This window comes from Macrosteles quadrilineatus, unplaced genomic scaffold, assembly GCF_028750875.1.
Source record: "Macrosteles quadrilineatus isolate MER2022 unplaced genomic scaffold, UCM_ALF_1.0 Scaffold_4__1_contigs__length_99947679, whole genome shotgun sequence".
Classification (NCBI taxonomy): Eukaryota; Metazoa; Arthropoda; class Insecta; order Hemiptera; family Cicadellidae; genus Macrosteles; species Macrosteles quadrilineatus.
In genome coordinates this window covers 79,258,283-79,398,657 of record NW_026542597.1, presented here as the reverse complement: position 1 = coordinate 79,398,657, position 140,375 = coordinate 79,258,283, and the positions used below count along the sequence as shown (strand labels likewise).

The 140,375-nt window shown below is 34.8% G+C and overlaps 3 protein-coding genes across 5 annotated transcripts; 2 read left to right on the top strand and 1 right to left on the bottom strand.

Moving 5' to 3' along the window:
- Positions 1-36,859: 36,859 nt before the first annotated feature.
- LOC128992653 (regucalcin-like) lies at positions 36,860-56,172 on the top strand. 2 transcript variants are annotated; one of them, XM_054416341.1, is made up of 6 exons: positions 36,860-36,966; positions 38,515-38,671; positions 48,326-48,538; positions 51,050-51,259; positions 52,187-52,299; positions 52,981-56,172. In XM_054416341.1, the coding sequence occupies exons 2-6, from the start codon at positions 38,515-38,517 to the stop codon at positions 53,209-53,211; spliced, it is 924 nt and encodes a 307-aa protein (XP_054272316.1). In that variant the 5' UTR covers positions 36,860-36,966; the 3' UTR covers positions 53,212-56,172. The 2 variants fall into 2 exon arrangements, with proteins under 2 accessions (XP_054272316.1, XP_054272317.1); XM_054416342.1 differs by lacking the exon at positions 36,860-36,966 and adding an exon at positions 37,791-37,882.
- Positions 56,173-57,687: 1,515 nt separating this feature from the next.
- On the bottom strand, positions 57,688-82,463 carry LOC128993473 (protein ovarian tumor locus-like). The gene is made up of 17 exons (XM_054417385.1): positions 82,134-82,463; positions 80,600-80,752; positions 79,100-79,183; positions 77,957-78,054; positions 76,395-76,549; positions 75,314-75,440; positions 72,603-72,757; positions 71,284-71,443; positions 70,324-70,457; positions 68,702-68,839; positions 68,162-68,273; positions 66,526-66,619; positions 64,117-64,315; positions 63,774-63,814; positions 62,791-62,917; positions 62,274-62,444; positions 57,688-60,606 (listed from the first exon to the last, which is right to left on the bottom strand). Exons 1-17 carry the CDS (start codon positions 82,134-82,136, stop codon positions 60,335-60,337), a joined length of 2,223 nt encoding a protein of 740 aa, XP_054273360.1. The 5' UTR covers positions 82,137-82,463; the 3' UTR covers positions 57,688-60,334.
- Positions 82,464-83,919: 1,456 nt separating this feature from the next.
- LOC128992587 (uncharacterized) lies at positions 83,920-139,954 on the top strand. Of its 2 annotated transcripts, none has more exons than XM_054416235.1 (29): positions 83,920-84,106; positions 97,338-97,426; positions 99,519-100,672; positions 101,024-101,199; positions 102,873-102,987; positions 103,805-104,011; positions 105,103-105,227; positions 106,322-106,562; positions 106,968-107,190; positions 120,742-120,924; positions 121,312-121,507; positions 122,456-122,715; positions 123,865-124,050; positions 124,403-124,606; positions 125,438-125,604; positions 126,315-126,489; positions 127,089-127,194; positions 127,715-127,887; positions 128,289-128,661; positions 129,398-129,497; positions 130,145-130,242; positions 131,114-131,196; positions 131,880-131,964; positions 132,522-132,924; positions 133,428-133,558; positions 134,078-134,191; positions 135,697-135,887; positions 137,693-137,840; positions 139,139-139,954. In XM_054416235.1, the coding sequence occupies exons 3-29, from the start codon at positions 99,768-99,770 to the stop codon at positions 139,186-139,188; spliced, it is 5,418 nt and encodes a 1,805-aa protein (XP_054272210.1). In that variant the 5' UTR covers positions 83,920-84,106; positions 97,338-97,426; positions 99,519-99,767; the 3' UTR covers positions 139,189-139,954. The 2 variants fall into 2 exon arrangements, with proteins under 2 accessions (XP_054272210.1, XP_054272209.1); XM_054416234.1 differs by having other exon boundaries at positions 132,519-132,924.
- Positions 139,955-140,375: the final 421 nt, after the last annotated feature.

Genomic DNA, 140,375 nt, shown 5'->3' with positions numbered 1-140,375 from the left:
ATATTAGATTTACTCCTCATTTAATCACCATCAGTTTTAACTAGTTGTTCTGCCCCTGCCTTGTCTATGCAAACTGCTGGCAGGGCCGATTTACCGAATAGGCACGGTAGACACGTGCCTAGGGCGCGAGACAATTGGCTTTTTTTGGGGGCGCCAAAAATTTGGAAATTGAAAAAAAATCGTGGTAGTATTTGCATTCTATCGTGGTAAAATTCTGATAACCCCTCGCGGCCGTGTAGGCATCGTAATCGTCTCCCACGTTTGTGGCAAGATTCTTACTATTTTCTGCAGTCAGGTCGTTTGGACATAAAATTATCGTCTTCCATGATCGGGGCAATATATGAACATATCCCGCGGTCGTGAGGAGATTATCATCGTCTAACGCAAATGAGGCAAAATTCTGATATTTTCCCCCGGTTGTGGGGACATTATCCTCGTCTTGCGCGATCGCAGTCAAATTCTGACCACTCCTCGCGGTCGTGAAGACATCATATCGTCCCCCACGGTCGTGTGGACATAGTAATCACCTCCCGTGATTGTGGAAAAACGGTAATCATCTCCCTCAGTCTTGTGGATCTCATCATCCTCTTACGCAAATTAGGCAACATTTTGACCTTTTCCCGCGATCGTGTGGCCATAATCATCGTCTTGCGCGATTGTCACCCCTCGCGGCCTCGGAGACATCATTATAAATTGTCCCGTTGGTCGTTTGGACATGTAGTGATCGCCTCCCGCGATTGCGGCAAAATGGTAATCATCTCCCGCGGACATATGGAGATAATCGTCTTTGGCGAATGAGGCAAAATTCTGATCTTTTCCCGCGGTCATGTGGACATTATCATCGTCTTGAGCGATTATTGTGATCATCCCTCGTGGCCGTGTAGAAATAATTGTTGTATTCCGCGGTTCTGTAGACATCGTAATCGTTTCCCGCAGTTGTGAAGACATCGTAATCGTCTCCCGCGATTGAGGTAAAATGTTAATAATGTCCTCCAGTTGTGTGGAGATCATCGTTCTACGATCTCGGCAGAATTCATGCTGTTTCCCGCGGTCGTGTGGACATTAACATCGTCTTCCGTGATCGCGGCAATACTCTGATTATCCGTTGCGGCTCCGTTGCATCATCGTCTTCTGCGATCGCGGAAAATTCTGATCATCCCTCGCGGCCGTGTGTAGACATGTTGTCGTCTCCCGCGATCACGGAAACGTCACTTTTGTCATGCGTGATCACGGTAAATTGAAAATTCCAGGTAGAAATACAAAATTCACGGTTCAAAAATCTCCCGCACGATCCCCGGATTTCCCGGTCGGTGGACACCCTGTTATATATATATTGCAAAGGGGCGCTACTATTAGATGTGCCTAGGGCGCTGACAGGGTCAAAAACGGGCCTGACTGCTGGTTGATAAAGCACTTATTCTTTATGAAAATAAATTTTATCATTGTCCAAGTCACTAGAAATTATAATCTACTCTTGATGCAATATAGAAATCTATGGTACCTAAAAGCCTAAAATCAAAAGGTTAACTCAAGGAAAATTAACAAACAAATCGACAGCTGGTGTATATTCAACGTTTTACATCTAATTATATACAGTCCTTTAATTGATGGTCCTGCCCTTAGGAAAGGGCTTATTGAAAACCTGATATTTTTCAGGGAAGTTTCACAGCAAGACTTTTCATTTTAGTATGCGATTGATAGGTGTGCGTCTTATGGTTTTCTCAAAAGTTCAAATCCATCCTAGCTTTATATATGGATGAGCACTTGGTTATTACTGCTACTGCGAATATAAAAAAGAATACTTGTAGCAATACAAATATTAGACAACATTGAATAAAAAAATTGTGATGAACAAGCAAACAGAAAATTTCCCACAGAAAATTTCAAAGGTCATTCGTGGATAATTAACTGTAATATTTTAATATTGTTTCAAACCTTTCTGATAACCTACAGTTTTCAGTTTGTTGTATCGAACTTAAATTCACAGTTAATGTGTTTCAACTTTTGTGTTAAACAATATCAGAAAATTGTCAGCTGTAACTGAACACACAAGGGCTGCCTTAAGACTTGGAATAGCACTGTATTTATAATAGTTTTATGGCATATTTAATAGGGGTTAAAACACAGTCCATTTTTATTGTCCCAATATTTCTTATTCAAAAATGATAATGCAAAACAAAAATTGGGGTTCTCTCATTGCCTCACCCTGTAGTATTCTATGTTCATCCTTTGTAATTATAATTTTCCTGACGGAAAACATGTTAAAACTAAATATTAACTAAAATTGTACAAAGGATACTCTGAACTCTTAGGTTATCAGTCTGAAGGTCAGTTTTGTATGTTTCAGATTCAAATTAAAGAAGGAAAGTGCACAGCTCAGTTGAATGGTGTTCTTTGTGAGTGTGTTCAGTGTAAAAGTGACTTTGGAACGTTTGTCATGCCAAATACTGTAAAAGATAATGGAGGTTCCCTAAAAGAATATTTTAAATGTGCTCTCTGTGACCGCAGATACATAGACAAAAGGCATTTGAGAAAACATCATCGAACTACACATGCTAATACCAATAAGTACCAGTGTACAACTTGTGCCAAATCATTTTGCAATTACACTGCATTGAAGTCTCATATTTCACACATACATTTGGGATGTTCAAAAAAAGAGATTTGTAAGATATGTAACAAAGGTTTGGTTTCAAAAGGTTCGCTCAAGAACCATATTCGTAATGTGCATTATCAATTGAACAAAAATCTCTCTTTTACATGTAAACTTTGTAATAAGTCATTTGCTGAGAAAAAAAATCTTACACGACATACTTATCAGGTACATGTGGATACAAAGGAATACCAATGTGCAGAATGTAACAGTGATTTTGTGTGTAAAGAGAGTTTAGTGCGGCACATAAAAAAAACACCATTTGCCTCAGGAGAAATATAAATGTGCAAATTGTGGTAGAATCTTTACTGTTAAAGATACTTTGTTGGAACATCTTAGAAACGATCACTTAGGTACGGTTCACAGCTGTGAAATATGTGGGAAAATGTTCAAAACAAAAAAAACATTAATATTACATTTCTTGACACATTCTGATGATAAACCGTACATTTGTCACACCTGTGGCAAAGCATTTAAAAGGGAAAATAATTTACAGCAGCATGAGCATACTCATGCAGATAACAGACCTCATGAGTGCAGCATTTGTGGAAAGACGTTCAAACTAAGAACCCATGTCAAACAACACATGGCTGTCCATGGAATCACCAGGAATCACAAGTGTGTTGTCTGTGAGAAGACTTTTGCTAGAAAAACCCAACTGAACACTCATATTTCAACTCATTGATTATAATGTAACATCCCCGACTGAAGCTGTTCTCTTAAATAATCTTAATTTTACTAGTGTTTATGAATAAAGCTATTTTTGATTTAAAACAATACTTTTTTTCTTAATAATGAGTGACATAATTTTTTGAATTCTCGCGTAATTCCAAGGTATAATAATAATTTAAGGGTGTAAAAATGAGTAATCAAAATAAAGATTCATCCTAAAACTAACAAGGTGTGAGTTATCACATATTTATTAAATACTTGCAGTGTACCCGTCCTTCGTATGGGGTTGGCATATAAGTATAAAATGCTTATTAGAGTTATGGAAAAGGACACGGTTTAGGAAAATTTGTTGTCTTTTAATTTATAGGGTATCCTATAGTCTAGCACACATCTACCATAGGCATACACTGTGGATGCGATACTCCCTGGTGTGGATTAACATCCGCACGAGTGAGTAATACGACTATCCGCTGTACTATCCTGAAAACTATACCAATTTGTATATACCAAGGCTAAAATGTGGTTCGGATTCCACTATAAGCTGTAGGTCTCTTAGTTACCATTAGCTGTATGGGCTATTAGTTAACAGCTGTGTCTAAGTAATAAGTCGGCCTTAGTCACTAACAAGACTACAAGATCGCGCCACTCATCCTACACTCATCCCCATTCATACTTGGCTTAAAATACCTACTTTGTATGGTCGCCATTTCATTAAAAAGTATAAAAAAGTACCATATCCCTAATGTTTTACCACTGCAACTAAACCATAGAAAAAAGTAAAGTTCTCATTGTGTACCACAATTTTGTTGTTGTTAGTTGGTTCAGATTAGCTGTTGTCATAAATGAAAAAAAAATAGTAGTGCTGCACCCTGTTGGTAAGTCTAACCTTTTAATGCTATTTAATATCGTCAAGCCAACTTGTGCAGTTGAAACAGCTGACAAAATTCTTGAATTCCTTTAAATATGAATACTCATAAGAATACTCTCACTGTGTTAATAATAACTAGTGTACATGTTGCTCGAATTCGAGCAATTGCAAAGTATTACAGGAGTTATTTCAAAACGAATAACGGTCATATTTACAATGAGTTTAAAAGAGCCAACTCAAAGATTACCGGTGTGTAACTCAGACTATGTTTATCTTCGTTATTGATAAACCTAAAGAATTCCAGCCGGTTTTCTCCTTCTGTAAATGCCTCGCTATACATGCAACACAGGTCATTGATAGAGGGCCAATTGAGAACAAAAAGTCGTTTTGGGGTAGTGTTAGGGCGCATTTATAACCTAATAGTTGAGATTGTCCAGGGTCAGGTGCTGACTGTGGATGAGTTAAACCTATTACGCGCCACTGTTCTGTAGCTGAGGTCGTTATTACGATTACGCCTCCTGTCTATGTTTCGTTGTCGTCGCATCGGAGGCATTTAAAAGAATAAACAACAAATAAACAAATTATAGCTACACAAAACAATGATAAACGCACAATTTTAAGTTACAATCATGCTAACACGATCCGTCATAGCGACACAAAACATCGATAAATACACAAATTTAAGATACAACCATACTACACGATCCGTCTTGGGGTTATGTTTACACAAACTCAAATAGTAAATAAATGTACTCAATGCGTTTCATTGAATTGAAAAAATAAATAACAGCAATTAAATTATACAGCTGATCAAAATGTAAACAATTATGTTCTCCATAAGGATAACATGGGACATTTCAAAGCCACTGTGGCAGAGCCCAAGGGACGCTTTCAAAAATGTAAGGTCAGTTTGCAAATCTACGCGACACGCTCTTTCCAATGAGACATCAACGGTTAAAATCGGTTAAGAAATGGCGTAGGAGTTCAACCGACAAAGTTTCATGTAGCGTATTAATTATATAGATTTTATGGTATTTTAATCGGGGTTAAAACACAGCTGTCAAATAATTGTTGCAATATTTCTCATCTACTTTATATAATTCAGTTTTTAAAAATCTTTGTACAACTAAATCTAGAGTTTTACTTGACCGATTTTATTTATTAATGGGTTGTTGGATAGCTCAATTCGTGTAGATTTGCAAATAATTATGAAAGTTTGTTTTTGTTATGATTTATGGTGTAAAATAAAAAAAAACATTTTTTCCATGAGAAATGCATTGAAAACGGTGTTTTTCACACTTTTTATTTGGGTGCGACTTTTGGCTGCATTTTTTGAGTATTTACCAAGAAGTGCATAGTATCAATTTGCAGGAATTTATTCACTATCAGAATATCATCCTCCACTTTGGTTGATTATCTCACCATTTAAAAGTTACTAGTGTCCCTGTTGCTCGAATTCGAGCAATTTCTAAGTATTAGAGGCGTTATTTTAAAAGGATAAAAGGAATAACGTTCATAATTTCTGATGACTTTATAAAGATTCGACCCAAAGATTATGGAAATATTCAAGATGTACATAACAGAATATATCAATTTATCCAGACTCTCTCGCTTTTTTCCATTGTAATACTATGTAATAGTATTTACGCCAACCCGAATTCAAATAGTAAATATTTCATTGTTTGTAGCAAACTGTAAAATTAGCAAACTTATTGACTGTTTAAAATTAACATATGTTCTTCTTCTCACTTTTAATTTCTGACAACAGCTGGAGTTGCATAACAATATTTGTTCCCCATGTTAATCTTATGGAGAAATACGAAACTTTAAAGGGCTCCAGGGCCTTACCCTTTAATTATTTCTCTAAAAAGAAAGTTTCCTGCACAACTTCACGTTACGCTCTTTCCAATGACACCAAAAACATGTCAATCGGTTCAGCAGTTTAGGAGGAGTAATTGTCACAAAAAACATGCTTGCGTATTAAATAAGTATAGATTTGCAAAAAAGCTAAGCAACCTCTGAATTTGTAGTAATGAGAAAATACTGAGTTCGGGATATTTTGGTTATACTTTGAACAACTAAATCTAGACTTCTACCGGACCGATTTTGTTAATTAATGGGCCATTGGAAAGCCTTATTTATGTAGATTTTCAAATAATTATGAAAGTGTGATTTTATTAAATATTTGTGGCAAAAAGTAAAAATAACAATAATACGTTAAAAACTGCTTTTTTTAAGTTTCTGTTTTCAGGTTTCTATTTGTAGCCAGCTTTTGGCTGCCTTTATTAAGTATTTTCAAGAAATGCATAGTAGTTATTTGCAGTATATTTTATTCTCTTTCAGAATATCACATCCACTTTGGTCGATTTCCCCTCCATTTAAAAGTTATTCGCAATAAGCTAAGTGATCTCCAAATTTATAATAGTGAGAAAATACTAAATTAGATACCTATATTTTTGTTAAACTTTGTACAACTAAATTTAGACTTCTATCAGACTGATTTTGTTACTTAATGGGTCGTTAGAAAGCTTAATTCGTATAGATTTGCAAATAATTATGAAAGTTTGATTTTATTACATATTTGAGGTGAACAAAATTAAAATAATCAATAATTCATTTAAAACGCTTTTTACCAAGTATATATTTCCAAGCTTGTATTTGTAGGCAACTTTGGGCTGCCTTTATTGAGTACATGATCATTTCAAGGAATACATAATACAGTGGAACCTCGATAAGAAGACCCTCGATAACAAGTCACCCTTGATAACAAGTGTCATTTTTTTAAATCCCCTTGAATTTATTTTACCCCAAATCACATGTTATTGCAAACCTCAATAAGGAGTCAACCTTGATAACAAGTCTCATTTAATAATCTCCTTGAAAGTCTTCTTATCAAGGTTCTACTGTAGTAATTTGTAGGAAATTTTACTCTCTATCAGAATATCACCTTCCACATTGGTTGATTTCCTCACCATTTCAAAGTTATTTTCAAAAACGTTAAGCAACCTCCCAATTTATAGTGGTGAGTAAATACTGAATTAAAGATGTTGTTGTTAAAATTTGTAAAATTAAATCTACAGTTCTATTGAACTTTCTTTATTAATTAATAGGTCATTGGAAAGCCTATTTCGTGTAGATTTTCAAATAATTATGAAAGTTTGATTTTTTTAAAGATTAACTAGGTGAAACCCGTGAAAGTCGACAGTTTCTTTTGTGGTTGCAAGCAAGATCGTTTGACTATAAATCGATGATAAATAACTCCATTTTTTGAACAATTTGGGTTGTTCGTGATTTAGCAGTGTGCTTTAGGTACGTCCGATCTTAATAATCAATCATTCAAATGGAAGCTGGTATTTCACTGAAGGTTCTTAGGTCAAAACAAATAGATCAATGTAATAATAATTGAGTAAGTATATCTAAAACTAAATTCTATATCCAAGATATAATCAAATTTATATATTCTGGATGAGCGATACAATATCTTTAACATAACTGATTACAACTATCAATATCTCAAGTGAAAGCCTTTGAAGTATTTTAAGACTAAGGTATACAAAATAACTTAAATAAAAATAGAGTTTTGTATCATTGGTTGCAGATAAGTACTAAAACGATTATAATTATTGTTGATTTTGTGATTCAGCACTCAGCAGAGTGCTTTGGGTAGGATTATTAAAATCAGAATATTAGACCAAAGATTTTTAGACCAAAACATATAGGGTAATGTAATTAGAACAAACTGCTGTAATACATCTTTAATTAAAGTAAAAAATAAAAAAAAAAATTTATATTTTTTTGTCACGTAATACATGAGATAAATTAATGACGATGCTTGATGACAAATATATGTTTGCATAGCTTTATTTTAAGACCAAAATTATGAAAATATGGTGGGTAGAAGAGCCAAACAAACTCGAAAAAACCAAATTTAACTCCCATAAGAAATGCACTGGGACGCGTTTTGTGCATAACTTGAAAACTACGTCAAAATGAATGCTGATGCTTGATGGCAAATCTGTGGTACGTCCATACCTTTAGTTTAAGGCCAAAATTATGGAAATCGGTCGGGTAGGAGAGATTACCCGACTCAAAAAGAAAAACCAATAATTTTTGTAGACGGCAAATTACTGCATGCAATACCAGATTATGCAATACCAGCATGCATAATCTAACCATACGAAACATGTGTAAATAATTTAACAGCTTATTGTTATATTGTTATTTAATTGATTTTTCTTTAATGTTATTGTTAACAATTTGCATTTGTGTTTAAAGTGTGTTCCTTATGTTAAGTGTGTGATTCTAATGTTATGTGCTTAATCTGTACCATTAATATTAGTGAGTAGAGTGGTGAATGGATTTCATAACCATTATTTTTATTAGAGACCGTTGTATTTAACCACAACAGTACTTATATAAAGCCCAAAGTACCCATAAACTTTTGAGAAAACTACAAGTCATAAACCATAAACCTATAAAACCATAAGCCTATAAACCATATACTTAAATCGTTTGTCACGATGAGAAACCTTGCGCAAAACTATCCATTATTTCATTAATTGCCCTATAAGGTCGTTATTGCTTTCCAAAAAGGGAACTTTCCATACACCTCATGTTAAAAATAAATCAGCTGTACTTATTTTTATGTTATTCTTTCAATTTATTACCTTCTTAAAATCAGGTGTGATTATTAAACACCTGACCCGGCACATCCACTAAACATTTCTCTCGTGACTCTCTAGTAAAATGCCACTGGCATTGAAAAAAATAAAAACCAATCAAAAGTTTAATTAATACTTATGAAGTCAAACGGGGTGAAGCCCGTTGGTAACAGCTAGTTTAACAGTAAAAGAAAATTCATTCTCTCATCGCCTCACACTGTAGTATTCTACAACCTTCATAATTAAATAATTATCTTGACTGAAAAGAAAACAAATTAACACAAAATATTTACTAAAATTGTACAAAGGAAGGTAAAAACGGTAAGATTATCAGTCTGAAGATCAGTTTTGTGTGTTTCAGATACAAATTAAAGAAGGAAAGTGCACAGCTCAGTTGAATGGTGTTCTGTGTGAGTGTATTCAGTGTAAAAGTGACTTTAGAACTTATGTCATGCCAAATAGTGTAAAAGATAAAAGAGGTTCCCTACGATATTTTAAATGTGCACTCTGTGACTGCAGATACAAAAACAAAAAGGATTTAAAGAGACATTCAAATACACATGTCAATAATAAGTACCAGTGTATTACTTGTGCCAAATCATTATGCAGTAACTATGAATTGAAGATTCATATATCAAACATTCATTTGGGATGTTTAAAAAAGGAGATTTGTAAAATATGTAACAAAGGTTTTACTCGGACATCGTTGCTTAACCAACACATTCGTCATGTGCATTATCAATTTAATAAAAATAACTGTGTTACATGTAAACTTTGTAATAAATCATTTGCAGATAAAAAACGTCTGAAACAACATTCTTCTCGAATGCATGTTGATACAAAAGAATACCAATGTGCCGAATGCAACAAATATTTTGTTTCTAAAGTCTATTTAAAGAAGCACGTCATAAGCCATCATTTGCCCCAAGAACAATATAAATGTGCAAATTGTGGTAGAATGTTTGCCATTAAAGAGAATTTGTCGGAACATCTGAAAAAACATCTCTTAGGTACAACCTGTACAACTAAATGTTTTGGTTGTGAAATATGTGGGAAAATGTTCAAAAGTAAAGATAAATTAAAAAGACATTTCTTGACACATTCTGATGATAAACCGTACGTCTGTCACACTTGTGGCAAAGCTTTTAAAAGAGATTGTAATTTACTGCAGCATGAGTATACACACAGAGATAACAGACCTCATGAGTGTAACATTTGTGGAAAGACATTCAAACTAAGAACCCATGTCAAACAACACATGGCTGTCCATGGAATCATCAGGAATCACAAGTGTGTTGTCTGTGAGAAGACTTTTGCTAGGAAAACCCAACCGAACACTCATCTGTCAACTCATGGATTATAATGTAACATTCCCTACATCAGCTGTTTTCTTAAATAATCTTAATTTTACTAGTGTTTATGAATAAAGTCATTATTTGATTTAAAACAATATTTTATCTTAATATTAAGAAATTTTGTTCTTCTCTTGGGTATTTTGGGTTCTCTTGTTGGTTTTGTGTATATTTCTTCACAAGTTATAAAAGCAAATTATTTTCGTTAACTAACAATAAATTATATATAAAAGATTTGAAATACATTGTTTGTTTAAAAATAATGACCAGGGAACTGAGCCGTAGCTGGATATGTTTATTTCAATTGTAAAAGCAGTAAAGGAAAATCACATCTTTATAGATAATTTCAGCTTTTATTATTTAAGTTTTAGTGGAATTTCAATTTATTATGATGGTCATTTTAACGTGGCAAACCAACAGATTAATTTATTTTAATCTTACACATTTCTTACACTGTAAATAAATTAAACAAATGTTATAAAAGTAAAAGAAGTATTATTTATATTAGTTCCTATAACTTAGTAGGAATGAATACAATCATAGGTTATCAATACACTAGCAATCATCAGCTACAATAGCTTTAATACAGCTTAGTATAGTGTATGTAAGAGGTGTGATGTATTTCTTGGTACTAAATTAAATCTTTCTTTAAGTATAAATAAAACTTCAGCATGAGCATACTCTCTAAAACACTATTATGTGATGAATTAGCAGAAGACAGATAAGTCCGATTCAAGCGTATATCTATATAAATAAAATTAGAGTTTTGTCTGTACATTGCTCAGAATCTTACATTTTTAGTTAATTTTCACGTTTTATACATTAAAGAAGCCGAAACAAGTCTCATCTAAATTTCTGTCTGTCTGTCTGTAACACTCAAGATGGCATTTTACGCAATCTTCTCCAGGAAAACGAGAGTATATATTAAGATCCAAGTCATTTTAATGTATTGACTGGATTGGCAAGAGTGTTTTTAGCTATTAAAATATGGCCTCACTACTTTGTAAATAAAATTACGAGCGTTCAAAAATGCAGCTTTCATCCAATTTTTATCACATAAGAAATAACAAACAGCTGTTCGGATCAAGATTATTTTTTCTAGCTGTCACTGATATGTTTACAAAGGTTGTTTACAAATACCGCAACCATTTCCGATCACGTTTTGAAGACAAATCCCATCCAAGTGAGATTAAAAACGTTTTTCTTACAAAACGGATTTAATTAATCGCAAGTGGAATAATATAGTGTAACCGTAAATGAAATTAAATAACTAGGCATCATCCAGGACAGGAACCAGAGATTCTTTGAGTATAAAATTGTTCTTGAGTTTTGATAACCAGAAAGAAGACCTTGAATCAGTGTTGTATAGGGCTGGGAAACTTAAATTTAATAATGATCGTCGCCAATAGCTTACAAACAAGGTTTCCACTCATTGACGGCGCTTCAATGGCGGTTATGTAAAGTGTAAAGTAAAAAACCACAACTGCAGTGTGGGTGATTGTAACAGAGGTTTACGGTTTATGGGCTAAACTCACTTTCCAATGTGTCACTTTTCTGTTCCTACTCACCGTGTGATGCAATGGTTGGACCGTACAGCCAATAGGCCCATAGCCCATCTCTTGGGTACTTACTCCTACCCAATCATTCATAACAACCTTTTCGACGACGATCCTTGATACCGGTACTTTTCCCTAGAATACACGGCCTCCCTACTTAAGAAATAAAATTACAAGCGTCCAAAAACTCAGCATTGTGTGATTTTTGTCACATTTCCTTCTAATATTAAAAGATATACCAATCATTGTTTAGAGAATAGGTAATCTATTAATCAACAAAAAGTTGTTTGCATAAGGTTTTTTTTTTTTTAACTGACACCAATAAGTTTACATTAAAAGTTGTTTACGAATAAAGCAATTAATGGGAAATAACTTTGATTACCGATAACTTTTTACGAGAAAATCCAAAACCAAGAAATCAATAACCTTGGGACTTGATTATCACATTTAATTGGTCAGACGTAATTATTAACTGTAAACGTTGGTTTTTAATGCTGGTTCTTTTCCTTAGAACCGTTGGTAGCAGCAAGAATCATTTTTACGTACCAACACATCACTGTAATTTACAAATTAGTTATCGTTGGTGTGGCACCTTATTTATACAGTCGTATTACAGCCATATTCAATTTAATTGATGTCCTAATTGTATAAGTTTTGCTTTTTCTGTCTGGATTCAAAAATGTTAGCTTATGCTAAGAAAATGATAACTCATTTAAGTAAAACATTTGTTCAACAAACCATCATAAATTGTTTACAATTTTCGTTGTTTATGTATCAATAGTTCGTGGCCTATTTTTGTAATTTTTTTATATAAATTAGCAATCTAAATCGTATATAGTACTTCATTTTATATAGTAAGCCGTCATTTCGACAGCATTTTGGGTCATCTTCGGTCCAAGCAAATATAAATTGTTATGATATAATTTGATGACATTGACAAAGATTTCAAATACTAATTTTATATGTACTTTGTTATGTTTAAAACGTAGCAAATTCCCTAATTAAGTTCTGCATTTTTGTTTCTGGCTGAAACAGCACCATGCCAATTGTGTCAAACAGCAATGTCAAAATATGTTTTTAATAATCTCTGAGTTTTAGCAAATAAATCAACATTCTTAGAAAGGTTTCCACAAGAAGAGCACAGTTTTCATGACTCTATTGCGCCATGTTTTGTTTAAGTATAGTAATGTATGCATAGTTTGACTAAGGTTAAAACATCTGTCCATTCATTGCTGCAATATTTATCAAGTGACAGCGAAAACATAATATTGTGTAAATGATCAATCATTATATAGTAATGACTAAGTAAATCCTGATTAGAAACAAATCAACACAGTATCTCAAAATGTTTACCGTCATGATACGATGGATACTCTTAACACTTAGTCTGACGATGAGTTTTGATGTGTTGCAGGTTCAAACTGAAGGAGGAAAGTGCACAGCTCAGCTAAATGGTGTTCTTTGTGAATGTGTCCTATGTAAAAGGGTCTTTGAAACGAATTTTTTGCCAAATAGTATAAGAAGAAATACAGATTCCCTGCAAGAATATTTTAAATGTGCACTCTGTGACCGCAGATACAAAAACAAAGAGCATTTAAGAAGACATAGTCTTAATATACATACCAATATCAATAAGTACCAGTGTACGACTTGTGCCAAATCGTTTTGCAATTACGATGTGTTGAAGTCTCATATTTCACACATACATTTAGGAAGTTTTAAAAAGGTTTTTTGTACAATTTGTGAAAAAGGTTTTGCACATAATAAATACCTAAAGAAACACACTCGTGATGTGCATTATCCAGTATACAAAATTCACCGTTTTCAATGTAAAATTTGTAATAAGTCATATACAGATAAAAAATATCTTACCCAACATATGTCTCGAATGCATGTGGATACAAAAGAATTCCAATGTGCCGAATGCAACAGTGATTTTGTTTCTAAAGTCAATTTAGCAAATCACATCAAAAGACACCATTTGCCCCAAGAACAATATAAATGTGCAAATTGTGGTAGAATGTTTGCCATTAAAGAGAATTTGTCGGAACATCTGAAAAAACATCTCTTAGGTACAACCTGTACAACTAAATGTTTTGGATGTGAAATATGTGGGAAAATGTTCAAAAGTAAAGATAAATTAAATAGACATTTCTTGACACATTCTGATGATAAACCGTACGTCTGTCACACTTGTGGCAAAGCATTTAAAAGAGAGTGTAATTTACAGCAGCATGAGTATACACACAGAGATAACAGACCTCATGAGTGCAACATTTGTGGAAAGACATTCAAACTAAGAACCCATGTCAAACAACACATGGCTGTCCATGGAATCATCAAGAATCACAAGTGTGTTGTCTGTGAGAAGACTTTTGCTAGCAAAACCCAACTGAACACACATCTGTCAACTCATTGATTATAATGTAACATTCCCTACATCAGCTGTTCACTTGAATCATTCTAATTTTAATTTACATAAATAAAATCATACCTTTTTCAAAACAGTGTTTTTTTTACTTTCTCCCCCTATACCATAGTATATGGAGAAAGTATTGTTTTCGTCAAAATTTTCGAGTTTGAGTTTTGAGTGGATATATTCGTTTTGGGTCCCCCTGGACCCAAAAAAGTGGTTTTCAAAGTGATGTCTGTGTGTGTGTGTGTGTGTGTGTGTGTCTGTGTGTCTGGATGTGTACAGAGCTAGGGACTACACCTGTGGTCCGATTTCAATGAAATTTGGTATGTAGGTTCTAAACCGTGGTATCTCCAGGCGTTTTTTTCATTTTTTTGAAATTTGGATTTTTTATGGGGATTTTCCCATAAAAACCCATAAAAAACTGGAAAAATCGGATTTTCTCAAAAATGGCCCGAACGATTTCGATAAAAATTTAGTATGTTGTAGCCCTTTAAAGTCTGAACAAAATGGTACAAATCCCATTTCTGTAAAAAGTATGGTTTAAAAGTTATGGTAAATTATGTTATTTTCCCATAAAAACCCCATAAAATAACAAAAAATTGGATTTTAGACAAAAATCCGGTTTTGATTTAACAGAGTATGTTATGATCCTTTCAATTTTGATAGTTTTCGTAATTTTTTAGAAAATGTTATTTTTAATGGGGATTTTCCCATAAAACCCCATAAAAAACTGGAAAAATAGGATTTTCTCAAAAATGGCCCGAACGATTTTGATAAAAATTTAGTATGTTATAGTCCTTTATATTCTGAACAAAATGGTACAAATCCCATTTCTGTAAAAATTACGGATCAAAAGTTATGGTGGATTATGTTATTTTCCCATAAAAATCCCCATAAAATAACGGAAAATCGGATTTTCCCAAAATTGGCTAGAACAATTTTGATAAAAATTTAGTATGTTATAGTCCTTTAAATTCTGAAGAAAATTTTACAAATCTCATTTCCGTATATTTACACTTACCGCTTACACATGAGAAAGGTTGTTGACAATCTTATGGGAGAAAGTATGTGTCAGAATGCTGATACCGTTTATTTATGTGTGATATTCTACTTTCACATCTAATAAATCCAAAGTCAAATTCAGTAATCAATCAATTTTGGTTGTCTGCTTCTTCAATTTTCTAGGGATGTTTGAGTGAATTCTCGACACCACCGATACTTTGACACTGGTATCGGTATCGAGAACCGATGGGCAAAAGTTGATTCCAAAGTTTTTCCGTGCGATCAGAAAATTATCGTTATTGCCACGATCGCTCAAGACGATGACGTTTCCAAGACTGCGGGAGATGGTAATGTCGTATACCTCGACGGCCGCGGGAGATGTTAATGATTTTGTCACCTAAGTGATCGCCGAAGACGATTACGATGTCTACAAAGCCGTTGAGGATGTTCATCAATTTACCGCAATCACGGCCGATGACGATGACGTTTCCGTGACCGCGCAAGACGATGATGTCGTTTCCGTGACGTGACCGCGTAAGACGATATGACGTTTCCGTGAACGTGGAAGATGATGATGACGTTACACGGTCAAAGAAGATGTTTAAGATTTTGACGCGTTTGCAGACGATGACAATTCCGTGACCTCGGGATTCAATTCTGATGTCTACACGGTTGCGTATATGTGTTCGTGATTTTGCCACGATCACAGATAGGCGACGATGACGTTTCTGTGACCGCGGAAGACGATGATGATTTCCACACGGTCGCGGGAGATGCTCATGATTTGGTCCCGATCGCGGGAGACAATGATTGCGTTTGCGTTTCCGGAGTCAATGATGATGTCTACATTGCCGAGGAAGATGTTCATAACTTTGTCACGACCGCAAAAGATGGTGATGACGTTTAAGTATTTTTTTATGAAAATATTTAGGATTTTTCAGTAATCCCAGAAGACAGCGATAATATCTCCACGGCCGCTGGAGATAATGACGAAATTCTCTCAAATTAGGCTTGACTGAAAATATTTGGATTGCACTTCCACCACTATAATATCATTTCCTTTTTCATTTTGGCGAATTTCCCATATAGGGAAGAAGCTATTACCTTAGGTATCATGGTAGGACCTGGACCCGGGGCCGATTTACTTTTCCGTTTTGAGGTCCCAAGATGCCAAAAACACCCTTAGTTCAAATTCAGATTTTGTATATACCGTGTGTCTGAAAAATCCCAACCTCCACTGTTATCCTTTTTTTTATTAATAGAAATAACAATATAATATTCAGGGAATGTTTATATGATCAAAACAGGAAGTTTTTGGTACATGTAAATTTTCACCCCTCCACCTCAAAAGGAGTAGTTTTGGGGAAAGTCAAAATTTTCAAATGTAAACCCCGGGTAAAGGTTTAAGGAATTGTGTGCTTTTGCGGTTAATAGGACCAATAGATCGGTGTCATCTCCAATTTTATGAATTTTGCAAAGTACTCTCTGCCATTTGAATGGCAGTGTAGACAATGAAGGTATCATCCAGTATCCTCAAGAGCTTGTTCGATTCATCGATCTCTATCGATTGTCTGACTTCAAACGCCTGTGCACTAAGTGCAGACTAAGCGAATTTCCATTTTAACGTTAATTTTAATGAGGTGTGTTTTTTTAAAATGTTGATAGCTTAATATGAAATTTAAAAAAAATATTGCCAAATTGGGTTAAAATAGATCCATAAAAAGCAAACGACACTAGTTAATTTATTCTCCATAAGAATATCATGGGAATATTAAATTTACAATTTTGTTGATAATCTTCGCTACCTTTATGCATACTAAAACGCTTCATCATACAAAATTATTTCTTTTTTTACTAGTTTATTTATTCTCCATAAGAATATCATGGGAATATTAAATTTACAATTTTGTTGATAATCTTCGCTACCTTTATGCATACTAAAACGCTTCATCATACAAAATTATTTCTTTTTTTAAGCTCTACAAAATAATTTGAAAGAAATTATGAAATTTTATGTTTTCAGTGTCAAAAATGGGAAACCTCGATTAATTGTTTTCCCATAACCCCCTACCCCTCCTTAATCACCGTTTCCATTGATCCGGATCATTTTTGCTTGAGTTATCGCACTAACGGGTCACACATATACATACATGGGGTCCCGGAACTCTCTGGAACCCTTTTGTATATTTGTTCCTTAGGTAAAAAAAAAATGCAAAAACGCCACAATAAACATCGGTCTAGGATGCCTGGTTTTCTGTATGTGCGTCTGTATGTGATTTTCACAAATGAATCCATCAATCTTAGACCTATATTTTTATGATGTTTTTGCATTGTTTTGACCTAAAGGAACAAATATATAAACGGGTTCCAGAGAGTTCCGGGACTGTATTTATAAATATGAATGTGAATGGTTGGTGTTTTTTATGCTTCTAGGTACCGCAAAACGAAAAAGTTAATTCATGGCACTTTTTTGTAGCTAGGCACGTTCCTGGAATTGTTTTTCACGTTACTTCAGACTAGACCTACTATAGGGGTTGCGGCATTATCACTTAGATAAAATCCATTGGTGACTTGGCGGGGATCGAACGCTGGACCTCAGGGACTGAAGTCCCGCGCTCTAACCACTATGCCAGCTCGCTCCCCCTCATTATGGTACTGGAGTGTTGACAAATCTACTCCTTCCTAGATTTTTGAAACCCTAACTTACATCATCTATATAAAGCTAAGTAGGATCAGGAACTTTTGGGAAAACCATGAGCCGCATACAAACCGCATACTTGAATTAAATGTTTGAAATGTTCCAATTTTATAAACTACATGGAGATGGGGAAAAATTATGCCCAACATAATATTAAATAGTTAGTAGAATTTTTTATATTGTCTGTTGTCCAAGAGATCTGTCACCATATCGGCTAAAAGATCTGCTAAAAACCAAAGTAAATTTAAATCCATTAGGTACAGAATGTGCTGTGATTGTACATTCTAGAACTTAATAATTGGTAATTTTACCTTAAGCTATGTCAATAATAAAGCTCAAGGTCAGTTGATAGCAAGGGTTGAATATTACCGGAGGGATATAATCTAACCTGCCACCAATATTCACATGAACATGTGAATTATGTGGTTTCAAGTAAGAAATAAATCCTTTGGTGAGCTCAAACTGAAATGAATTGCTCAAAAATGGAATTTCAAAAAGGTAAATGTTTCATCTGACACAAAATAGTTATAAAAAATATTACGGATGTATTTAGCTAAAAAATTAAATGTATTTTTATTAAATCTATTCATTTTGAATCAACTAAGTGAGTTAAACATTATGTGAATACTGAAGTTAAGTTTAGGAAGGGCTTCTACATTTATACTATTAACGCCCTTCCACCAGGAGCTTGGGACTACTCACTCTGAATGCATTGCATACATTTCTTTACAAGAAACATACATAAAATAAATTTGATTTTATTTGGATTGTATAAGTGAATCACCATCTTTGGTCATAAAAATGCAGTGTTTTATCAGCGGGAGGATTACTAAATATGTTTTCTTTTTGTATTCGATAAAAATATCTGATTCTCCAGAAAGCAGTAACATTCTTACTTCGATACTTAAATTTAATACTTTTCAATGAAATGGCGACCATACAAAGTAGATGGAGGTCTGACCAATTTTGATTCCTTCTCTTGCCACATCGACCAATTTAATCATCCTGTACTTATTTGCTAATTGATTAGATCAACTTTCTGTTGTAGTTTAGTGAAATCGTGCCATGAGGTTGCCGTCTAACTTCAACTTTCTGGTGTAGTTTAGTGAAATCGTGTTATGAGGTTGCTGTCTAACTTCAACTTTCTGGTGTAGTTTAGTGAAATCGTGCCATGAGGTTGCTGTCTAACTTCAACTTTCTGGTGTAGTTTAGTGAAATCGTGCCATGAGGTTGCTGTCTAACTTCAACTTTCTGGTGTAGTTTAGTGAAATCGTGCCATGAGGTTGCTGTCTAACTTCAACTTTCTGGTGTAGTTTAGTGAAATCGTGCCATGAGGTTGCCGTCTAACTTCAACTTTCTGGTGTAGTTTAGTGAAATCGTGCCATGAGGTTGCCGTCTAACTTCAACTTTCTGGTGTAGTTTAGTGAAATCGTGCCATGAGGTTGCCGTCTAACTTCATCTTTCTGGTGTAGTTTAGTGAAATTGTGCCATGAGGTTGCCGTCTAACTTCAACTTTCTGGTGTAGTTTAGTGAAATCGTGCCATGAGGTTGCCGTCTAACTTCAACTTTCTGGTGTAGTTTAGTGAAATCGTGCCATGAGGTTGCCGTCTAACTTCAACTTTCTGGTGTAGTTTAGTGAAATCGTGCCATGAGGTTGCTGTCTAACTTCTACTTTCTGGTGTAGTTTAGTGAAATCGTGCCATGAGGTTGCTGTCTAACTTCAACTTTCTGGTGTAGTTTAGTGAAATCGTGCCATGAGGTTGCTGTCTAACTTCAACTTTATTGAACCTTATTGATCACATAAAGTTGTACATGTAGTTTTTGGGTGGGATGAACAACAATTGTAGTGAGTTTGGCCACAAATCTTGAACATTTGAGAACCACATCCATAACCTAGTCCGACTTTGTTGGCAACAAATTATGCAAATGAGATTATATGTCTGTTGTATTTCCGAATGTTTTGTGTGTAGTGAGGTTTAGAAGCGTTGTTCAACCTAGCTAGATATATTTACATTCTTCCAAAATGTAAACATGGAAAATTTGGAAGCCCATATAGGGCTTGTGACTTAGCCCAAAAAAAGAAAATAAAATGATATAGTACTGCATTGTCATCCATTTGTTAGCTATATATGTTTCAAGTGTCTAGCTCAACAGGACGTTATTTTAAAATAGATATTGATATCAAAATTTGTACCGGACAAGAAAGCGAGCTAATTAGTAACTAAACAAGCCCATGGGGCATAGCCACGGCCACCTTTAACTCCAGGCCGTGTCCTTAGAAGTGGCAACATCGCAAGTAGGGTTGTAACAGCTGTGTTTTGTTTGGAAGCGGCTAATGGTAATTTGTGTATTTTAATTTGATTTTAATACAAAAGCTTGTTTGGGCTGTGAAAATATTGACTCCAATTTAATGTACAAAAATAGATTTTCAATTTAAACATTGTTTTGGTTTCCAATTCTATATATTTTATTTTCATTTTTTTAATAAATTTATGTTCATAAATTTAAATTAAAAATATTATACGCAAATTAATGAGTTGGTGTCATCTGCTTCCATGTTATCTCATGGGACGTCTAGCCATAAAATAAATAAACACCATAATACTTCATCTATGGTCTAGCCATAGATAAAACATACTCCCTTAGTAGATTTCTCATACTTATGGAACAGCTGAAGACAATTTTATTGTTAGTTCTGTACGGTTTATGTAGAGGTCGTGTTTTGTTTACAATTTGTTTCCCGTTATTACAGCCATTTAAAACCTATTAAATCATACCTAACTGACAGATATTTCAGAGTTAAATTTGGAGATAGCATTACAAAATTGTACCCAATTCAAGCTGACGTTCCCCAAGGAAGTGTTCTCGGACCTGTACTATATACGCTGTTTACAGCCGATCTACCTGAAAATGTGAATACTTCTGTGGCCACTTTTGCTGACAATACAGCTATTTTAGCGTCCCATCCTGATCCAGTGGTAGCTTCACTTGATCTTCAAAATTCCCTAGATGACTTAGAAGAATGGTTGCAAACATGGAAAATAAAAGTGAATGAGAGCAAATCTACTCATGTGACCTTCACTACCAGATTAGGTACTTGTCCTCCTGTAACCTTAAATAATGTCCGAATTCCGCAATCCCACGAAGTGAAATATCTCGGCATGACGATTGACAAAAGATTAACATGGAAAAACCATACCTAGAATAAAATAATGTACCTAAATTTAAAATTTAAAAATCTTTCCTGGCTCCTAAATAGTAAATCAAAATTGACCATTGCAAATAAATTATTTCTATACAAAGTAATCCTGAAGCCAATTTGGACTTATGGAATCCAACTGTGGGGAACGTCCAGTATGTCGAACATAAACATCATCCAACGATTTCAGTCAAAAGTTTTAAAGTTCATCCTGCAAGCCCCGTGGTATGTTAATAACGATATCCTTCACAAGGACAGTAGAATTCCGACGGTTGAAGAGGAAATAACCAAATTTAGTACAAAATATCTAAAGAAGCTTGAAAATCACCCCAATCACCTGGCTCTAAACCTTTTGGACAACAGTACCAGTATATACAGGCTGAAAAGGAATTCATGTCTTGGACCTAAGCTCACGTTTTGTTTGAACAATTTAATTTTCCCCTGTTTATTTACTTATTTATTTTTTCATTGAAATATTTTTAAGTTAGATCTGCCAATGGACAGAGACTAACTAACGTTGTATAAATAATTGTTATTGTATTTGCTGAATGTTCAAAAAATGAACAGATTGTAAATAAAATTGTGATAAAAAAAATTAAAACCTCATTTAACCAAATAATACGATCTAATCATAAACAATAACTTGTCCCCTAGTTACATAACCAAACAGTAAAGCACAAATCAAGAAATTATAACCCTAAAATAATAGAAACAAAGTTTCGTTGACACTAGCACCTTTGTGTCACATACATGAACTAGACACGAAAAACGTCCTTCAAAATTTACAATGGGATGAGAAGTCTATTTGTGTTGGTTAGTCTATGGTCTAGCGCTAGGGCGCTAGACAACACCACTTGCAACGTTGCCAATTCTACCAGGCCGCGGCCTGAAGTTAAACGCGAACGTGGCATAGCCCAAGGGAAATATGAATTATGAAAATTAAATTGAAATATGAAAATTAAAAGATATATTATTGTCATCCATTTGTGAGCTATGTTTCAAGTCTCTAGCTTATCGGGAAGTTAGTTTAAAATTGATTACAAAGTGTGTACCGGATAAGAAAGCGAGCTAATAAAAATGGATCATTTCACCCTCTTTAAAAGTTTTGTTTGGATAAGAAAATGCAAAAGTTAAGATTGTGACGCAAAATTCTAGGGGGGGAATAAACTAGTATTCACCAAGTCAGGCTAGGCCTACCCCTAGAACCGGCCACACTAAAATTTCTTCCCCGGAGTGCTCAGAAGGAGCCGAGAAAAATCCAGGGGTCGATACGAAGTTGTCACGGCTTTGACTGATCAATTTATTAAAATTCTATCGAAGGCTCAGAGTTCTAGAAGCGCTCAGGAAATCCTGCAGACGCTCAGTTGGAGCTATAAATCATCCTTACCTTCGTTAAAGTGTTTTGTTAAATTTTGCCTAAGCTTTGGAATGACTCTGTAGGGCCGACGAGTATTCAATCTTAGCCAATGTGATGTAAATACTCGTATTAAACTGCAACTAATTAGATAAAGACGTTGATAATAGATATAAAATCGAATATAAGGTAAAAACAATTCCTACAGAGTCGTCGGGCCTAATTAATATAATCGAATGGAGAATTTATCGTGATACGTTTAAAATAGATTTAATACTAATATTCGTGCTGTTTGATTGTTCAAATCAGCTGCCCCCAAGACTTGATTCTTTCACCCGCCAAAGACGGGGTTTAGAACTAAGACGACAAGTCTCGGGGTATTAAACGACGAATTAACTAAAATAAACGTACGTAATAATTCTTTAAGCGAACGGAAAAAATGTAATTTCGTAGCCAATTGATTTAAACGAGCCGAAAGGTATCCACCGCTAGTCACTGGCGGGTTGTATGCAAGTCGGCGAAAACTAATAGATGAGTGAACGAAGTGAACGAATCTATGTATCGTGTATAGCGGAGTCGGAGAAAAGTTGTCCGTGAGTCCGTGAGTGTGTTCGCACCTAAAACTCAAGAACCGTTGCACTTATAGCGTTCAAATTTTGCACAAATAGTTATGACACCAGTGTAAAGACACCATTAAAATTCTAGACGATTCCGCTCAGTAGTAATTATAATATACTTAAAAAACATTTTTAAATTTGTCCCATAAGAATAACATTAGGAGCCACCTTCTTCTTCTTTTTATTTGTTTACGTTTTGCGACCAACAATTTTGTTGTCTACTTAAGGCAGAGAGAACGACTTTTATTGAATTGGCATTGAATATTAAATATTCAAAGATGTTGGTATATTTTTATACTAAAATGCTATGCGAAGGGGGGGGAGGGGGAACAGGTCCCCAACGTCGAGAGTGGTAAAGGAAGCGAAAAGGTGAGCAGTGAAAAGAAAGGAGTACGGAAACCCTTTATGACTGTTAAATTAACGTATCTGTAATACTTGAATGCTATGGAAAGATAGGGAAACAGGTCTACGATGTAGGAAGTAGTGAAGGAAATAGTGAAGGAAGTAGTCAAGGCGAGCGCTGCGGAGTGTGGGGGGCCTTTATGACAGTTAGAATAATGTATCTGCAATTCTAAAAATGCTATAGGAAGGGAAGGAAACAGGTCCACGACGTAGGAACCGGTGATGGAAGAAGTCAAGGCGAGCAGTCCGGAGTGTAGAAACTCTTTGCGACAGTTAGATTAATATACCTGCAATATTAAAATGCTATAGGAAGGGAGGGAAACAGGTGTACGACGTAGGAAGTAGTAATGGAAGTAGTCGAGGCAAGAATTCTGGAGTGTAGAAACCCTTTGTGACAGTTAGATTAGTGTAACTGCAATTCTAAAATGCTATGGGGAGGGAGGGAAACAGGTCCACGACGTAGGAAGTTGTACCTAATGGAAGTAGTCGAGGCAAGAATTCTGGAGTGTAGAAACCCTTTGTGACGGTTAGATTAATGTAACTGCAATATTAAAATGCTATAGGAAGGGAGGGAAACAGGTCCACGACGTAGGAAGTGGTAATGGAAGTAGTCGAGGCGAGCATTCTGGAGTGTGGAAACCCTTTGTGACAGTTAGATTAATGTAACTACAATTCTAAAATCCTATGGGAAGGGAGGGATACAGGTCTACGACGTAGGAAGTGGTAATAGGAGTACTCGAGGCGAGCAGTCCGGAGTGTAGAAACCCTTTGTGACAGTGAGATTAGTGTAACTGCAATTCTAAAATGATATGGGAAGGGAGGGAAACAGGTCCACGACGTAGGAAGCGGTAAAGTAAGTAGTCAAGGCGAGCAGTCCGAAATGTAGAAACCCTTTGTGGCAGTTAGATTAATAAACCTGCAATACTAAAATGCTATAGGAAGGGAAGGAAACAGGTCCACGACGTAGGAACCGGTGATGGAAGTTGTCAAGGCGAGCAGTCCGGAGTGTAGAAACTCTTTGCGACAGTTAGATTAACATACCTGCAATATTAAAATGCTATAGGAAGGGAGGGAAACAGGTGTACGACGAAGGAAGTAGTAATGGAAGTAGTCTAGGCAAGAATTCTGGAGTGTAGAAACCCTTTGTGACAGTTAGATTAGTGTAACTGCAATTCTAAAATGCTATGGGGGGGGAGGGAAACATGTCCACGACGTAGGAAGTTGTAATGGAAGTAGTCGAGGCAAGCATTCTGGAGAGTAGAAACCCTTTGTGACAGTAAGATTAATGTAACTGCGATATTAAAATGCTATAGGAAGGGAGGGTAACAGGTCCTTGACGTAGGAAGTGGTAATGGAAGTAATCAATGCGAGCATTCTGGTGTGTAGAAACAGTTAGAATAATTTATCTGCAATCCTAAAAATTCTATGGGAAGGGAGGGAAACAGGTCCACGACGTAGGAAGTGGTGAAAGAAGTAGTCAATGTGAGCAGTCCGGAGTGTGGGAAGCCTTTGTGACAATTAGAATAATGTATCTGCAATTCTAAAAATGCTATGGGAAGGGAGGGAAACAGGTCCACGACACTTAGGAAGTGGTGAAGGAAGTAGTCAAGGCGAGCAGTCCGGAGTTTGGGAACCCTTTGTGGCAGTTAGATTAATGTATCTGCCATAATAAAATGCTATAGGAAGGGAGGGAAACAGGTCCACGACGTAGGAAGCGGTAAAGGAAGTAGTCAAGGCGAGCAGTCCGGAGTATAGAAACCCTTTGTGGTAGTTAGATTAATATACCTACAATACTAAAATGCTATAGGAAGGGAAGGAATCAAGTCCACAACGTAGGAAGCGGTGATGGAAGTAGTCAAGACGAGCAGTCCGGAGTGTAGAAACTCTTTGTGACAGTTAGATTAATATACCTGCAATACCAAAATGCTATAGGAAGGGAGAGAAACAGGTCCACGACGTAGGAAGTGGTAATGGAAGTAGTCGAGGCAAGCATTCTGGAGAGTAGAAACCCTTTGTGACAGTAAGATTAATGTAACTGCGATATTAAAATGCTATAGGAAGGGAGGGTAACAGGTCCTTGACGTAGGAAGTGGTAATGGAAGTAATCAATGCGAGCATTCTGGTGTGTAGAAACAGTTAGAATAATTTATCTGCAATCCTAAAAATTCTATGGGAAGGGAGGGAAACAGGTCCACGACGTAGGAAGTGGTGAAAGAAGTAGTCAATGTGAGCAGTCCGGAGTGTGGGAAGCCTTTGTGACAATTAGAATAATGTATCTGCAATTCTAAAAATGCTATGGGAAGGGAGGGAAACAGGTCCACGACACTTAGGAAGTGGTGAAGGAAGTAGTCAAGGCGAGCAGTCCGGAGTTTGGGAACCCTTTGTGGCAGTTAGATTAATGTATCTGCCATAATAAAATGCTATAGGAAGGGAGGGAAACAGGTCCACGACGTAGGAAGCGGTAAAGGAAGTAGTCAAGGCGAGCAGTCCGGAGTATAGAAACCCTTTGTGGTAGTTAGATTAATATACCTACAATACTAAAATGCTATAGGAAGGGAAGGAATCAAGTCCACAACGTAGGAAGCGGTGATGGAAGTAGTCAAGACGAGCAGTCCGGAGTGTAGAAACTCTTTGTGACAGTTAGATTAATATACCTGCAATACCAAAATGCTATAGGAAGGGAGAGAAACAGGTCCACGACGTAGGAAGTGGTAATGGAAGTAGTCGAGGCAAGCATTCTGGAGTGTACAAACCCTTTGTGACGGTTAGATTAATGTAACTGCAATATTAAAATGCTATAGGAAGGGAGGGAAACAGGTCCAGGACGTAGGAAGTGGTAATGGAAGTAGTCGAGGCGAGCATTCTGGAGTGTAGAAACCCTTTGTGACAGTAAGATTAGTGTAATTGCAATTCTAAAATGCTATGGGAAGGGAGGGAAACAGGTCCACGACGTAGGAAGCGGTGAAGGATGTAGTCAAGGTGAACAGTCTGGAGTGTGGGAACCCTTTGTGAAAGTTAAATTTATCTATTTGAAATTCTAAAATGCTATAGGAAGGGGGGGGGAACAGTTCTACGACGTAGGAAGTGGTGAAGGAAGTAGTCGAGGCGAGCAAACCGGAGTGTAGAAACCCTTTGTGATAATTAAAATAGTGTACAGTATCTGCAATTCTAAGAATGCTATGGGAAGGGAGGGAAACAGGTCCACGACGTAGGAAGTGGTGAAGGGAGTAGTCGAGGCGAGGAGTCTGGAGTGTGGGAACCCTTTTGACAGTTAGATCAATGTATCTGCAATAATAAAATGCTATGAGAAGAGAGGGAAACAGGTCCACGACGTAGGAAGTGGTGAAGGAAGTAGTCAAGGTGAACAGTCCAGAGTGTGGGAACACTTTGTGATTTACTCTTTGTGATGGGAACTCTTTGACAGTTAGATTAATGTATCTGCAATAATAAAATGCTATGAGAAGAGAGGGAAACAGGAAATACATTACGTATATTACCAATGATTTTGGTTAATTAATGGACGAGAAGTTAGGATTGTTGTTGACTGAGATTTGGTTTTTTTAAGAGGTTGGCAGTCTCTTTTAACCTTGCATTAGCCCGTCCACATAGACTAAGCGCCCGTGCGTGGATCGTTTACAGCAAAGCAAGGGGTGAGCCGGTACAGGACAAAGGTGAACTGTACTGATAAAATTTAGTGGCAGTGACCAGGATCCGAACCCACGACATTGCTGCCTTGGGCCCGAAGTCCGCGTGACGCTACCGACTGAGTCACTGACTCACCATTATTTGCCCCGACTCATGGGTCGATTTGCCCATACAAATAACATTGTTGTGTTCACCAGTGACACCGGTAAGTGTGCTAGGTGTGGGTGGACTCTTTGATTATTGCCCTCATGTTCACTCATCCCGTTACGCGCAGAATAAGCGTACTACTAGTTTAGATAAGTCGAATCGGGAATTTAAGAAAACGAAAAGGATAATAAGTTAAGTATGCGTAAGATAAAACAGAAAGAACGTAAAAATGGGCCTAACTAATATGGTAGCTAACCTTCGTAATAATATCGTAGTGTCGTTTCGTTGTATTCGTAACCCGTGCGAGCTAGTCGGTGGTCAAACAGCGAATGCGTAGTCTTTAACGACGATGTTACTTCGTAGACGGCGTGTGAACGAATCATCCTGTCTTGGAGTAAAATCCTTCGTTCCTGCCCGCTCGAGGCTTACGCGCTCAAGCGGCGAACTTTAGTACTACTAGACAACAGCTGGGGCCCTATTTTTGAAATGGTTGACTGTTGAGTTGAGTGTCGAGTCATTCTATTTCCAATCGTTTCGTATTTTTGAAACGGTTGACGGTGGACTTATACAACCAAAACTACTCAACACCTATCGAGCTGTTGAGTGGAGGTTGACTGCACTTTCTTCTTCCTCTCTTTCGGCAAAAAATTACTCTTTTTGAGACGACGCCATATTGTTTTGTTATTGCTTTAATTTACTAATTGCGATTTAGAGGTTATGTATTTGTTGTCAATGTATTAGCACCCAATTATGCGATTGTTTTCTGTAGAATAATCGCATTTTAATTTTATTTACTGTGTCAATACTAGACTATTTAATCAAGGGTTTTATTCTTGTTGGAATGTTTGAAATAGACTAGGCATACTAATTAAACTTATTAAAAGATAATTATTGTTATTAGACCTATGATTTAAGGTATTAAAGATTGTGGTAGAGAGAAACAATATCATAGGTTGTTTCAATACCATTCACCTAATAAAGGGATCGAATTAATTTAAGTTACGATATGCTTCCAGTGCAATGGCAAATAGCCGCTTTAACCTAAATAAAAAACAATTAAAAATAACATAAAACAAACCGACGAAGGAAACTAAAATAAGGTGATGTGTTCCGAAATAGAGACGAAGAAAGCAAATAATAATGTATTTAGGATGAGTGTAGGACCTAAAGTAAAGTGCAGCCTATGCCTAAACTTATAATTAGCTACAATCTAAAACAAACATCCATAGTAAATTTTATTTTTTATACTTAAGTTTATTAGGCTACTTTATTTAGTTTACTTTAGTTTATTACTTAAGTTAAGGTACTTTGCAATCACTAAGATTAAGCAAGACATAACCTCAATCTCAATTCAATCTCTCAAGAACGGAGTTGACAGTTTACCTCAGTGTCTCGAATTCGAAATATGGCAGATTGAGATTTAGCTGCCAGATTTTAGAGAGTAAGAAGAGGTTAAATCGAAGTCCGCAAGAACTCTGCATTGTGATTGGTTCAAAATGACGTCATCTGAATTTTTGACGGTCGTATGCTCTACATTTCCACCACGAGTCTCTCAACTAGTGATTCCCAACTCGCTTCCCAACTGTTGGGTTTCAAAAATACCAAATCATGTTGTTGGTTGAGTTGAGTGCTGACGATTGACTCAACTGTCAACCATTTCAAAAATAGGGCCCCTGATCGCAAATTCACTTGTTGAGCTGGTCTAGTTTCGTCTGTCGTCTGTCAACAAATATAAACACCAGGGGCCCTATTTTTGAAATGGTTGACTGTTGAGTTGAGTGTCGAGTCATTCTATTTCCAATCGTTTCGTATTTTTGAAACGGTTGACGGTGGACTTATACAACCAAAACTACTCAACACCTATCGAGCTGTTGAGTGGAGGTTGACTGCACTTTCTTCTTCCTCTCTTTCGGCAAAAAATTACTCTTTTTGAGACGACGCCATATTGTTTTGTTATTGCTTTAATTTACTAATTGCGATTTAGAGGTTATGTATTTGTTGTCAATGTATTAGACCCAATTATGCGATTGTTTTCTGTAGAATAATCACATTTTAATTTTATTTACTGTGTCAATACTAGACTATTTAATCAAGGGTTTTATTCTTGTTGGAATGTTTGAAATAGACTAGGCATACTAATAGAACTTATTATAAGATATTGTTATTAGACCTATGATTTAAGGTAGGTATTAAAGATTGTGGTAGAGAGAAACAATATCATAGTTTCTTTCAATTTCAATACCATTCACCTAATAAAGGGATCAAATTAATTTAAGTTACGATATGCTTTCAGTGCAATGGCAAATAGCCGCTTTAACCTAAATAAAAAACAATTAAAAATAACATAAAACAAACCGATGAAGGAAACTAAAATAAGGTGATGTGTTCCGAAATAGAGACGAAGAAAGCAAATAATAATGTATTTAGGATGAGTGTAGGACCTAAAGTAAAGTGCAGCCTATGCCTAAACTTATAATTAGCTAGGCCTACACCCTAAAACAAACATCCATAGTAAATTTTATTTTTTATACTTAAGTTTATTACTTTATTTAGTTTACTTTAGTTTATTACTTAAGTTAAGGTACTTTGCAATCACTAAGATTAAGCAAGACATAACCTCAATCTCAATCTCTCAAGAACGGAGTTGACAGTTTACCTCAGTGTCTCGAAATATGGCAGATTGAGATTAGCTGCCAGATTTTAGAGTAAGAAGAGGTTAAATCGAAGTCCGCAAGAACTCTGCATTGTGATTGGTTCAAAATGACGTCATCTGAATTTTTGACGGTCGTATGCTCTACATTTCCACCACGAGTCTCTCAACTAGTGATTCCCAACTCGCTTCCAAACTGTTGGATTTCAAAAATAAAAATACCAAATCCTGTTGTTGGTTGAGTTGAGTGTTGACTGTAGAGTCAACTGTCAACCATTTCAAAAATAGGGCCCCAGTTTGGGGTTATGTCGTCGGCGGCGTTAAATATCTGTAAAATCGGCCGGTTTAACTCTATTATGTGAAACGAAGTGCTATTATGAATAAATATGTAGTTGTGGATGTGTTTGTGTACTTCACTGTGAATAAAAATAGGCCTACGTTCTTTGGCCCATAGCCCAAGCTATGGCCAACACATAGGCCTAGGAGTAGGCTATTGTGGTTAAAAATCGGGTAAGTTCTGGCGTTCATTTATTCGTAGTACGTTTTTACCCCCCTTAAAATTTGGTACCTTACAAGATTCTTCAGGAAAATTAATTATGATTGATTAACAAACAACTCCTATACTCACAATGTGCTATATATTATCCCTGAGAAAAGCAATTAGCATACAGTCTCACCACTTGCTAATATATTAATATAGTGAAATATAAAATTAAGAATCTGTTTAATAAACTACTCTGTATGCTAAGCTACACGATACTTAGTCAAGCCTGCAAAAAAAAATGGAAAAAGGAAAATAATGGAAAATGAGAATGAATACGGACCCGCCCATTTGTTTTTCAGGATTAATTTTGCCAACAGTGTCATTTAGAGGCTTCTGATTGACTAACGAAGGTTTAGTAATTGATGAAATTATTTTTGTTCATAAAATAAAATTATAAATGCCTCAAATTCAATTATATATTTTTTTTATTATGAAATTAAACCGTCATAACCTAACCAAACTAACCAAACGTGCTGACAATGAAAAAATCTAATGAAGGTTTATTAATCGAAAAAATAGTTCTGTTCATAAAATAAAATTATAAATGCCTTAAATCCTATTTTACAATTTTTTTATTATAAAACTTAACTATCATAACCTAACCAAACTAACCAGACTTGCTAACAATGAAAAGTCAAATGAAGGTTTAACCGAAAAAAATATTTCTGTTCATCAAATAAAACTATCCATGGGTCAAATTCAATTTCATAATGTTTTAATCTATTATACTTATTTAATACGCAAGCAGGATTTTTGTGACAATTACTCCTCCGAAACTACTGGACCGATTGACATGTTTTTGGTGTCATTGGAAAGAGCGTAACGTGAAGTTTTGCAGGAAACTTTCTTTTTAGGTAAATAATTAGAGAGTGAGGCCCTGAGTTTTGTATTTCTCCATAAGATTAACATGGGAAACAAACATTGTTTTGAAACTCCAGCTGTTGTCAGAAATTAAATATTAAATAATTGGTCTCCATGGAAGCATGAGAAAATTCACAATGTTTACATTTGCTTTGACATTTTATTGTAAACAACCAGAACTGTCAAATGTCTATTTCACAAATTCCGACAGCTGATCCAAAAAAAATGTATTTACGCCACACTACATTATTTTGACGAACTTCCCACGCAAGGATTTAGTCCAGAAAACAGCTGTTTGCCGCCAGCTTATTCAAATGGGGTTTCATTGCGTACTACTGTGCTGCAATGAGTTTTGCCGGACACCAATCAGCTGATTATACTATATTTAGGTGACAATGAATGGTTATAAACAAAAACATAACCTCTCTTAGAGGTTATGACTAGTGATTTTTAGTCCTTTAGTTGGTGGAAATATATAAGGATTTGTACAGATTTAGTAGTATGGCGTAAACTATCGTACGTAACTCGTCCAAAATGTGTGTACCGGACTCGTATGGTAATCCCGTACTCGACTTCGTCTCGCACGGGAACGACCACACTCGTCCGGTAAACACTTATTTTCAGGACTAGTAACGTAATATACTATTTCCTTCCACCATGTAAAACAACTATGTGGTAGGTTTATTTAATCTTAAACTTTATTATAGATTATTTATTATAAATCTATTTCAATGATTATGAAACATATTTTTCCCGTTGCGAAGCAAAAATTAATAATGAGAAGAAGAACATATGTAAAACAGTCAATGTGTAAATTATCTATGTTGTATTAAAAAAAATGTGTTTAGTTTTGGATGTTGGTTTGTGTTAAATGATATCGGTTATTAGTTATTGCATTTTTATTCTAAGGATTTGGCATATGAGTAAGCCTATGATAAATAACACCATTTCAGAGTTCTGCCAGTTTTTGCCTAACTCTATCCTGTAGAGTTTAAAGTAGCCTACACCTTATTGTCTACATATTGGCTAAACAACTTAGGTACGGTACTTTATAAAAGCTGACAGCCTTTTTACGTTGACTTAAATTGTAAGCTTACCTTTTCCCGTATATGGGCAGATTGATTGTTAAAAATTAACCCTTTAAACTGGAATAGGACTGTCATGTAAATTGTGAATATTTCCTTTAGTTAATAATCTTTTAGTTCACTCTTTTATAGTCAACAGAAATTATGACTGTTATTAGTTTTTAAACAAGTTATTTGTTTATAAAAAGCTCCTGTACTTCTTTATAATTGCTCGAATTCGAGCAACATGTGCACTTGTCTATTTTACTTATTTAATACGCAAGCAGGTTTTTTGTGACAATTACTCCTCCGAAACTACTGAACCGATTGACATGTTTTTGGTGTCATTGGAAAGAGCCATAGATAAAACATACTCCCTTAGTAGATTTCTCATCCTTATGGAACAGCTGAAGACAATTTTATTGTTAGTTCATGTACGGTTTATGTAGAGGTCGTGTTTTGTTTACAATTTGTTTCCCGTTATTACAGCCATTTAAAACCTCGTTTAACCAAATAATACGATCTAATCATAAACAATAACTTGTCCCCTAGTTATATAACCAAACAGTAAAGCACAAATCAAGAAATTAACCCTAAAATAATAGAAACAAAGTTTCATCGACACTAGCGCCTTTGTGTCACGTACATGAACTAGACACGAAAAACGTGCTTCAAAATTTACAATGGGATGAGAAGTCTACTTGTGTTGGTAAGTCTATGAAAGAGCGTAACGTGAAGTTGTGCAGGAAATTTTCTTTTTAGGGAAATAATTAGAGAGTGAGGCCCTGGGGCCCTTTTAGGTTTCGTATTTCTCCATAAGATTAACATGGGAAACAAACATTGTTTTGAAACTCCAGCTGTTGTTAGAAATTAAAAGTGAGAAGAAGAACATATGTTAATTGTAAAATTGTGACAGCGACGTTATGCAGAAAATCAGGTAGTTAATGGTTATTTGGTGCTATTAAAATAAAGACTGAAATTTTTAAACGTTGGCGAAAATGGGTGATACCATGCAGACTATATTATCATTGACAAAGACCAACAAGAACAACCTATTGCGGCTATAAGTGGGAAACATTTGTTCAATACACTAAAAGCCAGATCAGCTTTTGAAAAGGATAAAATATTTACAAGAAATGTTGATTATATTGAACTGTGAAGTACATTGTGAGTATTATCATTAGTTACTCGTAATCTTTGAGTTGACTCTTTTATTTAAACTCATAAGAATTTATGACTTATATTTGTTCTTAAATAAGTTATTTGTTTTTAAATAACTCCTTTACTTCTTTGCGATTGCTCGATTTCGAGCAACATGTACACTAGTTATAAAATTAAACCGTCATAACCTAACCAAACCAACCAAACTTGTAGTTAATGAAAAAAATCCAATAAAAAAATAGTGCACGGGTGGGATTCGAATCCGGGACTTTCGGATCATCACCCCAACCCCAACACTCTATCCACTACACCGCCGAGGCCGTTGACATCAACCGTATCGTTGCGGTAAAGATGTTCCCTCAGCCCATCAGAAGCCTCAAAATAATACTGTAGGCAACACTAATCCTGAAATAAAAATTCAGCGACCCGCCCCGTAACCCAAGACCCCACTACACTACACTTTACTTGTTTTTATAGTGTAGTGGGGTCTTGCGCAAGCGCAAAGTCATTGTCTTTGTCACTGTCAGTGTAGACCATGAGCCACCAATATGAAACCCTCCCCCCCCGTGGGAATTTATGACTTATACTTTTTTTTGTTGGTATTACCTACCAGATTAAGAATTCAGTTGTTTGCTTCTTTTAAATTACAGCGTATTCCGAAAAATAAAGAAAAACCATTAAATAAAAAAATTGTTTTAGTTTAAATTACAAAAGGGTAGCCTGCGTTAATTACTGGTGCAATATTCTTTATGGACTTCTTCAGTATGTATTCAAAGGCTTCAAATGAAAAAAAAAGTAAAAAAAAAATACCCCCGCTGCAGCAAACCTGCAGGCAATGCGGATTTCAAATTGGCCTGAATTGATTTTTAATTAAATCTATTTAAATAACATTAGATTTAAAGAGTACCTCTAGGAAAGCGATTTTAAGAGATTCTAATTAAATTAAATAAATTTTATTGAAACATTTTAGACGTAAATTTTACTGGAATGTAAGGTTCCAGTAAAATTAACGTCTAAAACTTCGTTTTCCTCGTATCAAAATTGGATTTGCGGCAATAATTTTATTTTTTTAAATCTCTTTAAAATACTGTGCCGATTGATATGGGTTGCCATTTAAAAAATAAATTCAACCCTGTTTGTGGGTGGGGGGTGAATTTCAAAATATCACCAACAACAACCTTACATTGCCCTAGAAACGTGTATTGAAGCTTGTTTGAATTTATGAATATTTGTGCTGAGACCATTCATTATTTATCAGTTTAACCCGTTGTTCTTATTTTTACTATTAGCTAGGATTTTTTTCCAATCCCGTGGATCTTGATTTTGGACATCTCATTAAGAATGTTTCTCCGAATCCTCTTCTCTCTTTCAATGTTTTTAATAGTTACATCTAAATAGGTATCCGCAATAAAGTAAATCCTGCTGAGTTTCGGAAAACGGCTGAAGGCAATCTGTGCTAGTTCACCAGAGGTTTCTGGAATATTAGTAAGAACCTAAAAGTAAGCCATACCGTCAATTACATACATACATTCTTCAATCTTGGGAGGTTCGTCTACTATATACCCTTGTTCTCCAATGCATGGAGCAGTTTGGCCTTTTCTGTTTTTGTTGGGCATCCATCGAAAGTGGCTGATGTCCATGGTACTGGATCTAATGGCTATGTCATCAGCTTCTCAAGGTTAATATCACGTTCCTGGGACAGCAGTAAAACTCCAGAAAAATATTTCTTATTGCTCTTACCTCAACTAATCTGCATGCAGCTTTCCCTAGATTATCTACATTGAGTAAATTGTCTTCCACCGATTCGGGTACAGGTGTTCCAGCTGATAAACAGACCATCTAGGAATTCTTATCACGGTTTTCAACTTCAAGCAGAATAATGCATTATTCAAAAGCATCAAGTACAGTACTTGCAAAATACTTTGCTCACTTCGTTTCATTTCATTTGCTTGCATGTCACTGAGAACAATCTGATGTTTACACCATACTTGCATTTTAAAATTCTAACTTGCTGTGGGCGCGTCCTACGCACAGGAATCAACTAATCAAATCAAATCAAACTAAAAAATCTATACTAAAGGACCTATGCTGCACTTCGGCGTTAAAATAAATATCATATCCAAGAAATAATAAAATTTATTATTTTTGATTGTAATACAGTATCTTAAACGACTGATTCAAACAATCAATAGCTCAAATTAAAGCCTATAACTGACTGATTTTTTTGAGTCTAAAACATATAAAAAACGTAAACAATACTGGAGCTATTGATATTCAATCATCGAAAAACCTTACAAATTTTTTTATGTTGGATGTTCACCTTGCGTTTGCTTGAAAACCGTCCGATTTGAATAACTAATATCTTAAATGCAAGCCGGTATTTCACTGAAGATTCTTAGACCAAAATATATAGGGTTATATAATTATAAATGGTAAAATACTGTACAATTTAAATTGAAATACGAATGAAAAAATATATATCAAACCTATGTTTTTTGGTCGAGTAATAAAGTAGATAAATATACAATGATGCTTGATGTGAAATATATGTGTGCATACTACCAATTTAAGACCTCAATCATGAAGATCGGACGTGTAGAAGAGCCAAAGAAACTCGGAAATAATTAACTCCCTTTAGAAATACATGAGGGGTAAATTTAATTTACGTATAAGCCGAGTGGGACTGTCGATAAATATATACTGATGCTTGATGTGAAATCTGTGCGTGCATACCTTCAATTTGAGACCTCAATAATGAAAATCGGGTGGGTAGAAGCGCCAAACGAACTCGGAAAAGAAAAACCAAATTTAACTCCCATAAGAAATACATGGGAAAAAATTTTGTTTACGTATAAGCCGAGTGGGACTGTAGGCAACTATATGCCGATGCTTGATGTGAAATCTGTGCGTTAATACCTTCAATTTGAGACCTCAGTCATGAAAATCGGTCGGGTTGAAGAGCCAAACGAACTCGCTAAAGAAAAGCCATTAAACAAATATATATATATTCATGATATTTCTGTGTTTTCCGGAACATGCTGTAATTCACAAGTGGCAAACACCTAAATCCTTAAAGTACATGTCAATACGAACACAAAAATAAAAATGTATATTTCAAAAATTCCCACGGGGGGGGGGGGGAGGGGGGGTACAGACCAGCCTCCGCTCTAGTGGTGTCAATATCTCCTCTGCTCTCTCGTCTCTCTACTCTACTCTAGTCTAGTCGTCTGTGCCCTGCGGCATTGTCTGCTGTCGCTGTCACGATCGTTCGCTGTCAGCTGTCAGTGCTGTCTGTTCTCTGTTGTCTGCTAGTGCTAGTACTGATCGCTGACTGATAGTGAGACTGATTCTCTCTTCTCTCTTACTCACTCACTAGAAATTAAGAAAATAAGTGATTCGTTATCAAAAGCATTAGGTCCTATTAATAATTTTAATTTAACGTAGGTAAGTAGTTTCTAGTTTTTATTCATAGGTGTGGCTATTTCCCTCCTCCGTAGTTGTTTATTATGGCAGCCAGAACATTTTTACTGTCTGTCTAAAATAGTTGAAGCCTGAACCTTTCTATTGGTACACCTACCTAATTCTAATTTGTTTGGCCTTGTTTATGTTGTCTTGTTCACCAATTAACCTGAGTTCTTGTTTAATGGGCTACACTACCATAGTAATTTGTATATCATTAGAAACTAGATTTTTACCGCGGGTGGATTTGCACTTCAGTGCTAAAGTTACACTGTAAAATCAAAGTTGATAGCCCAAGTCACGTTTATTGATTGATTATATGCCATTTTAAAGCAAATAACTTATTACCCTCAAAACCCGCACTTAGACAAGTAAGCACTTAGATAAGTTAATTCAAGTAGGCTAGTCCTAGGGTGAGGTGGGGTAAGAGCATAAGTTAAATGGGGCAAGAGCATACGAGGTATCTCAATCGCGAGGTATGAATCAAGTTGTTGATTTATGTTTTCTCCAGATTATGGGACTGTTTTACACTTTTTATACAGTGCAAAAACAGTCTGGAGATGACATAAATCAACAACTGGATTTATTATAGGCCTAACCTAAACTTAAACTTCCCTAATCTAACCTACCTTCAAAGGACTTAATACAGTCACGAATCCGCATAACTAACCAACCTACCTACCTTTGCATAAACTTAATGTTTGTCATCTTTAGGTTTCTTCTTCTTCCCTAGACAATCCTTTCAATCGTTCTTGTTTGTATTTAGTCAATTCATAGTAATGGCGACAGAAACCAGCAAACAAGAGGCATTACCAGTAAAAAAAAAAACAAAAAAATTAAAACGATCGTATTTTATTCAGTTTTTGTGACAGCAGAAAAATCTTTGCATCATTGTTTTCAGGTAAAAATCTAGTTTCTAATGATAGCCTATATAAATTACTATGGTACTCTTTTTTTTGGTCATCCTAGTCGCAATAATTTCCAAAAAGATTTTGCGACAGCTGGTCTACATAACATTTAATTCAATGTTATTTAATGGGTCGCAACCAGTGTTTCCATACACTGGATTATTATCCAGAAAACAAGATTTTTAGAGCATGAGCTATTCCCGGAAAACGAGATGCTGGCTAAAACGGGATTTTTGGCTAAGACGTTTTTATTTTTAATGCTTTATTTTAGCGATTAACTACCTAAAATTATTAAAATTACTGTAGCAAAATATGATAGCAATGTTTAAACTACTATATTTAAACACGATATAACACTCATAATTGAACGAAAATCTTGCGGGATAAAACGGGATTTCTGGACCCAGTGAGCGGGTATATCTTTTTGGTTGTGTGGAAAAACTGATGTCAACTTCAGTATTCAATTGTCAACGGTATTGATAGATAAATGTTAACTTAACTTATTAAGCCTACTTGTTCATTTTGAAAAGCAGGTTTTAGTTTTACATCAATATCAGCCTGTAGTTACACTCTTACAATATATTAAGTTTTGAATTCCTTTTAATATATAAATAACTTGTATTAGATGGCTCCTACTGTCACTCCAATCGGCCCAGCTCTTGACCTTGGAGAAGGACCTTATTGGGATGAAGAGAATCAGACTCTTTTCTACGTTGACATTTTTAAACATTCCATCCATAGCTATAGGCCCCAGACCGACGAGCACCATGTTGTTGAAGTTGGTAAGAATATATTTTATTGCTAACATATTACCATATTTTGCTATTTGAGCTACAAAGGCTGTAATTTAGACAAGGGAGTAACATAACCAATCTTACACTTACAACTACTGTACTGTATCTTTTTGAGTATAACCATTGTTAAGCCTACAATGGTTATACTCAATACAGTTGAGTTATACAGTATAACTCAACGATATTAGTTTACAGCTATTTACTTGAAATGAGCTGCAATTTAGGAGTCCAGTATAGGACTATCGTAAAGTATTACAAAGGTATTACGCTTTGGATAAATCTTGTCAAACCAAAGTGATTTTTTGTTAAGACTGTTTAAAGGTAATGATCACTAATCGAGCAGTCTGAGGGGTTTTTCCCAGATCCAATCAGGAGACAGCCCCAGGGCCCCAGAGAATGAGGGTTCAAATTCCGTCAAATGGTCAGGTCTCGTCTGCAACTCATGGGAGTTTGGTGTGAGAGGTCCAGCTAAAATGATTATTGAAGTTGACAGGATGCATAGATCCTTTGTGTGTCACATTCCAAAATCATAAATTTTGTGATTCTTACCTTTTCTAATTTTAGGTGTTTGTCCACCATAAACTTGTATTAAAATAATTCAGAATTTTGTGTCTAGAACACAACTTGAATACCGGCAGGGCCGGATTTCCCAATAGGCCCGGTAGGCCCGGGCCTATGGGCGCAAGGTCCCAGAGGGCGCACGACCGAGAGGATTTTTTTAATATCTAAAAATGAAAATAAATAGTCTTAGTTGATAAAAAAAACTGCCTGTTTAAGCGTTGTGATTCTGAGGTTCATAAGAAGAAATAATTGTTAGGAAACTTAAACTATTTTCCAGAACTACGCATCAATTTCGTTACAAAATTGTGAGCGAACACCGGTTATACGGGAGTAGGCTGTAGGGATGTTGACGTTGACGAGCGCCCTAGCGGTACGCATCGTATTGCCACTGCATTGCCACTATGCAGTATGCTGGCTCGGGCTCGGTACTATCTGATCAGAGTGATTAGGGGCGCATGCGTGGTAGACATTGTTACCACCCTCACTTCACAAAACAAAATCTATTAAGTAATAAAAATATATAATAGGTTGTGTTGAATATCAAAACAACGATGAATTTACCTTTAAAATTTACGAAAAAATATTAATTTCAGTTTGCATTAGATTTTAGAAAAATGCAATACCCTTCAAAGCACCATTAATGCTGTAATTTTCTCCTCAGACCTAAGGTTCGGTATTGTTGGCCGGAATATTGCTCTGTTTTGCTTTGGAAATATAACCTAGATCATTGAATAGTCAAAGCCTAGATGCAGTACAACCATAGGTTAAATGTAACTCACTCAAGTCGACTTCTCATGACATTGTTAATTCAAAATTTGTCAATGTCTAGTTTATGTTGGTGACACTTGATGTTAGTTATCACGTAATTTTGTTTCTATTATTTTAGGGTTAGTTCTATGATGTGGGTTTTAATTTCTTTTAATATAAACAGGAGACGACCTATTTTTAATGATTAGATTGTTTTATTTTGGATAAACTAGGTTTAAATATAGATAAAACATACTCCTTAAATAAAAAGAATTGTTTTCAGCTAGGCTAATCCAAAACGATGACAAATCTACTAAAGGAGTATGTATAATCTATATCTATGGTATCACGTACTGTATGGAGTTAATGTTTTTGACCCTGAATTGGAATCAATGGCCATGTTTTTTTTTTGCATGAATGCTCAGTGAGTTGAGTTGTTTTGTTTCAGTTGAGTCCCACGGCGGCCATACGGCCACAAATGTGAGCATTTAGTAAAGGCATAAATTTGCTAAAAGTGTTTAAGACGACATTTTGTTAATGCTAAACAAGTCAATTCTAAAAAAAAAACTTGCAATGCAACGATTCCGACGAAGAGTGATATTCAAGCAATTAACTTAAGTGATATAGTTTTTAATAAAGGTTTGAAAGAAAGTAACTGTGACCAGACTAGGGGGCGGAAAATTGTTTTGGGCCTAGGGGCGCAAAAATGCTAAATCCGGCCCTGAATACCGGATGTCCTACAAAAAGTTTGTTGCTATTATCGTATTTGATTATCTTCCCAAACACATTCAAAAGTACTACCTATATACTAGAATCTCCAGAGCTATAAAGTGATTAGGATTATAGTACCTAAACAGTTTTGGCATTATTCTAGAGGAAAATATACCTTATTGTTGCCACTGTAATCCTCTGTCGTTTGGATGGCGACCGGTTTCGACACTCATGGTGTCATTGTCAAGCCTTAAAGACGTGTTGTTGCTGCTAGGAGGTCGTCATAAAGTCTTTAAAAAATACACGATACAAGCACAAACATATTTACGAATGAATAACACAGTATGGCCATACAAGACACTAATTTTCATGGCGTGGTTGCGAGTTTCACATTTCATCAAATCAGATAATTTTTGCTCGAGTTATAGTGCTAAGGGACACATATAAAAATATATTAATTTGAACGGATGGTGTTTTTTGCCTCTGGGGACCTCAAAAGGAAACAGTAAATCGATCCCGGGTCATATTTAATGACCCGGGTCACCGTAAACATATTTACTGTCTGGATTTTAAGAATGCGTTGATGTTGACTAAAAGTTTTATGAACATAATAAATAATATTGATCCATGCAAATAGAAATTAAAACTAACAATTTTAATCAGGTTTTTTAACTAGCGAAATCAGAATAGTAACTTAACTTAATTTGATAAAACGGGCATGAAAATTAAACAAGTGATACAAATAATGTACTACAAGTCTTTATCAGCTGACGTACCCCCTCCCCCAAGGTCAATGTCACCAACTGGACAATGGATAGTTCTGTCGTGTCCGCTGTGTAACCTGCGTTGGTTTGTCCCGTATTCAATGTGGCCGGCCTATCATAAATGTATTTGTAACTTTTGTTTTTAAATGTGTTAACTTTATGTGTCGTCGACCTGCATGTATACATTGATGAAGACTTATGTCGGATATTTGACCATATGATGTTTTAAATAAGGATTTGATAAAAGGTCTTTGTACCCCAAACTAGTCATCCATAGACAAGTTAAGACTAAAAAAGAACAAGGTACGTAACCTATTATGTGTTCAAATAATGTTGTCGCCAATCTTTGGTTTGTCCTAGAAGCTATGCAAGAATGATGTACGCCTCGTAATTGGCAGAAATTAGACGTTATAAATTTACTCTGTATTTTGACAGCCTTACAATTGAGATCAAATTTTGAAAATTGGTAGAGATTATGGTTAGTTATGTTTATTAATATTTGTTAAAGTTAATACATTTTGGATGAAAACTGGAAACAAAACATGAATAAGTTAGTCAATTGAGATGGTCAGATGAGGTGAGTCGGTGGCTCAGTCGGTAGCGTCGCGGACTTCGGGCCCAAGGCAGTAGTGTCCGTGGGTTCGGATCCTGGTCACTGCCACTAACTTTTATCAGTACAGTTCACCTTTGTACTGTACCGGCTCACGCCTTGCTTTGCTGGATACGTTCCACGCACAAATCTGTAGTCTATGTGGACGGGCAAATGCAAGGTTAAAAGAGGCCGCCAACCTCTTTTAAAATAAAAAAAAAAATTACTACTAAGATTGTGTGTTGTTGGTCAGAGAAGTTTTGTCTTTGGTAAAGAGGTAGATAAATATGTTTTTCTTAAATGTATGTTTTCTTTCTATTAGTTTTCTAGCAAATATTGGTTTATTTACAGTAAAAGAAAGTCTGTAAATAGAGCATTTCTGAAGCAGGAATTATGTAATTTAAATTTCAAATGTTAAAAACAGTAGCATATCTTATATATAAATACAGTGATTTCCTAGGCCTGTACAGGGCAGTTTTCAATAAATCTTGCCTTTGCGATTTAGGTATATCACAGTCAAGAGTGTACTTTACTTCAGGCTGTGGTGGACCTAGGAAAGACAGATTTTTTTACTCATGTAGGATTGTCAAGAGATAGAACCATCGATAGCTTGCTGATTGAGCCATTTTCTATACACAGAGTCAAACTTATACATAAGACCAGTAAATGGCAAGGAAATAAAAAAGAGATGGAAAGACTCAAGAAAATGGCTTATAAAGACAGGTTAAAACAATAGGGTTTTGTATTGATCAATAAAATTTAGTTTTGTTTTTATGATGTAATCTCCCTATTTTTAATAACATTTTTATTTTTAAAGAAGGTTATTTGTTTACATCGTTGCTTCCGCTCAATTGGCAGACATGAGGCCGCATCCTGGTAATTCATGTAATGAATGTGTTACATTTTTAAGAAAGATAATTGTAGTTTTATACTAAATAATTGCTCTGCCTATGTTTTGCAATGGATTGATAATACAGGAGAGAATAATTTGGTTCTTCAAATGTACTGTACAAGACAGTTATACTCCCACCTATTGTTCATTTCAATAAAGATATTTTAGGTGTAGGCCTATATGTATTTTTAATTAGTTGTTTGGCAGAATCAAAATTAAAAACACTTTAAGGTAATGTAAACAAAGAAAATCTTACCGGTCAAAAGTAAACAGACAGTTAATATAAACAGTGGCGGTTCTAGGTCCTTGTCAAAGGGGGGGGGGGGGGTAATGGGCCTGGGAGCCCAGGAGTTTAGAAAGAAGGAGGGTCTGGGAGTATAAAAAAATGTCTACCTATTTTTAAAGCCGTTGAAAGACTTTCTGCAGCAATTTTAAACATATAGAAATGTTTCCAAAATCCTTCCTTAAGTTTGTAGGACAAAATGTGAGTTGAATTTTTTCCAGGTTTCAATGGGGGGTTTAGCCACTATAGCCGCCCACCCATCCCCTAGAACCCCCACTGGTTATAGTCAAAACAATTGTTACAGCTGACGTATCTTACTAATATTACTAGGGTTGCTTTCAGAGAGGTGAAAGCCAGTTGAGCGGAACAAACGTGATTTGATATTTGTATAAGTAACTAAATGTAAAAAAGTCAATAGATGTACAAATGCTTGTTTTATTGATTAAAATTATAATAATTCAAATTTGTTTTTACTCCATCTTGTTATTCAGATACCTCTTCCAGAAGTGCATTATGGTAGTTTTGACCAGGGAAATGTTACAGTAGTTGGAATCTGATATTAACACCCAAAAAGGGCATTAAAGTATAAAAAAGAGAAATGAAATTTGACATTCAAATTCAACTGTAGCCTACAACAAAAACATTGGACTTCATTTTTCACCCTTACAATCGGTTAAAGTATTTAAGCATATAAAAAAACAGTAACTATTTAAAAATTGAGGTTAAAGGTATAACTTCAGGAGGGGAAATTTGACATTTAAATTCAACTGTGCAACATTGGTCTTCATTTCAACCCTTGCAATCGGTTAAACTCAGTTTTCTTTGCTGGAAATAATTTATGATTGTTAATACAGTAAAAAGTATTCTTGATGGAGGATATGATTGTAATGTAACTGGAATGTAGGTCTTCTACCATTATTGGGACGATTTAGAGACAACATTTTAATACTGGCCTTAATAAAACTATTGACCATTGGATACAGAAGATTTTGATGAAAAAGCTAGCTACAAATTATAACATGGGGATGGAATGTCTAGTTGTATTGATAGTCAAAGATAAAACATAGGCCTACGAAAAATGTATGGTTATTTTAATGCTAGGCTCAATAATGTAAAACACCTTTAAAAGACTAAAATGAACTGAATTATTAATCATGTATTTCAATGTGTAAAAACATAAAAACTACAAAAAGACTCTTAGTGAACAATAAAATAAGATGGCTAAAATGTAGGCTTCTCGAATACTCATTTACCCCGACCTACCTTCCCCACGTGCCTAAATTATATCAGTATTCAATCTGTGTTTTATTAATAAGTGTGATAATTTACTGTACCGTCGATGTAATTCAACATAATATAACCTGTGAGGTATTATCGGATTAAATATCGATTTCGATGCGGTTCAATATATCGCTTATTAAATCCTGATTTCTAACATTGGCCGTTTCTAATTAGCTGGCAACACAAATAGGTGCCCAGGAGTAAGTTGTCACTGCGATATGCTCCGCGTATTGAGAAAGTAATTATGTATATTTTCGCAATTTGCAGTGGATTCCGCGCCTTAAAAAATGTTTTAACGGTATTGTTTATTAAGATCATAGGAATGGTTTAAAGACGTATAAAAGAAAAGTCTAGAAAGTTCAGAAATACCTTATGATTCTCTTATTTACATTTTTCTTGTAAACAAAAAAACTATCATGGGTACTTTAGTCCCATAAGCCTAATGTTAAAAATTGGAAATTTTAAGTTCGTTTTAAATTGTATTAGTATTATCTAATTGAAATTTGTTTGTTTAAAAACCATCTTACTATTAGTCTAAGTAATTTTGTTAAGTTTGTCTGAAATGCGTTCAGCCGTTATTGAGTGATGTTTCTTTATTTGTTGCATTGAAGTTAATCCCAAAGAGCTCCGCTCGCTCCGCTCAATAAGTGTGAAAGTTTGTGTGTTTGTTTGAAGATTCCGATACGAACCCGGGACCTACAGTATATCAGCCCGGCACGCTAACCACTAGACCACCGAGGCCGACGGCTAGCGAACGTTTTGTTACGGTAATGGCGATTCCTCAGCTAATAAGAAGCCCTCAGCTGTCATCGTAGCCTCTTCTATACCTCCCCTGAGTAAATACCCTCTGCAGTTCCCCATGTTAACCTTATGCGTATTCATATTTAAAGGGAATTAATGAATTTAGTCAGCTGTTTCAACAAAAAAAGTTGGTTCTATGATATGCAAAAGAATGAAAAAGTTACAAGATTTACCAACAGGGTGCAGCACTATATTTTTTTTGTATTTATGAAAACAACTAATTTGAACTAAGCAGCAACAAAAAACTGTGATACACAATGAGAACTGTCAAATCAGGATTGTTTACAGTTATGTTTATGTTATTAATTTCATGAAAATTTGTGATATTTATTCGCATTTTTAAAGATTTATATTTCTTTATTGTTTAGGTGAAGTGGTAGAACATTATAGCTATGGTAAATGTGTAATACTATTGTATACCATAAATATAAAGAAGCAAATTTTATCAAACTGTGTCCTCCCCCATTAGAAATGCAAAGCTCGAGTATAACTGCAATAAGCATTTTATAATTACTAGGGGAAACCCGTCGAAATCGACGGTTACTTTCAAGGCTTACGTTAATTCATCTAACTGCGATGAATTGGGTGAAATATACATATTTTGAGCATTTAACATTGTTCAAAGAGTAATAAGTGTAAAAACAATTTAACAATATTGCGTTAGTTGCCAAATTTGGTTGTTCATTCAATGATTAAAATATTTCCTATCCTGTACGTCATCGGAGTTATTATTAGTATGTTATATGGTATCTCTTCCTTTGGTAGAACCTTTAAATAGTATTTAAATCGTATTGGTGGATCTTGTAGTTAAACACTTCCGCGACTTCATCAGTGTTTGAGAAAAAATATATGTTTGTTGAGAAGACACGTTCTAACTTCAAAGGGAGGTATATCCGTTACAGTGTTGTTTACAGTGTAAGTTTGATTTTCCTTCGTCACGTCGCGTCAGTTCATATCGTACTTCTGTGCCAACGAATGAACCCTCTAGCATAGTTTTGAGAAATTGACTATGGGGTTACTGATAAAGCTGGAATTCCTTGACATGGGGGATGTCAGTTAGTTGTCTCGGCCTTATCAATAACATAAAGTTGTCAATATAATCTCTCTATGGAATGTTAGGTGTAGTGGAATACATGAAGTAAAGTTGGCTTTTATTCTTGAACTGTTAGGGGCCCCTTAGTTCATATGATCTTGGCGGCTTCATTGGCAATAAATAATGCAAATGACATAGCAATGGAACATTTCCAAAAAGCAAAAATACTGTAAAATGGCTGTTACGTATATATTGACGTTAACATATTGTTAATCAACGTATATGATAAATACTTTAATCCTTTAATACGTTTTTTTATGGCGACCATTCATAGTAGGTAAGCCAAGTATGAATGGAGATGAGTGTAGGATGAGTGGCGCGATCTTGAAGTCTTGTTAGTGACTAAGGCTGACATTCCTTAGATACAGCTGTTAATTAATAGCCCATACGGCGAATGGCAACCAAGGGACCTACAGTTTGTAGTTGAATTGGAACCAAATTTTTTTTGCATTGGTATTTATGAATTGGTATAATTATCAGGATAGCACTGCGGGTAGTCGTAGTACTAACTCGTGCGGACGTTAATCCACACCAGGGAGTATCGCATCCACAGTGCATTCCTATAAATATCCACAATTTGTGACCTCCTAGTAGCTGGATTACAGGACGACGCCACCCGTCCCAGTCAAAGGATTATGTGATCTAGTTTAAAAGGAATATGACCTTTCTGTCATGACGGTAGCTGCTTAAATAGTATTTTCTCTTTGTACCATATTTTACAGCCAAAATGTTGTGTTATTTTCAATAATGTTACTAATTCAGTGCGCCAAAGTCCGTAATATAGGCAGGTGCAAATAATTTGTCAAGATAGGTACCATTTTAGGCAATGTTTCTAAGTTTGGATTTTATTAGACACAATAAGAGCAGATATTTCTACATAAATATTTGATATTTTGTAGAATAATATGATAAAATATAGGCAAAAGTGGCGAAAAGGCACACACCAACCCGTACAACAGATATAAGACAATTCAACAAGAAATCATTTAAGAATTGCTGTGATAAAAGGATTTTCTACTGATTTCGTAATGGAACGTTATATTGCAAAAAATGGCATGATAAAGAAGAAAATCAATTTTAAAATCAGAAAATAACATTGCAAATACTTATTTGGTAGAATTAAACTCCCAATAAATATGTGTTGTTTGAAATACAATTTAAAAATGAACAGCTGTTTCATTGAAAAGTATTATTCTCATGGCCAAAATGTAAACAACTCTGTGGAGGGATCTTTAAAGACTTCTGGGGCAGAGTCCTAAGGGATTTTGCTTGGTTTTTCTTTTGATAACTCATCTACAGACCAAGACCTTTCTTTGGACATCTTTACCAAGTTTCTACGCCCAACCGTTCTCTCAAATTAGTGGGGACAAAGTTTCCAATCAAATATTTAGATTCCCCCATGTTAATCTTATGGGAGAAACTCCAACTTTGATGGCCTGTGGGGCAAAGCCCGAGGATTTTTACTACATGAATTGGTGAAAGGGGGCGTCTACACAAAAAATACTTTATTTTGACACGTTGTTTGTAAAAATCCGCCCATTATTAACGGAGGAGTAGTGTTTTGTAGAAATCGCCTTCACGTATTATATATAAGGATATGCCAACCCCGTACGAAGGACGGGTACTCTGCAATACTGATTCAATATTTTAAACGTGATTAAATATAATCTCTTCAATTAAGTTTTGTAACCTTAGGAAAGAGCTTATCCAAAAACTAACATTTAATGGGAATTTGTTATCAAGACCTTTCATTCAAATATACTATGTGTGGCTTATGGTTTTCTGAAAAGTTTGTTTTGTGTTAAAACAAATAGATGTTAAGTAAATATTTTAACAATGTCTCCTGTTTTCTCAGTTGTGCTGGTTTCTTGCAGGTGGAAATAAAGAATGTAAGGTTCATGGTTCTTGTCCAATTTTCAGATTCGGAGGGCCAACCTGTTTCTCTGATAGTAAAAGTCAAAGGTGAACAAACTAAGTTTGTTATTTCTGTGAAGAACTCTTTGGCCACTGTCCATTGGGATGGTTTGTCCACAAAGTCTTTGAAACCTGAAGTGATTGTGAATTTGGAAGGCAGTGACAATCCAACGAGAATAAATGATGGAAAGTGTGATCCTTCCAATCGCCTATGGGCAGGTAGGCTGCTAATTGGTGTTTTCTTACTCATTAAAATTAATATGGAACGTAGTTGTTTGTGAAGTCTTTAAGTCCCTTTATGTTATTTATTAATCCTTTTGAGCCCCATGGAGTATTTATTGATTTAATTATGTATATTTTTCTATTTATGAGCCCAAAATAATTCTTGTGAACTAAGATTGTAGTAGACAAACACACGCTAAGTAAACACTTAGCACATTAAGCCTAAAGCCTATTTTTGTATTTCTTTGTTTTTATTATTTTTTAGGTCCTTTTCTGTATTTTATAATACATTTATTTCAACACAGAATGCCCATTGTCTAACTACTAGTAACACTACAATGCTGGTAACCCAAAGCCTAACCACTTAAGCGTAATTAAGTATATAATACAGCTTTCAGCCATGTTTGTTGTGTTTTCATAACTGGAATTATTATCCCGAAAACGGGATTTTTAAACCATGAGCGGGATTAAAATGGGATGCGGAGGGTTTTTGGCTCTGATGATATCTGTTTTTAATTTAACCCTCCGAGTGTCCCTTGTTTTGGCCTTAATGTCTGCCTATTTTTAGCTCATTTGCAAGGTTTTATTAAAACGGATATGAGAAGCTTAAAAACAATGTTAATTATACTGTTCTATATAACATTTTGTTTGGAAAATCACGGGCTTCAATATTATATATAAAACATAAGGAACATTTGTTCAAAAAAAAATTTTTAGGTAAAAAAAAATTTTTGGAAAATTTTCAAAAAAAAAATAAGTTTGCGCTCAATGAAATTGTATAAATTATAGGCCTATAAATATTTGAAAATAGCCACTTTGTTCTTAATTTTATGAGGATTACAAATATATAATAATATAAGGAAGTAGATTTACAAATAAATAAGTTATGGGCAAAAAACAGATTTCAGTACATAGCGTTTAGCTAAAGAATGCATAGCCTAACCATAGCTAGGAATCTGGCTGATAATTTACATCAATATCACTACCTACTTCTTCAGGATCATCAACCAGCCCTTCAAAATCACTTAAATCTTCTTATAATGCACCACGTATATCACTACTTTTGATTTTTAACACTAAAACAATGATAAACGTAATAAAACACATCAGTCATCGGTGCGAGGTTAACCAAGCTGTTTACAAATACGCACGTCAGCTGTCTGCTACAATATTTTCGGAACTGAAATGAAAAGCGCTTAGAGACAGACCTCCGGAGAAAGCTCTGAATCTGTCAAAGAAAACGATACCTAACTCGATCCAGTTCAATCCGATTTTGTCAGTCATAGAGCCTTCGCCGTAAACAGTGTTTGTGAGTCGATGCATCGACACAAAACACTACACAAAGTGTGTTATGTGTCGATGCATCGACAAATAACACTCGGAGGGTTAAAGTACTAAAAAACAAATAATTTAGGCCCTAGTATACCAAAATGTTTTTGTACGGTTATTGTTCATTACAAAAATTTAAAAAAATAGCAAATTTAAAATTCCCATGCTATTCTTATGGAGAATATTGTAAAATGTTGTAGTTTGCTTGTTTATGGAAATATTTTAATCAAACATGGCACGTTTATTTATTTTATTTAAGGCTGACCTTCTTCCGCATCGCAGTCATGACCTTCCATTTTAATCTTTTGGAGGAATATGAAACTTTAAAGGGCCCCAGGGCCTCACTTTCTAATTATTTCCCTAAAAAAAGTTTCCTGCACAACTTCACGTTACGCTCTTTTCAATGACACCAAAAACATAACATAACAGAGCTTAAATTGGAGGAAGACAAATTAATTTTTAACGATTATTTAAAAGTTAAAATCGCATATTTAAAAGACAAATTTTGAAATTTACGGATATTTCAAGATTATTTTGTAAATACATAAATAGAAAATGTGTAAGTTTGAGTTCATCCAAAACATAGTTTGAATCTTGGTGAATATTTACAGTTCATTTCAACTCAATAAACACTTTAATAATGCCACGAGGGTCTAATTTGTAGGACGATGTTTTCCCGGTAACCAGCCGGTGGGTGGAACCCTCTTAAGGGACTGTTTACTGTGTCTGGCATGGTTACGTTTTCCCTTTAAAAATAAGAAATTTCACTGGTGCTAATACAGTTTTCTGCCCCTTTATAACCTTATTTTCATAACCACAACTTTTATGTTGGTCTCTAACCGTCTTACTGTATATTTTTATTGCTATTTTAATTGATTCAATTTAATGTTAGAAAAAAATTGTAGAACTGTGTCAACTGTGATGAAAACATTTGTTATTTATAGCCTCTATGAGCTCTAAGATGAGTACATGAAGTCTGCATGGTCACTGTCCAGTTTCCTATTTTTACACTACATAAACTGTATTGATAATTAATGAAACCCTTTTCTTACAACCACATATTTAGTAAATTATTTACCGAGTTTATGATAGCTTTGTATGAAATTGAATCTGGCAGAATTTCTATAAGTTCTTTGTTATGGTTACTTAACTTATCTAAACATTAATTTTCTATCACAGGAACAATGAGCAGTAAGAAAGAAGACCACACAAAGGAAGTAGGATCATTCTACTTGCTACAACACGACAAGAAGGTAGTCAAACACTTGTCAAATGTGTCAATATCTAACGGACTAGCCTGGAGTCTGGATAAGAAGAAGATGTACTACATAGACTCATTAAAGTATGGAATCGACAGTTATGATTACGATGAAACCAGTGGGACCATTTGTAAGTTGATGTCCAACTGCAAATCATATCAATACAGAATCACACATTTTCTAAATTACATTATCTTAAATAGAAGTCGCGTATAATCTACAATACCAAAGCTGTATATGATCTAAAATACACAAAGTTGCTCCGTGTCCTAAAATATGTGAATGAATCAATCTAAAAAATATTACTTTTAATATAAATTCTGAATCACAGAATTTAGATAATCTTCTTCCCGAATCTAATTCCTGAATTCATTTTGCCCTTAACTTTGTTAATATGTTTATTCCAATTAAAATTGCAATTTAGTACCGGTACCCGTTACTTTTGAAATAATTAACGTTATAGGTTCATTATTTTATGTTATAAGTTTAACCCAAACTGTTATTTTTTATTTATTTTTGTTATTATGTATTATTTTTGTTGCTGCTGATTATGGTCTGACAGAGAATGTAACAACTGTTTTGGATCAGTTATTGTATTCTAAATTAATATTGAAATGTTCATCAATTTTTTTTGGTTAACCAAGGCCCCACTAGAAAAACAGGGCATGTTGCAGCGCGGGCAGCGCAACATTACGTCACAGTGGTATATAGTTGTACTAAAATCTTTTCGTTAAAATCTGACTAACAAAACAACCAGCTTATTTACCTAAAACATATGGGATATTGCAGTGAATCTATCAACAAATCTATCCACATCCACTAGTGTGACGTCATGGATCCTGCAGCATGGCCTGTTTTTCTAGCACGGGGCCTTGGGTTAACACAGTAGTTCAGTTTTATATAGTTTTTTCCTTGATTTAGTTCAAAACTGGACCCAGCATCTTTCAACTTTGGGTTTTTAACAAATAGTCCTGGCTAAGAAGCAGCTGTTCTCTGTCAGTGACAAAACTACCCACAGATAATCTCACTCCTATCTACACTCACCTGTTTGTTGCAGCAAATGGAAAACAAGTTTTTTGCTTCAAGAAAAATAACATCGATGGTTTCCCTGATGGAATGACCATAGACAGTGAAGGAATGTTATGGGTGGCTTGCTTTATGGGAGCTCGGGTCAGTAGTATTTTGTGTTTAGTAATCTAATTGTCATTATCAGCCCAATCCATGGGGTAGAGGGATATGCAGCTAAAAGGACCTCACACCTAGTTTAGCAGTACAAGTTTGAAACCATCCTCAGTAGTTAGAGCTCATAACGTTAACCAATTGAATTTAAAAACACTCATCCTCAAAACTAGTGACTGTGTCCAGAAGGCAATTCTTTGTACCTTAGATCTTGGGGCCTATAGGTTTTTAGTTTTGGTAGGATCCCACTCTCGCACAAAAACAAAATAATGTATACTCCATTCATAAATAATAAATACTTTATACCCACACATTTTAATAGTGTAAAATATTTTTAGATTCTTTTGCTGGAATGGAGTCTTTCCCATTCAGTTAAGCCTGTATTCTAAAAAAAATATCTGTAAAAGATATTCTCATACAATCAATCTACTTGCCTAACCAGTCTGCGAAGATTTATGTGTTGAGTTCTTTAACCACTTACCCACTTACATACCAACTTCTGTTTTTCATTTTGCTCACATACCAGGATCACCTCCCTGCAAATTTAAGGCTCAATAAAATGTCAATAAGATGAACTGTCCAAGAGTCTTTGGATGTCCTAAGTGACAATAATAAAAATAAACTAAACACCAACAGCAATCAAAACCAGAATAACTAATGTCTTCTTTCCAGGTTTTGAGAATCGACCCAACCACAGGAGAACTGAAATTCACCCTTCAGATTCCTTCGTACCAAGTGACTTCAGTGTGTTTCGGAGGCCCAAATCTTGAAGATCTGTATGTAACATCAGCCAAACAGGGTTTTACAGAGGAGTTGGAGGAAAAATATCCTCTTGCAGGGTATTCTTTCAAGGTCACAGGTCTTGGTGTCAAAGGAACTCCTAGTGTGCCTATCAAGCTATGATCGTCCAATGAATACCTCTTTTGCATCGTCTTGTCTGTCCACATTAATCTAATTTCAACTTTCAATTCCGTTCCCCGTAGCATTAAGTATTTATCCTCTAAGTGCTCTTTACCCTAAAAAATGACTCTTTGTCCAGCCTTCCTGAAAAGTCCAAGGCGATTTGAACCAATGTGTCTGGGTAAAATTCATTCCATTACATTTAAATCTATTTCAGTGCAAGAAACCTTGAATATTGTGTTTGTGTGTATTGTGAATATTGTTAACCTTGTTAACAATATTTATACCCTCACACACTAAATAATTCAAATGTAACAATTTACATTTGACAATTTACATTTGACAATTTACAACTATAATAAGTACAGTATGATAAAATAAAATTGCATCTAATCTGTATTCAAGATAATAGGCAAATTGCAAATCCAGCCATTTCTTTCAATCTTTGTGTAGATCTAAATTGAAATAAAAAATAAATCGTAAAACAGGTGAATGCTAGTGATAGTGAAAGAGCAAAATGTACCGGTGATTGATAATTTGAAGCTTTCGGGCTGAACTGACGTTTTAACCAGCCAATAAATTATTATCCATGCCATTGTTGTAAGTTTACTATATGGTAATAAAGAGTTGCTTGCACTGAAGTCAATAACAACTTTGTCGCTGTAGCGACGCCGTAGCACTGAGGGGGTTAATAATACATTTTGAAAGGTTCCTTCGAATCCTTAGAATATTGTAAAATCACTCTAAAACATCTCATGTTCACCAAAGATGATTTTACTATTTGGAAACAAAGACAGGGTTTTGGTTTGTACTTTTTTTTGTAATAGACACGTTTTAGGAAACAGCACTGGTATATACTGTTTTTCTCTTCACTCACTGGCTTGCAAATACCGTTGTTTTAGAAAAACAGGCTTACCTATTCCTGGTAGTGTACATTTGTTAAAAGTTTTTACTTATAGGCCTAGTAACTATATTGTTTTGATTTTTTCAAACATTTGATATTTTTACTGTCCTATTTTATATTGACGGACTAACAATTTAACTTGGGGAGCGAGCTGGTCTAGTGGTTAGAGCGCGGGACTCCGGTTCCTGGTTTCCCAGGTGCAGATACCACCAAATCACCAATGGATTTGATCTAAGTAATAATGAGATAATAACCCCTAGATCTAGCCTGAAGTAATGTGAAAAACAAAAAAAAATAAACTTGAGAAAAGGAAAATGAAAAGTGGTTAAGAGATAGCAATATAACAGCCGACTTCACCTTATTCATGTGGTCGTCTGCATCGTTCTTTTCCGGCCTCATCATCTATAGTGGTGGGGTTATATTTTCTTTAAATCACCTTTGGATCGTTGGTTGCTTGTTTATTTCATATACAGGATGTCTCGCCAAAAGCTTAACTAATTATTATGAGAAGGACAGTTAACTATGGGGCATACCCCTTTTTAAGATGTTTTTGGAATGGTTTCAAATTTAGACAATATGAAAACCATTTTCCAATGTGGCTGACAACTTCAATTTTTCTTACACAGAACACCTTGTATTTTATGATTTTTTTAAACGTTTGGATTCTTTATATGTTTCTTTTATTTTTTCTCCAATGCCACTCAGGAACAAGACTAGAAGATCGCGCCACTCATTCTACACTCATCTCCATTCAAACTTGGCTTAAAATACCTACCTTCGTATGGTCGCCATTTCAATTAACAGTATTAAAGTATTAAGTGTAGGAGTTGCAGCAGGTTATACTTAAAAAGGTTATATAGAAAAAATGGATTGCCGTGTACACTCTGCATCCTGTAGGGTAGCTCCCAAACAAGTTTAGAGAGAATATGCAAAGAATAAATTAGTCTTAAAATTGTATTTACATTGTTATCATACAAATGTTGATTCCTTTTCCAACTTTAAAATTGAAACACTGTGTTTTTAGAATGTAGATATAATTTAACAATTAATTAAAAACTGTGGCATTTATTGGTACATAGTTCTTGCACTCATGCAGAGGAAGTGTTCACAAGTTTCCCTGCTTTCCCTGGTTAAATCAGTGCATGTTCTCAAATTATGTGTTTAATGTTTGAGTGAATTATTGTTCGTTGTTATTTTAATGATTTGGTGATGGCTATATTTTATCTTAGATATACAAGTTTCTTGCCTAGCAATATTTTTAGTTTCTCACTGCCATGATTCAATAGTAATTTTTAAACTGTTTAATTTGATCCAAATATTGTGATTAAAGAAATAATCCTATGAGTGTTAGTATGAACAAAAAACAAGAGAAATTTACAAGCTAAATTGCTCTTTTATAATTAATTTACACTATTACACACCCTACATATGGTTTTAAATTTGTAGATGATGTGTATGCAGCACCAACGCTGTGATAACTATAGCATGTGCCTTTTAACTAAAAAAAACTTAAGAACCAAAATATATTAAAAACATTTCCTAGTATTTTACTCAACCCAAGAATACCAATAGGTGCTTAAACATATTAAATTTGAAATATCAATGGGTTGTATTACTACTAAATGACTAATTTGCAAAAAGTAGGTACTGTGTAGTTAGTAATTGTCATTGTTAGATCCTACATACTTGTTTAATAACCGGTAAATACTCAAATGCAATACTGGATTAATACGTTTAGTCTAAATGATGGTTTTTTTAGTCATAATAAGTGCAGTTAATGAAATATGCCAAACATAGTCAAATAAATTAGCTTTAATAGGATTATTTTTGTCAAAGGAAACTGGTATCTTAAATATAATGTCCTTAAATCAAAAATTTTATAGATGTATTTTATATTATTATTGCTTTACTACTTCAAAATGTTACTACTATTTTATAAAAAATACTGTGATATGACAGGGCCTTTAATTATAAAATCTATTGTAGATATAAAATATCTATACGATGTTATTATTTTGTTTATGTTATGAACCTACACAGTTATTGATCAATAAACATAATAAAACCATACTAATCTTGGTTTTAAAAACCTGCATTGCTCATTGTTGTTTGAAATTATTACAGTAAGATAAACTAGCAGCCAGCTTCACTTTGTGACTTCAAATCCGTGATTTTGAATTAATTTACAATTTTTTATTGCTCTGAGTTAAGTTAAAAGTTACAGGTTAAGTCTTCTAAGCTGTCCTAAACAGATTACAAACAGCTTGACATACAGAGATGAAACAAAACTATTCCCTACTAATTTATACCCAAGGAACAACATACAAATATTTTTACCATACTTAAAATACAGGGTGTTTGAGAAATTGGGGGTCATGGGTTTGAATCTCAGAGTTTTCAAATGTAAACATATGTCATGTTATGCATCAGTAGCTCTAGACTAGGCAAACAATTTAGTGAAATCAGAACTCCTTTATCTTTATCCGTTTCAAAATAACGGCCGTTTGTATGGAAAATATTGATATTTACAGAATACCCTGTATCTTCGAAACCATTAAACTTATTTTTATTCTGTTTGAAAATTCTTAACCCCCGTGAGTTTAGCTTTGAGTTTAAATGCGACATGTCAACATTTTAAAAACTGAATATTTGTTCAATGATTTTATTTTTTTATGTTGGTAGCCTTGTAAATAAAAAAAATTAAATGGCAACATATGTCAAATGGGTCATACACATACATGAACATATGTTCATTTGAAGGTCTTGCAAAAAACAAACAGCTTTTAAATTTAAACCCATTGTCTATCTTTGGTCGTTTTCTACCAATTAACCAAAAACTCCAACTGCCTATTTAAAACCCATGTGAAACGTGCAGTACTGGAGATTAGTGGATGCAGATTCACTATTCAATACGGTACAACTGTTACAAGAAAACTAATATCCAGGAGCACCCCTCTTAGCATCCAGGGATGTATTTAAGTATCTGCCGCCTCTAAGCAACAAAGTTTCCTCGCAGTGACCTTGACATAGATCATTTGGAGTAAGGTTGAGAAGAGGCCAGTGAGGCTCTCGGACAGCTGATCCTTGATCATTAGGCTTAAAATAAATGGTCCTGGCTAAGAAACAGCTGATCGGTCAGTAACAAAGCTACACAGATCATCTCACTTCATTCTACACTCACCTTGTATTTATATTTTCAGTTTAAAATATGCACAAAGTGTGTGTCACTGTTTTAAAAGAATTGAATAATTCATTTGTTACTCAGAAGGAACGTCCCTTATTATGTACTTACGTTATTAAAGTAACAAAATTTCCCTTCAATTCAATTAAATTTATCAATCAAAGACATTCATAATACAATTTCTGAGAATCAGCAACGAATGAGTGAAATTTCAATACAATTCAATGAATTCATGCATTGTAAATAATTTACAGACAGAATAAACATGTACAAGAATATAACACATTTTTATCAAACAAAATAAGCTCTCGTTTGGTCCTAAGGAGAAATGAATGACTGCAAAAAGTAGGGTTTAGTAAAAAAGGAAAAATATTTTTTATCAAAAGTAACAAAACTTTAATTATCTCTCAAACAAAACATTGTTCTCAACATCGAGTAGTGTTAAAAGCTTAACACTGGCTCATAATATTTCTTAGCAAAACTTACAACTATCAATCACAAAGCTTATTACTATTCATGGGGGAATTAATAAATTTTAAACCCTTGAATTTGTAGTAAGTGCAATTACTATACATCCCCTTATTACCTAAAGTATTACTTTATCAGTCTTACAAAAGTAACTTTAGGTACAAAGATAATGAGTTGAAAATAAAATTCAAAATTACCGGTAGTAACAAAATGATCTAGAAGAGGTAACTAAAATACACTGTAACAAAACTTAACAATTTTAAATTGTTTTAACTAAATAATATTTGACTAACTTATAAACTTAAACGTACCGGTACAACAAACAAAATCTTACTTATCAAACTTAATTTAAATCATCTTTACTTTTTAGAGTTGTGTACCATCATTAGCATGGTATCGATAAACATAAAGCTAACATGATTAAAGTAATTAATAAAGAGTAACAAAAATATTTTTACCGTACTATGTATCTAAAAATAAAGGATCCTGTTTATAGCTAAATATACTCCAGAAAACCTACATCAATTACATCTGTAAAACTACAGACAAAATTTATACCACCAAACTTATCTGAACAAGTTATTTGAGTGATTATTATGCCTTCAATTGGTTTATTTACAAATCAGTCTTATTTCGACGCTGCCATAATACTCTTAAATCTACGATACAAAACCGTTAGTGATGCAAATCAAAAGACCTTCTAAATGTCCAAAAGTGTTTTACAAAAATAAAGGCGTGCAAAGACTATACAACATAGAAATCTGATACAAACAAAAATCTTATTGAGGATCTATTTTAACTAGAATTTATAATTCAAGACTTAAAAAACGTTGTTGATATGAATGGGGGGACACAGTGTACTTATTCAATAGAGGATGTGGGTCAATTCAGGATGTGGGTTTAAAAGCTGGCCAAAACTATGTGGCACCTGGCATAAGCTAAAGAGCTAGCTTGGTTTTTGGGTTTCGTTGAATGAAAAAGGCTTAAGATTTATTTTGAAAAATACTGTTAGTATTTGAGCTAAATTTGACTGGGTTAAGGGATGGAAAAGAGGGTATAATTTGTATAAAAAATAAGATTCTTCTTTATGGTTTCAAATCTTGGTTGAACAAACAAATTATATTCCTAAACATTGTTGTATTGGAAAATGTTTTTATATTGATGAGTATCTGTTATATAAAAATATCTCTAAACTTTTGAACCTTTGTTAAATAGTAAAATTTTTTATATTGTCAAAACTCGGTTTTAGAAAGGTAAACGTGGCGTTTAACCGGCAAAAACAACCTGACTAATGTTTTAGATACAATTCAACCTAGTTCCAAAGATGGATTGCTACAATGCATATGAAACGCCAATATTTTTGCCAGTTTAACGACGGTAATTCCCCAAAGATCGATTTAAAATGTCTACTTTGACTGTGAAAGCTTTACTTCTATTTTAATGTAATTTATTCTGTATCCTTAAATATTTTGACTATCATTTTCACATGAACTCTTTTACTTGTGTTATTAGGAAAAGGTTTATTCAAAATTAATTAATTAAATTTGAAATTTTTATCAAGATTTTTTAGCAATGAATTAGTTATTTAAAAACAGAATAAGTCCTATCCCTTACCCAATTTTTGATTTCACAGTGTTTAAGAGATCATCATATGTTACAAAGAACATGGAAAATTACAACTGTTCGCAAAGCAAACTTACTGTACTAACTTTAAGCCATTAAAAAAATAAATAATCTGGGAACAATGATTTTCTACCCCTATGAGTTGGAGTGTGTAAGACTCTATGGAGCAAGGGCTTTTACTTGTAAGTATATTACCATCCCAATTCCACTATACAACCATTAAGTAACACTTATATTGCTTGAGATCACACGTTACTAATAGCTACCTAATCTCTTTAGCTTATCACATACATTACTTAGTACCCGTTGTTACTTATTCACTATGAGCTACTTACTAAATGTGTATGGCAGAATGTGTAAGTATTTACATCACTCTTTTACATGATTACATCATGAATATTTTATATTTAAATCACAAGATCAACCACATGTTCAGTAGTTATCTCTCTAATTGCACTTGTGTGGAAAATAAGTGTTAATTATTTTACAGCAAAACCTCGATTAACCGTCACCCTTAACGCTGAAACTATGAGGGTTAAGTGAATAGAAGGATAACAAAACGATAATTTTAGAAAGTCACAAATTGTGCAAATGAATCAAAGTTTAAAAATATAAATGTTAACATATTATATTTGTAGAATACTTTTCATTTTTGTGGTAACAAATAACTGATTTAACGGTGAACTGAGGTTCTACTGTACTTGATCACATGAATATATTAAATCAATCGTAAACCACACTGTTAACTATTTAAGTAATCTACCTAATTGAGCTCAGGTAAAAAAATACTTATATTACATTTAGTTATTTTGTGTTTTTAACATATTTGTATATCTCAACATACATAGAAAGGAAAATCAAAATTGTAACACTAAGGCAACTTTAAGGACACAAGACTCATACCTTACAGGTAATCAGCACCGGGTTTGCTACGATAGCAGTGGCAACACTTAGATGGCAGAAGGCAGGGGAGCAGCCATCAAGTGTTGATAGAAGAGAGCGTCTGGGTGGAAATAATGAGGCGGAGGCACGGCGGGCTGAACTGGTGGGAAGTAAATGAGGTTAGGGTCGTACACGCCGTACTCCAAATAGTTGGACTCAACCTCTACACCAAGCGGATGGTAGTAGAGTGGCGGCGCCAGGTAGTGTGCCGGGACTGGTACACTCGTAGTGCTCGACACTTCCGGCTGCTGGACAACTGGCGGCTCACAGGGTCTTCCAGCTGAAGCAAAAAAAAAAAAATGCATTGAAATAAATGTTAAATTTTTTGTTTTTAAAACATTAAAAATATTATGACAAATAATAATTATTTTGGTTATGTTTATATAGTGGTACAATTAATTATTAATGTAAATAATATTCTGGAACTTGATAAAAAGTAAATCCGTATCATGTCTGACAATCCGCTAAAGAACTCTTAAAAGAAATACAAATAACCGTATTTAGCTTATAGATTTATCATCTAGCTCTCCATGTTAAATCAAATTTTGAAAGGTTTGTTTGTGAACAGAAGAGCTCAGGAAATATTTCAATTGTGTGTGTTTGTATATGATGTGTTTCCTATAATGTGTAAATCCTATAACGTGGTACAGGTAAGCCTGCTCTTCCTATAAAAAAACAAAATCAAAATTAAGTAATTAAGGTTTTTAGCAAATTTCCCATATAGGGAATAAGCTATTACCGTAGTACTCATGGTAAGACCTGGACGCGGGACCGATTTTTTTTTTTCGTTTTGAGGTCCCTAGAGGCCAAAAACACCATCCGTTCAAATTCATATATATATATATATATATATATATTTAAAAAAGGGTACTTAGTTTTTAATAATGCATTTATATATCAAAATAGTAGCCCTAATCACTACAGTTTTCTTAATATATATATTTATATATATATATATGTGTCCGTTAGCACGATAACTCAAGCAAAAATGGTCCGATTTTGATGAAATTTGGTACAAACGTGTAAACCTACGTTTATTCGAACGAGTTCGCGATCTAGCATGATCGGACCATGGGAACGGGGGTTTACGGGGGGTTTTATGGGGTAAAAATAGGTTTTTCCCATTTTTGACCCAAAAAACATAAAATTTAGCAATTTCTTTCCAAACCATTTTGTAGATCTTAAAAAAACAAACAATTTAGTATATTTAAGCGTTATTATGCGCCTAATGGTTACGGAGAAAATTCCAAAAATTTGTAAATTTAAAATTCCCATGTTATTCTTATGGAGAATAAGTAAACTGTTGTAGTTTGCTTGTTTATGAACATATTTTGATCAAATTTGGAAAATGTTTTTATTTCTTACTAACTATTAACATTTTACAAAAAAACAAAAAAAAAAACAGTTTTACCCTCCCTGATGCAGCAAACTTAAGTAGGTACTTGCTAAACTACTTGCTAAGCACAAAAATTGTTATTATCAATTTAAGTCATCCTGAGTTTATTGTTTTGTTTTGTATGCTGTAAAATGGAGATGTCCGTTGAAATAAATAAATAAATAAATAAATAAAATAAATAAACTAATTCTTTTTAAATCGGGAATAAATGTTATATTTTTAAGTAGACATTTCAGTGTAAATCAAATCAGTCAAATGGAAATTTGCTTAGTCTGCAGGTTTGCTGCGGCGGGGGTATTTTTATACTACAACTACCTGTTTTCTTAAAAACAGTGGAAATACAGATAAGTTTGAACAAAATCTCAATCATACAACTAAACATTTTTACAGTATGTCACTACCTTATAATGCATTTTAGGTTGTTTTTAGGGATAATTTCAGTTATCTGACACTTTCCCAGCCTTGTAAATGTTGTATTATTGAAAGTCAACTCTAGTAAAGGAACTATTTATTTACGTAACATATACAGTAAGGGAGTGATGAATCCTCACCTTGCATGTTCCTGAGCTTGTTCTTGAACCTAGGGGCCAGGTTATGGCTGGCCGAGGGGTAGTACGAGTGGTGGGTGGTGGAGTCTGGTTCCGGAGGCATGGGCAGCAGAGGCAGCGAGTCCGGACGTGGGTGACGGAACACTGGGGAAGGACTCATCACCACAGCCGAGTCTACAAACATGGTAACATTATGATCTGATAGTACCTAACATTATGTTATTCATTATGGTAACGTATGGTAAACACCAAATATTATTGTAATAATAGTTCCTTTCTATCTTTAGTGATGATCAAAACCGGAAGACAAGTAAAAAGTTTTGTGTTTAAGTCTCAAAACTCTATACTCAGGATTTGATTTTTTGGGTTTTGGAGACTCAAAATTTCTGGTTTTGGTCATCACTAATGACTACAATAAACAGCTAATCTTTATCAGTAGGAAAACTATAATTTCGTCATCAATCTTCACCTTAACACACGCACTCAATAATCTAGCCTACCCACCCTTTACCAGCCTTACCTGGAGTGGTGATAGGCGTTGATGGTCCGTGATCGTACACCGCAGGACTCATGGAGTTGTCGGGAAGGTAAGTCACGGCAGTGTTCAAGTAACAAGGTGGAGTCGGTCTTACTCTTTGAGAGTAATGCTGTAGGAAGTAAAATATTATTAACATTGTCCATAAGATGATTTAGTCAGACATATTAATGCGAGTGTAAAATATAGGGGAAGCAGTTGAATCTATAAGCCGAGACTCACAATCAGCAGTTTGACTCTGCGGTGAGTCATCGGATATCTGTATAGCACTTAAATTTAATTTTGTGTTAGGAGTCTTGCGGGTAAAAGAAGTACAGTAGAACCTCGATAGCAAGATTCTCATAAATTTCATGATGGCCTCTGGACCATACAGCAACAATAATAATGGTTTAATTTAAAATTTTCTAAACCAGACTTGTTAACAAGGATGATTTCTTATCGAGATTTGCAACAATGTGTGGTTATGAGTAAAATAATTTCTAGAGGATTTATTTAGCTTCTTTTGATTATTTGTCAATGGGACTTTAAAGATACTTGACTTTAAGTATTGAAACTTATGTGATACTGTTACGCCTAATTGAATCTAGGATGTGGGTTGTATTTTAAACATTCTGGCTAAACGCGATTGCTTATAATTAAGCTGGATCAAAAGCAGTTAAAAGTTTGACTTGTAGGTTGGTTTTAGTATTACTTTCAAAGTGTGGCGTTTTTGGCAATACAACAACCATTCTTATCCCACAAGGGTCAGATTCAAGTCAACCATACTGAGAAAATTTCATCACTTCCCAGCATAATGAAGTATTCTTCTTAGCAGATTTTTTGGCGTAGTATTTGAAAATGTCTTCAAATCTGTCCTTTCAGTTCATTTAAATTATAAGTTTATCTTGTGGTTTTATTTTTTTATACACAAAGATTTGAGCTCAATGAATATTGAATATTGCTCTTCTTTAAGCATTTTTACTACTTACTTCAATTCCATAATTGTAGTAAAACCGCAGAGGTGCAATATCTGAAAAAATACCACGATGTTATATTTAGTACTTTCAAATATATTTCCTAGAAATACCAACTATTTTATGTCAATTACTTACATGATTTTGGTAGTTTTCTAAATAAGCTACTAGGGTCTAGAGTCGAATTTATTTCAGTTGTGATTGCATAGTTAAAATTGTATTATTTCCTGTATTTTTTGTTACCCTAAATAGGCAAGTAAAAATGTTTTGCATTTAGGTAAGAGATTTAAAATTTCCGGTTTCAATATTCTCAGCAGATAACCATGGTTTGTATCTATTCACAATGAAACATACAGACCTGAGACGGGAACTTGTTGCAAGTCAGTTGGAGGGTAGCAGGCGGGGGGAGCCAGGAAGGTGGATGGCGGGGCAAAGCCATCCATCGGCTGCATGTAGAAGTGGGGCTCGATACACACCATTGCGGGGGGACCCACAGTACTGGTGGCCTCTACAGTTATTTGTTCTGGACGCTCCCTCTCGGCGTGATGGTCGATTGCCTACAGTGATAAAAAGTTTTAAAAAAAGTAATCAGGACTCTGGTGATAATTTGTATGTCCCACTTTACATCTTAGGACTCTCACTTGGAAATAGTTGTTCACATTACTTTAGGCTAAGTCTCGAGGATTGCAGCATTATCACTTGACTTAGATTTTGAACACACATTGGTGACTGGTGGGATTTGAACCCAGAACCACGGGATCGAACTATCACAAGATCAGCTCGCTCACCGTTCTGTGAGTGGAGATACTGCTTGTGTAAGCTTATAGAATATTTAATTTAATTTCCGTTTCTTGTAGGGTTAGGAAATTGAAGAAAGTAGGTCAAAGAAGCAAATAAATAACCTAGAATTATTAAAAGATCGTTAAAGAAAACTTTGGAACCTGGAAATTTGCGGGTGGACTAGAAAATAAGTTATTCCCTGAAATGGGAACCACACACATAATTTCCGTGTTCATGGTTTGAAGGATTCATTTCAACTCCAACTGAAGCGAAGCTACAATCTCATTGGTGCAGTGGTCAAGTGATCTATCAGCCATTTAATGCTATGCTATGTTTTAGGGGTATTGGCTGTTTTAACATGAAGTTTACGAGTTTGCGAGGCATTTGAATAACAGGCTTGTCTAATAAGGTTACAGAAGAATTATGTTGGTTGACATATCTTGTTGAGACATCTTAACTACTAAACTCTAACTTTAGGCATGTAAGTATGCTTTTAGTTTGTTCAAGAGAGTATTTTTAGAAAAGTTTTAGGTGGAAAACTAAAATAAAATTAAGATTTTTGTTGAGGATAGCAGGCTTGCCTGGATGGGAAAGAGAGTCCAAACAAGCAGAAGAAACACACAATTTTACTGTATACACAAAAAATATGAATATTTCCCTGTCACTGTGACAAAGACTTTCCCATCAAATCATAAAGTAATTATTCCTTGTAGGGATGGTCAAGTCTCGAAATTTCGGGAAATTTTCGGGAAATTTTAAATCTTGTTACACGAGACGAGATTTCTTTTTGGCCGAGATTTTTATCAAGACAAAAAAAAAAAAAAAAAAAAAAAAAAATTAAAAACGCCTGCAGAAAGTCAATGCAATACCCGCAATACAGGAGCGTGTTGTAGTTGCGTTTCCTTTGCGAAGGCGTTCTTATTTAATTAATTCTTTAAATGTAAAAATTACTTTAATAATATTACTTTAATAACATTTGAGAAGTTTTGTTAAGTGTAAGCAGTGTGAGGAATGTTTTATTACTATAAAAAGTCAAAACAAGTAACTATTTTATAAAAACTAATATTGCTTTTATTTTATGATTTATTTTATTTTAGGATAAGTTGAACTCTATCCTAACTGATATCACTATGTTTCCTAATCGTAGGCATTTTTAATAAGTTAAGCGTGATTAATAAAAAAAATGTTATGCTGATGTTTTTTAATAAAAGATTGTAAATATTCTTGCCTATTATCATTATTTTTGTATTTAAACAGTCATCTAACAATGTTACAAAATCAGGTAAACATTTTGAACGTGCATTTCCCGTTGTGTATGAGAAGGGAAATCCCGTCTCGATCTCGTCTCGAAATATTATGAGAAATAAAAAATCTCGTCTCGTCTCGTCTCGAACTAAAAATCCAATCTCGTCCATCCCTATTCCTTAGCTGATAATACTGTCAGTGACAATGAAATATATAATGTTTTGTGTATTGTGTAAATTTTTTTGTGCCAGAACTCTTTTTTATTCAGGCTACACTTGTCCGATTCGGTCGGGTCTGGCCCAGTCCAAACGGAAGAGGAGGCTACAATTCTACGATATTCGGAAGGACACACACCACATGCGTTCTATGATTCCACTTCTCAGAGAGATAATCTTGAGATGTCGGAAATGGCCGAGCACTCACCGAATCCGCAACCCTCACCCAGTTTTGGAATGTGTGGAGCGGCAACACTTGCCCGGTCTACTCCGCTCACATCCGCCAAATTCGGATGAATGCTCCCTGTAGTAATGTTCCGCATTTTGAAGGACCAGACTGAACTGGACTGATCGGTAAAGTGTAACTATTTACTGTTAAAGCCTTCTATCCTTACAAAAAAATCTTAAAAAACTATGCCCTTGTGCTCCATGTTACATCCTTATCTCAAACTGCAATTTAGAGCAGTTTATTTAGTTAAACAAAATATACTTTGAGCTTCAGTAATGTGAGATGAACTGATCCTGACCTGGTAGTTAAATGAGTTGGGATTGTATTCCTCCACATTTTCTCGGTGGTGTGTAGCTGATATTTCCGAGGGAGAATAGTTACAGTCAGAGGTGCTGCAACAAAAATAACAAATCATTATGTTAAATTTTGCAAGAAAGCTACTTGGCTGGTTAGAATTTATCTTTACAAAACATAGTTCAGGTAACCCATCTAAGAAATCAAGAGTCCAGGGGCTAATAGACACACAGTGAAAGAACGCAAAACTTATCAGCGATGTTTTATTCTAAAATAAGATTTCTTTACAGCACATTTCTGTGTCATAGTATCTCAGTGTCTAGTCCTATTTTTTGTGGCCACAGTCAGCAAAAGGTAACTTCAGTTTTGAGATTTCATTGACACTTCTGTTCAACCTACTCTCTGTAGAAGCCAAACAAACAACAACACAACACAGCACAACAGCAATAACACATATTATGTTTTGTGTGTTTTTCTGTTGCTTATCTATTAACCCTTGGACTCAGGTAAGCTATCTGAACTCTATTCCTTTTTGAAACAGTGCAAATTAATCATTAATAATATAATACTTTACTTGGAAACGGCGACCATACGAAAGAAGGTATTTTATGCCAGTTATGAATGGAGATGAGAAGCGTGATCTTGTAGTCTTGTAACTGACTAAGGCCGACATGTTCCTTAGACACAGCTGTTAGTTAATAGCCCATACAGCCAATAGCAACTAAGGGGCCTACTGTTTATAGTGGAATCTGAACCACATTTTTATCCGACACTCAATAATCCAACACTCGGTAGCCCAACACAGTTTTGAAATTCGACAGTGCGCTAACGAACGAATCATCACTTGATTTCTTTACAATTGGAATTTGGTTTGTGTTGTGATGTGATTCTATTGTGTTTTAGTTTTTGTGGTTTCCAATTCATTTCTGCAGTTTAGCTAGTGAATAAATAGAACAAGAGGTTACTTATAGTGTCAAAGACGACTTCACCGAGGAAGCAACAATGATTAGACTTACTGGAGGCTGTGGTCAGTCAAAGTGTTATCAAAGTCAGCTTCAAGGGCACTGATTCCTTGGTGCAAAGCATTGTTTAATACATTTCCATGAAAAGGCTGAAGAAGACATTTTGAGGAAACCAAATCAAAAGACAATCAAAGAGTTTTAAAACTTATTACAATGCATGTATGCCTAATTGAATTTAGTATGCAGGTTTTAGTTTACACTTTACAAGCCTATGTTGTACAGTTGTGCTTTACTGCACTTAAAATTGTACCTCTCAAAAGTCAAAGAGAGCATGATAAGGTTACATTTAACTTCCTCCCTTATAGGAGAATTGTGCATTATTTTGTATTGTCAAAATGTTTAAGGTGAGTATTGAATACAGTAGTGCTACCATTAGGCAAGCTGTTCATTTATCATATTTTATTTAGTTTTCAAGGACTTGGTGATGAAAAAACTAATATGATGGGAACACAATCCAATGAGGTGGTTAATTTATTTTCAATATGTCAACCCTCTTTAACAAAAACCCTGACAGCTAATAATAAAGTACAGTTAACTAATTAACTTCCATTACTTAGATTTTAAATAATTTTTAGACTGGACAACATTTAGGAGGTTTACAATAATTGTTTAACAAACCTTGATACAACAGCATTGTCTTCCATCTGTCGTTTATGACTTTCACTACTTGGTTGGTAAGTAAGTTCTTTGCTTTTTATTCGGTACGATCTATTAGTCTTCTTATTAGACTCTGAAAAACATTTCTTACAGTTGAGTATTTCTTAATACAGGATAATTCAAGTATGAATACATGAGAAGAACATTTTACTGCAATGAGTTTTACTGGACACCAATCAGCTGATTATACTGTATTTGGGTGGCAATGAAAGGTTATAAGAAAAACATAACCTCTCTTAGAGGTTATGACTAGTGATTTTTAGTCCTTTAGTTGGTGGTAATATATAAAGATTTGAACGGAATTAGTAGTATAGCGTAAACTATCGAACGTCACTCGTCCAAAACGTGTTCACCAAACTCGTCCGGTAAACACTTATTTTCAGGACTAGTAACGTAATATACTATTTTGTAAGGACAATTTCTCCTAAATGTAAAACTAAAAATCATTCTGAACAAATTTACTACACCTACTGAATTATTGAACCTTAACTAAATACATACTTGACAGATCATTGAACATTTTCAGCTTTGGAGCAATCGCACCGCTTCTGTCATGTTCACTTTTCCAGATCATTTCTTTTTCACTGTTATGACTTGATGGAGTGTCCGCATTATTACTTTTATCTTCATTATCTAAAACTATAATGAACTATTTTAACCATCACATTGTTTCAAGCACATTTTAACATTATGTGAATAGAACTTTATTACAAATCATTAAAATATTCTCTTCTGCTTAATCTTTACTACAACCTTGATTATTAATAATTTCAGTTCCAATAAAATTTACAAAATACTTTTCACCAACTAATTTGACATGTTCTGTCAAATATTTACCAGCCTAAATAAGTCAACAAAAAGTTATTACAAATTACTTGTTTGGAAAAGTTGACGTTTTATTTTACTTGCACATTATAAATCAAACTGACAATACCAATACAGTATAAGTAATATAATTATTTAGTAACACTAATGTAAAAGCTAGCAGTTTCCACCAATCAGCACCCAGTTAAAGTGAATATTTTTACTTGAAAAGTGGATTGTTGATTTTATAAAAGAATAGTTGCAAGGAACTTCTATCATAAATTAATCTCAATAGGAACTGCAAACTACAATAGAAGATTTCTTGTTTTGACTATTCAGTCTTTGATACAGTTCTCTGCTTGAGTTTTCTTTTGTGATTTTCTGATTTTCCCAGCTTTGGCTGGGTTTGTGTGCTAATATTGTCATGAAAGTACAGTAAAACCCTGTTAAACCATGACTATATATTCAAATAAATTGGAGAATTGGCTTGACTGGAATTGTCTGGTGTAGCGTACACAGCTGGCCTGACCAATGGAATGTAATGGAGCAGACGACACGGATCTTATGCCATAAAGATAAAATTTAAAAATTAGCTGGGTATTATTTTAAGAAGTTTATTTTGCGTATTCACTTGTCTATTTAGAGACCTCTGTAATACAAATTTCATAGCTCAAAACTACTCATAGCTCAACACAGTCAAAACTACTGTTATAAATCTCTTTGGGAAAAAAACACTTTAAATTTATACCATTGATTAACCAAAAAATCGGTTATCCGTAACAGCCTTGCCTATTTTGTTTTGCTTAACAGGGTTTTACTGTCATTGTTACCAAAGGAGAGGACCATTCCACACCCCTAATAGGTTATGGGAAATATCAACAATAATTTATTTTATAGCATAAACAAACTACTGCGGAATAAGGATGTAACCCAGAGAGTACAATGGTTTCAGGATTTTTTTTGTCAAGCTAGCAGGCTTACCTAAATTGGAAAGTCCAAAAAAAAAAAAAAAAAAAAAATCAAACAAAACTTCACACTATACACATAACATTAGAAATGTCTAAGTAACTGACACAATTTGAAACTAAGTAAGGTTGAAGGATGAGTATTCTTCAGGCCTAATGGTGGTCAGGAAGTAGTTACATATAATGACAGGCATTGTCGTTGAAAATGGTGTCAATGAAAGTAAAACACCCATAATGTTTTGTGTACCACAGTGTTAAGTTTTGTGTTTCTTGTGCCAGTTTGGACTTTCCCATTTACATAAGTCTGCTCTCCAGAAAAAGCATCTTAATTAATGAACAGTCTATGGAACTCACCCTCTTTGAGATCATCTAGTGAGGTCAGTTCCCGCAGAGTTTGTAGTTGCCGCAGCTGTTTGAGCGGAAGAGACAGAGGTTGTGATGGAGGTGACTGCGGCAACAACTCTAGACTCTCATACGACACGGACATCCTATAACATCAGTTACAACTTTACAAATAAATGGTCCAAAAACATCTGACAGTTTTTTATATAAAATAACGGGTAGGCTATTTTTAGCCTTGTTTGAGCATGATTTACAGACAAATTATGGTAATTATTTTAATTTGTATCACTAAATAACCAGTATTTAAAATACAGTGGAATCTCAGATAGGCCCCTGGTTGTATTAGCCAACCTTCAGCAAATATAATGATTTTACTCAATGTGTAATAAGTAAATTTACTAAAAAGTTGCTTTTTTTTGCCGCTTTTAGATTGCTTTTAAGAAAAGTACATGTTTGTACGTAATAAAACGTACTATAAACGTAATATAAAATGTATTTGTAGGAAAAAGTTGTTACATAAAAATATAATGAAATATGGTAGCATTACCAGATGTTGAATAGGTAGGCTGAACATGATTTATAAAATTGGCTTGTAAGATTATTAGGCCAGCCTTGAAAAAGTCCGTAATTTGCTGCTGAACTTTCTTGGCCATTAAATTTTTAACATTTTATTTTTATTATTAAATTTTTAACGAAATAACTGTAATGTACTAACTGCACTGGAAATTATCAGTCAACTGTTTAGAGGTTAAGCCTACTAGCCCAACTGTGTAGTGAACGCAGTAAAATGTAAACACCTAAACCGTGAATGTACTGGAGTCACGGAGACAAGTATGGGAAATACGATTCATATTAGCTACTGATAAGTGGCCAGACAATCTGAGGACTGGTAAATCCGAGGCCGGTTGTGAGAGTTTTAATATGATACAGTTTAATACAACATACAGCTTGTACATTCTTATGCCTACTCACTTTTCACCAAGCTCCTCCACAAAGACGATGACCGGACCCTTGTCGGGAGACATGTCCTGGATGTGAGCGTGACACACTCTGTCCGAGGGTAACTTGACCAGACACTTCACTCCTACTTGGAGTTCTCGGTTGTTCCACATGTACATCCCGTAGCGTAAACCTGACGTCAATAACAAGCCAATCACAATCTTAGATTTCCAGATTTTAAGATTATTCAAAATAAAAATCTCTTTATCATTTAGCTACAAAAGTAATATTGATATTGTAAAAAATATTATACATGGCGTGGCATCTTATACGTACCTATCTAAAACACGAACATTTAACGAAGAGATGATTGTTAATATGTAGATTTACAGAAGTGTACACACAATAATCTCTATCTTCCTTTACTTAAAAACTTATCTATTACCACTAAGATGACTGGGACGGCGTCATTCTGTAATCCAGCTACTCGGAAGTCACGAATTGTGGATATTTGTAGGCATGAACTGAGAATATGATATTTACAAGTGTGGATTAACGTCCGCACTAGTGAGCACTATGACTATCCGCAGTATTATCCTGATATTTAGACCAATTGGTTCATTATAAGGCAAACGTGTGGTTCAGATTCCACTATAAACTGTAGGTCCATTAGTTGCCATTAGTTGTATGGGCTACTAATTAACAGCTGGGTCTAAGAAACATGTCGGCCTTAGTCACTAACAAGACTACAAGATCGCGCCATTCCTACACTCATCTCCATTCATACTTGGCTTAAAATACCTACATTTGTATGGTCGCTATTTCATAAAAAAAAGTATTTAAGTATTAAGGACAAGAACTAATTTACGCTAATAACCGTCCTATGAATCTAGGATAGTTTTGATTTTTTTCATAGGAATTGTTACAATAGAAGGGGGTAATTTATTTAAAAAAATGTTACTAAGATATTTGTAGCTATTGTGTGTACTTGTGAGTTGAGATGATGGCTATATCTTGTGTAATTAGCAAGTCAGATTGTTGACTGTACTAATCAATATGAATATGAAATATGGGATTTCCCTTTGACGTTTAATAAGCCATTTAAATTTAACATATAAAAATGGAAGCGTTAAAAATATTCTAAAGCTTTGAAATCTGCTGTGCAACCTGGGCTACGTTCCCCAAAAGCACCTGACTGCTCTCCATTGCCATTATTTACAATAAGCCGATGAATGGAAATCGTAAGGATTTATTAATCAAGAAAACAAAGAACCGATGTTCTTCCCAAGCCTTGTATAAAGTGTATTCAATTCCCCAGGGAATAAACGTAAAATTTAAAATCGAATACAAACCTCGTCTTATTTCATTCCAAGTGTCATACTCGACATTTCTATATATATCTGGATCCAGAGATTTGGCCACCTTGTATGGAAACGGGGTGACACCCAAGTTAAGAAGGTTTTTGACGTTTGAATAACTATCTCTAATTTCGAGCCTCAGGTCCAACCTAAAACAAACCAAACACAATTAAATTAAACTTGAAAAATAGTCAAAGCATTATGAATAGTCAGTTCTACCACAGCTATACTTTTTTTCTCAATCCATACAACAATCACCTCTCATTCAGTATAGTACACAACCAGTCAACAAGTAGTAGTACCTACCAGCGAGCACATAATAATAATAATAATAGAGAGGACACGGCGTTTAACCAAATGCACTGAAAGTGTGGCCAAATCCGCCATCTTGGTCCGTCATACAGCCTGAATCTTAGACCCGCGAGCACAGTTCGCATTAAAAACCCCGCGACAAATACACGATCATACAACATTAATAGTTGAAAAAAATTGCTGAAATTTTGCACACTTGTAGATCTGATACTGAGGATAACGATGGTGTTAATATAAAATTATTAGTTATGATAGTAATTGATTTATAAATATTTGTATTACTTATGTACTTTAATTTTTCACATTCAGACATGAAAAAGTTGTATTGCGATTGCGAGGAATTTTTTTATTTTTTGGTCAGAGTAATTTCGTCAGCGGGAAAGTTGTGGATAAATAACCAAATTTAACTATCCGATTCACCAAAAAATTTTATCGTGCGTGGTTGTCTAAAAATATCAGGTACAAGAGGGCCGTTGCCGCTGCTCCGCGCCACGCCCGCTGCCCCGCCGTCGTCTATAAATTTAGCGTGCAGTGTTTTAATGTTTTATTTATACTGTTGTACTGTAATATTGTATATTTAAAGACATTTTCAAATATATTGTCTATGAAGAATTTTCAACCGTTAAGCACAGCGTTTTAAGGACTAATTTGCTTTCAATATCATCCAAGATAAACTAAAGATAATTATGTAAGTTAAATAAAACTTCCCAAATTATTTGTAAAACTACACTCAATTTATTGTCCCAGAAAAATTACAGTTTTATTGAGATGTTGCCTGACTTTATTTTTGTAAAGACTTTCGTTACTTATTTTATAATAGTAGCGAACTCTAACATTGTAATATATTTGAGCAATCATTTTAATTACTAAACAAAAATGATTGTTGTCTATTTCATATCCTGAGAAATGTGTACTATTTTTGTAAAAGAACAATCACTTGACTAGTTCTCAACAGGATGTGGGTTATCGCCATCGCACCAACTCTTCAGTATAACAGCGTTACCTTAAGTACAAGTATTTTTTGTTTATGTGTTCTCAAACTGAATTTGTCCCATATTTTCCGAACTAATTTCCGAAAAATAGTTTAATCATTAGTAGTACCCTACTTTTGTGTGTGTTAAAGAATTTCTCTTTTGCGATTGCCACGTAAAATCAAAACAATATTTAAGTTGAAATTAAAGGTCAATAACTCGGGTGAACTAACCCGAGTGACCCGACACCCCAAAAACTTGAATGGGATGTCGTAAAAGGGAAAACTAAGAAATTGCAAATGAAATCCATTCGGAGTAACATAAGGATTAACGGGACATCCCTTTACAATGTTCACTCCTAATTCATTTACAATTTCCGAGTATTGACTTTTTATGTTTTGGACCAAACAATAGGTCGAATAGTTTGTATCATATGCCTACGATTACAATTTACAACAGGTATTACGTTCACCTTTGCCAGTAATAAATTCGTGGTTTCTTCCTCAATTAACAATGAGGCAGATTGTGTAATTGTTCTAATACAAATGAGAAAAAGCACAAATTTTTACTGTGTAATCGACATTTTAAAAATCAACCCCTGAGTGATCAATACACATCCTGAAGCCGCGTTTAAGTGAGGCCAGTAGAGCAGGCAGGTTACTTACCTCAAATGTATTTCAAGCTATAGTACAGAAAGAATGACAATAACTTAAGATTTATAAATCTCTTATTTGATTCTAGACTCAAAAGAATTATTATTATTTTCTTCATAAATTATTCAATTATTTTTTTATAAATAATATACTTCGTAACGTGTAACACTACTTAAATTAAGACCAGTTTTAAATTCTATTATAGTTTACTCTTTTTTTTTTATCCGTCCAGAGTACATGCTGGTTATTGTTATTTTAATTTATCAATAAAATAGAGTAATTATGTTTGTGTTTATTGGTAATCCGGAGGCTAACATCAACCTTATCGATTCTTAAACCATTACTTTGGAAATAGCCAAGTAAACTCTGATTAAACGAATTTGTGCTTGTCTAATCAGTTAGGAATAATTCATTATAGGAACTTAAGGGTAAAGGTTTTCATTAGACAAATTTTATGTCGGCAATAATAAAGTAAAACGATTGATTTACTTTAAGATATTTCCAACAATATACTAATACTCCAGAAAAACCTAAGTAGTTTTTATACAAAAGTATTTTTACATCTAAACAAAGCCTATGTAAACAACCCTGACTCGAAGCATAACAGACGACCAGCGCGTTGCAGATGCCGGGACTAGGCTAGCACCGCCATCTTTGTCCGTTTCGTCGGCTAGTCAGACTGCCACGCTCCTGCGCTCCGAGTAGCGCTTCTATTTTGTTATGTGTTCGCTGGTACCTACACATTACTTTTGGGTCTGTGGAAACTCACCCATTCATAAAGAACGAGCTCGGATCTCTTTGATATTTGGACGTCTTGTCATGCAGCATCTTTTTGACAGCGTAGTCCACTTCTTCCAGTTGGAACACTTTTTTGTACAGGGTTTCATAAATCAGAGCTGAAATATACAGGTGTGAATGTGTTAAACAGAGCAATTTGACCTAGGAAAATAAAAATGTGTATGCAAATAGAGCACTTCACATATCAGATGTACAGATAAAGAGATGTATAAAATATAGAAAACAAGACTTATTGCTCAGATCAGTGTTCCACAGCCTGTGGTATACAGAGGGCACTATGACAGTACATAGAGAGGTTCTGAGTACCAACGAGTATTATATGTAGTATGTCAGAATTGTTTGGGGTAGTGTGTCAGTCAACATTAGATCACTGCACATTCCCAACTATGTAGGTATATGAATCAAATAAAAAATCAAATAAATTTTTGTGGTTGAAAAATATACAAGTACGGTATACTAAACAAGACGTTGGAATAAGGACAAGAATATTTTGTTAGTTTACCAAATGACCTGAAATAATGGCATTCAAGTAATATGAGAGAAATTAAAACTCTTGCTCCCGGCACTCGGTACTATCATAGACAAATAGAATAAATATAGACTGTCAAAGGAAGGTTCTGGCGCCCACCGCTAGGAGTGCCGTGCACACTGCTGCAGGCGAGGAGCACAGGAGCCGTATGCGACCAGCAGACGCTGCAGCGGTGCGCACCATAACTACACTGCAAACCTAGCAATGGACGCCAGAACTTATTCTAACCGCAGCACAGCTAACGGTCCATATTTATTCTATTTGTCTATGGTACTATGCTCAGATATTGAAATTGTGATACAACCTTCTCAAACTCATGGGTTGGTTAATAATGGAATATAATTAATTCTGGAATATAATAAATAACAAATAAATATATTCCATACATAATTATAATTACCTCCACAAGACTAAGTGATACGCAAAATAATTTTGTCTTGTGAAGTGATTCAGTAGGAAAATAGTTGAGAGACACAGGCCTAGATGATGTAATAACTAATTACTGTAAGTAAAACCAACTTACACTGGCAAAACGCAGCATTTGAAATGTACTGTTTGGTATACACAGAGTCATAGTGGTGTTCTTGGGACAGACAAAGCATGATCTGCTTATCAAAACCGTGGTCCGTTACTGGCTCATACAATTTTCCAGGTTCATTGAACAACAAAAAGTCTCTCCTGAAATTTAAAGGAACACATTTACTACCTACACATCTTTTAATTGATTAACAAATGTTTAAAATTAAAAAAGAAAAATCTTTTAATTTTTAAAATAAAAAAAAGATAAAAAATAGCTGTTTGTTTTTGGAGAAAATGTATTTGTATGTTGGAATTTAAAATAAAATGGATATGTCAACTCGTTTTGGCTGTGAATTTGTACCTTTGATGCCTTGCGCTGTCCGTGTGCAACTGTGTACAGTTAGTGTACACACTGTCGAACTATTTACGATAAGACAACGAGATGCAATCGATTCATACTTTTGATACATTCAATTGTTTAAAATAAAAATCTACAACTGACATGACAACAGCTAATTTTGACTCCCTAGGGGCTAAAAACGCTTTTTACTCCCTATACAGTAAAAATGCTACTTTAGATCCGCAACCCATGCATTTAACACGTTCGCTACTGAGCGTCGCATATATGCGACGCCGCGGTCATTGCCACAGACCGAGGTATACATTTGAATCTTACACATAGACCGGCTGTCACTTGGATAACAGTACACACAGACCACGGGCGAAAACCTGTAAAACAGTGATCATTTACATTGTAATACGCTACAATCGTGTTTGTAAATAAATTATTCTTGGTTTTTTGTATTTTTTATAACCTTTTGTAATGTCGCATATTTGCGACGCCCGGTCTACAGCGAAGACAATAGTGAAAATTATCATAGTTTTCTTGAAATAGACTAAACGTCGCATATATGCGACAGTTCATTTTTTTGTGTTTGAAGGTGAAAGTAAGTAAAAAAATAAACATATTATTCAAGAACAGTTTATAACTGAACAAATATAAAAGCTACATAGTATAATGCAGCATACATACTGCATACATACATACAGTGATGCAGAAAAGTAAAGACCAGTTTTTCCAACTATTATATGACGTCACCAATCATCATATCCACAGACCAAGCGACGCAGTTGTGCGTCAGACATCTCTGTAGACCACTGCAGGGAATTCAGTGCCCTCAAATAGACCACTACAAAGATATAAGCATTTTAATAACATTAGAACCCCGACGCAAATATGCGTCGGCAGTCTATTTTAATGTGACTAGCCGTCGCATATATGCGACGGCAGTCTATGGGTGGAAACCGGCCGTCGCATATGTGCGTCGCTGGTCCATGCGAATGGAAGATTTCGTACTATTGCAGTAGCGAACGTGTTAAAACAGCTGTTTTTGCTGCAGTATGACGAAAAATTAATAAAATGCAATGTTGATGCAATACCGTCATGTTTGAAATTTTCTGACTCAGCATGGTAGCTTCTGACTTTCTAAGGATTATAAATTAAATCCTGATAAGTTACAATTTTAAAAATTCTCATTTATTCATTTGAAAAAGTTTCAAACTCACTTGTACATTCGGGACATCAATTCTAGTTCCAGCTTGCCTCCTGCTTCGTGGGGATGCTTCATGCGATCGACATATTCCTTTTTTGTACAGTAATTAACCTGAAAATATTGTAGGCTACTTAGTTTATTGGCAGCTTAACAACCTACAGTATAACCATAGATCCGCCATAGCCAGTATACACATACTCCCTTAGAAGATTTCTCATCCTTATGGAACAGCTGAAGCCAATTTTATTGTTAATTCTGTCCGGTTTTCTGTAGATGTTGTGTTTTATTTACAATTTGTTTATATTATTTTAGGGTTAGTTTCTCATGATTTGTACCTCACTGTTTGGTTATATAGCAAGTGGACAAGTTATTGTTTATGATTAGATAGTTTTATTTGGTTAAACGAGGTTTTAGATTACTGAAATAGCAAGAAACGAATTGTAAACAAAACACGCAGTACACAGTACACCGGACAGAACTAACAGTAAAATTGGCTTCAGCTGTTCTATAAGGATGGGAAATCTACTAAGGGAGTATGTTTTATCTATAGTATAACTTAAAGCTGGAAATTAAATTATTTATTAAATGTTTTCCTTTGAAAAATAAAAAATTAAAACACAATATTAAATTTAAAATCTTTTGATTCTATTAGTTTTAAGATCAAATTTATACTCTAAAAATTGTTGCACAAGGAATATGTAACGTGGTTAAGAGATCATTGTTAACCGTATTAGTTTATTAAACAATTTGTAACACTGAGAATTTAAAAAAGTAGGTAAACAGTTTTAATACATAAATTTGCGTCAACGTCTGTGATGATTTACCAAATCTCAGCATTGTCTGTGATAATTTCCTGTCCTCCAGCATTGCAATATATTAATCATTTTCTGAGATCACAATTTTTGTACTTGATATGACGTCACAAAAAGAGAATAAACAGCAATTAGTTGTGGATTTTATTGAAAATTACACAATATCTAAAACTAATGTATATATCCGGTTTTTCTGGTTCTAGTACAGGGCAGCTAGTGAGCACCATGTCTTGTAACAAACCTTTCAACCATTTGTCACCCGCTATACAGTTGGCGTCTGTGTTGGTTCCCCTTCACTCACACCTTGCTAACTGCTAAAGTAACATATTATCTTATCAACTTACACTGTCCAGCAATTCTGGATGTCGCTGAGCATACTCTGCACAATGCCTTCGCACATCCAGGTGGAAAGCTTGGGCGAGAAATACCTAAACACATAAAGTAACAATATTACATTTTCAATAATATGATATGCCCAGTGTAGAGCAGGTTAACTGTATTATGGTCTCATAGGAGGTCAGGAGAGTAATGAAATGGTTTACAGAGTGACAGAAACTGTGAATACACTTGAAGAATACATCAAATGCATACTATTTTGCATAAAATTATTCATTGAAAAGCTCTCTGCACTTACTATGCGGACAAAAAATAGTGAACTCTCAGAAGCGTGGCATTCCTGTTGGATATCATAAAGTTGTATAAGCAGGGTTATAGTGGATTTGTTTAACTTTATATAATATGCACAAATATCCTCTGCTGGCTAGAAGACTTGTGGTTTCCAACCATCTAACAAAAAAATTTTTTTTTGTGTCCCAACTTTACATTATTTTAGGTTCTAGCCCAGAACTGTTTATTAATTTACACATTAAAAGGCCAGTCCTAGAGGGTCGCGGCAATATCAGATAGAAAAGATTTAATGATGATTGCTCTGATTTCAATCCAGGACCTCAGGCTCCAAAGCCACCCATAAAATTCCCAAAAGTAAAATTTTTCAAATTTTAAACCCACAAATTTTTTTTTTTTTGTAATTTTTTTAAAAGAGGTTGGCGACCCCTTTTAACCTTGCATTTGCCCGTCCACATAGACTAACTGCCTTTATGTGGAACGTATCCAGCAAAGCAAGGGGTGAGCCGGTACAGTACAAAGGTAACCTGTGCTGAAATGTTTACAGCAGTGACCAGGATCCGAACCCTTGACATCGCTGCCTTGGGCCTGGAGTCCAAGACGCTACTGACTAAGCCACCGGCTCACCAGCTCTAAAAGAATATTAATAAAAAAAATCTAAATATAATAATAATAATAAATCTTTATTGTCATTTGGTAATATAAAAATTACAATAGACAAGGTCACATTTGTTACATAAATAGGCTACAGAAAATGTTAAAATAAAGTTAAATGAATCTTAACTAGATTTAGAATATTTATTCAAGGTGGTGGATTTTTTTAAATAAAAAGAGGTGTTTTTTTTAACTGTGGTGGCGGATAAACCATTCATCAAATAAAAAAAACTGAGATAACTTGGTGTCCTATATTTTTAAACGAGCTAAAACTTTGTAACGTAAAAAATGTTTCACAATCTCCACCCCTTAACCCTTACCGTATTTAGATAGCGTTTGATTTTTCAAATAAATAGCCTAGCGTTTTAATCTCATATTTCTTTATTTAGGGTGGTTTTAGTCTACTGTTCATACTGAAAATGATACAGTAGGTATTCTATCATGAATTACCATAACCTTAATTTTTGTCTTAAGTTTAAACACCCTACGTTTTTGATCAAGTAAAAGTTTGGGACCTCCAACAGACCAGCTCGCTCCCCCGAACAAGTAAGAGTAATAAGACCAACCTGTTCGGACACTGCACGGTAAAGACATGACCCATCTTTAGCTGTGTGTTTCCTGTAGTATCCTTGAGAATCCAACCATAAATCCATTTGATCTGTCGGTTTTACCCATACCTTACCTCGGGTGAGCTCTTTAAATGATTTATTGGCTGATATCTATAAGAACATAAAAAACTTATGTTATAGATAGTTATCGCCCATACTTATAGGAACTGAAGTAGGCCTAGGTCTGTTAATATCTTCAAGCTCTAGCTAGCTGTGCTGATATTTTTCCTTCAACCCAAACCCGCTAAGTCTTTTACAAATCCTGTAAAAAGCTTTGAGTTGATTGGCCACTGACACAACCATAAATGGTACCATAAGTTAAAAAGTAAGTTAAACTGTGAGTCTACAGACCATTTAAAATCTCCAAGTCATAAATTTACTGTAAAAGTAAACATGGCTTACCAGTAACTTATTTTATAAGCTGAAAAATAAATTACTTAAATTCTAAGCACTTTTGTCGGTAAATTATGTTTGGGATCCTCAAACTTTTAACTTAACTTAAACTACACCGTAAGCTTAGTTATAAACTTAACTTAAAAACATGTTGTTTGCCGTATTATTTGAGTACCTATATTTAAGCTGTACCTGATTTGAGTAGCTTGAAGTGAATTTTCAAGTCTTTTCAGAGGGTCAAATTCATGGACTCATATTAACTACCTATGCCATTTGTCTTTAAGTTCGGCCATTTTATTTTAGTTTGATTAGCCTAATTATTAACTACGCTATCTAACAAAAGGTTGACACTTAACTTAGTAACAAGAGCAGGGTTTGGCTTGTTCCCTTTGATAAATTTAAAAAAATACTTTTCCTAAGTTTAATGGTGTAAAAACACACAAAATAAAGAGAGAGAGTTTAGGTCTACGGGACTTTTATTTACCTCAGAGGTTGAGTTATACTTTGAGATCTTGCTTGGAATCGAACCAGCGACTTTCAAGTTTGAAGGAGAACACTTAACCACTCAGTTAAAGTTGCTAAGACAATTAATAAATATTTTTTTTTATAAGTTAGTCCTTAGCCTATTATTAAACTACCCTCACGACTACAGTAAGTTAACAGCTGCTGCTAAATAACCCAGGGGTAAAATATTCACTAAGGTAGCCTACAGTGCTTTTGTAAAATAAATCTAGCGAGCCTAGAATTGGGTCAAGGCTCTGAAGAATTGCAAAAATGTTCTAGGTCTAGGCCTAGGTTATCTATTAAGTTACTTATACCGTGGTATCAAAATAACCATATTGATTGTGTATTTATATGCATATAAAAACTATAGCGGACTCAACTTGGCAGGCCCCTGCTTAGGATAGGCCTACCTACTTGGTATTTTTACATGGGCCCACGGGGATAGCCTAGCTAGAAGTCCTTAAGTTACTTGAGATAAGTTAGGCCTGCAACAACAAAAATTTACCCTTGAAATAAAAAAAAAACTAATTGTATTAGTAAGTTTAATGAGTATTGGATTTATTTAACAATGGAATAACATTAATTGATTACTTACCATGATCGTAAATTTACCAAAATAATTTAATAAACAAAGTTCCTAAAACTACCACATTTTAACAAAAATATTCTATACAAGCCAAGTTTGTTCTTGAAATTTTGAGGTTTTCTTATTGGTCTTATTTATTGCTGTTTCTTTTCTTCTTACCCTATTGTCTTATTCGCTCAATCACTCAGCTTGAATCCGAATTCCAAAAGTGCCACCAAAACAGGCTTACAATCTCATTTCCTCGGCAGCAATTTTCCCCGACACACGCTAGTTCTTTGAATACCATTCGGTTAAAATTGATATGCACACATAATATGTATAAACACGTTTATATTATAAACGTTTTATGTTCATGTTAATAAATAAAAGTGCGTGTATTTATGTTTTATATTATGTACAAAACATTGTTATTATTTACAACCATGTTGGAAAGAATGATTCTGCAGAAACCGATAAGCAATAATTATTAGTCGTCATCTGTAGTTTAATAATTATTCAATGAATTTAAAAGATTATGAAAAAAGTGCTGTTGAATGAAATTGCAATATTATTTTATAATCATACTAGCTGTAACCCGCGGGCTTTGCCCCGTTTAACTTCTTAATTTTCAAGATGATCTCGTTCGCATGGTTCAATCACGTCCTGGTTGAAGTTCGTTCGCTACGCTCACTCACCTTTAGGTTGGAGCTCGTTCGCTGCGCTCACTTGCCTTCAGGTTAGCTCGTTCGCTACGCTAACTCGCCTCCAGGTTGAAGTTCGTTCGCTACGCTCACTCACCTTTTGGTTGCAAATTAGCTGTTGTCATAAATGTAAAAGAAATAATAGTGCTGCACCCTGTTGGTAATCCTTGTAACTTTAATGCTATTGAACATCATAGAACAGAACCAACTTGTTTAATTGAAACAGCTGTTAAGATTCATTAATTCCATTTCTCATAAGGTTAACATGGGAAGTTTTACCTGTTTTACTAAGTGAATTTTAATTTATTGATTTTATTTAGTGACTTTATACTTCGCACTTTTGAGGTTAGGTGCACTGACGGTAACACGTCTCGTGACGCCAAAGAAGTTGTCGCTCCAAGCAAAACAGTCTACCACCCCGCGACTGCCGCTCGGCGACAGTCGTCGCTGCACGACCGTCGCACCTGTCGCTCCAAGCAAAACGTACCTTTAAATATTCGTTTGCGGTTTACCGATTGTTAAATTCTTTATCTTCCAAAGCCGTGGTGCCCCGCAAGCCGTGGCGCCCAGCCCCGCCCCCGGGGCGGCCCTGCGAGGGGTGAAGGGAGGGATTTAAATATTTCGAAAAACACGTAAGGTAGCATTTGGACGGTCCCTTATCAACGTAACACACTAAAATGGCAATTTTGTAAAATCATAGACTAACCAACGTTTTATCTATGGTAAAATTATCTGAAATACTACTACCAGGTCCGTGATGGTGAGTTTATTGCTAACGGACAGTGGGGGATAATGAGTGCATATTCATTGGTTCTACGAAATGTAAATAGCTTATGGCATAGGATAAGGTACTTTGTGTATATATTTTATGTATTACTGTAATTGACGTAACCAATGCATTTATGTAAATCTGGTTAAATAATAACTTAATTAAAAGTATAAAAAACAGTATAAAGAAATATTGTCGAGAGCAATCCTCTGGACTGAATATGTATTTTGACAGTAACCAACCAATGAAATGGAGTCTTAAAATTCCATTCACAGTTTCTTTGTGAACCATACTGTATTCTGGGATCTGGTGGTGTGTGGTGAGTGAAGTGAACGATGGTGTTGGTGGAGGTGGTAGTGGAAGGGAAAATTATTGTGATCTCTGTTTCTGTTATGTTTGTGGGTTGTTGAAAAATGTCAATATCGTATTTGTGTCGGAATTAAAACTTGGACTCTTCTGAGCACTCAACTTATCTCCACATCGATTAAGTTAAGGCTCCTCGCATTGAAATGCAGTTATTGATTTATTGCAAGGTAAATACATCTTTACCTCAGAACTAGAACCTTAAATGTACCATTATTGATAAATGACTTCCACATAAAACACGTTCGCTATCTTGAGAATTATTTTGTGTGCAAGATTCTCACATAAGCTTTATTGCAGTTTGTGAAGTAGAATGTCACAAAACCAATTACACGTTTGACTGTTACACTATTAACTATGCTTATAAAAGGGTAAAGACTTGGCCTATCTTGAAGAGGTTTTATGCTAGGCCTAGTTTAGCTTAGCCTATGTCACTACATCTTATCACATAATTAATTGCATAGGCCTAAGTGAATAGTTATTTTCAATACCTATATTCCTTAAACTTAGGCTAATGTAATAAATGAGGCTAGGCATTTGAAAAGACGCACAGTATAAAATGAGAATTGTGCTCTTGCAGAAGGCCCAATTTTGTTGGTACATGCACCGGGTGCAGACGAACTAATATCCACATCCCCCGCTCGGTGTTAGGAAAGTAAGTTACTGTGTAGCTAGAGATAGTACCTAGCTCATTGCTCAGTTTCAAAAATGTTTGTAAAAAAAGTTTTTACTTCTGTAAGAATAAAAATGTGCAAACTAGTTTTTCACTCACGTAACAAACTGTGTAAAGTAGCCTAAACTCAAAATACTATTTCAAAGTGAAGTATTGAAGTACCTATTGGCCTTCATCGTTGAACCTCAGTAACTTAGAGTTAGAATTTAGTAAGTACCGGTACTTATACCCTCTAGTATATTTGATTTTTGGCGCATTTCCCTGTAAGTTAGGGAAGTAGCCTAACTTGGAATAGTTATTACCCTAGGTGGCACGGTAAGAACTAGGACCCATTTACTTTTTCATTTGAGTGTCTCCAGAGGCCAATAACACTAGGCCTACAGTTAGGGCCTAGACCCCCTGTCAACCGACCCTGACAGGTCCAGACTTATGTTGGACAGCTCAAAAAGTTGATTAAAAATGGGCAATCCCTCAAATATTTACCAAATTAAGTACCGTACTATTCATATGGAATTATATAGCCTAGAATCATTAAGTAAGTTATTCTGTCAGTTGTGCGTTCATTATAAAAATAAATGACACTAACTTAATATCTTTTTTTTTCATAAGTATTGACGGTAGAAAAGTCACAAATAAACCCAAAACATGGTAACATTAATTAACTTAAGTTAAGTAAAAAAAACTTTCAATGGTATAAATTATAGTCATAACTCAGGCAAGAAAGAGTCAATACAAATTCTTAATTATTTAAGAATTAACCTGCGTGGTACTTTCCTAAATAAATAATGTTCAGTATCATGGTGGAAGGAAAATATATAGAGGTGTGCTTACCCGTTATATGCTGACGTCACTCAGATTACAAACACCATTTTATCATTTAGAAAAATTTTAAAAACAATCAAAACAAACATATGGGCTACTTACCTATATATAGCATATAATCTGGTGAATTTATTATGCAATCTGGGTGACGTCAGCATATGACAGGAATAGCACACACTACCTATGTATTTTCCTTCCACCATGGTTCAGTATCAACAAACAATAAGTTAATTTAAAAAACGCAGAGGATACGCGTCCGGTAACCGGACGTGAAGTTGGCATCCGGCAGTTAGGCCTACTGTCATAACCTAACCTAACAAACCAAACTTGCTGATAATGAAAAAAAAAAACTAATGAATGTTAAGTTCTGTTCATAAAATAAAATTATAAATGCCAAAAATTCTAACAAAAGTATGTAGGGTCAACGTGGGTAATTGTGAACACCATTGACGAATTTTACAGATAGCCTAATTGCAATTTACAAGAAAATTGTAAGCAATTTTAAAAATGTGATCAGTGTTATAGCATTATACATATTTTGGGCTTAATATTTCATATAAGCCGATTTCATCCCCTATTTAGTTAAGGAGTTACTCAGCATTCACAATTGCCCGGATGGCATTCACAATTGCCTAGAACATTTTGGGGTAAATGTGAACTCAGTTGAGAAAACATTAAGTTACATACTACAGCATAGGAGGGGAATTGCACGATTAAAGACTAATTCAAACTGTTCACAAATTCCCCACTTTCAATGGCGTGTGACAAAAATAAGCTTGCAAATGAGATTTTTCTGTGGTACTTTGAAATTGTTAGAAATTCAGGTAAATGTAAAAATAATAAAAAATGGTCAGAATAATTAAAATTAATGTATTTAATGGGTAAAATAGCATTCTCATACAAGAGAAAATAATATAGAGTAGTTATTTGATACAGTAAAGTACAAATTTAAGGGAACGCAGAGGATACGCGTCCGGTAACCGGACGTGGATTAGGCGTCCGGCAGTTACTGTCATAACCTAACCTAACCAACCAAACTTGCTGATAATTAAAAAATCAAATGAAGGTTCAATTCTCTTCATAACATAAAATTATAAATGCCAAAAATTCTAACAAAAGATATACAGTTAAGAAGAAATTACATTCAAAGCAAAATCTGTGACAAAAAGTTAAAGGACCCAATGGATTTGGAACCAGGGACCTCTAGGATATCAGCCGAGCACTCTATCCACTACACCACGAACAACGCTGACCGAACATCGTATCGTTGTGGTAATGGCGTTCTGGGACCCCCCAACCCGGTGACGTCACTACCGGACGCCTAATCCACGTCTGGTTACCGGACGCGTATGTATCCTCTGTGTTAAGGGAAATGACAAAATAATCTAACTTTAATTAACGAAAGAGCACAAATTTGTATTTTAAAATTATTGAAATCCTACTGTAATAACAATCAACCATTAGAAAAGATACCAACTAAATTACCTTGGTTGGATAAAATAATTAGGCACTTTCCTTTTAGGCTAGGCCTATACAAAATATTAGTTGTACTAAAAAATTTTGTTAATGTTTGTTAATCTCGAAAAACCTTAAAAACTAACCTATTTAGAAATCAAATCACTAACAGATATGCCTACTAACTGTCCTGTCCGCCTACATCTCAAAAACTGGAACACAACCTGGAAACTTGTAAGTAGGCCTAATCTATGTTTCTATTACAGGTGGGATAAAAGTGAACAGCGTTCACAATATTGCCCCAAGATTAGGTTCACAATTACCCCCACATAGTGAAATAGGTATTGAGGGTAATTGTAAATTTGATAAAATAAAAAGAAAATTGCTTACCGGTACATGGAGGGTATGAGGATATATGATGCATTATACATTTGAAATTCTTTCATAATGACTGGTTTTCATGTCAATCTGACTTTTACTTTTTTCACACAAAAAATAATTTTTAAGGTCTACGCAACTTGTTTGTCAACAAAAAACGCCACTTCTTGTATTCAACCTAAAAAAATATTAAGCGGCGCTTAACTTTCTAGAATTTTTATCCTGTAAAGGCCTAGAAAACAAACCGAATAACCAAATAAACATAAAACATTGATTTCTACTCAAATCAACAATACCCCAAGAAATTACAGCCCTAGTTCACAATTCCCCCTGTTCACAATTACCCATAGGCCTATTCACCCTACCGTTAAGAAGAAATGGCATTCAAAAATTCTTTGACAAAAAAATAAAGTTTCCGTTGGGGATTCGAACCAGCGAGTAAGGAATACGATAGAGTGGCAATGTGGTGCGCGGACTGAAGCCGACTTTGAAACGCCGGAACCTCTGGTAGAGGGGATATGGCACGCCGGCGGTCATGAGTCACCCTAGTGGCGCATGTCTTGGGGGTTATAGTATGTACTGCTATCTGAACTAGTTGTGTTTGTTTGTATTGCACGTTTTGTTAGGCCTATCTAAAGTAATAAAATGTTGTATTAGTAGGTACAGACATTTTTAATGATAATGAACACTTCTCAAAACAAGACCCTGAACAAAATCATTTTGTTTTGTTACCAAAGACTATTAGCACAAAATATTTCACTGTGCCTATATAGGTAGTAGAATTGTTTCGTGAAAAATTCGTAAATAAAAGTTTAGAGACCTCGTAATTAAAACAATTAGGCCTACGTTTATTACAGCCTACGTTGGAATAATGGTTTACATGAATGATGTTTTATTTATTTTTATTAAAACGATAATATTATATTCATGAATGGTGTCCTAACAGTTTACAATTTAGATATGAAAATAAAACTTAACTAGTGTACATGTTGCTCGAAATCGAGCAATTTTGCAAAGAAGTAAAGGAGTTATTTAAAAAGAAATAACTTATTTAGTTATTTAAAAAGAAATAACTTATTTAAAAACAAATAAAAGTCATAATTTCCTATGAGTTTAAAAGAGTCAACTCATAGATTACATAACTAATGGAAATACTCACAATGTACCTAACAGTTCCATATAGCCTAATCAATATTTCTTGTAAATATTTTATCATTTTTTAAAAGTTGATCTGGCTTTTATTGTACCTATTATACAATTGTTTCCCCACTAATAGCCGCATTAGGTTGTCCATGTTGGTCTTCGTCGATGATAATGTAGTCTGAATGTCCTTGCCGTACCAGTTTAATTCAGCCTTTAGAGGGGTTTCCCCTTTACAATCATCACAAAGTTAAGTCCATGTTCTCTACAAAAATAGTAGCACTTCAGCTAACATTCTTGTTCATTGTTTGTGGGAATCTTTATAATTATTGTAGACGTGTTCTTCATTATATAGGTTAATAACGATAGTAAATTCTTTTTTTTTTAAATTTATTTCTTCTACTTGGTGGCGTTCTGTGACTATCCTATGATTCCATGTTTAACAAATAGGTTCTTTCAATGATTGCTCAAGAAATACAGTACTTACTATGTCAATTAATTCTTCTTATTTGGTAAAATATTTTAAATTGTCCAGGCTTTCTCGACTTTTACATTGTACCGCACGTGTTTTCAAGCCTTTTAAGTGATATTGTTGTTTCAACAGAGGTACAATTTTTAATTTGTCATCAAGAGTGATAACAGAGGAAATAAAACACGGTAAGTTTTTTTCTGAAGTGCTATTTTTAGCAAATTCAGATTAAAGAATAATTCGCTTGCAAAACTGTGAATTTTTTGTTTGCCTAAGAAACATGTATTAATGGTTGATTTCATCTTTATTGATGGTTTAGTATTCTGAATTATCAATAGATTCCTTTTAGATCTTTAAACGGCTGCCATTTTATATTCAGTTTTTCTTTTGAGTCCAAGTTTCTGGCATCATATTCTACTAACAAAGACCATTCATTTTATGTGCATATCGACTGTATATATGGATATTTATTTATAGGGATGCACTGTGGATGCGATGCTCCCTGGTGTGGATTAACGTCCGCACTAGTGAGTACTACGACTATCCGCAGTACTATCCTGATAATTAGACCAATTCGTAAATTACAAGGAAAAATGTGGTTCGGATTCCACTATAAACTGTAGGTCCCTTAGTTGCCATTAGCTGTATGGGCTATTAATTAACAGCTGTGTCTAAGGAACATGTCGGCCTTAGTCACTAACAAGACTACAAGATCGCGCCACTCATCCTACACTCATCCTTCACTCATATTTGGGTTAAAATACGCACATAGTGGCGTCCCCATCTTAACTAATTGATTAATTGATTGATTGATTGATTATGACTTTTTATGAACAATTTGCTACAAAAGACAATGGCAGACATAGGCCTGGTATTCAATGTAGTTATTATTTTATTAGTATCATTATTATAGTTTATTTTACTGCACTATAATACAGATCTTCCTTTATAATTATGTATTTTCACAATAAATTTGTCTTTGCTCAAACCTATTAAGATTACAGTACTATGATACGTCATGCATCTATAGTCAATACAAACTTGAGTTCATTTTACCTGTTTAACTACACAGTAGTATTTTTTTTAAATATGATCCCATATGGGTACCATACTGAAATTTGGCACATGCACTCCAATAAGAAGTACAAAAAACATGTTTTTTCCCCAAAAAAATAAACATTTCGATTTTAAGATTTTTCAAAAAAACATTTTTTGGATTTTAGAAAATTTTTATTACTAAGCTAAAGAGACATATCAAATTGTAACTCTTGAAATTCTAAAGAAAATGGTGCAAGTTTGAACTCTCTAAGTTGAATGGTTTTGTAGTTAGAGATATTTAAAGATTTCGAAACGTGTCAAAAATCGGCCGATTTTTTTCATTTTCAAAAATTTATAACTCAGAAACAAAAAGTCAAAAAAATCTAAAACTTGGTATTTTTCATATTCTCTAATATAGTATAACTTATAAAAAAAATATCATTGAATTCTGTGATTTCAAGTTCCATTGGTTGATTTCATATGGAATGACCCTGATGGTTTAGTATTCTGAATTATCAATAGATTCTTTTTTAGATCTTTAAACGGCTGCCATTTTATATTCAGTTTTTCTTTTGAGTCCAAGTTTGTGGCATCATATTCTACTAACAAAGACCATTCATTTTATGTGCATATCGACTTGTGGTTGATCCTGCGCAAAATGGCAGATGTTCAAAGATTTCTTGAATCTGCCATTTTGAATCTTTAAACGACTGCCATTTTTTACTCAGGCATTCTTTTGAGCTTGAATTTACGGCATCGTAATCTAAAAGTGAAGACCTTTAATTTGATGTGCATATCGACCTATTCTTACGTTAACAATTTTCTTCCGATTCCTAGGGCTGTGCCCCCTGAGGAGAAAGCATATAATTAGCAATGTAAATTAAATGAATCTTTGAACAACTGTCGTTTTGCGCAGGATCAACCTTTTGAAGTGCGGTTTGCGGCATTGTATTCTACTAAAAAAGACCTTTAATTTGATGTGCATATTTACCTATGCTTCCATTAAGATTTTCTTCTGACTCCTTGTGGGACGTCCCCCTGAAGAGTTATTGTATCACTGAATATGTGTTAAAATAGAGTTTTATACCCTGTAACTTTGTACCAAGTATTTTAGCTCTATCTGCATTATTTTTTAAAATATTTAACCGTTCCGGGACTTTTCTACCACACTGTATATAGATAAAAATAAAGAAAATGAAGCCAAGAAATTTATTAATTTACTAAAAAGTAAGGAAATTCTGATAATAGTAGAGATTAAAATTATCTTATCCCTTATATTTTCTGTAAGTGATGAGAAGTTTGGTGCATCTGTCTTCTAGTAGTTCCCTTCTAGCACTGACGATAAACTAATAAAACTATATAACAGCTGATTTTAGTTTTAGGAGGGAAAAGCTTAAAAGCAAAACACAACTTTTAAAACCAGGAAATCGCCTGAGTGCTTAAAATTTAGTTTGTACACAATGTTAAGGACTGTGTGTCAGCTTTGACTCCCGATAAAACTATATTCCAAAAAAAAAAATGTTCAGGTTGTCGCTAGTTTTTTTGGTCCTTTCATATTATACGGAGGCCACTTATTTTACAACGGATTTTCTTTACCGTAGACTAAAAATAACTACATGTAATTGAAAAGAACATACTTTAATTGACTTATCGGTACTTTCCAATTTTGACATGATATGATTACAATTAGCGGCCTTTAAGTTGTGCCTCCCCAGAAGGCAGCAATGTCGGCAAGTATTGAGTTGAATGCGTCGCCGCCGCTAGCAGCCACATGTACTCCACCAAGTAGATATACAGCGCGCTGCGGCGGTTACGTTTGATTAGGTTATCATAAATATGTTTGTAGGACTTTCCTCGTTTCGTTGTGAATCAAACGATATCAGATGAGTCATCACTCAGGACACTGGACCAGACACAGGCGAGGTGACAGGTGATGCGTGCACTCTTGGTCAAAGACCTGACCTTGGCCTACTGGGAGGGGATTTGGCGGGCGAAAGTATGACTCGTCTGGTATCGTTTGATTCATAACAAAATAAGGAAAGTCCTACAAACATATTGATGATAACCCAACCTAAAATAACAGCCGCAGCACGCTGTATAAGGGTGGCCTTCGTATAATATGAAAGTACTGTTTTTTTAGTCGAAATAGACGTACCGGTAGTTGAAGTGAGCCACCTACAGATTGTGCTCATATATATTAGTAACTTTATTGATTTTGTCGCATATACCGACTTTTGAACTAAGTCCAGCTGATAGGATCACTTATTATAGGCCTATAAAGCTAGGCCCTATCATATTTTATAGAACATCTATCTCAGTTACAACCAATTCAATTGGTAGAAAATATAATTTTAGACACTGGCTCAATCTGTGACTGGCTGACTTAACTGCATTCTTTTTTTTTACAAAATAAGACTACAGGTACCAGCTGTAGGATGTTTACTAGGATGTTTACTTCAGTAGCCTAGTAAAATCAATGGTGCAGTAATCTACTGGCTGGTTTATTCCTTCTATATTTTTATTTGAAGCCTTGAATATTTATTGAGCGTAGCTTCGCTCCGCTTTTTGGGATCAACTTCAATACAATCTTTATAACTCTTAATCTCAATAACGGCTGAACATATTTTAGCCAAACTTACCAAGGTTGTTTTGTCAAATGTTAGAATGGTTTAGACGTAACCATTTTCAATTTTTGAAGATTCCTATATAATTTTAAAGTAGGCCTAACTAACTCAAAGATTTAAATTTGAACATTGGCCTTATGGGTTGCCATGATTGTTACAAAATAACGACGTGAATGTAAACAAAACAAAGAATCATATATGTTAAAATCAAGCCACAACCTAAACACAGTACAAAGGGGAAAAATTCTGCAACTGATCAAATAATACAGAGAAAGTCTTAAGGTACGTCCACACCGAACGCGCAGAGCTGCGCCGCGCTGCGCAAAACATGTGCGCGCCGAGCGGCGCACTTGGTGTGGACGGCGAACCGCGCAGCTACGCGCACTCGAGAACATCCGCGAACACGATCCGACTGATGGCGGTATTTTGACGAACATCTTTGAAGTTTGTTCGCCTTTGCGCGCTCAGTGTGGACGGGCATTTGCTCAGTTGTTGCTGCGCGTCGTTTCGGCTCGAACTGTCACTACCTGTGTATGATCAAAATGGCTTTTGAATGGAGTCGTGAGTGCATCGAGACTCTGGTGAATGCATATCGAGTTCGAACGGAGTTATGGGACCCAAAAGACAATAACTACCATATTAAAAATAGAAAAAGTGACGCCTGGGCCTCACTGCCCACCACTGCTCACTGCTCACTGAAATTGCCAGTGAGGTGGGTTGTGATCATGGAGAGGCGAAATCAAAAATGACATCCCTGCCCTGTGGTTTTCTCCTTCTTTTTAACCGATCATTATAAATAACAATAAAAACCGAAGCAGCTATTGCAGGGTCCATTTTCTACATCGGTATGATTGTGTAGCCCGCGCAACACGGATCACAGCCGCGCAACTATGAACATGGCGCTCTGTTCCGCCCAGTTTAGCGCAGTTTCGCGCAGCGCAATATGCTTTGCACAGCGCGGCGCAGCGCGGCGCAGCTCTGCGCGTTCGGTGTGGACGTACCTTTAGGTTACATTTAAGTCGCAATTTGGAAATGACCACTGATGGAAAAGGTACTGTCATAGATAACTTAGGCACAGTATTTGATTTACATAGCTAAATAAGGTTAAATAACATTTTATCTTAAACAATTTGTCAGTGAATCACGTTCATGGATCCATCTCATAAATATGGCAAACATAAACAGGTCCACCACGTAGAAAGTGGTGAAAAAGTAGTAAAGGCGAGAAGTGCGAAGTGTGGGAAACATTTGTGGCAAATAGGTAGTTGTATCCATACTAAAATGCTATTGGAAGGGAGGGGGGAAACAAGTTCACGACGTAGGAGGTTGTGGAGGAGTAGTAAAGGCTGGGAGTGCGGAGTGTGGGAACAGTTTGTGGCAGTTAGATTAATGTATCTGCAATACTATAATGCTATGGGAAGGAAGGGAAACAGACCCACAACATAGGAAGTGGTAAAGGTGCTGAGTGTGGGAACCCTTTGTGGTAGTTAGATTAATGTATTGGCAATCCTAAAATGCTATGGGAAGGGAGGGAAACGGTCCACAATGTAGGAAGTGGTGAAGGAAGTAGTAAAGGCTAGCAGTGCAGAGTGTGGGAAAATTTTATATTATATTTTATATTATATATTATATTTTGTATTGTATTTTATATTATATCTATAAATATTTTTTTCATTGTTTTATTAAAAAACATGAAACAACATGATTGCTGCTCCGCTCAACTGGTTTTCACTGCTATGAAAGCAATCCTAGTTTAAAGAGTAGGCTGATTCACCTTAGCTGTAGCTAAATTTATATCTCCAAAATATATTGTTTCATCACATATTGTATTTGTGAGAGATAAATCATTACAGTATATACACAAAACATATTAAAAATATAATCTATCTATACTATTACTAGCTGACCCGGCGAACTTCGTATCGCCTAAGTTATAGGTTTCCCCTAAGACAGACCGATGGAAAGAAAGTACGGTTACGTTTAATTTTCAAGATGATCTCGTTCGCATCGCTCAATCACGTCCTGGTTGAAGTTCGTTCGCTACGCTCACTCACCTTTGGGTTGGAGCTCGTTCGCTACGCTCACTCACCTTTAGGTTGGAGCTCGTTCGCTGCGCTCACTTGCCTTCAGGTTAGCTCGTTCGCTACGCTCACTCGCCTCCAGGTTGAAGTTCGTTCGCTACGCTCACTCACCTTTTGGTTGCAAATTAGCTGTTGTCATAAATGTAAAAGAAATAATAGTGCTGCACCCTGTTGGTAATCCTCGTAACTTTAATGCTATTGAACATCATAGAACAGAACCAACTTGTTTAATTGAAACAGCTGTTAAGATTCATTAATTCCATTTCTCATAAGGTTAACTTGGGAAACTCCAGAGCCACTGGGGCGGATCCCTTTTAAGAATTTCGAAACGGGAAATAGTTTACGTCCGATTCGCATACCTACAGAATTTACACACCAAATTTCATAACGATCGATGAAGTCGTTCCGGAGGAGTTTGCAGACAAACACTGTGACACGAGAATTTTATATCTATATATATAAAATCCAATGCATGTTTGTATATTTGTATGTTTGTATATTTGTATGTTTGTCCTTTATGGACTCCGAAACCGCTCGACAGATTGTAATGAAACCTTCAGGCATTATTAAGCATTATTCAAGGATGGTTTGTGTGAAGTTTGGTGCAGATCCGTCAAAAAAGCTCCGCCCCAGTGGCTCTGGAGTTTCCCATGTTAACCTTATGAGTACTCATATTTAAATGGAATTAAAGAATCTTAACAGCTGGTTCAACTAAACTATCTGATTCTGTGATGTTCAATAGCATTAAAAAGAGGTGGTTGCTGTATGTGTGTATGGGAAAAGTAAACTCGAAAAATACTGGTCGGATTGGGCTGAAATTTGGCATGATGATAGCTCACATTCCCGATTAACATATAGGCATATTATTAACATATAGGCATATTCTTATTTCAAAAATCCTTTCGGGCTCCGCCCCAGTGGCTCTGGAGTTTCCCATGTTAACCTTATGAGAAATGGAATTATTGAATCTTAACAGCTGTTTCAATTAAACAAGTTGGTTCTGTTCTATGATGTTCAATAGCATTAAAGTTACAAGGATTACCAACAGGGTGCAGCACTATTATTTCTTTTACATTTATGACAACAGCTAATTTGCAACCAAAAGGTGAGTGAGCGAGCGTAGCGAACGAACTTCAACCTGGAGGCGAGTTAGCGTAGCGAACGAGCTAACCTGAAGGCAAGTGAGCGCATCGAACGAGCTCCAACCTAAAGGTGAGTGAGCGTAGCGAACGAGCTCCAACCTAAAGGTGAGTGAGCGTAGCGAACAAACTTCAACCAGGTCGTGATTGAGCCATGTGAACGAGATAATCTTGAAAATTAAGAAGTTAAACGGGGCAAAGCCCGCGGGTTACAGCTAGTACATGATAATATTGTTTGTGACCTGTTAAAATGAGTGATACGCCTACCACAGTAAAATTAAATGGTTTGTCCCACATTTGTATTAAAAAACCTCAGAATGATATGCATCCTTTAGGTAGTGATTTTGAGATGTGTGATCAGAATTAGACTAGGCTCATGCCTTGTAGTAGGTACCTAATCTTATAATTTTTTATGAAACATAACAGTAATAATTAATAAAACAAACTTTACCTCTCATTCCACTTTATTACTGTTTCAGAATAGTGTAAATTAAAAGATTTTATAGTAGTATGTTTTTTTTTTTAGTTATTCCCCATTGCCTCATATTTAGTCTATTTATCATGGTTATTTATGAATAGGTGTCGTTGAATCCTTTTCAAAACTGCGTATATTTTTTCAATCCTTTCAAAATTTCGGAACTTAAATTTGTTGCACTATTTAATTTGTAATTTCAAGTTGTCACAAGATTGAGCAAATCGTACCTCTATCCTCAACTCAAAAATGTACTGATCGAATATGATCTAATGAAGTTTAATTTTTGTGTTTAACTTTAGTTGTCAATGTAAACTGTTTATTTTAGTAATATGTACAAAGTACACACATTGCTGGAGTTGGCATAACCAGGTAAAAAGCCACAAACAAAGAAACCAAAGGTAAAAGTTAAGGGTCCAATTACCCTAAGGCGTTTGCTCCCCTGTTTCATCACTCCCCCTTCTCAAACACTTGGAGACCCAAGTAGGCAGTATCACCCCATCTGTTCTACACCTTGTTTTTATCCAATATCTCTTTTTGTTTTAATATTTACTATTATTTAATTTAAAACTATGTTAATTGGTGTTTGGAGGCCTATTAAATATTGTAAACCTGAGTCGAGGATTGTTTGAAACTTTTATTTTTTACTCTAGAAATCGTAATATGAAAAAAATATTAGTGTTTATTTAAATTTTATTTCAATGTTTAATGGTTGTATGGAGGATTCGAAATTAATGCAAACTAAATTTAAAAATAAGGAAAATTAGATAAAAATATTTAAAACACTATTCAATATTACTATTTATACAGATTTACCCTATTAAAAAAAAAAAAATCTCTAAGCCAGAATATATTATTAGTCCTTTTCCGTTTATTTACTACTACTACTTTTTATTGCTATTCCGATATTTTTAACAGATAGCCTATTCTATGAATATATCAATTTCAAAATTAAACTATTCTAAACCAACCTAACCAACCAAATTTGCTGATTAAATGAAAAAATTAACATAAAAGGGCCTATTAGGCTCTAGACTATTTTATTTGTTACTAAAAAAAAATAGTTTATTAAATTTATTTTTTAAACAGAACGTTGTTTTGTTGTTACAGATTCCTGATGGTCAACGATTGTTGTTATAATCATACATATGGCAAATATGTAGCCAGAAAAGCAACAAACGTTACAACTAATCCCACAGGTGAGTTAATTTAAGTTTACATTCTATCATGTTTTTGGTTTTTATTGAGTCACTAAAGTTTCAGAAATCACTTGAAAACAGTAACAGTTTTCTTTTTATAATTTTAAAAGGCATGGTTAGTAAATAGTGTAGTTTTGTCAGTATCACACTTATAAATTATCTATACTAATTTGATTGTTCATCCCCAGAAATTATAAGTGACGATTTCAAAATAATGATTTGGGAAAAAACAGAAAAATACAGTGCATTTATATAATTTACTTAGTGATTGATTAAATTTGGCAATTTTCCTTATTTAACAGCTACACTAAGTAGGCCTATATTAAAAGAAATCCTTTGTGTTGAAAATCATAGAAAAGTCAGTTTTTCTTAAGAGAACTGGTTTGCACTCAGTTTAATTAGAAAGAAAAGTTGAATAATTTTCAGGTATCAAAATAATTACCTAAAAATCTAATTCTGTCTCTAATGAGTTTTAGAAATTTTGTTGCTACAAATCTTAGCATAGCTTTATTGTTTGCCTAGGGTTTGCATCCAGTCTTCACTCAGATAGTAACAGTACAATTATTTTGATTGTCAATGTTACCTATTTAAAGCTATGCTATTTTTACTAATGTTAATGTTTATTTATTTGTAGATTAAAATCTTCTCACTTAAAAAATACGAACAGTTTATATTATACAGTGTGTTCAAAACAGGTGGGGATATAATTTGTGTAGTGATTCCTTCGGTCACAATAAAGAGAAAATCAAGAATAAATTTTTCCCAAAATCACTTCATTAACCAGATATCTGCCATTTTGTAAAAAAACACATTTTTATCTTAAGATTGTTTCAACCGATCTTTATGAATCTTAGTGAATGTTAAGGTGACACCCGTTAGAGAATGTTACATTGATCAAATTTAAAATATCAAAATGGCGGCCATTTTAATTTTTTACATTTAAATTAGCCTACAAGAAAATGGCTCATTTTATGAAAAAATGTCAAGAACACTCTTATTTAACATTTAAAATGTCCTATCAAATGACACTAAGTTCAAATAGATTGAATAACAAATAACTGAAATATCTTGATTTTTACTTTATAAAATGGGGTAGAATAAGGCTAAGCTAGTTATTACATTTTTAACTTGGTAATATTGGATACCGTAGTAAATTAAAAGTGTTCTTGACATCTTTCCATAAAATCAGCCATTTTTTATAATTATAATTTAAATAATTAAATTGGGTGTCATTTTAAAAGGTTGTATTGAGTCAAGATAATTGTTTTCTAATATGGGTTTCTTCTACCTTATCATATCATACATACCAATTTGCATAAAGATTGGTTGAAAAAATCTAAAGATAAAAATGTTTATGTAAAAATACAAAATGGCGGATATCAGGTTAACAAAGTAATTTTGGGAAAAAAAGTTTTATTCTCAAATTTCTCTTTATTTTTTATCCAAGGAATCACTATGTAAATTATGTCCCCACCTTTTTTGAACACCCTGTATACTGGTATACTGGTATAATTTTTAAAGGTTGCAACCAGAATTACAAGTCAACTCTCCTGCACAAATAATGTAGGTGGTCTTTGATTCTGTGATTACCTATGTCAAATCTAATAAAGGCTGTGGTCAATCAAAAGTAAATAAACAAAATATACTTGTATTTCTGGTGTTAATAGTATAAGAATCCATTTATTTAGAAGTATTTGTTAAATTATAAGAAATAAGTAATTTATTTGGCCTGAAGCAATATATAAATGCATTGGAAATTTCAGTAGACATTGTAGGATAATAAAAGTTTTTCACAAAAAACCCAACATTTCTTACGCCAATGACACTTTTAAAAATGTTTGGAAGGAAACAGTTGGAACCTTGGTTTTGTACTATATCTCTCCGTTTGTTCTTAATCGTCATTAATCCTTAGCCTAATGACAAATGGCATCTTGTGATTTGAACAGGTAAAAAACTGGTTTCTTGTACAAATAAACATTTTTGTACTCTGTGTTTAGTCACATGTGTGATTGATAAATTAAGTACTCCTATTAAGATTGCTATTGAAACTCTGTTGTTGTTCTTTTGTTCAAAATGGTTTTGTTTGTTCCAGGAATGGTGGGAAGAAGAGGACGCGATAAAACCCTGTCCTCCAATCCCTTGATTACAAAACTAGTTTTGTTTTAATTTATTTTATTTATATAACTTTATATAGCTTACTGTTACTTTTTTATAGTTTATTAGTGTAATTTATTTTCCTACAAAATATTTTATCAGATATTATTTTGCTAGTTTTATTTGGTTTTCAATGTTAAACAGTATAACTGTTACATTAAAAGTTAAACTTTAAACATTGAATGAAATGAAAGACTCGGGAGTGGTTGTCAGCGGGGCTGCTGCTCAGCAGATAATTGTTACAAACAATAATATCATTCAGAAAGAAACGTCGACCATAATGAGTGCACGAAAACTTCCAAAGAAGAGGAAATTTGATCCGTCAGAGTTAGACGAGACGGATAAACCAGTTATTTCAGAGAATCACATATCCGGTGTGGTAGTGATGCCTCCTCAGTCTATGGCTGTCGACTACTCCTGTCTGAGCACTTCCAAATACCAGGAAGTAGAGAGGAGAACATCCTATGATATGCCGCCGGTCATAAAAGTCGAAGATAGGAGCGAGCCTATCTTACCCAAAGAGAGTGATCTCCCTGAAGAACCGACAAACTTGAATATACAAGAGATGAATTTGCAAAGGAGAATAAACGGAAGAACAGACATAGACTTGCGAGAGTGGATGGATCACAGAGTTTTAGCGAAAAAAGAGCAATTTTACTACCCGGGTAAAATCCGGCAGGCCGGGTGTAACGGGGAGATTTGGGTAGAGTTCGATAACTTTGAGGGGAAAATGGCCATCTTCACTGATGTTTTGTGTTCTGGGAAATACAATGTGATTAGTGACGCAAGCCCTTCCCTGCAACAAATACATTTGGGTGTGCGAGTGTGCGTGAGGGCAGCAATAGACGATAGTCAGACGGGACAGACGGTGTTTGTGGAAGGTTATGTCAGTAAGATCATGAACTCCCCTCCGCGGTTCTTGGTGAAACTGAACCACTCTGGGGCAGAGACTGTAGCAAAGCGGGCGGAGTTGCGACTGCTGCAGCCTCCGTGGAGAGATGAGCTGGAGGAGTCGGAGGAGAGGAACGGACAAATACCTCTACAACTGCAACATGTAGTGCCTACCTTGCAGCCCTCAAACAACTACTACAGGTCAGTGCCTTGACAACCTGGGTAATTTTTACAATTTTATTTTCTGTTTAGGCAATTTTAAAGTTTATTGTAAGGTAAATATCCAAACTCTGTTTCTGTTAATATCTTAAGCCCCATGACAAATGGCATCTGACGCCTCAAAACAGTTAAAACATGATTGTTAGCTATCTAAAAGCTGGAATAATGATTTCTTAAAAATAAATACATGAACTATATAGAGCATAATTTATTGTGGATTTTAAATTGACATTTTATCGTAGGGGGTCACACTATCAATGTTGCCTAAAGTAAAAAAAATCCTAAAAATTGGGTGTCATAAAATATTAGTTTAAATGGTTTTCTATTGCGAAGGTCCATGACAACGTCTCCTCTCCACAACAACATGTCAGCGACCCCGATCAGTCTACATTCTGTGTCTACGGCTCTGTCTAACGCTAGCGGAGACGATCTCAGACACCGCAACTATGAGGACTTTGAGAGTGACGACGATCTGCGCAGAGAAGACATCTTCCTTCTCACTGATGCAGGTAAGGGTTATAAGGGTGTTAGTGTTAGGTTAGACTTTTTTTTAAAGATTAAAGTTAGCTCTTTCAAAATTCCACTTGCAAACAACTATCCATGCAAGTAGGCCTATAACTCAACCAAGAAGTTAAAAGGCTATACTTGACACGTGCTGAAACCTGGAAGTAAAGTTTAGAGGTGCAGTAAAACCCCTTTTACCCGCACCATGTTAAACCTAAACACAGGTTTATCAAAACCATAACAAAATAGGTCTAATCAATTGGAAAATTGAGCCCGACTTGAGCAACAGTGTAACGAAGCATGATAGCACGGTTCCTTATTATAATAAAGAAAAAAAATTTTGAAAACAACTTAAGAACTAGATTTTGTGTATACAGTTGTAGATTTCAAGTTAACAGTTATTTAACTTAAACCTACTTTTCTACTTCTCTTTTTGAGCTGTAATATCCTTAAAAAATTGTAATCAACCGAAAATAAGGGTTATCCAAAATGGCCTCACTCCTCTGATACAGGAAAATAGAGGTTTTACCGAATAACCCAACTAATGAAGCTGAAAGATTTGCCTAACATGTACTGCTACCCGGAAATGAAGTTTAGATGTACTATGCTTGGGTTAACCAAAATTTTTAGTGCAGTTGGGTCTATGGCCTAGTGGTAAAAAGAGATGTAGCCTTGGCTAGAAGATGGTATTGCAGATTAAGGGTTTGGTTTGAATCTATTGTTGGTCGGTGTACAAATAATGAAAATGTCACCTGTCTACCCAACTTTCCGTAAAACATAGTAAGAGGCGTATCCAAATAATCGATGGAAGTCGACTTGAGTGAATTCTTTACAAGTTTCACCAGTAAACAGGCATTTGGCTTATTGTATGTGCCCAATGAAAACTTGTTAACCAAATTTGTATTAAGAAATTAGGTAAGACCCCAAAATGTATCTTTAATTAAATAATTAAACATTGCTAGTGGTAAATGGTTAATCTAACTCTACGTAAGTCAGTATTACGCCCTACTTATCAACTGACCAATAATAAACGTCAAAGAATCAGTTGCTGAGAGTGTGTCATGTTTATTATCAAGCGATAAGATAGCAAAGCTAAAGTTGTTTGAATAAAGGAAAACAAAAGATTGTTCGTATTCCTTATTTTTAATATGCGACTAACTAAAACGATTCAAAGTAAAAAAATTTCAAATCAATAGTTATACCATGATTTGTGTGTTTTTTAGTAGTCAACACTCTTATTCTTGTCCTTTTCCAAGTTTTCAAAAGTTGTCGATTGAGTAATTTAGTAATAAGTACAGTCCCACAACTCCTTTTGGTGCTGAAGTAGACATCCCCTCTATATATGCACCAGATGTAGCCGATTATTTTCAAATATAACAGATACATTAGTTCAATGTACATGTATCCACATAGAGTGTGCTCTAGTCTCAAATTTGATTTTCTCTCTTAGTTTTGATTACTGAGATAGTTTATGTGACTCGTTAATCAGTCGGCGGATCAACAAAAATGAGTAGGCCTAATTACATCAGCACACCCCCGTCACTGGCTTAATTCAATCACATCAGTTTCTCTTCTCGCCTTCAGCTTGGATTCTGATTCTAAGTCCGTCAATAGTTAAAGATACCACTCAGTTGCATATTGTGTGTTGGATTCAGTGGAATGTTTGATTATTCTGCAGATGGCTGCAAGTTGTCCGGCAGCAGCAAACGCAGCAGTATGCAGAGCCGAGGCAGCACGTCTAGTCTGATGGATCACGGCAGCATCACTCCCCGCTCCACCCCCGCTACTCCCAGGTATGGAACAGCATACGGTTACTTAGCAATAGTCACGAACGTCCGTTAGTTTTTTGTTAATAGGTAAAATAATACTATTATTTTTGACAACTATTACTTCCTTGTCCAGTATGTCTTAGCTGGTTGCTCTTAATAGGAAGACACGGTTAGCCTTGTTTCATTTTCTAACACTTTAATTTTCAGATATCTGTCATATTGTATTATGTTCTTTCTTCCCTACTTAGGTAATCTGTTTTATTTACTTACATAACCATACTTACTCCTGTTGCCATTGATAACCAAGCGGTCTTGGCTTTGCCAACCATGTGCCTCCAGGATCCCCTGTCCTCTGCCAGCTCCAGGTCTGCTCCCATACTCCTTAGGTCCTTTGTAACTTTGTAAATCCATCACATACTTGGTCTTTCCAAGGGTCTCCTGCGCTCCCGAGTTAGTACCTCTTATCACCTACCATCTCTCTCTCACCTATTTGTTGATTGTGGCCCAGCCACCTCAACCTTCTACTCTTTACCACTCCCACAATATCTGGATCCCTATATAATTCCCTCGACTCCCTATTTTTTCTTATTCTCCTAGAGGTATAAAAAAAAGCCACAACATTAGATGTTTCAGATACTTTTGATAACTAATCTGACCATTTCTATGGTGTTAGATGTTGCACTTGTTCAACTAACTTTATGTTTCTTTCATCTATCATTTACCTTCTTTCCAGTAGGTAATTTTATATTTTGTACAGTATTGGATGTTCTAAACGCTTGCATTTGTTATCTGCGTTGTGTAAAGTTGTGTTTCTGATTGACTTGTTAACAAAACATTTCAGATCTCAAGCTGCGACGCCTCATAAGTACAAGAAGGGAGACGTAGTGTCCAATCCGAGTGGTATCCGTAAAAAGTTCAATGGGAAACAGTGGCGGCGGCTCTGTTCCAAGGATGGCTGCACCAAGGAGTCTCAGCGCCGAGGATACTGCTCAAGGCATCTCAGTCTTAAGGGAAGCAGTCTGCGAGCCGGGCCAACTAGCTTCCCTCGGTGAGTGGCGAAACAGAGACGGAAGCAATTGTTTTTGCCCTCTTCCAATCCTCTAGGATACATAGGCTAGGCCTGGATAATGTTAACCTTATCACATGGATAATGTTAACCTTATCACAACGCCTTTGGCGATTGTTGCATTTGATTCTGGAACCATGGGACTTAAGTCTTATGCTACACTAGACCAGCTCGCTAATAACGTACTATTGGTTGACATGTAGGTTAACGTTTTGATTATGGTTGGTAGACATTCCATTTCCTGTTTTGATGCGAGTTTTAGAATTAAATTGAAAATTAGTTGAATTGAGTGAATTGTTCACTTCTTTTTATCACGCCAAATTTTTAACCAAGCCAAACTATTGTAAGCTATTGCGTATTTTATAACGCTAGTCATATCAGTAAAATATAATTTTAATTTTAGACTAGCACACTATTTAACTAATTCCAAAAACAAATTCGTACACGGTTTACTTTGTAAATTGGCTCGTAAGCCCTTTTCATATTCCACCATACTAAAGCCAGGTTTACTCCCCTAGTTGGTGAGACAGTTGTCTTCACCAATTGTCATCACGTGATTGCGGGAGGGTCGGAGACCAGTTGTCCTGCTTGTTGTCCTCAAGTGTACTCCCCGATACAACTGAATTTCAGGGCAACTGTGAGGGCAGTTGGTCTGAAGTGTTAACTTGAGGCCAATAATTTCATGCCAGTCTGTTGACTTCTGACAGTTGTCTCACCAACCAGCTTAACAGCTGTTACTACCATTTAGATGCTACATGGATGCTACATCTCCTCTAACACTATTTGTTAAACTTGAGCTGAAATAGAGTAAATTTATGCTCTTATAATACAATATAAATTTACTATAATTTTTACTTCAAGTTATCTATGAATTTTGTTTAGTCTAAATGTTGGGTATTTACAGTAGTTCCAATGTACTGCACTTAATTTTCGATTTTGCTTTTTCAAATCTACATGTAATTCAATACTTTTTATTTTAGAATAGAATTTAGCAACTCCAAAAATCACAGCATGTATCTACTAATGCAAGTAGTTGTTAGAATATGTTCTATAATAATATAAATGTTGTGCAGGGGCAAGAGCAGTTTGTTGGACGGGGAGGAGACCTCACGAGACTCAGACACGTCTCCTAACTACGGAGATCGTAGAATCACCGGACGCTTCGACCCTGAGGAAACTGAGGCCGCTAACATGCTTGGTGAGTCTCTTATCTGATTGTGAAGTCTGACTCACTACATTACTTACTTACTAACAGCCATGGCCACTTGTACCCAAGCTGGTACTATCTCGCCAACATGTTGTCGCCAGTTCTCTCGGTCCTCTGAATCTTCCTTTACTAGTCTCATCTCTTCCATATCTTTCCGGACTTGATCCCACCACCTGGCCTTTGGTCTTGACACTGGTCTCCTTCACCTTGTATCTCCCCTCAGTATCATCTTCAACAAGCTCTCCTCATTTCTCATAAAGATATGGCCAACCCACCTTAGCCTTCTGCTTTTGGCCTCTCCTAGAATATCGGGGTATTGGAATGATTCTCTTAATTCTTGGTTGTGGCGGATTCTCCATACTCCGTCTTCACACATTGGACCTTATATAGCTCTTATAAATTCATTCTCATTTATAATCTTTTCCGTGTTTTTGCTCAGGATCCAATTTTCCCCTCCGTATAAAAGAACTGGTCTAGTTATTGTTTTGTAGATTCTAATATTTGTTTTCCTTGATAACTCACTACATTGTGAATCGTAAATATTATGTAATACTTCTGCTTGTCGACTAGGTTCCTCCTCAATCTCCTTGCCTGTCACAGTTCCTCTCCCACGACCATCTGCTAAATCATTTCTCTGATGTCCTCATCCATCTAAACTTATCCTTTCACCTTTTCTCACGTTTTACCTTTCAGTTAATAATGTGTGGTGATTGTTGATAGAAATCCATGAATGTCGACTACCATCCATTTTCATAGTCAACGTATAATAATACAGTGGAACCTCGATAAGAAGACCCTCGATGACACTTGGTAACCAGTGTCATTTTCAAAACCCCATGAATTTATTTTACCCCAAATCACATGTTATTGCAAACCTCAATAAGAAGTCAACCTTGATAACAAGTCTCATTTATTAATCCCCTTGAGAGTCTTGTTATCAAGGTTCTACTGTAAAAATAATGGTTGAAAAAAACAATCCTAAGAACAAAGCGGCTGAAATACTGGTAACTGTGTATGGATTTTGTACTGAGAACTGTGGAAGCCTACTTATAAGAAAATTTACCACAATGAACTGTTGTGTCCAGTGTCGCTGGGTAGTTCCCGCTCGGCCACACCAGCGTTCTCCTCACCCACCGGCGGCCCGGCTGTGTCTCCGTGTACCATGCAGAGTCCAGTGACTGTCGGCCCACGACACAACATGTTCCAACCAATCAACAACAGCCATAACCACAACCACAATCACTCCCACAACCGGCCGCGGCAACCACACCCCTCGCCTGTCCAACACCACTTCATGCTTGGCAACTTCCAACAGCATGTGATCAGGTGAGGCTCGAACCCTAGTTGAATGAAACAGACGAGTTTTGTGTCCAGCCGAAATGAAAAACCAAGAATTTTATAAAAGTTTAAAATTTAAAATCCCTGGATCCGTTTGTCTATCTAGTATCCTACTGTTTGTGGTAAAGATGACAAACCCAACGATAACGGTAAGTTTCTATCTAAACATTTTGAATTTCAACCTGCAAAACCTGGAATTTTCCTCAAATTTTATTTTCATACTGCTAGACATACTTTACATGATTAAAGTTTGGGAAGTTAGATGAAATTGTTTCCAAAACAGGAAAAAGTATTGTCTATGTACATTGCAATTTTGTTCCACATCCTTAAAATGTTTTAAAGAATAAAAATTTTCAATTACTCTGATAAAATAAAACTGTGCAACTTTTACAGGCCAGAGCTGGTGAGGCCGATCATGATGCAGCAAGGGTCCCCGCCTGGTGGAGGAATGGCTACGAGTGTGATCCGTATATCTCCGGGGCTAGGCGGGGCTGCCTGGAGAGGGGACACTCCCCCACTGCCCCCCGCACCTGCTCCCCCACCTCTCACTCAACACAGCGTCGTGGTCAGCTCTCATTCACATAACATACTGCAACAGGCGCTTACAGCTGGTGATGTGAGTACATCACTGGTGTTACTAGTCCTAATCCTACTGATATTATAAGTGTGAAAGTGCATGTAACAGGCCTACCAGAGTGGGATAGAGTTCGCTTTGGCACAAGAAACACAAAACCTTAACTCTCTTAGTGCTACGGCGCTCTACCCAATGTCATAGTGAAAGTTCCAGGCCGCGCTAGGATATCTGAACCAACATTGCAAAGTATGGGGAAGTCATTCATTACTCCCTAACTTTTTAATATATTTGAGAGATATCTTTTATGTGATGACTAGTAGGCCACTAAATTATTTTTTATGTGATGACTAGTAGGCTACTAAATTGGGTAGCAGATTTTTATCCCCCTGGGATTTTACCACCTGGGCAAACATGACGTCACAAACCAGGGGGTAAAATTCTGGACATGAACTTTTGAGTTTCGCGACATCAGTTCGATGGATCAAACGCGGAATTAAAAGTATATTTTCACGGTTGTGAATTTAATCAGAACACATCAAATTTAGTGAGAATGGTTAATTCTCTTTATTCAGTTTTAATTTAATAGTAAACATTTTATTGTTAAGTAGCCTATCTTAATTTATTTGTAACATCAACTAATCAAACATTTTTTTTGAATTTTAATTTTGAGATTCGAGTATCAGGATTTGATCATTGAAGCCAACTGATGGTTAATATGATCAAAATTAAACAGCGAATTCTGTTTACTTAGTTGAGATTACAAAATAAATAAAGATAGGCTACTTAATAATAAAATGTTTACAATTAAATAAACATATAAATAAGAAAATCAATCATTCTTAAATTTCTATATCCGGCCAGGGGGTAAAATTCCGGGGGTAAAATTCCAGGAGTAAAAATCCTGGGGTAAAATTTCGGGGGTAAAAATCCCGCACGTACATCTTCAGTTGTCCAAACGCTAGTTATATAGACAGGGGGTAAGATTCCGGTTTTTATTGCTAATCTAATTTTCAATTTCAATTTCTTTATTCATTGAGAAGTATACATAATACAGCATTTGAATAGTGTCAAAGATTACAATTATTAAAATATAAAATACAGATTAAAAATAAATCTTAAATTAAAAAATACATCTCCCTATACAGATGCCTTCTTTATATCTAGTATTCTTGAGGGAGGTGGAAAAATTCTTCTTGAGAATAAATTGCCATGTTTATTAAGAAATTTTTTAGTTTTGTTTTAAACTTTTTTGGATCTTTTTCATTTTTAATTACTCCGGGGATATGTTTAAGAAAACTTTTACCAGCAAATGATGGCTTTTTTTCATAAAACTTTAATCTGTGCCTATTTTGCAAAATCTGATTTTTTTTCTTGTTTCATATCGGTGAACCGGTAGATTGGATACATCGGATGAGGTTTTATTTTTAAAAATTAAAATTGAATCATAAATATACTGCCCATAAACAGTTAGTATGTTTAGCTGTTTAAAGTGCTCTTTTGCCGAGACATCCGAATTTAGTCTGAGCATTACTCTCACTGCTCTTTTTTGATGTTTTAATATTTTATCTAGATTGATTTGAGTTGTTGCTCCATATAAACAGATACCAAAGGAAATATGTGAATGGATATATGCAAAGTAAATGTTTTTCAAAGTTTTGACATCACAGTACACAGACATTTTTGAAAGGGCAAAAATTCCAGAGTTGATTTTTGAAACTATTTTTTTTGTATGATCATTCCAATTCAAATTTTGATCTATTGTTAGACCCAAAAAGTTTGTGCTGGTCTTTTGCTCAATAAGTTACGAGTCATACATTATTATTGGGTGATTGGAATTTTTATTTTGTGGTGTTTTAAATGTGATAAAATTAGTTTTTTTGTTATTTAATTTTAGGTTTTGGCACACCAGATAACTGCCCAAATTTCCAAGTTCTAGAAAAGCAGAAATTTCCGTTTGTTCCAGTGTAGGAGAGGAAATAATTAAATTAGCATCGTCAGCATACAGGCACAATTCACTTCTAGGTCTACATACTAGGACACTGCTTATGTCCTTTAAATAGCACAAAAATAGCAATGGTCCTAGAATAGACCCTTGAGGCACTCCATATTTTATTGTTTTAATTTCTGAGGCAGTTTGAATAATTTTATTATTTTTTAATTGAGTTATTTCAACATATTGAGTTCTATTACTCAGATAGGAATTAAACCATTGCAATGCATTTTTAGTTATTCCAAGCAATTTCAATTTATTCAATAATATTGGATGTTTTACACTATCAAAAGCTTTAGATAGATCCATGAATATGCCAATTGTTGTTTCACCTCTATCAACCGATTCAATAACTGACTCTAAAAATGATACTGCTGCAGTGACTACCGACCTTCCAGGCCTAAAACCATGCTGGTAATCATCAAGTAAGTTAAACTTTTCAAGATAATCACTCAACTGATTGTAAACAATTTTTTCATAAATTTTGGAAACAGTTGGAAGAAGTGAAATGGGTCTGTAGTTTATTACATCTGTCTCATCGTCTTTTTTATGCAGAGGGATAATTTTTGCCTTTTTTAATTGATCTGGAAACAAACCAGAAATGAAGGAAGAGTTTATCAGGTGAGCCAAAACTTTACTGATATTATGACCTACTTTCTTAAGTAAATTAATAGGTACATCATCATGCCCGCTAGGCTTTTTGTTCTTTAGCGATTTCAATACGTTTTCCACCTCCTTCTCATAAACACTCTCAAAACTAAACTTAGGTTTCAGAAAGACATCTTGTTGAAAACTGGATGGGATTTCATGTGTTACATTTGATTCCCATTGGCTGTTATTAGGATCTAGATCTTCCACCACATTTAAAAAATATTCATTGAAGATATTTGAAATTAATATGGGATCCTCAACAAGATGCGTGCCTCTTAACAGTTTTATTTTATTAAGGTGTTTTTGTTTTTTATTTCCAACTTCCGAGTTAATAATGTCCCATACAGTTTTTTGGATATTAGAAGAATTATTAATTTTTTTTGCAAAATAGTTAGATTTGGTTTGATTCAATATTTTCTTAAAGTCTTTTACTTCTGTTTTGAAAATATCCTTGTATTCATGTTTTTTGTTGTTTCTGATTTCCTTGCTGATTTCTATGAGTCTGTGACGTTTGATTTTTATTTCTTCTGTAAGCCAACTATTTTTTTTTATTTATTTTTGTTATTAAAGTTTTTGGAAAAGCCAATTCAAAGTAATAACTAAATGTTTTTTGGAAGATGTCAAATTTATTTTCTACAGGAGCTAAATAAACATCAAGCCATTTTTCATCTTTTATAAGTTTAACAAAATATTCTATGTTTTCACAAGAAAACTTACGAATTTCTTGCTTAATAATTGGCGGTTTGTAATGCTTTTCTAAGTTGGGAATTTTAATTTTTAAGATTTGCCCATCATGATCTGATAAACATGTTATTATGCCTGTAATCGTCATATCACAAGATTTTGATGCATTTACAAGAAAGTTGTCAATGGCTGTTTTTGTGTTATTTGTTACTCTAGTTGGAAAATTGACCATATATTTCATGTCATGGCTTTTCAATAGGTCTTTCAGTAAATTATGTTTATAATCATCTTTAATAACATCAATGTTTAGATCTCCTCCTATTATCACATTGGTATATTTTTTTTTTAAACAATCAATCACAGTACTTAATCTGTCTAAAAAAGTTTTTATATTTGAATTTGGAGATCGATAAATGCCTATTACTAACAATTTAAAATTACCTTTGATAAAACAAGAGGCACACAGCTCAAACTGTTTTTCCTCCAAATACTTATCCTTTAGGAAATTAGGTAGAGCCACCTGCTTCCAGTTCAAACCCTCTTCAGACAGTATCATAACCCCGCCCTTCCTGGATTTCTTCCTACAAAAGAAAGCACGAACCGTGTAGTTGTTTAAATTGATCCGGGATATTTAATCTTCTTTTAAATCGTGTTCTGACAGGATAACAATGTTTGGTTTTAATTCGTTAAGTGTTACTTCTAGTGAATTGATTCTAGAGCCTAGGTGTTGAATATTTTGATGAAATATTTTTACTATTGCATTATCTACTTTATTGGAGGTGTTACACTGGCTGCCAAGTTTAAAGAAGAAGCAGGTGACTGATTTACAATCATTGACTCTTCACTGTTGTTGAGGCTGGGCTGACTGTTGTTGGTTGGAGTGGTCTCAGAGGAAGGCTGAAGTTGGAGGGTTTGTAGATCAGATGTCTGCTTGTGATTTGGTAAGTCGTCTAAGCCAGTTCTTGATAACATCTGGATTGTAGAAGATGCCAGTAGAGGTGGAAAATGACTCAGGGACTTGATACATACATATGGATGGTATATTTTCATTTCTTGCTTGTGGTTTCTCAATACAATCCACGCCATGGTTTTCTTGTTCCAGCATTTTTGTTTTCATCAAGATGACTTCTTCGAGTTGTTTCATAAATTCTTTTCCAGATAAACCATTTTTCAATTTTGTATATGGATCTTTGTAATAAATCACCACATTAATCTTGGCCTCTGTACATCTCTGGAAGGATAGCAAACTATCCACAAAATGTTCAACAGATATTCTATCATGAACACATCCCATAGGGGAGCATATCAGATTCTTCAGTTCCCTTTTTTTAAAGTCAACTGCCAGTTGTTGGAAAGCCAGATCGTAGTCCTTTTTCAGTGGTTTTTTGTAATACTGATCCTTTGTAAGGAGGGTGTACACAACAGGTCCTGAGTTAAGTTCTTGACATGCCAGATACTCATTGTAGCACTGTGACGGTGATGGTCTGCCGAATTCCCTTCTAAAAACGGTTGCAACTCCGGCGCTCATATTCTTCTCAACATCCAAGTCCCGAGAGGCACAGTGAGCAAAGGCAACACTGGCATCATTTTTAAATTCATTAAACATGTTTTTCATGTGAGATTTAGTCACCCTGATCTGTTTCTCATTTATTTTGTCTTCTGTTACAGTTTTATCTTCTCGATCAGTTACCGTAACCAATCCTTGGATATCTTCTTTGTCCAGTGTTATTGGGCATATTTTCTCATTAATAGAAATCACCCTATCAATAACTTTTTTAAAGACTGAATTTCCCTTCCTGTTGAGGTGAACTCCATCTTTCCCTAGACAGGTGTTATTTATGTATTTATATATCAAGATCCAGGAAGATTGCTCCAATATCCTTACAAAGCCATCTTATATTACTATTGGCCTGTATTCTCAGATAGTTGGGTATGTTTCTTCGGTAGATGATACCATTTACTACTAGATTTGCCTTTGGAAATGATGATTTTGCTTTTCCAATAACATTTTTTACTGTGCCCATCACATCTTCTGGATTTCTCATCCTGTCAAGATCATTGGTTCCCACGTGAATGAACACCATCTGAGGCTTAACAGCTTCCTGAGCAATAGTATCTATTTTCTTTTGTAAGTATGCTGCACCTGCTCCTCTGAAGCATTTTACTTCTGCTTTAGGATGAGAGATGTATTTGACTAATGAATCTCCCATGACTAAAATCGGTCGGGAAATTTTAGATTCTTCCTTTGACTCTACCTTAGGCTTTCTCCAAGAGTATTTAGGTGATTTCCTATCATCTGAATGATTATGTTTAGTTTTATCCGTTTTCATAACTTGTCCATCATTTTCCTCATTAGTATGATTCTCCGTAGATTTCTGACTTTTGTGGCGTTTTTCATCCACCATGAGTACATCATATCTATTACTACATGCAACAGTTTTATTTTGGTAAGTCTGCAGATTTTGTTGAAGTCCCTTTTTAACAACAGTCCATTTGTTGCAGGAGTTTTTCTCTGAAGTTGGTAGTTTATTTTGAGATGGGATATCAGGGGCTTTGTTTTTCTGTCTTAAAGTAGAGATGTGGGTGGTTTCATCAGTTGAATTGTTTGAGTTCTTGGTTTGCAGCCATTCTTCAAAAGATAATGTAGATGCTGATGAAAAGCAAAAGTAGTTCAATATATGCTTGGCATTCACAAGCACATTAAGGCCACACTCGTAGGAGTTCTGTTGTTGCATACAAGGCACCTGTACTACATTCCCAATGCCAAGATTATTAGATACAAGCTTTGCGGAATCTACATTATATGCACCATTAGAGTCAAAGTGATAAGCTTTATCAGATGTGCGATCACAAAACAGGAGGCTCCAATGTGATCCAGCTGCTGCAGTACAGGGTTCAAGAGTATCATTTATACAACAAAAAATGTATTTATGTTGGTTGGTTTTTAAAAATTCAAACTCTTCTTTAGCTGCAGTAGGAGTCTTAAATTTAACAAGATGCGTTAAAGATGGTGAAAGAAAAATTAAATCACTCCTCTTCCCTTCAGCACTCTTTGCCATCGCGTTGAAATAGGATGTGAGAACACAGTCATCGACCCATTTATCTTGACGCCACATTTTTTCTTGATCGACTTCTTTGATCAAGGCATTTAGTTTGAGTTTGTGGGTTGACAAGTTATTAGTAAGCTCACAATTTTTATTGGAGAGGCTGTGAATTTGATCTTGTTTTGATTTCAAACAAGTTTGTAAAGTCGAGATGTTGTTATCATTTGTTTGTAATTTACTCTCAAGGTCTTTAATAGTTTGCTCAAGGATGTCTATTTTTTTAAGCAGAGAGGATTTAGCCTTTATTTCAGTTTGCTTTATTAACAATCTTTTTTCGAATTCTTCACGCTCGTATATAATTTCATTTTGAAACTTCTCCAATGAATGCAGTTTCTCTTTATACGCACGTATTTCCTTTTTATGCTCCATGTCTAGTTCCATAAGTTTTTCTTGTTCGAGTTTCAAACTGGTTTTCAGTTCAAAATTCTCATCCTCTAGCTTCATATGTGTTTCCTTATGTTGAGTTTTTAATGTATGCAAATGTTCTTTCAACTCCTCATTTTCCTTTAAGAGTGCATTGCCAACACTTGCTGCTAGATTTAATGATGTTTCCAAGTCCACCTCTTCTTTTAGACTGGATATTTTTTCTTCAAAATCTGCTACACTAACGTTAACATCCTCCTGTAGGGAATCAGAGCTGTTATTATTTGTTTTGTTTCCTTTGCTGCATGATTCACATGTCCATATAATTTTCCTTTTTGAGATACCATTAAACAAATTGTTAGTCAGCTTAGCACAAGAAAAATGATACCACCTTTGACAAGTTGATGAACAAGCTACTGATTTCTGTGTTTTGCAGATTTTCTTTGCACATATTGGGCAAAAGTGTTCAATTTTCCGTGTCATAATTACTGCTGGCTAATAAACCAGTAATCTCTGGTATAGGCTATAGCTAATAATTTCCAATTAAATATATATCTATGCTATTTTATTAATTAATTGTAGGTCCATTATTAGATTTGTCATTAATAATTGGAATAGGTTACAGCTTGTAGTTAACTATCAACAATATATATTCTGCAACAATATATATTCTGCAACAATATAGGCCTATTCTGGGACAGATGTTTGTGGCAGTATTATATCATCTGTTATCAACCAGTTGTAGCATTGACTTTATATACCTTAGTCAATGGTTGTAGTTAACAACTATTTAGCTATAGGAAATGGACACACGATTCTTATCAATTGGGAAAGATAAGAATCCTGACCTAGGTTTAGGCTAGTGAAGCAATTAAACAGGTTAGTTGTGTGAGTAATCTATTGCAGACTAGTCAGTGTTCAGATCAGTTGTTGTATAAGATTCTTGGTCTCCTTATTTTATTTACTATCCTTCTTGTATTTTAGTGGATTTCTTCATTCATTTCAATAATTATGGTAAGTCACTTGTAAAAACAAGAGCAGATCTATAGTAGTCTATCTAAGAGCATGCACGGTATTTACATAGGTAATCCTTAAACACTGGAATTATTATAAACCAATGCAAAGTTGATGATAAACAAATTTTATTTCTTTATTTTGTCCTCAGTCTATTGTTTAAGGAAAAATATTTGGTGAATAAAACCACATCAACATACCTTTAAGAAGGCAAAATTTTGTGTCCCAATAGTCCTACGAGGTATTAGATTCTGGTCTGAATTTAGTTAGTTACTTCAAATATTATGTTTTGTCCTCTTGTTAACTACTTCCTTTGCACTAAAAATGTTTTCTTCATTTAACAATTAATTGTGATTCTCTGATGGTAAAACTTGCTGTTACAGTATGCAGTCTGTCCTAGGGTTTCTATGTATAATTATAATTTGTCAAGATCTGAAACTAATATTGAAATTGGAAGGCCACAGATTTACAAATTTTACTTTTATTTGATTTTCAAATTATTTAAAACAAAATCAAAATAATTAAGCACTACTTAAACATGCCTGAAATGAGGTTAACTTTGGCCATAAACTTTAAAGACTTGCTGAAAATAATTATACCAAAATTGTTTATGATTTATATAGCAAAAATAATCTTTAAAACTTTAACAATCACAGCAATACTTCCATCCAAAAAAATACTCAAAGACAACAATAAAAATCACTTTTGTTGGAGAGCACAAAATCACTGCATTTGTGTCAGTGTTAACCTCAAACTTCAAAAATGCTCAAACTCAATTAATCTCTTAATCAAACTTAATTAATCTCGCTCTGTCTATTTCCATTAGACTACCAAATCCGCGGGGGTAAAATTCCGCTCGCGAATAAACTTTTGAGCGCTCAGGTTACTACGTCACAGTGAGGTCAGCTTTGCCCAGAGGGTAAAATTCCAGGAAGATAAAATTCCGGCAACTCACTAAATTATGGTGTTACTATTATTTTGTATTTAGTTTCCCTACAAATCTTTCTTTTGCAAAGATCGGCAATATGTATATCGATGGAGTTGAATACCTAACTCTGGACCTCGCTAATCCGTGTCTCATGGTGGAATTGGCTAACAGGTTATTACAGATCATTTGTAATAAATAAAATAATGTAATGTATAAAATCCTACCTATAATCCTTATTTAATGTATAAATAATATCCCAATATTAGGGATATTATTTATACATGTACTCTATGGAAAGTGGAAATACACCTTAGTACATGCAATACATTTTAAGGGCGTGGTTTATCAAATACTCGTCTCTGATTGGCTGCTGCTATGTACATTAAGGAACGTGGGTAAAATGTATGTTCCGCGACCCAATTTATCCCATTTCAAAAAATATTTTTTGTACTTAGCACCAACGTTTTATAATCTACTTCCAAACTATATTAAAGAGTGTAAAAACAAGAACCAATTCAATAAAATTATACGTAACTACTTACTTAACCATAATGACATTAATCAATTTTTTACTACTCTAATATAAAGACATAGTGTTTTCCTTTGATAGTTATAGTCTTAGTTATAGTTTGTTAAACAATGCCTAATACTTTAATAAGACGTAAGAATTAAGGAAGTTAATATTGTTTCATGTGAAGAAGCCACGTTTATGTTATTTTTAAATATTGTGTAGTATAACTGTGGTACTGATCCGGCCAGGCACTCTCTACCCTACTACTGAGTTTGTGTAAGATTCAAATATAGATCCCGCACAGGTTTATAACCTCAGGGCTTTATTGCTCTATGATTCTCTTTATTATTATATCCCATGTTTTAAACAGTTAAGGTTTAAAAAATTTTGTGTAAGTTCATAGGCATATTTGTATAAATACTATAACCAGAATTGTGTTCAATACTATTGTGATTGTTTACAATAACTGTATATATGTACATTGAGCAATAAAGAATTTTTCTATTCTATTCTAAAAAAAAAAAAAAATATTAATAAATCACAAATTAGTTGCCATTATTACTTTACTTTCAACAGAAACATTCCCAAAAATGTAATTATTGTTTTCCGACTGGAAATAAAAAAATATACATATATAGGCCTACAACGACCTCGGTTAACCAGGGCTTGTATAATCGAGAGTGTACTATACTGTATTTTGTTATGAGAAATGTTCGACCAGCATTCAATTAAATTCAATTTAATTAATTTATTAACCGTCCCAGGGCTAAATTAAATGAATGGCTGGAGCTTAATTATTCCAAACTAAAGTGGTTATGTTTTGTATTTATTTTGCTTGAAATAATTCATTGATCATAAAAAAAAATTCCTTAGCACTGAACTAATTTTTGTTAAAAAGTTATGAAAAAAATTAATCTTGATCTGACAGATGTATCTGTCTTAGGCCCACAAAAAACATAAGTCGGACGGATGTATCCGTCTGCCGTTCATATTTTGCCATATTTTGCTCTTCGCGATAATCACAAAATATGAACACTGCCAATAATCTTGAATATTCCTTTGGGTGGCAGACATATCTGTCAACCTTAGGCTATTCCTTCCCTTATTTTTATCCAAAAAAAGTATCTATCATTCTGAAGTAAATCTAAACCAAACTCAGTTCCGCTCCTATGTCCTCATTCCCATTCCCAACCAAGATTTCCAACTACGTAATGACTGTTCTTCAGGTTCATCATATCCATCACATTCCATACTCGTACTTTCACTAGAGGTCTTTCAGTGGTCGAAAAATCATCTATATAGGATGATTGAACAAGTAAATTCATTATGACTGCTAGAACATGTATTTTTATGTTAATTTTTTAATTGTTAATTTTTTTATATTGTTTATTTTTTTAACCACTGCTTCATATTAATTCTTTCATATATATTTTTGGTGCTGATGGTTGGGAATGTTGTAAGAAAGAATTTTTATGTTGTTTATTGTCAGCAAATGCTTAAGACACTAATGTGATTTATCTGAAACATTTTCTTTTACACAATGCTTTTGGTAAATAATTGTGATAAAGTTATTGATATTAAATATTTTTTTTACAACCTAATAAAAGTTATCTAGGTATTAAATAAATATATGAATGAAAATTACCAAATATTGTATTCCCTTGTTTAGCAAATCAATATAATTTACAGTACAGTAATTTTTCTTTGAGAGTTATATCAGATACATTAAAATTAACAAAATGTTTTTCAACAATTTTTGTTTCTTTAGCTAAATAATTTATGTAGATATTTTTCAAATTTCAAACTACTCTATGCCTGAGTGATTTCAAGGTTAATACAGCAATCAGCTGTTATCAGCTTTGCTACTATCCAGGACAGGTTTAGTCAGGCAAACAGACACAACCTGCTGTTGATATGTTGTGGATTGCAAGCGAATCTTGCTTGATGGAGCTGCTCATATATTTAAATATTGCCATGAAAGTTATAAGAGTTTTTAAGTTTTCTGAATACCTTGACAATAAATAGATTATTTTTATCTATGGCTACAGTTTGTGATTTATGATGGATTTTAACAGACTATTAAGAATGTCAGGTGGGCATGTAAAAGAGTTTAAGGTTAGTTTTTGATATTGTAATATTTTATTTGCACAAAACCATTTTAATCTAGATAGTCTTGTTTAGTGTTTAAAAATAATTTAGTTTTTATTTATTTTAGAAAAGAGATTGATGAAAATATTTATATTAGACAAGTGTTGTCATGTAGGTTATTAAAATAAATCAAATTTTAGATTGTATACATTAAATATGCTCATTTATTCGTCTATTATCTGAATTTATTATATTTCATATTGTTAAGAAGCCAAGTTGAATGTTAAGATACAAACATATTTTAAATTTTTACTGAAAAAGGTTAATCAAGCAATTCAACAATGGGACAGTTTTAGTTGTTTGCAGTCACAATATAGTAGGAGAAGGCCTCTAAAAATTTGATTTATTTTTTCTAACATATAAGTTTAGAGATTATACATTGAAGGTAGAGTTAATATTTTTAATTCTTAAATAATAATTTACATGACCCTTTAGGTTTAGAAAAAGTCTTAATTCTTATAATCTATTTTCGTACATTAAAAACCGATTAGGCACTTGAGCTAATGCCCTAAAATTCTATTCTGTATTGCATAGAGACAAACAAGGCATGATAAACAATGGACCTTGTTTAAAGTCTGTAACATATTGTAAAATAGACATCTGAGAGCAGGCTTTATTGAATTAATTTCTTGCATAAAATTGCAGTAGATTCATCCCAAATCAAAGTATTTTGAACTTGAATATTTAAACATTTTTGTCATCAATAACTTGACTGTTTCAGTTAATATTTAATTTCATTGTTGTCTTTCATGATTGATTCTGAATTTTATACGTACGATAATTACATTCTTTGGTTTTATTTGGGGATAATAACGGTTGTATATGTGCAGTTTTACCCTCTAAAAAAAATCCATAAATGTCTTTTTATAACTTTTATATGCCATTGTACTTGTATAACTTCTTGATCAGCATTTTACACGTTATTAAATTTACCGAAGTAAATAAAAAAAAGTTTTATATGTTAGTGAGTCGGTGGCTCAGTCGGTAGCGTCACGGACTTCGGGCCCAAGGCAGCGGTGTCATGGGTTCGGTTCCTGGTCACTGCCGATAACATTTTATCAGTACACAGTTCACCTTTGTAGTGTACTGTACCGGCTCACTCCTTGCTTTGCTGTAAACGATCCACGCACGGGCGCTTAGTCTATGTGGACGGGCAAATGCAAGGTTAAAAGAGACCGCCAACCTCTTAAAAAAAAAAAAATTAAAATATGTCTAATAGCACTTGAAATATATATGAAATATAGGCCTATTGGGTCAAGATGATTGGAGTGTCCAATCTAAATCGGCCATCACTTACCAATGTGATATAATATGTGCCATTCGTGATTTATGCAGATTTTTAATGCTTTATAAACTCTAACAACCGTACCCATTTGGATTTGCATTTGTTGTTGCGAGGGATTCTAAAATTATTTTAGTTGTTTATTAGGTGTTTAAGCAATATATTGTATTTACCGTCCTGTGAGTCAACAGTACAAGTGAAAATTAAAATATATATTTCAAGTGCTATTAGACATTTTTATTTACTTCCTATATGTAACTCAAACATGAATAGAACAGAATGAGAGAGTTATAGATCACTTTTGCCCCGCAGGTCCATTACACGGGGGTTTAGCTCAGCTCCAAAACACAGACTAAGCAACACATAACTTTTATTAAAAAGCCAGATTTGTAATGACTATTCTATCTACAAAATACAAATCTTTGTTCTTATATTTTTAAGAAATAACTCAGGCCACTTTTCCCACATATATTTCAAATTAAATGTAGACTAGTTTGTAACTGTTATGGTTCCCAAATTTTGGGAAATGTATATTTTTCATCTTCAGGTGTATTAGGGTACATTAAATTTGGGATTTTCTTGAGACCACAATTTCACGATTCTAGTCCAGGATTTAAAAAATTTTATGGGAGACAATAATGATGTGTCTATGATTGCGGGAAATTGTATGATTTTGCTGGTATTCCAAATGACTAATGATATTGTCTCTACGATTGCGGGAGATATTTACAAACAACAGTTTACCTTGTTGCTCAGGAAGAATCATCCTATCCCATTTCAGTCCAAGAATAAAAATCTCATCCCAAACTAAAATACAATCCCATCCATCCTTAAACCCATCTATCCTAGTAATAATCCTAATCAGTTTGTGATTTAATTTTACTGACCGTGTAAAGCAATGTATGTGTGACTTTGCAGGTACACAGCAGTGATAGACTGCAGCGCAGCAGTCAGCAGTTGTCCACAGTGGTGGTGGAGGAACCGCAGCCGCAGCATCACTCCGCAGCACACAGTCACACACAGGAGTCTGTTATCAAGAAGGAAGTGTCGCACCAGCCAGTGTACATCAAGGAGAACACTCCTCCCTCCGTGCTGCAACAGGTAAGGGAAAGAAAGGTGGAAGATAGTAGGGGTCGGCTGGTCTGAAGTTTTTCTTCAAATAAAAATGTTAAATACCTGTTGTACTGTCAATGATCCGTGTTTAAGTCTGCGACCAATGTTTGAAACCTAAAGGTTCATTTTGAAGCTGTCTTCCAAGTGGTTTGGCACCACATTGTTTACATTTTTTTAAATTGAATATTATATGAATTTTTTGTTTATTATAGGAGTAGCTCTAGCTACCTAGGCTACTGAGTACTATTTTAACAATCTAGTGGGTTTTCTTTACATGTAAGTAAATTGATATTTTTACCTCATTGATTAGTTTTAGTGTACACATCCGCTCGAAGGATAGAAAACTCAATACTTACCACAAGCTGTATGTTGCAGGGGAGCAAGATACGAGTGGGTCTCCACATTGCCACAACTGCTGTAGACTCACCGCCTTCCCCTCCCCCGCCACCGGCCACCAACATGTTCCAACAAGTCATAGTTCACCCTACGGAACTGCTGCCTGTGCTGCCCTTCCACAACAAGCCAGCGACCCCGGCCGACGACCAGCCTGAGAAGAATGAGAACGTTTCAAGTAGGTTAACAGCAAATCTTGTTCAATATTTCACTGTTAGGTGAAGATTGTTAATTATATGTACAGTAGACCTATAACCATCTGGAACAATAGGGACCAGACCCTGTCCAGGTGATAAAAAAACTGGATAGTTAGATTTTTCAAGAAAAGGGTTATTTTTTAGCTGAAGACAGTGGAACAAGACAAATGAATAGATTCCGGCCAATTCATACGACACTAAAATTCACTCGCTGTATGACGCAGACGGCAAAAAACTGCAATGCACTTGAGGTTACTTAGATAATTGGTGATCCGGATGATTGTACAGTAGTTTGGACAATTGTAGTTCTATTGTTTCTACAGATGGTTAGATATTAAAATCGTAAATGCTTAGTTTATTTAGCGAATAGGCTAAGTATTTTTACAAGTTTCTTAAGTTGATAAAATCAACATTTAACACAACTTATACTTAATGATTAGGAGTAGCCTCTGAATCATTAATTTAAACATTATTATATAAGTAGAACATCCGATCCAAAAACGTCAACCTTACTTATCCCTTGAAGCTGAGGAGACAATGCTCCTTTTACAGGGACCACATCATGTGCTAAGTAGTACTAAGTTTTTTTTGTTTATTGAATGTATTTTTATTAATTATATCTTGTCTACAACTACTATGACGACCTCAACCTCAAGTGATAAGGAAGCTTGGTGTTGTTGGACCTGGTGATGTACTTATGTTGAGAACGAAACAGCTATAGTGGCACCAACGATACAGGATCGTTTGATAGAAGCACTGTTATAAACCTGGTATTTGCAAAAACTTTACCCTGCAACAAGTAAATTATTATCATTTTGACATAAAATTATACCCTACTGTCAGACCCATATCACTAGTTGCTGCTGTTCCATATAGTTGTGTCTACTTTTGTATCCAAAAGCCAATTGTACAACTTGACGTGTTAATAGGCACCAACGATGGCTGCGTCGGTCAGACGACATACTCGTGGGAGTCGCTAGTGCCACTGCTGGCATCGCCCCCTGCCTCCCCCCCTCTATCGCCCCCACTCAGTGCCCCACCCCCCGTACCTGAGGAGGACGATGATGTGTTTGAGTCGGAGGACACAGTCGCCGCTGCAGTCGCTGCTAGCAATGATGCGGCTGGCAAACGACGCACACAGTCACTCAGTGCGCTACATAATAGCAAGGAGCCGCAGAGCCCACTAAAGGTCAGGAGTGGTTTTTTGTTAGTCTTTGGTTTGGCTTTTAGGATTGTTGTTACCTTGAGATTAGGATTACATTGTGTTAAATTATTTTTATCTTCTCTTTTTTTGTATGAAGTTTGGTTAAAAAAAATTCTGCGGTATTACAAGTCTTATTAGAGTTACCTATCAAAAACGTTTTTGTAAAATGTGCAAAGTTTTTGTATACTTAACTTTTGGGAGTTAATCATGTTGTGGCTCAGTAGTGCTATAACCTAAGAATCCAAGGAAGCAATATTGTTGGCTCACCTTTTGGTGTTGCTTCCTACATTCATTAGTAAAGTAACAAAAATTCTTGTGTTGTACTTACTTTTATTTGCTTGATATGTTCCATTCTCAGGCCCTAACGCCAGCTAGACCAGTAAATTTAAGGTGAAAAAAGGCTGCCTACAACTTTTTTGAAAACTCTTATTATTTATTTAGTTTGATATTTTAAAATTACTAGCTTATTTTTTCACTATAAGTACGCTAGGAATAGGTTTTTCAAATTCTGGTTAAGACCTAATTTTCTACATTTAGTACTAACCATTTGTATGATTGGCAGTTCAAGGCTAATCAAAATCTACATGCTTGATAAAAAAACCCGTCTTGTATGAAAAATCTTTTAGCAAATGATATTTATATCTAATATAAATCATTTCTTTTTTCAAAGAGACAGGAAAATCTTGAAAAAATGTTCATTTGTTAAGGGGTCTGCATACTAAGGGGTATATGGAGATGCCTTCCCACCTCGCTCTTGGCTACCCACTAAAACAACTCCTTCTTCTTGCCCTTTCTTTAACCATGTAATCTTGGTATTACTTCATGGTCAGATAGGGTTTGTCTCTACGTTTCAGTTCCTCCATTTTATATTCCATGATGTGATATGGCTTCCTATCAGGTTTCAACTGGCCTTGTTTCCATCGTGAATCTAGACAGATTCCCTGTGTTAATGATCTGGCCTAATTAATTCTATTTCAAGTTGCTTACTCTTTTTCGTAAATTTGCTGCACCAAAAGATTTGCATACTCCACATCGTCTAACAAATTATTTTATCTACTATTCTATTCATGTTATTTATCAACAATTGTGTTGTTGTTTTTACAAACATGAAAAGAATGAGGATTTATTTTGCAGGTGAAGGAGCGAGATCGTATACGACGGCCGATGAATGCCTTCATGATCTTCAGTAAGCGGCACCGAGCCTTGGTCCACCAGCGCCACCCAAATCAAGATAACCGCACGGTGTCCAAGATACTCGGGGAGTGGTGGTATGCTCTAGGCCCAGAGGAGAAGCAGAAGTACCATGAACTCGCTTCTGAGGTTCGCAACTCAAATTCTCAATATGTATTTTTGTTTGATTTATTAGATGAGCTAATTAATTTACAATACTAAGCACAGTGAAGCTACTATGTCTACGTTCATTTTAGGAGTAAAAAATAAATCAGATGGTTGATTAACTTAACCAGTCTTGAGATGGGAATGGAAAAGAACAACTGAAACCAATAAACATTGTGTTCAAAGTTAAAACATGGTTATTTCAAGTAACATTTTGCTCATTGCTGCCGTCAAGTCCTTTTAATTTTTTTTGTGCAAATTTTTTTGTTTGGGTGCAAACAAATCTTTTTAAAGCCTTATCAGTCCATGTATATACATTCTTATCCTCTGTCCACAGGTGAAGGAAGCCCATTTCAAAGCACATCCGGAGTGGAAGTGGTGCAGCAAGGATCGCCGCAAGTCGTCCACAGGCTCCGGCCGAGGCAAGCTAGGGTCCGTGGACGAGGGGGTGGAGGGAGCTGGTGTATCCGTCTCATCCCCAGGCCCACCACCTACCCCTCCAGCTGTGCAGGAGGTGGAGATATCTCAAGAGAACACCGAGGTACCATTATCCATGACTTCAGACTTGTCTTAGATGATTTTTAACTGCTCATTTAGTTAAAATCGTGATTGGTGGGATTTGTACCCAGGACCTTAAGACCGAAGCCTTGCGCTCTATTTCCAGACTAGCTCGCTCCTCAGTTAAAGGGATAAATGTGAATATTTTCCATCACAATTACTAAAATTTGTTTTTTATTAGGGTACTTTCTCATCTGAGGACAGGATCAGGCACCAGATCATTAGGAGTAAAAAAGAATTTTACTAACTGTGTAAGAAAATGTCACTATAGACAATTAAATGAAAACAAAGAGTGTAGAAGTCATGTTTAGGTCAATCCTATCTCAATGTGTAACAGTCTCCGTAAAGGGTTGTCTCTATACAGAGGGGGGGGGGGAGTCTGCTAGTTTGTTCTTATAGTGGATTGGGTAGGTTTATTGCTTTAGGTTTTCTGGATGGAGGTTAAAATATGCAGTTCCTTTCTAGAACGGTTTTCTTTCTGTGGAAGTTGGCTTGTGAATTGGAAGATTGAAGTCCGGTGATGTCTTTGTGTAGGTACAATTTTTTAAATATCTGTAGGTCATGTTTGTTAAAAGGTTTTTTCCCTCAAAATAGCAGCTTAGTAGCTTCTCGAATCAAATGCTTTGAGGTTCGGTGTTTCTTAATTCTAGCCCACATGTGCGATTAAATAGGATGATTACCTACTATCTATTTGTGTGGACACTCACAACATGTTTACTATTGAGGCATTATCACAATATTCAAATTAATAATGATCAAGCCATGCAATTGAGAGTCATCCAAATAGTGGTTTTCAACACAAATCTTTTTACAGGTTATATGTGAAGAACCAGAAATAGATCTCAAGTGTAAGGAGAAGGTGACAGACTCTGATTCAGAGTCACAAAGTGAGACGGAACCTTTGTTCCCTCAGCAACGGTTCAGCCCTGTGTCAGGGGTCAAAGCGGAGGTCACCTTCAGGCCTAAACCAATCAAAGCAAGGTAACAAGATAACCTATAGTTGTAAGGTATGAATAGTAATTCCTGGTAAATACGTTCCTGGCAACATCGTGGTGATTCCCTACAGTCACAACATTGTAAATTCAATGTAAATTTTTGTCGTACAAACTTTGCAGACAGCTATTGCTTTAACATCCCGAGATTTCCGTCACTTCTGCCAGAAAAACGAGTAACATTTTCAGGTTTTCTTCAACATTATATTTTTAATTTATGCTTTATTTATGAATTTACAATAGCATACAAATTACTTTTCAAGTGCTGTGAATTATTTCATAATTATTCATAGTAAATATTAAACCACTGTGTTTTTATATATGGTGTATCTTGATCTGGAATTGGAATCACATCCAATCAAGGCAGGAGGGTGTGTTTAAAAATGGAAACATCTCTGCAGTGTCAATGTTACCACTCGTCTATGAAAATGATACGAAAGATGAAAAATTGTTTATTTAAACAAAGTCCTGTAATCTGTCTATGTGTATTGATCTATAAATAGACTGTGATGCCATCCCATTTTTGCCAATAGCTGTTCTTAGTTTCCTTATTCTTGTCAGTATTACAATAAATAAACAAATATGATGGAGAAAAACTGTAAATAATCCTGTGAATTTCATCGTCAAATTTAAGTAAAGACCCTGCATGGTCAGAAATAGTCGGAAGGATTATATAAATTCAGTAATTGCCTGATGTAGGTTGCCGTCCGGCAGTCTGGAGAGTGGCAGCAAGTTCCAGGCAACGTCTAGTGGTGGTGAATCTTCTGTAGCCGTGTTGTCCTCCTATCCTTACCACTCTCCTCTCAACCCTACTGGAGTGTGTGCCTTCCAACCAACCGGCGGCGCCTTCAAGACGATGCCTGTCTCTCCAAAGGTACGTTATGTTTGAGGACAAGAGTTAATGAGAGAGTGTGACTCAAAATGTACATGTTTTAGTTTTAATTCGGTGAATGATAATGAAGTGTTACAGGTGCTTGATGGAACCTGTCTCCTGGTACACCCAAATCCCCAGGACGGAGGGTCAGGAGATAGGTTCCATCATACAGAGTATATTAATTAAAAATTATTTTTTTCCTTTCTGCTTTTTTTATATTTAAAATTAAAGTTAAAATTGTAATGCCATTGTCAATGTTTTTTTTTATGTCTACGTATGTAGGTACACTTTTAAAAAACATGATCACAAAGGCTTTTAAAGAAGTTCACACCCCTGAAATGTTCATAAATATTCAAATGATTGAGCCAGTAACTCTCTGTATTGAAGTCTGATACACTTAATAATAAACTAGCAACACTCCCCTTTCAGTGTTGTTGTACTGAACAACTTAGTGATCCACAGTTTTAATTAAATAGACTGAAGTTATAAACCTTTTAAAATTTGTTGTGATCAGATTCACCATTTGTATGCCCAATCTTTTAGGTTTTATGATTGTGGTTTGGTCTAAGATATTAGATAATACTGATGTTTATCCATAGGTTGTTAAGAGCGATTCGTACCCGGTATCGTCGTCTGCTGCCACTTCCACTGTTAACTGGAGTGCGACAAGCTCTCAAGGGGACGACTGGCTCAAAACCACCACGGGTAAGAGTGTTTAACACATTCAGTAAGGGGGTTTGGAATTGGTCGTTTGAAAACGGTTATTTGTTTGCTCAGTTAGTACCACGATGAACTATGAATCCTTGGCAGCTAGATCGTGGGTCGCGTCTTAGTGTATCCACTCGGTACATAAAGAGATTACACCTACCAACCTGATAAGTTAATCTGTAAAAATATTATATTTCCTGTTACATTTTATGTTCTTGAAGATATTGAAATTCAAATGTTAACTATACTGATCAAAATTGTAGAAAAAGGAGGATAGCAGCTAGCTTACCTTGAAAGTGTGGGTAGGCCATAGAACAAGTAGAAAAACACTGTGCATACAATATTTCGTCCCCTAAGGGACTTTGTCAAGTGTAGAGAAAGAGTTTATGGTAAGCTAGCTGTTATCCTCCTTTTTCTACAATTTAAAATCCTGGCCTAGAGCCTTTCCTTAAACAAAACTATACTGATCAAGGGTTGACAATGTCAGTTAGATGTAATGTCAATAATTTGTCTGCAGTTCACTGCAAGATACCATCTTCCCCAGGGGTGATGCACACTGTAGCCAGCAGCCAGCCGGCACCAGCCAAGTCTACAATGGCTACCTCGTTGGCTAGTAGCCAGGCGGTGGCTAGGAGTGCCAGCCAGACCTACACTAGGATTACCAGCACTGCACCACAGACTCAGGCTCAGGTATTGCGTCAGGTTCTGCCATTCATAGTATTATTGAAAACATTAGACCTGAGATGGGTAAAAGATTATTTTGCTCATCCTGAATTATTTATGTTGGAAAAAACAATGTCTTACTATTCTCTCACTGCAAAATCAATTGAATTTTTTTCTTGGAAAAGGTTTGAAATCCACTCAGATCTAAACTGTTTTGTTACTTTGTTATTGCAGAAATTATCTAATGGAGCTTAAAGGGTTTTGGAAATCTGGTCTTGAAGAAATGTTTCTTCTCCAAGTAGAAAATTTATTCCAATTCATAACATCAATCCAAATAATCCATGCAGTTCAAAATGATTTTAAATTGCAGTTAATATTTAATCCTGCCTAAAAAAAAACTTGATTTTTACCAACCCTGTCTGTTTCAGGTGTCCGTGTTGAATGTGGGTACATTACTAACACCACAGAATGTAAGTGTCAAGTCGACTCAAAACACAACCATTCTGCAGCCCAAGGTGTCTACCTTCCTCCCCAACATCAGCCAGGCCAACATCAAGACACTGCCTGTGCTGCAGACGACGACAGCACGGCCTCAGCAGAACTATCAGCAGCCGATGACTGTCACGATTCTCAACCCGGTGGAGTCTGGGTTGCTCAACACGCTGCTGTTCAAACCCATCAGCAGAGTGGACTCGGCCAACAACACTACGCAGGGAGAGACTGTGCAATACGTGCTGCACAACGGACGAATTCAGAATGTCTACGTTCCCGCTCAGACTGGCTTCCAGATACCGATATCGGGTGAGTGAGAAGGGTTGGGTGTGTGAGGGTATTGTGGGAAATTTAGATTTTGTGAATTGGTTGTTGTAAAATTACTTAAATGAACATTGTTTTTGGGGTTTCTACCATTTGCTCGTTGGATTGATATTTTATCATCTACGAGTGCAGCTGGCTTACCTGAGAATGTTGTAATACAGCGAACCATACATGCAGCAAAGAAAAACACACATGACATAATACAGATCTTTTGTGCTGATACAGATTCAAACCAACTATTTCAATCAATTTTTTTTAGATTTATGAGGAATCAATGTATTATTTCTCATTAATCTGCTCTTTAAGTAACTATACAAAAAAAATATATATCCAAAGTGTTTTGTGAGACCTTGTATATCTGTAAACCTGTGGAAATGGATATTAGAGCAGAGTGCTAAGCTATATACTCGTAAATCAGTTATCAAGTGTATTTCCCAGTTAAACAATCTGAACTTTTTTCCTTTCTAACACCCCTAACCAGCCAGGCTCAAATTGATCAAACTTAAAAATCACATAAAAGTAATCGAATGAAACTTAAAAATGTTAAGCATAAAAAGCTCAATAGCCAGAGAATTGTCATACCCCCATAAATTCACTATTAGATCGAAAAGCTTAAGCACAATCATTATGTCATAGATGCTAAGTGTGATTTCATCCTCGTCTTTTTTTAAGTTTTCTCTTTTTTTCCCACATTAGTTTTATATTCACCATACATTTACAGATGCCAGTGGTCGTCAGATCTCAGTGCAGCAAGCAAAGCCTATAACCCTGGTGACTAGTCAGCCTCACACTTCTACTGTGATCGTCAGCAAGCCGAACAAGTGAGTGGGATCTGGTTGATGAAACAAGTCATAATTTAATTTTTCAAAAATAATTTTGTAGTTTAGACACCCTTACGTGGTTCCTTGTATGATTTCAAATTCATAATGTGAAGAGATTTGTTGAAGTTTTAATACTTTTTATTCATACTGGCCATTGTCATTTTTGTAATAATCATTTTTTTTAAATTTGTAGTGTCGTAATGTTTGCCTGAAAAAATAGTCCCGAGAATAATAAGATAGACAAAAAATGTAATCCTGATATTTCGTCCTAATATAGGTCTGTTGAAATTCACCATTTTTTTATTTTAATTGACCTTTCACTTCAATCTACTCTCTGGAAAAGTCTTATATTAAGACAAAACTTCAGTATTATGTTTTGAGATAGGTATTTAATTTGCGTGTCTACAAATTAAAAATTAGTTAAAATTAAGTTATAAGACTAAAATTAGTTATAAGACATATTTAAGCTGAAGTATATCCCTTAATCAAAACAATTCCTAACTTGCCACTTGGCTTTCCTTTAAATTATAAATTTACAAGACCCTCATGATTTAGATATTTTGTTTTATCCTTGCTACATATATGTTAAGTTTCATATTTGTTTACTAGACTATATTTTACTGACGTAAAGTTTATTTCTTGTTTAGTATTGTGAAGCGTGACGAGGAACGGCCCAAAGTCCAGTATTCCGAGAGTTCGATGGTCAACGGTGAAAGTGACAAAACCAATAATCAGCATTACCAGGGTGAGTTATAATTCATTACTAGCTCAACAATCTTTTTCTTAACTGAATCGACTTGAATGATACTTTTAAATTAGCTCTTGTAATTTATACCCTGTTGTCAATATATTAATAAATAACAATCTAGCAAGTATTAAGTACTAGTTGTTCAAACCAGAATTTTACTATGGCCCTTGGTATTGAGGCTTCTATGGTATTGCGGAAAGTCTTACTCTTACATTTTACCACATAAAGTTCAATCAAAGGGTGTTGTTTAAAGCTTATTAAACTCCTATCCTCCTCTCGCCACACATTCAATTCAGTTTGTGGATCGGATATGATGAAACCGAACTGACAATCCAATTTGACTTTGTGTTTGCAAAAGTTTGTTCAAGGAAAGGATCTAGTCCAGGATTTTGAGTTGTAGAATAAGGAGGCAGCTAAGTTTCCTTAAAAAAGTGCAGGTGTGTTCAGTTTCTCTTCTGCATGTTCTATGGCCTACCTGCACTTTTTCAAGGTAAGCTAGCTGCTATCCTCTTGTGTTGGCAAAAGTTTCTCCATTCTATGCGAGTTCGGCCAAAAATCTGATGTTTTGTAGGAGCATCAGTTCAGTCCCTCAAATAAGCTGTTCTGATGATTCAACTGACAAGTCAAAAGGAATGTAGCAGGCTTGAATGGGATTTTGTTGATCTATTGATCCAAGTACAACTTTTCTTCAGACCTTCAAATAAATTTATTTAAATAGGTCAAAGCTCTCATGGAACTTAGCAAATCCGCTTCATAGTTAGTAGCAAGCTCAAATAGGAACTTCTATGCCAAGTTTATAATGTTATGATCACTCTTTTTCGGATTTGATATTCTGTAGATCACTGGTTTTGATGTTCCGCTTTTTCAGAAACCAAAGAAGAAGAAGTAAATCCAGAGCATTCAAATGTGACTGAACAATCTCCAGACAGAGATCAAAGCAACTATAAAGTGGTATGTTAAATTATTAATGAAAATATATGCTTCGGAAAGAGAATTAATTGTAACGTGATGACATTTGGCAAAGACACCTGTCTTCAACTGGCATTGTGTAAACCGATTAAACGTTTGCTTTAAAAGTGATGTTAACATATGTTTACAACTTTTTGTGGAAAACAAAATGTTTGTTGTAAACACAAAACAACTGGTTCAAACCTTTACACAAAACTAGTGTTCTTTGAATTGTAAATTTTTCTTTTACATACTTTTTGTAAACTTTGGTATTGAACACAACTCAAGTTTTCGGGAATGAATTTAAAACAGTAGGTTCTTGAATGTTAAACTGTGAATTGTTTCAACTTTCTTGTGAATAGTGTAAGCAATATTAAATTGAATTTTGTTTTTTTTTAAATATAACTAATGTAGTTTTCTGAATTTTTTTAGAAATACCTTTAAAATATAGTATCTGATTAAGGATAGGACATTTGCCAGAAATTGTTTAGGAAATTGACAGGAAAGCAAGCTTACCTTTAAATCATAATAGGTACTTTAAAATTTGGATTCCCATTTGATGAATTATTTTTAACCAAGCCTAGAATCAAATTTACCTATCAAGTTTTCAAAATGCCTTATGTATAAATAAATAAATATGCTGCCAACCTTCCAAGTTATTTGACATACGTACAAATCTGTTCTAGAGAGAAGAAGACAGACAAATGTTTGTCTTAGCTCCGACACCAGCTCAACTTGGCAAGGCTCCGTTGCAACGCCGTCAATCTATGGGTGAGTCTACAATAATTCAAATGTTTTTGTGTACTAGCAGTGTACCTAATTGTTGTCAGCTAAGTAATAATTCTTGGAGCACCTAGAAATAATTTAAATGAGCTTTTACCACAAACAAAGCTCTGGTATGAAAATGTACCACTGTGTGATTATATCAGTTTATGCCAATGTTTCAATTTTCAAATATGTTGTACACGGGCTTATTATGACTATTTGTACAAATTGTAAATGTTAGTTTTATTACATCTGTAAATGGCACAGTAGAAGTAGAAGTAAATGTTTCTTTTCAGTATAAGAAGGGTATTCATAACTACTTTGTATTCATAACTTGGCGTAAACTGTTATTACATCTAAATCTAAATATTAACCAGTCTTAAAATCACAAAATTTTTAAAAAATCTGAAAAAAAAACACTTTTTTAAGATAGGATGCCAAATAGAAAAGATCCCAAAGCTTAAAAAGTGAGAAGTTTTTTTTATAACAACTATGAACATTATCATAGCAAAACAAATCCAATTAACGTTATTTTTTTCATATCAAAGGATTTTTTTCAGCAGTGTCTGGGTCAAATCAAGGACAAGACAATTCTCAAACGTCCAACAGTCAACATCAACAGTTCCACCATCAGCAGCAACATCAACAACAGATGCACCAACAGATACAACAACATCATCAGCAGATACAACAGCAGATTCAACAGCAGCAGCAACAGATCCAACAGCAGCAGCAACAGATCCAGCAACAGCAGCAGCAACAACAGCAACAGCAACAGATCCAACAACAGCAACAACAGCAGCAGCAACACCATCAACAACAGGAGCACCTTCAAAGCAACGCCAACAACATGAACAACGTAAACAACACGACCAGTCATAGTCACATGGAAGAAGATACCGTACCAGAATCACCATCCACCAAGAGGAGCTTCTTTAAGAAGAATGTAGAAGATGGCATGGACAGGTTTGTGAATTGTTTTCATTGAAAGGTTTGGTTGGTTTATTAATAAGTATTTTGAACGAATAACAATTCAAACATATGGTCAAACTTGTTGCAACTCAAGATGTGCAAGTCTGTGATTTCTTTGAAGCCTAAAAAGAAGCTTAAGAGTCTTTGGAGGTTAGCGGTCATCTTGGATAATTTTAAACAGCTGCTGAAGAGTTAATTAATTAATTATCATCCAACAATATTGTTTCAAACACTAAAGCGATTATAATTTCTAATATACTAGTGATTGTTAATGTTGTTAATTTCAAACAGCCGCTGAAGAGTTATTTACCATTTCAAATTATTTTTTTCAAATACCAAAGTGATTGTAATTTAAATATTTAGTAATTAGTATACTGTGAGATTAGAAATGTTCATTGTATTTTTTAAATTGTTAAATGAGTTAAAATGTCTAGGCTCCAAGGACTCTTAAAAAGCTCAAGCTTTCGTATTTCCACTAGTCAATTGTTTTGTTTTAGAGTATTGGAGCAAGTGAATTTTGAGAAAAAGTTTTCATCACTGCCAGAGTTCAAGCCAGAGGAGTGCCAATCACCGAGCGCCATCTCCGTGCCTAGCAGTCCTCATGTGTTTATCCGCAAGAAACCACATCGTAAGTTATTAAACGTTTTCGTTTAACATTTTATACTTTTTGAGATTTCAAGTAATATGTTTTGTTTTAATCGTGATACATTAAAGTATTGTTCCTCAACATTACACCTTTATAATTATGTGTCAGTTCCACTTTTAACTATTTCAGCTTTTTTTGACGTTGTTGTCGGTTGTTCATTAATCTTGCGGTCGACTAATCTGTTAGGAACGAATCACTGACCCCTGTGTGGGAGTCCCTGAGGTTCCAGGTTCAAAACCCTTCAACCAACAATGATAACAAGAAAGGGATGACACCATGATCCTCTAGGCCTAACCTGCTAGCCTGAAGTGATGTAATTTGAAAATGGTTCTTGGCTAGATCCTAGCAACGAAGGATCAAAGGGACAAAAAAGTCATTCCCTAATTCCATTATCTTGCATGATCGGTAAGACTCTACTGTATTTTAATTTTGCAAGAGTTTGCTAGTGAGTCATGAAATAACAATAAACGAACATTCATTACCAAATGTGTTTGTTTCCAGAAGAAGAATCGACTCCCTCTCACTCCGAAGTGTCTCATTCCGCAACTCCGAAGTCTGGCAAACTTATCGGTTCAACGTTCTTTGGACCAGACTTCAACATTGAAGCTTTTAAAGGTAAATTTATTTTGGATACTGTCCGTAGTTAACTTATTTACCAATGTCTGCAACATAGTCAGTTTTAAGCTGAAAGTTTTATATTTTAACTTGCATAGTATTTTATTTTGTTTTAGTAAATTCTATTAAATTAGGATTATAACCTACACACCAAGGAGCTTATTTCAGGAGAAGATGAGTAAAAGAGAAATGTCAAATGAGGTGACAGCTTTATTACTTAGAAAAATTTTTGCTAGCTTACTTACTGCTAGGCTGGACAATGTAGGCCACAAAAAGTCTAATGATCAAGGACAGAAACAACTAGGCAATACTAAATTGCTGGACATTAATCTAATCCAAGTGGATAATAATGATGTAATATCGAAGCCCCAGGATATAGATTAATAAGTTTTTCTACCAAGTCAAATTAAAAATTGTCATGTTTTAAGGAGTACTAGTGTACATGTTGCTCGAATTCGAGCAATTGCAAAGTATTACAGGAATTATTTCAAAACGAATACCTAACAGTCATATTTACAATGTGTTTAAAAGACTCAACTCAATAAGATTACCGGTGTGTACTGTAACTCAGACCATGTTTATCTTCGTTATTGATAAACCTAAAGCATTCCGGCCGGTTTTCTCTTTCATACATTCTGGGTCTGCCTAGCTGTACAGGCAACACAGGTCATGATAGAGAACTAATTGAGAGCGAAAAGTCGTTTTGGGGTAGTGTTAAAGGGCGCATTTGTAACCTAATAGTTGAGTTTGTCCAGGGTCAGGTGCTGACTGTGATGAGTTAAGCCAAGCCTATTACGCACCACACTGTTCTGTTTCTGTAGCTGCGGTCGTTATCACGATTACGCCTCAATCATGCTAACACGATCCGTCATAGCGACACAAAACAACGATAAATACACAAATTTAAGATACAACCATACTAACACGATCCATCTTGGGGGTTATGTTTACACAAACTCAAATAGTAAATAAATGTACTCAACGCATTTCATTGAATTTAAAAATAAATAACAGCAATTAAATTATACAGCTGATCAAAATGTAAACAATTATGTTCTTCATAAGGATGACATGGGAACTTTCAAAGCCACTGGGGCAGAGCCCAAGGGATTTTTTCAAAAATGTAAGGCCAGTTTGCAAATCTACGCGACACGCTCTTTCCAATGAGACGTCAATGGATAAAATCGGTTAAGAAATGGCGGAGGAGTTCAACCGACAAAGTTTCATGTAGCGTATTAATTATATAGATTGATTTCTTACTACTGGATTTCAAGGTATAGTAGCTGTGCTTTGAGGGTCATTAACCGTAAATTGTCTTACGGAATTGGGAATATACAGCTTTTCATAGATTGAACCTGTGATATATGTACAGAAAACCTCTGTGTGTAAAACTGTGTATTTTTAAGAATTGACTCTTTTTTGTTCAGATAAGCCTGCCTTCCATACAAAAATCCTGAACATTATAAAGATCAAAGTTTGGAAATTAATATTTTCCCTTGTTGTAGGATCAAATATAGGATCAACCGTTGACTTGGAGAGCTTGGAAGCGTCTTCACCGCGGACTCCTAAGACTCCAGGTAGTCGGGACCCAGACAAGGGGCATCGCCGGATCCTGGAACAGCGAAGACAGCTGGTGATGCAGCTGTTCCAGGAACAGGGGTTGTTCCCCTCCACTCAAGCCACCACCAACTTCCAGGTATACTTTGAAGTTTGTTTTAGGTGATAAGTATAGAGGAGAGCATATTAAATGTGGAATTAACTCTAAAAATCATAAATATCAAATTAAAATTCAGACAGAATAGGAAACTAGTGTTTGATTAATCAAAAATGATAGTCGCATGCTTGCTTATATCCAGATCATGAGTGAAAGTCCAACAATAAGGTGATGTTATTTAGTGATTACTGCAAACATTTTCCATTTTGACAAGTGCAAAATGAAGATTTTGCAACGTTTTGGGATTTGGAATCTGTTCTTTTCTTAATGTGAGAAATTAGTTAAAGTGTATAACATTAGTGTGCTAACTCAGCCAAAACTGGAAAAATACAAAAAAACCTCACTGAGAACAGTGAGTGACTTAACATGAACAAGAAAGCTTAAAAAATAAATAAGTAGGCCTAGTTAAAAATTGAAATATAAGGCAGGTGGAAATAATAGTGACGATCAGTGAGCCACCAATTGCCAACACTAGGAAAAATACAAAAAAACCTCACTGAGAACAGTGAGTGACTTAACATGAACAAGAAAGCTTAAAAAATAAATAAGTAGGCCTAGTTAAAAATTGAAATATAAGGCAGGTGGAAATAATAGTGACGATCAGTGAGCCACCAATTGCCAACACTAGGACTGCTGTTTGTTTGGAAGTTGCTTACAGAATATAACATTCTCTATCGGTAAAAGGTGACTATCATCACTTTGGCGAACACAATGGACACGTTTTCTAAAGATGTTGGCTCGTAATTTGTACCAGTTACTGTTATTATTTTTTTAAATCTAAAAACTGTACTATGTCAAATTTATTTCCTAAAAAGTTAGCTGTTAAAAATTTTACAATCGTGAATGCTGACATAAATTATACACATTACTAAGTTCAAGGAGAATACTAAATTGTTGTGTTTTTGTGCAAATAGGGTAATTTTATTTTTAAGTGCATAATTCATCAACTTATTGACTTTATTTTTTTCCAAAATGTTATAAAAATTTTGTGTTTTTTTTTCTTCAAAAATAATGGCTGGGAAATGTAGTAGCAAGCTAATAATTTTAGTGCGTTACTGATCAAGTCAATGACATAGATAGAGGAACTAAAATTATAGATATGAATGTTTCGAATATGTCAATAATGTGAAAACTACTTGACCAATTGAGCTGATTTTTTTCCATGAATAGAGCCAATATAACCACAGGCGGAGATAGTCATCTTTTGTTTTAATACTCTCCTAAGATTCTGCCCCAACAGCTTATTAAGTCTAATGTTGTTCTTCGAAGTAACCATGAAAAGCCACTCGAAATGCCACCCAACCCGGTATGGTAATCAATAGTTTTGTTAATACTTATGAAGTATGAAGTCCAACGAAGCCCGCGGGTATCAGCTATTTATTTTCCTATAAATTTAGCTGTAATAAATGTTATAATCGTGAATGCTGGCATAAATTATCATCACTGAGTTCAATGATTATTTAATTTGTATGTGTTTTTGGGTTTGGATTGAAAATTGAGAGATGATATTTTTAAGTTTTAGTGAAAGACAAACTTAAAGTTTTAAATATGTTTCACATGAAAATATTTTATTCGTACCATGTATTCAAATGTTTACAATAGTTTCATTTTTTTATGTTAACCGATCTTTTTGCTTCTGACCTTGCTGTGGCCAGTTTAGGTCAATTAATATTCTGTAATTTAAACATGTTTGGATAAAAACATCTTAGAGGTATAAATGCGTATCTCTGAAGTGTAAGTGTAATTTATTCTCCCTCTCTGTATAAGCTAACACAATGTTGTCACAGGCATGTCACGTAGACATCTTCCCTAACAAGACATCACTACAGCTGAAGATCAGGGAAGTGCGACAGAAGTTGATGGCCAACCAGTCAGGGCTGCCAACCCCCATCAGCGCCAACGCCCTTACCAGCCCTGTAGAGCCCTCCACTCCTGGTAGGTTGATAACTTTGTTGATCGAAAATCTAGGTCTTATTGAATATCTAATGGACCATTTTTTTACACAGCACGAGCCTGGGATTGTTTTTACATCAGGCTTGACCTAGAGGTTTTCAGTACAGTAGAACCTCTTTAACCCGAACTAATTGGGACCGGGGGTAGTTCGGACTATTGAATAGTTCAGATTACAGAACATATTATTGTTTTTACATAATAATAGCTAGGGAAAAGTGAATAATACCTAATAAATTAAAATACAATGTTTATTAAATACAGTAGTAAACATAGGGAATAAACAGTAGGCCTACTGTCCATTACAATTGAAATAATTATGGTGCGTATACCACAAATACAGAATACATTAAAGAACTACTGTAGGCCTACTGTGTATAGAGTAAAGCAATGAGGCGTTTGGATTAGTGGACGTTCGGATTACAGGGGTTCGGATTAAAGAGGTTCTACTGTATAATCAATTAGATAAAATCCATTGGTGATTTGGCGGGATTTGAAACCAGGACCGAAGTCCCATGCTCTAACCACTAGACCAGCTCGCTCCCATCCAATGGGCCATGTCAATAAACATTAAACAACTTTTTTAATAGAATTCTACATGTTGGTGCTATTATTAAATTGAACAAAAAGTGACTTTCAACACTGTTTGGTGTATCTACACTTGTAAAACATTAAGTAAATGGTAAATACTTGACTGTAATTACAATTTCACTGACTTGAGGGTTTGAGTTAAGACACCAAAAGGTAGATTTGTGATCAATATAATTATTTTACTTTTGTAGGTTTAATTGACTAAATTTGAATCCACCGCAAAAAATGATTAGTTACTGCATTTATTAACATAAATTCTTTTACAACTGGCCTGATTTTATTTGTATGTTCCCGACTTTTGGAAGGGAATTGTTGGGAAGTACTCACATAGCTTTTAGTTTTATTAAATTAAAAAACTTTAAACATTTTTTTCTAAGCTGGAGCTATTACCTTCTTTCAAATGTAAACTTGAGGAAAATTAAAGAAGAAAGCTTACTCAACTTTTAACACTTGATAATGTTTGGAATAGCTGGACGCATAAGACATGATTGGAAAAATTGAGATTAAGAGCTTATATCTCTTAGGTAGACTTGATACTAATCTTCTACTAAACCAATAGAACATAAATCCAAACAGAACAGTGTGTTGAAATCAGAACCCTAGTCTCAACTCATTGACCTTTCATAGGGTGTGTGAAAAGTGTCAAAGTTTAGTCAGTTTTATTTTTCCAACAACGTTTTTTTCTATTACAGGAGTTTCTTCTATGTCCCACTCTGTGATACCCGTTTCATCCAGCAGTTAACGATCATCTTTCGACGTCCGTTGCCCTCCCAAACATCTAAAGTTTGTATATAAACTGTAATTGTACCAAGAATTTTAAAAACGAACCTACCCGTTAGATTCCCTATGTACTTAGTTTTTGTGTATATTTTGTTAATAAGTTTTTGTTTGGAGTCATAGAATTTTCTTTTATATAAACGCAACATTATTTTCCTTTGCAGGAACGTGTAAAATAATTAACGATATCGTCTTTTGTAAATACTTAATAACAATTGCGAATGGGTAATCTATATGTTTTACTGTTATACGAGTATGTAAATTTTATGCTTTAATCATTTTATATATCGATGTTATATGTTTATTGTATTTCTATAGTTTTTCAGTGTATAACATTTTATTACTTTAGTCCTATGTGTTTGTTTGTTCTATATATTTTATAAGTTATAAAGTGCATCTTAAACAATCCGCTGCCATTTTGTGCGTCTATCGGGTCGCTCCTCCTGTCACTATTGTAACACTTTCAGTTTCTATCAGTTTCTAAAGAATGTTAAGCAAAAAAATGTAATATTGTCTATGTATGATTGATTGTGGTTTTAAATTATCATATCGCACCAACTGACTATATAACAAAATGTTCTCTGTTTGTTCAATTTATAAAAAAATATCTCATTATATACAAAACCTGCACAATTGTTCAAAATTTAACATTTTTAAGAATTCAGTTTTTGTAAAATAACATTTATACCGTAAATTTAGTAGTTTTAATGTACTAATTTATGATATGAATTATGTTTTCATTTTAAAAATAACATAGACAGGAATGTTTTACTTCTTTTTTTTTTAATCAAGCTTAAATATTTCTTATGGTTGTAATTTGTCTCAAATGGAATCGACTTTGATGAAGATTTTATTCTTAAGTACATTTTATGTATGTAAATTTCTTCTTCTTCTCTTGCTGAAGCTTAAAACAAACTATAACTTGTTTGTTGTTTTATTTGTTTTGTGTCAGTATAAACGTAAATACTATTAAGTTTTTAGTATTTATTATTTATTAAGTCCGATTATTTATATGTTTTGAACCCTCACTTTCATTTTTTTTCAACTGATAAACTTGTTTTGAATTTAAATTGATTAAATTATGTGCAAGTTGACCAAATGAAAAAATAGACATTGTACAATAGTGACGTTAATTCTGCGTTGATCATTTCT

Coding starts and splice junctions, on each gene's coding strand:
- LOC128992587 (XM_054416234.1), top strand. CDS start 99,768: ATGAAAGACTCGGGAGTGGTTGTCAGCGGGGCTGCTGCTCAGCAGATA. Junction 132,925..133,427: donor GTAGAAGATGGCATGGACAG/GTTTGTGAATTG, acceptor GTTTTGTTTTAG/AGTATTGGAGCAAGTGAATT. Junction 135,888..137,692: donor AAGCCACCACCAACTTCCAG/GTATACTTTGAA, acceptor ATGTTGTCACAG/GCATGTCACGTAGACATCTT.
- LOC128992653 (XM_054416341.1), top strand. CDS start 38,515: ATGGCTCCTACTGTCACTCCAATCGGCCCAGCTCTTGACCTTGGAGAA. Junction 38,672..48,325: donor GCACCATGTTGTTGAAGTTG/GTAAGAATATAT, acceptor TCCAATTTTCAG/ATTCGGAGGGCCAACCTGTT. Junction 48,539..51,049: donor TTCCAATCGCCTATGGGCAG/GTAGGCTGCTAA, acceptor TTTCTATCACAG/GAACAATGAGCAGTAAGAAA.
- LOC128993473 (XM_054417385.1), bottom strand. Junction 79,184..80,599: donor ACCGTGCAGTGTCCGAACAG/GTTGGTCTTATT, acceptor TTATGTGTTTAG/GTATTTCTCGCCCAAGCTTT. Junction 71,444..72,602: donor TTGGAATGAAATAAGACGAG/GTTTGTATTCGA, acceptor TATTGACGTCAG/GTTTACGCTACGGGATGTAC.